The following is a 144,179-nucleotide window of genomic DNA, read 5'->3' as shown; positions in this document are numbered from 1 at the left end:
AGGGACAGTGTGCTGCCCGGCTGCTCTGATTGTGTTTTAAACACAATCAGAGCATCCGGGGAGCACACTGTCCCTGACTGTCACTGCTGAACGGACCTGCACATAGTGTGCAGCCGCCGGCAGCCTCAGATGTCAAAAAGAGGGCGGGGCCTAAATCGCCCCCCTACATCGCCCCGGGTACAAATATTCTCTAGATCCGCCCCTGCCTCTGCTCTCTGTCACGCTGTCCCCCTCCTCTGCCCTCTGTCACGCTGTCCCCCTCCTCTGCCCTCTCACACGCTGTCCCCCTCCTCTGCCCTCTCACACGCTGTCCCCCTCCTCTGCCCTCTCACATGCTGTCCCCTCCTCTGCCCTTTCTCACACTGTCCTCCTCCTCTGCCCTCTCTCACGCTGTGTCCTCCTCCTCTGCCCTCTCTCACGCTGTGTCCCCCTCCACTGCCCCTCTCACGCTGTGTCTCCCTCCACTACCCCTCTCACGCTGTGTCCCCCACCACTGCCCCTCTCCTCTGCCTTGCTGTGCCCCTCCTCTGCCCCTGCTGTCACCCTCTTCTGCCCCGCTGTCACTCTCCTCTGTCCCGCTGTCACTCTCCTCTGCCCCTGCTGTCACTCTCTTATGCCCCTGCTGTCACCCTCCTCTGCCCCTGCTGTCACTCTCCTCTGCCCCTCTGTCACGATCCCTCTCACTCCTCTGCCCCACTGTCACTCTCCTATGCCCCGCTGTCACCCTCCTCGGCCTCTCCTCTGCCCCACTGTCACCCTCCTCTGCCTCGCTGTCACCCTCCTCTGCCTCTCCTCTGCCCCGCTGTCACCCTCCTCTGCCTCGCTGTCACCCTCCTCTGCCTCTCCTCTGCCCCGCTGTCACCCTCCTCTGCCTCGCTGTCACCCTCCTCTGCCTCTCCTCTGCCTCTCCTCTGCCCCGCTGTCACCCTCCTCTGCCTCGCTGTCACCCTCCTCTGCCTCTCCTCTGCCCCGCTGTCACCCTCCTCTGCCTCGCTGTCACCCTCCTCTGCCTCTCCTCTGCCCCGCTGTCACCCTCCTCTGCCTCTCCTCTGCCTCGCTGTCACCCTCCTCTGCCTCTCCTCTGTCCCGCTGTCACCCTCCTCTGCCTCTCCTCTGCTCCGCTGTCACCCTCCTCTGCCTCTCCTCTGCTCCGCTGTCACCCTCCTCTGCCTCTCCTCTGCCCCGATGTCACCCTCCTCTGCCCCGCTGTCACCCTCCTCTGCCTCTCCTCTGCCCCGCTGTCACCCTCCTCTGCCTCTCCTCTGCCCCGCTGTCACCCTCCTCTGCCTCGCTGTCACCCTCCTCTACCTCTCCTCTGCCTTTCCTCTGCCCCGCTGTCACCCTCCTCTGCCTCTCCTCTGCCCCGCTGTCATACTCCTCTGCCTCTCCTCTGCCCCGCTATCACGATCCCTCTAACTCCTCTGCCGCGGGCCAGCCATATAAAAAAAAAAAAGAAAGAACACAGTAACTTACCAAGCCGCCAGGCGCCGGGACCCAGCAGCCTCCTCTCTCCCGCAGCAGCTGTCACTGAATATCGACGTCAGTGACAGCTGCTGCGGGAGAGAGGAGTCTACTGGGTCCTGGCGCCCGGCGGATTGGTAAGTTACTGTGTTCATTCTTTTTTTTTTTATATGACTGGCCCGCGGCACCCCAGTGACAGCGCCGCGGCACCCCTGGGAGCCGCGGCGCACAGTTTGGGAACCGCCGCCCTAAAGTGTTAATATCATATAACAGTGGGGTATTGACGTAGGGCTTTCTATCTTATTAGTGTTAAGAGGTGAGCAGATTAGAGGACTCCGATCCCCCTTTTAAAAGCATTGGGGGATCCCTTGGTTTTTCGATGGCTTATTTCCGTCAATGCTCAGGTCTTGCGCAACGCAAAGAAAATGTTTTAACTTGTCTCTTCATGTCTTTTCCTCAGCAGACAGAGGATCCCTATCTTCTCTAATCTGCATAGGTTTGGATTCTGTTTCCTAATGTCTTTTGATCCTGGGGGGCAGATGGAGGAAAAGATTGGGGATAAAAATGAGTTTGGTGTCATCTTTCCTTATGACGTTCAGTCACATGGGTGTCTATTGTTATACACCAGTCCATAAATTCCTTAAGCCTTTGTGGCACGTCCATGCAGACAAGTTCATCCTTATTTCATCATTTAACCCTATGTAAAATTTATGCCATTTAGCTGAAACATTCCAATCAGTGTTTCCCACCCATTGACAGAATTCTATATTATTTTCGAGCACTCAGTGGGGAACCTTGACATAAATTAGACAATTTGGCTTCTGCTTTAGCAGCTCTATGGGAGTCATCAAAACCTTTCCAAAGAATTGCAAAAAAATGGGTAAAGAACTGATCATGGGTTGCTGCCAAGTAAGAAGTAGCCCACAACAAGGCTTCATTTTTGAGTAGAGTTAAAATAAATCCCACCTTGAAGGAGTCTGTAAAGTAAGTACGAGGCTTCAATTGGAAAACCAGGCGGCACTAAATTGACTAAACTGTCAATATTGAGCTCTGTCACCACCGAACTTCTCAGGAAGTTTATTGGAAAACTTAACCCGTGGAATCTGAGGACACTCTGGATGTAGTTTATCTGGTAGGAGTCCTGCAGCAGTTGGAGACCCAGTACAGGTAATCTGGTAATTCCGTGAAGAAAGCATGATTGATTAAATAGGTCTTTAGGAAAAGATCCAGAAGCAATATCAATCAAACAAAAAACAAATATCAAGCCGCAAGTATCAGTCCAAGTTCAGAGAATGGTGCCAAGGGAGCAATAGGTCCGGTACATAAAATCACTGCTCAGAATAGACAAGGAAAGAGCTAAGGTGAAATCCTGCAGTGCTGTACAGAGAATATGAATATGAAACAGATATGGAATGTTTCTAATGTGCATGTGCCAACCAAACTTCTGAGTCCATGGAGTTTTTAATCGTGCAGCAAGATATCTACAAGTGTCTGAGGTGCACCTGAGCCCAGAACAGAAGAAAGCACTTGGGACAGATGATCCATGTCCAGCATTGTCTGGGGACTGGAGACCCGGTCCCCAGACAAGGTGGTGGTTTGATACACTAAGGCTCCTATTTAAGGGGCAGGTCTATCGATAGCATCCTCTGCAATGAGATCATATCATAATAGTTAATTCACCACATGTGGTTAGTGATGTGTTGGACATTGCTGCTCTACAGTATAACCCTATTCCAGGAATGAACAAACGATACATAGAGTTGTGAACACTGCTGTCCTAGTTTTGACACAATCAGGAGTTAAAAAAAACAGAAAAATATGCAGTGTGTGTAATTTCTGAACTCACTGTGGGGAGGCAATGAAGGGGTTAATTTAGCTTTGCTGACAGATCAACTGAACATTTGCCATAGCCAGGCACCCCGTCAGCCTACTATTCCTTATGTCCTGTGTTGTTCATAACCATCCATATTAAATTCAGAGCACATAGTCAGATTTAAAATTTCAGATAAGAAATGTCCACATCAAACCAATTTCTTTTATCATTCCTATTTGAGCAAGTCCCTTTGCATATTAATACTCAAGAAATTATATTTGGAAACAGCAGAACAGAGTTTTGTCCCAAATAATAAATATTTTAGAATGATGTTTCATATCTACACATCGGTAAATGTATACTCTATTGGTTGTGTGTATTAATAGAATTCTGTGATGTTTGAGAAGAAACTTATGGTCTGTATAACAATTTTAGCTATTCCTGAAGAGACTATGATTATAATCTAGAAGCCAGAGTCAGCAACCAGTACCAACAGTGAGCCAGGGATCAGGAGCTAGAAGTCACCATAGTGCAGAGCCAGGGATCAGGAGCCAGAAGTCACCATAATGCAGAGCCCAGGGGTCAGGAGCCAGAAATCACTGCAATATAGAGCCAGGGAGCAAGAGCCAAAAGTCACCACAATTTAAAGCCAGGGGTCAGGAGCCAGAAGTCAGGTACTAACTGGAGCAGAATGGACAGGACCAGGAAGTTAACATATACACACTATCACTGGCAATATGAAGCTGATCAGATGAGGACCTACCTCAGGGAGACCCCCATTAGGATTAGGGAGGGGGCACACCTTCCACAGTGACTGATCTGATCATCCCCTGTTGTCAAGAAAGCAACCAAAGCAGAACATCATGGAAACATGCATATAAGCAAAACAAATGTATTAATCTCAGCATTTGTCAAAATTGCAGAAAATCAACGATTTGACGAATCCACAGATTAATACATTTACCCCCAGTGTCTTTGCTGTGATTAACCCTTTGTCACACACATCACACAGGCAAGTGCTGGTTTATGACCAGGGGAGAGCTGGCAAATTTTAGCTCAGGTGCAAGACCAGCCTATTAGAAATGCTTTAAACTAGTAAAACTTCAGCTAGCCCAGTGACCCAGCCCAAGGGACTGACCCAGGTGGCAGGTGCCCCCCTGACTCCACAGATACGCCAGCCCTTTTGTGACAATTGCTTTCTCTACAAAACACAGTGCTACTCTGCCCGCCATTAAAACATAAAACATGCCGGGTTCCATTTTAATGTGTGCTAATTATAGCTGAGTAAGGTTGTCTGCAGTCTTTAAAGATTTTCTTGTGGCCACAAGAGCTAAAAACTCCCTGTTGCTGATCTCTATGTTCAGCAACTCCAAGGACATGTTTTGTTTACTTCAAAATCTGTACAAGACCCCACATCCTGCAGCAACACTTTGAACTAGCACGCTGCCAGTTCTGAGTAACACAAGTCAGCTCCTGTATCTGATGCTAAGCTTTTGTAAGTGTGTTGAAGCACCTGCAAAACATTTTCATCTGTGTTATAGCTCTGTACAAAATGTATCTCTGAAAACAACCAGATCTAACTAGTTTTTGCCTCCTCTTATCTTGCAACTATCTAGTCTATCACATCTCGGCTATCTGCCCCAGTTTAAACAATTATTATTCCACAGCAATGCAATGTCTTTGGAACAAAAACAGAGCACCTCACTTTAAAATGTAGGTATTTGAATATGTTTGAAACTGATGCAAGAAAAAAACTATTCTCACCATAAGCTGTCAATGTTTTATTTGATATCACTGTAGTTTTCCATGGATAGACTGTTATAAAATAATTCTGGCTATACATGCAGCAATATTTTTGACAAATTGACTAGATATCATCACGTTGGGCCCAAAAGTCAATCGGAACATTTTTGAGCATACCAAACAACATAACCACCGTTAGCTTGTGTGTGTGGTCATTTGGTATCTGCACTAATCAGCCACCAGCTGATCCAGCTGTTGATCTGAAATGCCAAATGGCAATATCTGTCCAATTTGGCTACCTATGTGTGTCCCCAAAGAGGAAAAAGATCCTAGCGCTCAGATCAATCCCATATACAGCTGCTTAATTTAATTCTAAAGCTGACTACCTATGCTGGGATCCAGTTAACCATAGTGTTGTTGTTTATGGAGACTGAACAACCATATCTGTGCCAGACCCCTTTGTTTGTACAACTTGGCTACATGTCAATTTGTTTAGGGATTGAATTGGCATATGCAAATCTGTGTGTGGCCTTCAGATGATTTCAAATTCCTGACAATTAAATCTGTGTATCACAAAACCAGGAGGGTAGTTCTTGCAATTAATACAGTCGGTTGACTTGTCAAGAATGCTTATCTTTATTCTCCAATTGACCACAACCGTTGAGCACTTTTTCATCTTTGGATACTCTGGCAGCCATAACTAATGCGTTAACTTCCTAAACACCTGCGGCTCAGGGCCACCTTAACAACACTACGGGCCCACGAGCAGAGCAGTGCACCAGGGCCTCTACACACACACATATAAATATATGTGTGTGTGTGTGTGTGTGTGTAATAAAAAAGTGATGACGTCCGACATTCACTGCGAGCGCCGCATGGAGGAGGAGATTAGGGAGGGACCGGATCGCCAGCTGACATGACAAGGTAAGTATTTACTTTTTTTTTTTTTCAGGATTTTTTTTTCATTATTAATGGCCTTACACAGGCACGCGATGCCCCCTAGCCATCCGTACACAGAAACTGGGCAAACCCTGCATGTAGCGCTGCTCGGACGGGCCCCCTTGCCCATTGTGCCCAATGGAAGAGAGGGACGGCCCTGCTGAAGCTGTATATATAACTCCTCTTTGTCTGTCTTGCCCTGCTGTGCAGGCAGTGTGCAGTGTATGTAGTGTAGTGCAGTCATTTTTTTAATTGACAATAGGGACTTTAATATTTTTGATTGAAAAAAATAACTTTATTTTGCATAAAGACACAAAAAAAACAGACATAAGACATTAGATTCAAGTGTACTGCGTCACAGCACAGCTGAAACACAATACACCATGAAGCATCAATCAGACATACTTTATAGTACAATACAAGACATATGGCATATGATATGACATCCTACACTATACATCAGGTACCGGACTATTCAGGCATCTCTTCAATAAGACGAATGTTTCAACAAGCAATGGATATGAGGGGGAGGTAGATGAAGGGGGTAAAGGACGGTGATCACTGGCCCAAAGCTTTATTCATAGACAGACACATAATTAAGGGGAGGATGCATAAATAAAGGCAAGACATTCAATGAACTTCAAGCAGTGTGATGGGATAACCGGGCAGGGAGTAGGAATGACAGTCCCAAGGCTTTATTGAAAAACATACACATTTAGGGCCTTATTCATTAAGGAAATTAAGCAATAAATTTAGTAAGTTTTCTTACTTAAGTTTTCTGGACAAACGCATGTTACAATGCAAGAGTAGCAAATTAGTATATTGTTTTGCACATAAGTTAAATACTGGCTGTTTTTTCATGTAGCACACATATACTTAATAGCTTATTTGTAGACTGAAACTTAAAGTTGATATTTGTGTGCTACATGAAAAAACTGCCAGTATTTAACTTATGTGTAAAATAATAAACTAATATGCACCCCTTGCATTGTTACATGGTTTTGTCCAGAAAACTTAAATAAGAAAACTTACTCAAATTCTTGCCTATGTTGCTTAAAGAATCAGTGCCTGATTCATCAGGGCATGCATACTGAACACAATGTATGTTTGCATGTAAATTGGCTCTGTGTTCTCCCAAATTCATCAAGGAACAGATCTCGAAATACGTGCGCTGATGAATTCGGGTGTAGGTCTGCTCTACTACACAAGACACTACAGGATACGTCCAAATCCTATGTTGATTATAAGTTTGCAAAAGAGTACACAGAAAAAAAAAGATAAAACAGTAAAGAAAAAAAAAAGTTTTTTAAATTTATTTATTTTTCCGAATGAAATACATTTATTACGAAGTTGTTAATGTCTACTGAACATAAAAAAAAAATATATTTTACAGTTGCTCCTGTTTGCAAACATGTTACAGCATACATACAAGTCTGTCATCACTAGTACACAGGACTTAGACTAGCCCTGTAGCTGGAGCAAAACATACGACAGAAAAACAAGTAACTTTGCAATGCCCAGAGCTTGATTAGGACATGGCTGAGTTTAGCATGCCCTTACTGTAAACTTCTACGGCAAAAGGCCCCTTGCTTTTCACTTCCAGAAATTGTAGGCTGTAGTAAGTGACCTTTACACTCGAAGATGGATATGGCTGCGTTTAGTGGATTATGCTCCGCTTCTGGGCATGCACAGAGTGAATTTGTGTATGATATGCTCAAAATCGGCAGATATGTGAATTGATGAATCAGGCTTATAGGTAGAAGGGGAAGAAGGTGAGGTTTTTCAGTCCTCTTCTTCTTTCTCAGGACTGTACATGATGGAATAGTTTCTTAGCAGGCTGTTGATCAGCCTGCGACAGTCCTGGATAGACATCATCTCCGTTTTCAAAATGAGGCAATTCCTGGCAAACCATAAAGCGTTCTTATAACTGTTCATAAGGCGCCAGACCTTATGATTGCCCCATAAATGTGGGTGACAACTGTCCACCAATACTGAGGATTTCTCTTGATCAAGGCTGACCAGGGGCGCATGTACGCGGTGGTTCTTGATGTAATGGACTTGGTCCCTGAGTAGGGCAAGGCTATTTGCAATCATGCAGCCAGTTATGCCAGAGGTCTGGTCCGGGTGCACTGTTTGTCAGTTGACAACCTATAGCCGGTTGGCTAGTGCCTTGGTGAAGATCTTCTAGTCCACATTCAGGAGACAGACAGGATACCAATTTATAAGATCACATCTCTCCCCCTTGCTCTTTTACAGGATTGTAATTATTCACTTCCTCTGTAACGGGGCATTCTGCCCTCCAGCACCATTTCCTCATACAGTTCTAGCAGACCCTTGCCATTGTGATCCCACAGCGCTACATATGGTTCCGCTGGGAGATTATGGCTGCCCAGAGTCTTACCGGGTCTAAAGGATGTAACGGCAGAGTGCAATTCTTCCAATGCCAGGGGAGTGTCCATGGCTGCTTTCCTTCAAGATCAGTAGTGTATCAAGACCTGCCTCCACTTTTACTGCAGCATTGCCTTGTGATGCTGCTTTGTCGGCAGCTCCTGTCTCCTGGACTACATTGGACTTGATATTATTGTATTTACCTTGCAATACCTCTGACCCACCAGAGGTGCTGATATTGTGCTGCTTCTTTCACTAGCAGGGGTTAGTTAGGCTAATCATTTGCACCTGTTCTCTCCTTATTTATTCCTGCCTCCCTCAGTCCCCCTTTGCTGGTCATTGATGTTGCTCTTCCTGATATTGTTGTTCTCATTTGTCACTTCTGTTACTTCTCCTGTTCCCTGGGACTACTGCAAGCTGCTAGCCGACATCCTGGTTTCTTTTCACTCAGTCTGTACACATGCACCAACCGTATTATTAGTTGCTACCTGCTTACAGCCTAACCCAGATATCCATTATTCAGTGTCTGCAATATTCAGTTTGTACCATTTTCTGCAGTATCTGGATCATATCTGCTCAATAAATATTATATGAAATCACCATACTCCGGGCTCCATAGCTGTCATTTCCAGTTCTCAGCATAGAAGTATGACATAGTGTTAGTCATAAGTGACAGGAAATATCAGCCATGTCTTTGTCATTTGACTTTGTAGAGTAGAGGTTGCTGTAGAATTATCTGATAATTCCCATGACACCCTCTTTCCCCTTCCTGGGAATAACAGTCTCATCTTGCAGTTCAGACAGGGGGTGTGGTCGGCTGGAGTGCAATTTCCTGAAAAAGAATTAGTTACCTTTCTCACCCATCTCCAGGTTCTCCATTTCAGAACGGAAGATGATGCACCTGGATTTCTCCTCTACCAATGCTCTACTACCCACTAGGATTTTAGCGCTCTCACTGTAATTCCCTCCGCAGACTATTCCTGTGTCATGTGTTCCACAGTCTAGATATTAGGGTTCACTACAGGGCATCGTGCTTCATCATGGTTCCAGCTCCAGGGTTATTTAGTTTATAAGGATCTCTGCGCTTCAGTGCTCTGCTGTTCCTCCTACCTTGTCCTCCAAATTCATAGACCTTTGCACTTACCTACTGATCCTCCTACATAGCTTCACGTCCTTTGTACTCTGGTTGTCCGTAGCCTGCTCTGCGCCCCCTAGAGTACCGCCACCAGCGGTTAGAGAGCAGCCAAGCCCATATTCCCTTGAGGATATCCCTGGTGAATATCTCTGTTTCCGTTAGACTCCGCACCTCTCAGAAGGTAGTCATCATCTGAGCAGGCTTTGAGGTCTATTCTAACATTGGTGTCACGAACGCCCAGCCTGTCTCAGATACAGCAATCTGAACAGCTGGCCGTGACTTGCGTCACCTTAGTCACTTAGCAATGAATACACCTTTTCTGTCTCAAAGGATTTATTATGGTGTCCTTACGTTCACCAGAACCACTTATTGCTGTTTCAAACTTAAATCACATACACATGTAGCATGAGCCTCCCTGGGCTTCGTAAATTCACAAAGAATCCCGGAGAATACACTAGATTAAATTTATTTAATCTGAATAATGTTTCCAAGACTTATTTGCAAAAATTAATAACAAGACATACAATATGTTTACACGAATGAGTTTCAGGAAAAAAAATACTAAATAAAATCAGAGTACTTCTTACTAGGTAGACTTCATGTGTGTGATGCAACACAATGGAAGAAGATGGGACATTTCAGTCTTAATAGACTCCCATATGAAAATGCACAATGTAATGTCGAAAGCAGAAGATTTTAAACCCTTCTTACAAGCTCTTCACCCCCACCTTTGGAATTACACTTTCAATTAAGTCAGATTGATTCCAAAAATGACACAGAGCTTTCCAAAGTAAATTATCTATCACTAAGATATATGAGAATCCCTTACCCTGTGCTCTGCTTAAGTGACTAGACGGTTTAAAACTTTGGGCTTCACACTCCTCCAAGATCCATTTCTATCTGGCTAGTTTCAAAAGACCCTTTGTTAATTGCACAGGTCACCTAGGTCAGTCAGCAAAGCATACTTTGAGAGGTTACATAAAATATTCACATGGTCATCATGAATTCAACAGAAAATAACAATCAGTCATTAGATATACTACATAATCATCACAATCTGATTCCGTGACTAGAATGAAGAGGAGAAGCATCTTTATACACTAGATGTGGAGAGAGCAATCTCCATATATCTGTAGAGAACCAATAAACTGAGGAAGACTGATCAGCTCTTTGTCCTACCTTTTGGAATATGAGAGGGGCATGCGCCATCAAAAGATACTTTTGGGAGATGGAACCGTGAGGTCATCATAAGGCTTATAAGGGGAAAAGAGTCTTGAGGGGTCCAAGATTATAAAGGTGCACTCTTATAAACTTCTTGGCCCGAAGAGGACAGTTATCATCAAGACAAATTTATAGAGCGGCAGCATGGTCTGCAATCCACACTTTTACAAGACATATGGACAAAGGTGGTAATTAATAATTTCTCTACACTACAAGCGGTTGCGATGAGATTCATATGCAACGTAATTATTATCCTAGCATATAAATATGTTTAATGTATTTTCTATCTTTTAATATAAAAATATAAAGTGGTGAATAGGCTAATTAAGGTTTCCAACATCTAAATTACATCCAGTTTGGTATAATTTTGTTTGCAATTGCTTGAGAACGTTGATCGGCACATTATGAATGCTAGTTATAAATAATATCACTTTCATACACAAAATAGCAAGTCCAGAGATGTCATAAAATAATCAACTTATACAGGTCTAGAGGCAAGAGCCTGAAGAAGGACTCCTGGCCATCTCAAGGTACAATGACCAGTGGGATCAACTAATGGCACGTCGAGTGCTTGGAGGTCATGACCCATCGACCTATGAATGTGGACCTTAATACTGTAACTGTGTATCTTTGTGATGTCACTGCTTTTTACAGTAGAGTGTATAAATTGTTCACCACTAGCTATGGAAACCAGAGCATTCTGATAGAAGCTTATGTTGGTGACAACTGCGCAAGCGTTTGCATACCAAACTTTGTCTTCTAATATTTTGCATATAAAACCTTTGTGCTTTGGAAACGACAGCGATCGCATAGGTGAATCTTTATTGCACACAATACATATGGACGTAACAGCTTTGGGGCTTGTGAGCAGACTCCACTCTTCTCTAGCACTCGCAGACCTGACAATTTTGGTTTCTCAATAAAGGGTGTAAGACGCGTCAAACAAGATAAGAACACTTATCATGCTATACTTTTAATTTACATCTTGTGTTATAAATGGAAGTCCTGCTTTGAGAGTCTATCAAAGTTGCTGGAGGGAACCTGGAGGGACAAAGATAAAATTGTTTTACATAGTCCTATTTTGCAATCGCACAATTGTTTGTTTAAATAGTGCATATTACTTTTCTATACAGCTACATATTTAAATATACATATATTGTATATATAATAGGTTTTGTTTTGTTATAATAGAGTAAGGTACATTGTTAAATGTATCTAGGAAAGGAAGTTGTAAACAATAGGAAATTTTAATAAGAAAGTGTGTTTGTAACAGTGTGCTTATGTGTGTGGTGAAGCAAAGAGATTAGTTTTTTTTTGGGACGTTACATGGATGGTCAATAGTGCTGTCTAGGCTTGCGATTTTGTATTAGTATGCAATGCAGATGGTTACATTTATACCGTCTGGCCTAAAGATTTTGCTTGTACATAACGCGGGTGGTTACCAGTACTGTCTAGCTAAGTGATTAGACCATTAAAAGTCCTCACTGGAAGAAAGTGTTAAGGCCAGTAGAAAGAGTGAGGGAACGTCGCTTTAGAAATGTTTTGCTCTGCGGACGCACAATCGTGGGTGAATGCCTGTATTGATTATATCAAAAGAGATAACGTCTTGGGCTCCTATAATTAGAAATCGTTAGTCTCTTGACTAACCCTAAGAGTTCTGAAAGTTTAAAGACTATGGGAGCCAGGCAGACACAACAGGGAACCACATTAAATATGGCATAAGTGCCTGATACAAAAATAGCAGAACCCCAAGGCTCTGCAATATTTATTATGAGTAAAAAATATGAAAGAATGCCACTGTGTACTGTGAGAAGTGGACAAAAATAATGGCTGAATGAGAACAACCTTTTCGTAGTGTTGGCAGCTTTGATTCTGATATATTGAATACAGTTAAAGATCAGGGGCCTGATTCATTAAGGATCTTAAATGAAGAGGATTCTTATTTCAGTCTCCTGGACAAAACCATGTTACAATGCAAGGGGTGCAAATGAGTGTTCTGTTTTGCACATAAGTTAAATACTGCCTGTTTTTTCATGTAGCACACAAATACTTGATAGCTCATTTGTACACTGAAATTTAAAGTTGATATTTGTGTGCTATATGAAAAAACAGGCAGTATTTAACTTATGTGCAAAACAGAACACCCCTTGCAATGTAACATGGTTTTGTCCAGGAGACTGAAATAAGAATCCTCTTCATTTAAGATCCTTAATGAATCAGGTCCCAGATTTGTATATTAAGTTTAAAGAAGTTGCAACTTAAACATATCATGTGTTTAAATTTGTGGCAGCGTGAAGGCAAAGTTTGGTGTGAAAAATTAGCGCAGGCGCAGAAAAATAAAGAAAATGGTTTCAAAGCTGAGGGCACAACAACGCCACCCCCACCTTATGTGGATAGCAACAAAAGTGCAGTCAGGGAAAACAGTGAACCCTGTAAATTATACCCTATCTTGGAAAAGAGTAAATATATTAGTAAAGGGGATGAGGATGAGCCTACTTTAATCTCTGCAGTAGCTCATACATTACAGTTATCTGCTACAGACCCCAATAAAACCCTCCCACATGCTATTAAGCACAGAAATATCAGTTTTTCAGAAACAATGATGGACTTGACTGTGATGGAGTCAAGTTCATCACAGGTGGAAGAAATTTTATCATAGATACTGGGTTCCTTATGGACTAAAGATGGACAGGACAGAAGATTGATGGCTAATGTAGTTCCTATAATGGTTCATTTAAAATGTGGAAGGACAGCTTCAAAATATACCATAGTACCCATTAAAACCTGAGGTAGAAATAGGGATTTATCCTGTGATTGAACGGCTACTGAAACAAGGTATTTTAATTTGCACATCCGCCACAGCAAACAATCCAATCCGGTGAAAAAGAATGGGGGGGGGGGGCTACAGATTAGTACAAGATTTATGGGGGATCAATAAAGTAAGTGAGAGCCAACTCCCCGTGGTGCCCAATCCAGCTTTCATCCAAATGAAAATTCCTCCTTCTGCAAATCATTTAACGGTATCTGATCTGCTTCCTTCTTTGTCCCTCTACACCCTGATTGTCAGTACCTCTTTGCTTTCTCCTATAAAGGGGTACAATATACATTTGGACAAGATTATCTCGGGGGTTCATTGACAGCCCCAGTATCTTTTCTCAAGCTTTACATGACTGTTTGCAATTGTTTCAACTGAGCAATGGGTCTGTTCTAATATAGCAATTTAGATGATTTATTGTTGTGTTCTGATTCATTTATGTCATCAGTGTCTGATATTAAACACTTGCTACTTCATCTCTCACAAACAGGACACAAGGTTGCAAAGGATAAATTATAGCCATATCAGGAAAAATTCAAATACTTGAGACACTGTCTGATCCAGGGGTTAAGACATTTGACATCGGACAGGATTCAGGCTATACAAGACATGACATTGCAAAATCAGCAACAGATTTATACTTTTTTAGGGATGTAGATCCTGGATACCAGGTTTTTCAATATTGGCTTTACCATTGCAGGAGTTAGTCTCATCCTCTAAACCTGAGTTTGTCTCGCATACTGAGGAGTCAGAGCAAGCATTATTTAACCTTAAAGGGAGTTTGACTAAAGCACCTGTCCTGGGAATACCTGATGTCAAAAAAACTTTTCAGTTATAGTGTACTGAAGCTGCTGGTTTTTCTGCAGGAGTCTTAACACAGAAACATGGTGATGCTAGCCGACTGGTAGCATTCTACAGTGCACATTTGGACACTGTGGCAAGATCTCTCCCTACGTGTTTAAGAAGTGTAGCAGCAGCTGCTCTTCTGGTAAGAGTGAGAACGTAGTACTGGGATATCATTCAACTGTCTATACACCACATGCGGTATCTGCTCTGCTAAATTCTGCCCAAACTAGGCATGTTTCCTCAGCAAGATTCACAAAATAGGAGTTAGCACTAATTGCACCTGCAAACTTCACAGTTAAGAGGTGTAATATGCTAAATCAAGCTACATACCTACCATATATGCCTCGAGTTGCACAAAAGATGGAAGGAGGGGAGACTATAGCTGAAGGTGAATTTGACAGGTATACATATGTGCATGATTGTATGGAATATTTGAATAAGACCTTTACAGCAAGACCTGACATACGTGACACCCCTTTATAAAATGTAGATTTTACATTTTACATGGATGACAGGTTTCATAGGCAGACAGACACAGGAGAATTGTGTACTGGTTATGCTGTTGTAGATGACTAAGGTGTTATAGAAGCTGAACCCCTTGGCCCACCTCACTCAGCACAGATAGTTGAACTTGTGGCATTGCAAAGAGCATGTTAGTTGGCATAGGGCAAAATAGTTATTATATACACTGACTCTAGGTATGCCTTTGGGGTAGTGCACGACTTTGGGGCCCTCTGGCATCTTAGGAACTTTATTACAGTGGCAAGCACACCAGTAGTGTACTCACATCACATAAACGGACTTCTGACAGTCATACAACTACCTAAGGAGTAGCTGTCATCAGGTGTAAAGCACACACATATGATAGGGACCCCATATCACTTGGTAATGACAGAGCAGATGAGGGTGCTAAGAGAGCAACTGGCTCAATTATAAAAACAAATGAAACCAAATTAATGATTTTTGAAGCTCTCAGAAAACAGAAAATAATAAAAATGCTGGATTTGTGTCCCCTACAGGAGAAGGTTGTCTGGAAGTCAAAATAACACAACAAGTCAATAACACAACAGTCAACAGTCATCTAGAAAGATGGATAAGGTAGGGCAGTAGCACCTAAGGCATATCTTCTGGGCCTAGTGGAGTCGGCATATAATATGACTTATAAGGGTAACAAGTGTACGTGCAAATTGGAGAGCATATTGGTGTGTACTGGGTTTCTCTTCACAGGCTAGTAAGAAGGCAATGTCTTGTCTTACTTGTCTGAGAAAGACTATGGGAAGAGCAATACCAATACAGTCATCTCACATTCCTCCTACAGATGTACCTTTCCAGGTCATACAAATCGACTTCATTCAATTAACACAGGAATCAAGTACGTATTAGTATGTATAGATGTTTTCTCTAACTGGATAGAGGCGTGCCCACCTGCTTTTAATACTGCTGTTTTCACTGCCAAGAAAATCGTTCAGGAGTTTGCTTGTAGGTTTGGTATCCCCAAAAACATTAAAATCATTGATCAGGATACACATTTTACTGGGGATGTTTTTCAGCGTATGAGTAAACTCATAGGTATTGATATTAAGTAACACACTTCTTATAGGCCACAACCCAGTGGAAAAGTAAAGAGGGTAAATGGAACAAGAACAAATTGAGTAAGGTGATAGCTGAAACTGGATTGGCATGGCCAGAAGCTTTGCCAATAGTTTTTCACAGCATCAGAACCACTTGTCACTTTTTGAAATACTTTTTGGCAGACAGTTTCACTTGATGGTAGATCCCCATGATGATTTAAAATGCAACAATGAAGTGACTGTTCAATACCTTGTAAAGATGTGTAAACAGCTGAGACAGCAACAAAAGAAACTAAAATACTGTTTCCTGATATGCCAGACACTAACTGTCATGATGTTGAACCTGGGGATTATGTTATGATCTGCAATTTCCTCAGTTCAGGTTGTTTAACAGAAAGGTGGGAAGGCTCATACCAGGTGTGGATGACCAGCACCACATCTCTGAAGGTAGCAGAAATAGACACTTGGACCATTCCACCCACTGCAGAAAAGTTACTACAACCCCGTCACTCGTGAATCTGTTCCGTGGGACTTAAAATCGCAGGCTATAACATCTGAGCCAAGGATTTCGCAAGGTCTACTCTCCCATCATGGAGCGACAGTTTTTCTGTTTTTCTTTTTCTAGTGTTTTCTTCATCCTTATTTTTTCCAGGACAATATATTTTTGCAATGGTGATCAAATGATGGAGACTGGTTCAGTGATGATACTGATGTTGTGGAGATGGAGGAGAATGTGCTATTGCAATCAGTTCAACTTAGTAGTTCAATTTAGTAGATATAATATGACAAGATCCCTTAGTTTGACACTTCGCCAATATTCAGTAGACATGTCTTTACGCACACAAGTAAACTTGAGCATTGGAAAGCTGAATGGAATGTTCAAACAATAGCCCGCTCTACAAGTGTTAATGACAGACCCACTGATATCATTAAAGTACAGTTAACCAAAAGAGCTGAAGGGTATCATAAACGAGGTTATGTCAACAGACCTAATAGAGTGTTGATTGGTAAAGTTCCTCTGGGTTACTATTTAAACGTTATTCAAGCTGAAACTTGTCTTAAACAGATGGAAATGCTAGGGGTAAGTTTACTAAAATATTGTGTAACACTATAATGAACCATTTTGTGCCTTATATCCTTCCAGATGATGTATATTACATTTGTAGGCGAAAGGCTCACAGATGGTTAACTCCGAGCTCCAATGGAATATGCTTCCTAGGAAAAGTAGTTCCTGAAATAATGACTTTCCCATTATAAGATGACTGACATTCACAGAACAATCCCATCTCTATATGTACACATACAGTATGAACACAAAAGAAATATGATTCCAGATGAAGAACATTGGCTGCAAATTTAATTACAGAATCCACAGGGTTTCAGATCATGGTTGCATTGGACCCCACAAAGATTACTCGGGGAACCTTAAATTATAAATACATACAGGATCTGACTAAACTAACTGACAATATTACTGAGATGTATGATGACATATTCAGATATACGGGTAAGGAGCTGCAGGCTTATAAGAAGGAACAACATAGATTGGTAATAAATTATCTCACTGCAATTACAGCCCGTTTGATGTTAAGTGTTGCTCTTATAATACAGATGACCCTAAAGAAATAATTGACCGTAAAATGTGTGAGATCCTACAGTTAAAATGGGAATTCGTAAGGCCCATAATTTCTCTTTATATGAAATAAGGGAAAAAGTAGTACGATGGATCTCATGTTTGAATCCTGTTAAATGCTTTTCAGGTTTAGGGGAATGAGCACAAGAACTGAAGGCTGGTATCAGCAAGCTCATTATCCTTATAGTTGGTGTTTTCATATTTATTGGCCTAAGTATCAGATGTGTTCCTGCTGTGCTAAAGTATGGTAAACGATCGACTGAGGTGACCCCAGAAAATTCCAATGTGATGGTATTAAGAGGGACAGGTATCACAGAAAATGAAGTGTTATATTAAAATCCTGAAATAGAATCCTGAAAGGGTGAGAGTGTTTAATATAGTTTCAAAGGGTGGAACTGTTGAAGTTTGATAATTGGACAAAGGTATTTAATAATTTCTGTACACTACAATCAGTTGCAATGAGATTCATTCGCAATGTAATTATTATCATAGTATATAAATATGTTTAATGTATTTTCAATCTTTTAATATAAAAATATAAAATGGTGAAGAGGCTAATGTTTCTAACATCTAAATTCCATTGAGTTTGGTACAATTTTGTTTGCAATTGCATGAGAACGTTTTCGGTATTATTTATGTAGTGTTCGCACACTGCGAACGCTAGTTATAAATAGCAAGTCCAGAGATGCCATAAAAGAACCTATTTATACAGGTCTAGAGGCCGGAGCCTGAAGAAGGACACCTGGCCATCTCAAGGAACAATGACCAAAGTGATCAACCAATGGCACGTCGAGTACAGTGTATAAATTGTTCACCTCTTGGCTTTGGAAACCAGAACGTTCTAATAGAAGCTTGTGGCGGTGCCAACAGTGCAGGTGTATGCATACAAAACTTTGTCTTGTAATATTTTGCAAATAAAACCTTTGCTCTTTGGAAACCACAACGATCGCATCAGAGAATCTTTATTGCAGATGATACATACGGACGTAACACATTATACTGGATGCAACACCAGTACGTTAAGCTCAGTTTGGAAGGAGGATCCTTCATACTTGATATCTATAAATACATTTTTCGCATCCAATATAGTGTCATTGATTATTGGCCCACCCTATATTATTACTGCTTGGGTACATCTCTTTAGCTATGGCTTCCAGGAAATCCAAAGAGGAAATAATCAATTTATGTTACATGTTGATTTTGTTTCCTTGAACCATTCCATGGCAGCCCTAAATATTCCCACCCTGGTTGTATTAATTATATTTTCCAAATCAGCTTGGGATGTTACTCAAAGACACTGAGGAAGAGGAAAAGCTGAATTATATAGCCTCAGACATTTTTTTTCATGTCTATATCAGCTGAGTAGAAATTTAACCCATTAGTTATGGCTGCCTAATTAGATAATTTCTGATGACCATTTAGTTTATGTCCCTAAGAAGATCAGGCATTTGGTGCAGGTCAGGGTTTGGTCAGATGTTAATGGATAAGCTGTGTTTTATTTAATGCAGAAATGTAACATGTTCTACTGCAAACTGCAACAAGTCTATCCCCGAGGACCTATGGGATACGGCATGTGCTAGATCAACTTTACATTTCAGTGTACAAATAAAGCTATCAAGTATTCATGTGCTGCATAAAAAAGCAGCCAGTATTTTCCTTATGTGCAACATAATAAACTAATTTAGCCCGCTTGCATTGTAACATGGTTTGTTCAGGAGCAAACTTGCTCCTTTTTTTTGCTTTGCTCTCCTTAATGACTCAGGCTCGTAGTCTTTTATTTGACCAGTACCGCTTGTCCATATATGCATAGTTAAGTGGATAGTCAGTACAATGGCAGCTTCTAGGGACTCAATAACTTTTGTTTAACTTCCCGCTACAGCTGAAGAATTGCTGTTTGGGAGAAATGGAATTGAGATGGAATTTGGCAGTGTGGACACATGGGGGTAAATGTATCAAGCTCCGGTTTTGTCAACTCGCGGGAGTTCGGCGAGATGACAGCTTAAATTTAAAGCGGTGCTGCCTTGTAAAGGGAAACTTTTTTGGTCTTTTGCTCAGGCATGACAATGCGCTTATCATGGTCATGAGGTGGTTCCACTGGTGGCTGACTTACTTAGATACATTTATCATCCTCCTTATTACCTTGCTCAAATACAACAACTTCTAACATTTTCAGATCCACAATAGTCCCGCTCATCCTGTTGCACATTAGAAAGTTCCAAAGTAGCATCCTTCATTTCTATGTCTAAATCATCATTACTAGTGGTTCTCACATTTCAAAATGGTTGCGCAATTTTGGAAGGAGGCCGCCCTAAAATTACAGTGTCAGAATCTGAATTGTCAGACTTGCAAAAAGCACTGATTGACACCTTTAGACTCTGCTCAGGATTATGTGAGTGCCCAACTTGTTCTTCAGCCTCAGTGTTCTTTCCATGGCTGTTGTGGAGGTGACCAACCTACACTCAGATCGAGAATGTGGTATATGTGAAGCTACATTGCATGTATAATCATGTTCGGTACTTGCTCTTGCAATGGGTATTTTAGTATGTGTAAGAGCAGTAGCAGGACCACTACTAGCAAAACGTGGTCATGCTCTGAGCCATTTCTTGCCACTGCGTATGATGTATGGAATGTTAGCTATTTTAATTTTTTAGACAAATCCCCTCATTCATCCGTAACATTTCTCTTAATCCTTACATCAAGAGCTGATAGATTAACAAACATCGTTTGCATTTGGAGCACCCTTTCTTACAATTTTGATCTAACATGACTGTTGTTACTTGTAGAGTAAAAAAGTATTACTACTGACAGTACTAGTACTGGGATTCTCCTGAACTATAGACTTATCCATGATTGACAACAGGAGTAAAGTTACTTGAACTTGGAGCTACCATCACACCACGTGAATGTCCAATCAAATAGGAAAAGGAGAGACTGTTACTTGCAATGCAGCCTCTGCTCCACTACATCATTCAAATTAATACAATTGGTTTGATAAAAAAAAAATGTTTTTGCTTTATTTGGGTTGTGCTGTCAAACACAACACCCTGTCTTTTGGCAGCTTTGTAGTACTGATGTGATACTTCCCTTCACACAATTACCTTCACATGCAAACACTTGGATTTTAAAATCAAGAAATATTTTATTGGGGGATGCACTGCTCAGAGTCAAACACAGGCAAGCTACTGTCACACGCCGGTCCTATAGCTAGGTACTGGCGTTGTGACTTGCCCTTTAAGACCTATGTTGGTGCTTGCTTTCGCTTCAGAGTCTCTACCTGTCCATAGGTGTTTCTTGTTATATTGATTGGGACCTCTTTCTGAAGCCTATTGGTCCTAGAGGACTATTTCAAGTTTCCGTAATCATGGACTCATTGTCTGATCTTCGTGTTACTCACACTGCCGTGGGTTCTGGCTGCATATCTGACCTTTTGCCTATCTGCTGGATACTATCGGTGGCCGAAGTTACCTGTCATCATTGCCCTCCATCGGCTCCGCTGTATGCCAGTTCGTGGTTCATCTACAAGCTGAAGTTACGTGGTGTTCTTCATCTGCACACAGAACTATTCGTGAGTTGTCTGCTACACCTGTGCTCATGTTGATTGGCTCCAGTACTATTCTACTCGGCTATGTTGCGGTATGCTATGTTGAACTACAATCAAGTTCTCTTGTCATCTGTGGTTCTATGTCTGGCACGGCTATTATTATTCTGCTGATTACTATTTGCTGGACTGTTAATATGAATATACTGCTAAGCCGGGAGCCTCTACTTCAATACAAGTTGTGTGCATTACCAGCTGTTGTCTAATTGTGATGAACTCTTGCTTACCTGTTAACCGGATCTCCTGTGACTTGTTGTTCTACGCTCAGTTTGGATTTCGTTATCACGCTGTACTTCTAGGCAACACCTTCCTGCTTACTCAAGTTTCTGGATGGCATATAACGTTCTTTGTTCCGCTATATGAACTATTGTGATACCTATAACCACCTGCTAAAGTGAATCATATTATACGTTTGGATCAGCCAAGTCTACATACTATTCTCATCGGACTTTTAGCTGTGTCAGTGGTTCACCTTCATCTGCTGTGTGTTTCGTGTGGGATCCAAGTGTTCTATTACCATCTAGCGTTGAACTGTTATATTGTCTATTTCACATGCTGTTGTCATTGGTTACCAACTGAAGTGTATCTGTGATTACGATTGTATTTTATTATAACTGCTGTTGTATCTTCTATCAATATATCAAGTTGCAACACACTACCATCGTTTGTGTTATTGTTCCTTGTGATGCTCTCAAGTTAAGAACTTCAATTCCACTGTGTCCTGTCTCCACCATCCTCTACTATCACCATCTACGTAGAGGCTGGGGATCCATAATTATCCTTAGCCGTGACAGCTACTCTCTGTTTCGCTGGCTTCACTAAGAAACATATCAGTGTCAATCTGTTGGAAAAACTCGGGAACAGCGTAACAAAATAGCTCATCCCGCTAAGACTCTCCCCAGGATTCCTCATTGCCAAAAATTGAGCGAACATAGTGTGTGCCTTATGACTAGGTGAAATTCAACATGTCCCATGCTTTGCAGACAAAACTTGGTTGTTCAGAATTTCTTTTAAAAAATTAGTGGTTGGTGCAGGAGATGCTGTCTGTGGCCCATATAATTTCTGGGCATTGTTGGCATTCAGTGGTTGCATGTAGATCATTGCAGATCAAAAAGAAAAATGACCTGCCATGCCACAAACTAAAGAAAGAGGTAGTAACAAGGTGGTATTCCACACTTTATATGCTTCAGCGATTTTCTCAAAGCATTTCAGTTGTGGAGTAGGCCTACCTTGGGATATCTTCTTTTCTAAAATGACCATCCCATCAGCCAGTGCTCTGCTTTTATGTTTTAAAAGTGTCCTATCTTTTAATAAACTGCCACCCTGTCTGCCACTGCTGTGCCACTATGTTTCGTAGGGATTGTATTATATTAAACTGCCATGTATTTGTGCCGCTGCTCTGTCACTAATTTAAGCCAGCCAGCACGCTGCAGCCTTTGGCCAAAAATTGTGAAACTTTTGAGTTGTGAAGAAGTCATTAGAAAATAGAATGTCAATGAAATAAATATTAATGCAGGAACATTAACAGGTCAAAACTACATGATTTTATATGTTTTTTACAATTTTTAATGAAATCCAGATTCAAAACCAAAAGACAGCGGTCTGCGCACATCTCTACTTTTATGTGACACTTACACTTTTGCACAATGCACCTTTTTAAGTTTTTCTGTGTGCAACTTGGTGTGAACTGCAGACCAACAAGAAGGTCTTGGGCAAACCATGGTGTTTTGAAGGTGTACTATACAAACAAGGCTCATAATATATACATACTATAATAACACAGTTCAGTATATATTTTATATATTGTATATAAAATATATATTGCAATAACAGCTCAATATATGTTAGGTTTACCGTATACAATTTACGCAGGGCATCGAGGGGTGTGGTTGCAGCAACATCCAATTATTTTTCAAGAGCAAAGGACCCTTACAACAGCCTAGGTTTTGATGGGTGGAACGGGGAGGGGAAGGGGCATCTGAACGTAGTCAATGCACAGTAAGGGCGTGTCAGGCTCGAGCACATGCAGCAGCATCCAATTGAAGCCTTGGGCATCTCAAAGTACGTGGTTTCTGTCGTATCACTTGCACCAGCTACAGGTCTGGTGTAAGTGCAGATTACTAGTGATGACGGTCACATATGAAAGCTACACGTGTTTGCAATCAGAAGCACCTGTAAAAATGCATTTTAGGTACAGCAGACATTTATAACATCCTAATAAAATGGAAAAAAACCTAACTTTTGTTTAAAAAATGTTCTGTCATTAATGAATGTATTATTAACAGGTGATATTAATTGATTTTTTTTTCTGTACATTCTTTTGTTACATTATATTTCACATATATATTGGACGTATCCTGCAGTGTATTGTGTGTTAGAGCAGAGCCAACCTAGACCCGTATTCATCAACAGACGTATCTTTACATCCAGTCCTTGTTTCTAAAAAACGCACGTTTGTTTTGTGTGCCTTAATGAATCAGGCCTACTGTATATAAAAGAGGATTTTTGTACTTACGTTAAATCTCTTTCTCCGAGTCCATCTGGGGGACACTGCTACCTTGGGGTTGTCTGAGGGAGTTGGAGTTGGCACTTAAACAGTTAAGAACTAAACTTGCTGCTGACTCCTCCCCTCTGCAACACCATCCACCTCAGTTAATACTAAAGTCCCAGGACAAGACTAACTAACTAAAATAACAGCAAAAGGGAGTGAACGCAGTGTCCCCCAGATGGACTCGGAGAAAGAGATTTAACGTAAGTACAAAAATCCTCTTTTCTCCATCATCCAATCTGGGGGACACTGCTACCTTGGGGACCTTCTAAAGTAGCCCCTCTAAGGGTGGGAATTAATTGGTCTACCTGCTTGTAATACATTTTTGCCAAAATTGGCGTCCGAAGACGCAAAAATGTTGAATTTGTAAAACCGAGTAAAAGTATGGAAAGAAGACCAGGTAGCTGCCCTACACAGTTGATCCGCAGAAGCCCCATGACGAGCAGCCCAAGATGCCCCCACCGCAACGGGTAGAGTGTGCCATGACAACTCTAGGCACAGGCCGGTTCACACTTATATAGGCATGCCTAATGACAGACTTAATCCAGCGAGCAATTGTCTGTTTGGAAGCAGGCCATCCTCTCCTTGAGGAGTCGTAAAGCACGAAAAGATAATCAGTTCTTCGACAAACAGAAGTCCTCTCCACGTATACTTTTAAAGCTCTGACCACATCCAGACTTATTGACAAAGACGGAGAAGAGGACCCAGGAGAGGACTCTTCTTCCTTAAAATCTGGAACCACTATTTCTTGATTCATATGGAAACTTGAAACCACCTTTGGCAAAAAAGACGGAATTGTCCTGAGGACCGCTCTGTCCTCATGGAAAATTAAGTAAGGAACTCTACAAGATAAGGCTCCTAATTCAGATACTCTTCTAGCTGAAACGATTGCTAAGAGAAAAACAACTTTCCATGTCTCAAATCTGATGTCAGCCAATTCCAGAGGCTCGAAAGGAGGATGTTGTAGAACATTCAGAACTAAATTTAAATCCCATGGGGCCAACGGAGGAGTATGGGGAGGCTGCACATGCAGAACCCCCTGAAGAAAAGTATGAATATCTGACATGGAGGCCAAGTGGCGTTGAAAGAAAATAGACAATGCAGAGACCTGAACTTTCAGGGAGCTTAATCTAAGACCCTTCTGTAACCCATCCTGGAGAAACACCAGAAACCGAGTTAGACTAAAAGACACAGGATCATGACTATTACTTTCACACCATTGTACGCAAATCTTCCATATTCTATGGTAAATCTTTGCTGATACTGGTTTACGAGCTTTTATCAGGGTATCCACTACGCTAGATGAGAAACCTCTGGAGCTCCAGAGTTTGGCTTCAATAGCCACGCCATTAAAGCCAAACGAGTTAAGTCCAGATAATGATATGGACCTTGAATTAGCATATCGGATCTGAGGGGAAGAGCCTAACCCTGACCTTCTGCTATCTTCAAGATGTCTGTAAACCAAACTCGTCTTGGCCAATTTGGTGCTACTAGAATTACTGGATGCACTCCCATTCTTACTCTTCGCAGTTCTCGTGAAATCATCGGAATTGGGGGAAAAATATATCCCTGTTTGAAATCCCAATTCATTGACATTACATCCACTGCTACTGCTAAAGGATCTCTGGTTCTTGCGCAAAATCTTGGAACCTGATGATTGTATCTCGATGCCATCAAATCCAGATCTGGAAGACCCCACCTTTGAACTAGTTTTGAAACACCTGTGGATGTAGAGACCATTCCCCCGGAAGGATTACATGCCTGCTCATATAATTTGCTTCCCAGTTTTCCACTCCTGGAATGAAGACTGCGGAAATCGCTGGAACCCAGATCTCTGCCCAAGACAAGATCTGTTCCGCCACATGCATTGCTCCTGCACTTTTTGTTCCCCTCTGACGATTTACATATGCCACTGCCGTGGCATTGTCCGACTGTAGACGGACCGGTTTTCCTTGAAGGAAGGATTGCGCTCCTTGAAGGCCTAGTAACATGGCTTGTAATTCCAGAATGTTAATTGGAAGAAGAGCCTCCATGCTGGACCAAAGTCCTTGTAGTCGGAGATGGAGAGCTACTGCTCCCCATCCATGCAGACTTGCATCTGTAGTCACTATGACCCAGTTTAATAGAACAAAGGATCTGCCTATCCTTAGATGATCCTGAAGAAGCCACCAACCCAGAGAATCGCAAATCTTTTTGGAAAGATGAATTCTCTGAGATTCCAGATGTAGGTGTGATCCTGACCAGTGACCCAAAAGATTCCACTGGAAGGCCCGAGAGTGGAATCGACCATAGGGAAGAGTTTCGAATGCTGACACCATCAATCCTAGAATTCACATGCCCAATTTCATTGAAGGGCAAGGATGGTTCAGGAGTAGCTGAACAGAGTTCTGAATTGAGCAAATCTTTTGCTCTGGAAGAAAAACCTTTTGAAGAGACGTGTCCATCACAAGTACCAGGAAGACCATTCTCTGAGAGGGCTGTAGATGAGACTTTTGATAATTGATTATCCATCCGTGTCATTGCAGAAAAGTCAGGGACAAGGTAAAATGTTGAGACAGGAGTTGATACGATGGAGCCTTTATTAGCAAATCGTCCAGATATGGGATTACGTTTATTGCTTGAGCACGTAACCCCGCCACCATTACTGACATAATTTTTGTGAAAACCCTGGGGGCGGTGGAAAGATCGAAGGGAAGAGCCCGAAATTGAAAATGAGAGCTCCCTATCGAAAAACGAAGAAGAGACTGATGTCCCTCCCAAATAGGGACATATAGGTATGCGTCTTGAATGTCTATCGATGCAAGAAACGCCAGAGGTTCCAAACTGTTTATCACCGAGCGGATTGATTCCATACGGAATTTGGTTACCCGAAGGTGAAGATTTAGATTTTTGAGGTTCAGAATCTGCCGAAACGAACCGTCTTGTTTTGGAACCAAAAATAGATTTGAGTAAAATCCCTTGCCTCTTTGACTTTCCGGAACCTTGCAAATAATGCAGGCGGAAAGAAGAGAAGCGATCGATTGTAACATCGCATTTCTCTTGCTGCAATATTGAGGCAACTGAGTCTGGAAAAAACGTTGGGGGGTAGGGCCAATAATGTCTAGGAAATACCCTCTGGAAATTATTCCTAATATCCAAACATCCTTGGTGGAAGCTGTCCACTGCTCTTTGAATAATTGAAGTTGACTCTCCACCCCCGCAGCCGCTAGGAGAGGGGGAATCACTTCATGCGGAAGGCTTATCTGATGTCTTGAACGATGGACGCCTCTTAGAGTAAGAACCCCTTCCTTTCTGAGATTGACCTCTAAGAGCAATTGGCTTACCCCTAATGGAGGACTGTCCTCTTGAAATTGAGCTACCACGAAAGGGCTGCCGAAAGGAACTGAACCGTGGAATTCTGGGTTTAGAAGAATTAACTGATAGGAAAGTACTTTTACTGAATAGGACGGACCCTGAAAAAGGTAACGCCTCCAAAGATCTTTTCGATTCCAAGTCCGCATTCCATGAACGAAGCCAAAGCGTTCTTCTAGCTGCAACTGCTGAAGCAGAGACCGTGGACGAAATTGAAGCCGCATTCTGGGCTGCCTCATAGAGATAACCATGGGCCTCTTTTAAATGAAGGGCTAAAGGAAGGAATTCAGTATCCTGTAAACCTGCTACTAATTGGTCAGTCCAGGACTCCATAGCTCTAGCCACCACGCAGATGCAAACAAGGGTCTAAAAGAAGAAAAATATTTTTTAGGAACCCTCCCAATCTACGATCAGTAGAATCCTGGAGAGCCGCTGCGCCTGGAACTTGCAAGGTGGTATGACGTACCAGCCTAGCCACCGAAGTATCTACCTTGGGTAGCTGTTCCCAGTGAGATACATCCTGTTCCTCTAGAGGATAAAGCATAGCATATCTACGAGGGACTGAAAACTTCTTATCTGGATGTTTCCAGGCAGATTCAGCAATTTCCGTAAGTTCAGGGGAAGTAGGAAAGCAAATAGTTTTAGGTCTACTGCGCTTAAATAAACCCTGAACGGGAAGAACTAAATCCTCTTCCATGCGATCAAGGGTCTGACGCACTGCTAATACCAAATCCTGAATCTCCTGATTTCTGGAATTTTCATCCCAGTCACCTAATTGTACAGAATCTGAATCCTCTCCTACCTCGTCTTCCTCTCCAGATGAACCGTCAGAATCAGAAAGTAACAAAGGATGAGAATGGCGAGGGCGCTTTGCTCTGGGAGCTAAATGTGTAGACGAGTCTAATAAACTATTCAAACGGTCCAAATGCTTCCCCAAGGCGGATGACTATGCGGGTTCAGATTGAGATGTAGAGGGCTGTACCTGAGACAAGTCATGCACCAAACCGCCTGAGGTCCCAGTCTTAATTATTTCGCTAGAATTTGCAGAAGCAGAGCCAGAATCCACTCCAATTACAGTGGAATTTGTCTCTGCCTGTCTATTGATAAGCTGGGTGAGCATAGAAACAGACTGCGCCAAAGAGGTTTAAACCCATGCCAGTTCCTCCACCGCGGCGGAAGGGCCACCCCGGGTCTGCCCGCCCTGTGCTCCCGAATCACACTTTGCACACACAGCCCCTTTGTCCACTTGTCGTACTGGTAGTTTAGCAGAACATTCAGAACAAGAAAAATATTTAACGCTGACACTCTTTCCTTTGTCAGACATTTTATATATATAATTCCTCTCACAAATTAAATATAAATTTTCTGTGCTCTTTTTTTTACTTTTTTTTTTAGAAAAAAATAAAATAGCTTTTAGCAAATATCTTTAACTTGTGCACACTAAAAAAAATAGGTTACCAGCCCTTAAGCCCTTATTTCAATAGGGTAAGGATGGGAATAGGGAAACTGGTTGTGAAATCAGAAAATATACACACACATATATATATATATATATATATATATATATATATATATATATATATATATATATATATATAATTATCCCCTATGGGGTACTTAGCATTTTTAACAACAGAGGAATCTGAGGAGGATCCTGAGGGGAGAAGTCAGCAGAGCCCTGTCAGTCTGTGTCTGATCGAGTCGCTGCTCAGTCCTGTCACATAGAGAAGGGCGGGAAAATCTCCCTCCTTGGGATCTTCCACTGAGCAGCCGGCAGTCTTAAACTACCTCCGGCTGTCTTCTTTGTCATAAATAAAACCTCGGACAGTTCAGTCCTGTGAGCATATATTGTGCCTCTCCTATTGCTCACTCGGGACTCCTTCCGCATCCACAAAACCTCCTGCGGCTATAGAGATCCAAGCCCCCCCCCCTCCGCCTCAGCGGGGGACTTGGTATCTCCCAACCTGTCCGGTCCTCAGACGGAGTGCAACACTCTCTGCCTTATGGCAGTGTCGGACCCGCCGAAACAGAGTGATGACAGGCGCTTAGCGCTGTCACCGCTCACTAAATACCACACAAATCCTGTAGTTTCTTTTTTTTTTTTTAAAAAAAAACCTTCTTTCTTCTTAAAGGAACGGAACTTTGTTCCATTATAAATATCTATGAGGAAAAAAATGTTAATAACATTAAAACCTCACCTGCACTCATTTGAAAACTAATAAAAAATAATAAAATCTAACACTAAACAGCAGGTGTTGCTAAGCAGTACCAAACGCAGCCAACTCCTTGGGCACTTAGACATAACTGAGGTGGATGGGGTTGCAGAGGGGAGGAGTCAGCAGCAAGTTTAGTTCTTAACTGTTTAAGTGCCAACTCCAGCGACCTCAGACAACCCCAATGTAGCAGTGTCCCCCAGAGTGGATGATGGAGAAATATATTTGTAAGGTGTCTGCAGTGTGTACAATGTATACTGAGCTGTATTATGACTGTGGATAATGTATACAAAGTGTTGCAATTATTATAATTATCTCTACTGTAAATTATGTGGATATTAGATGCCACAGAGGAGTTTTATGACCACAGGTGATATCTAAGGTGACTTCTAATATTCATAATAATAATATACAATAGCGGTTGCATTATTACTTATAATGCGCATGTTTTCCAATGAACACTGAAGTGATCACATCAGAAATCACCAGTTATAAGTAATGACATAAGGACCCACTGTTTATACAAATATTATTTATTATGTAACATCACTTTTGTATCACATATGTTATAAGTATGTATATATGTGTTCTGGGCTGTGCATTCCTAGGTCTCCCCTGTTGGCTATTTGCTATATTATAGGAATAACTTTGTTGTCATGTGACAAGTAGGCATAGGAAACAAGAGTAGCAAGATAACTTACTTCCTATACTGTCCGAAATAATAATATTGCATTTAGACATAACAAAGAGACAGATTAGGACTACAATTAGTACCTTAATGTGAGCTTTAATAGGAGACAGCACTCGGTTAGCTTTGCCTCCTTATGACTCTTCTGCCAGCTGCTGAATAACAGAGCCAAGCACAATGAATGCCTGTGCTTTCTGCAAGGCTCCCACACATGCGCTGGAGCTGAATTAAGAACAATTGGGGCCCTAGGCAGGGTATCAATTTTGGAGCTTTCCACCTTAATTTTCCCCTCACACATTATACCAACAGTTCCCCGCCCATGATTAAACCAACAGTGACAAACACATTTGTTATACAAGTGGTGCTTGCACACAGTTCCACTAGAGGTGGCTCAGATAGGATGATTATATACCAGCCGGCAGAGGTGTCCATATGACTATACATCAACCAGGAGAGCCAACATAATTATACAGCAGCTAGAAGTGTCCACATGATTAGATACCAGGCAGCAGACACAAACGATGGCTGGTCTGTCGATGCAGAAGGGAAAGAGATGGGGAAGTGGTGCTGCTGTTGTGCTGATGCCACAAGACATCTTGGACAGTGAGGGAAACAAAATAATAAAGTGGGAGACAGCCCCGGGGTCGCCTAGTTCTCTCTGGACTGTTAATGTTTGTGTGTATGATGCAAGTAAAGGGCAGCAGCACTAACATGTATGTATGTAACATTTTATACCTGTATATACTATTTCAGCCTAGAGCTACAAATATGTTTTTGCGTTATTTATACTTTTTTAAATGTAGGTTGAACAAGTGAGTTTTGATATAAACACATCACTTAAGAGCTGCAGATACTTTGGATATATGATAGTTGGTTTAATTACAGCTTCAATATCCTGTGGAATCCAATTTGGAACCATTGATTCAGTAGGGTCAGTAAATGCTCTCATGCTATATAGGTAACTATTATTAGAATCCATATTGGTTGCTTACTTGAAAGTGATATTATATTGCAATTGCCTACATCAAGCTCTTACAGTAAATTAAAAACATAGTAGCTGCAGATTATTGTTAGTACCTAAAGGCAGTAAAAACAATAAATACAATATTAACAAAACTGTCTAAGATAAATGTAAAAAATATTATTCTTTGGCTTTAAAAATGAATAATATATGTTGTATTTTAAGGTTTTAGGTGTGTCTTCAGATTCCATGTGCAATTATTCTTCATCGATGTTATACTTCAGTCCACCCACAGAATGCAGTGTATTCCTTCAAATAGAATAATTAACCCTGTAGCTTTGATCTCCTGGAGTTAGCCAGACAATTAGAAAACAGGAGGGATTTCAGGATTCCAGAGTAATATATCTATAAAATCTATCCTACAGACAGAAGAAAGGACAAATCACAGTTATTTCACTACTTGTGCCACAAGTATTTTGCCTCTGGGTGGCTCAGTTACACAGTATATGAGGTGCACATATAACAACCTAGTTTGCTGTCAATAGTATCAGTGTTTAGTATGGAAATGGCACCTTAAAAATGACTCAGGTAATATGTATAATTACTGTATTTCAAAGACAGTACAGGAATTTGTCCAGCAAAATTTTTGCACCCAATGGAGGACAAGGGGTCATTGCAAATGGGAGGCTATTCTGTGGAATTCCTTACTTTAATGGTGATGGCAAATTCATTAACAAAATTTAAAAATGGTTTGGATGCCTTACTTACCAAAACATGGTATCTGTAACTATAAGTAGTAGAGGACATCATGGGGCAATTGAACCAGGGAATTTATCTCATTGTCTTTTGGGGGTGAGAAGCTAAGAAAACAGGGCTAGGGAAGCAGGCCAAGAGGTACAGAGGGTGATGGAATAGTAGAAGGAGCACACAAGGAAAGAGGGCCCTGCTCTTGAGAGCTTACATCCTTAGGCAAAGGGGAGACACAAATAGGGTGGTACTAACTGGGGAACATGGCAAAGAACTGATAGAATAATATTATACACATAGGAAGCACACTTAGGGGTGTATTTACTAAACTGCGGGTTTGGAAAAGTGGAGATGTTGCCTATAGCAACCAATCAGATTGTAGCTGTCATTTATTTAGTGCATTCTACAAAATGACAGCTAGAATCTGATTGGTTGCTATAGGCAACATCTCCACTTTTTCAAACCCGCAGTTTAGTAAATCTAGCCTTTAGCCTATATACTACTGCCATTACAGGGGGTTCAGCAGCTTCGGGCACAGAACTCAGCGTTAAATAGTTCTTGGACTATACCTGATACCTGGGGGTAAATGCATCAAGCTGCGATTTGTTCAGCGATTTCAAATTGACGCAAATCGCAAGAGCTAACCGGCTATTTGAGTCACCACCATATGTACTAAGTAGTGATTTTTAGTCTGAAGTTCAAAATCGCTGTTCATCTCTCGCGATTTGCGGCACTTTAAACTCGCCCGTGTTTAGTTGAAAATCGCCAGTTTAAAACAAATACTTCTTTCTGATTGGTTTAAAGTTTTACATGAAAATTTTTTGCCCTCACTAACATATGATTTAAAAAATAAACTGGTTGGGGTGGATGGCACTATAGTAGGGGGACACATGGTAGGGGATCCTCCTGCCATAATGACAACCAACCTCATGCTGTTCAGCACTGGGCTGAATTCCTTAGGGAGTAGGGCCTGTAAAAAACTGTGCAGACCCCCCCACAATTCAGCCCAGTGAAGAACAGCCTGGGGTTGGTTGCAATTATGGCACGTGGCAGGGTGACCCCCCTGCCACGTGTCCTCTTGCTATAGTGCCAGCCACCCCGACTGGTTTGCCTTGTGCTGGTTGCGTGAAAGTCGGGGGGACCACACACATTTTTTCGATTTTCGCGCAACTAGCAGTAGGCTGGCAGCGCTAGGGTTAATAGTCTTTAGAAGGGGGGACCCCACGCATTACATCAAATCGCCATCTGCGAGTTTAAACTCACCATAGAAAATCGCTGGAGATACAAAATTGCAGCTTCATACATTTACGCCCCTGTAGTGAAACTGAAAATTTATTGGGGCCAAGTGTGCTGTCTTCCTAATATGCATCCCCACAGGCAGCTATGCCCCCATAAATTGTGCAACACTATGTCCTCTTTTTGCAGGTACACTTGCCCTAACATTATGTAGTACATTGCACCCAAAATGTGCCGTTATTACAGTGCCATAATGTGATCAAATTTTCAAGATTTAGTATCCAGCCTAGTGACATGTCCTGCGTTCTGCAACACTTCCTGCCATTATTACTGTGAGACTGTGGGCACCCCCCACCTCCACCCCACTCCCTCCAATTTCAGCCTCACAGCAAGTAGTTACTTACCTGGTTCTTATTCTGCACCATCGCTCTCATTGGGCAACATCATTGAATCTGCACATAACAACAACTTAATCATGCAAGACTGCCTTTATGAGAGGCAGGGAAATATTTATCGGTCAATCCTGACACAACCAACAGAAGTGGGAGGAACCAAACTTTTTATGCAAATATATTGAATTGGTAAGTTTAATTTTATTATAACTTCAGCTCACTCTTCCCTTTTTTGTCAAGTGAATATCAAGGGCATGGTCACAGGGACTCTCTAACAAGTGAATAGGGAATGCTGTTTCATGTCATTGTATGGAAGTTGTGTCATGCAGAGCCGTAACTTAGAATTCTAGCGCCTGGGGCGAGAAAGACAAATGCCGCCCCCCTAGCCTTCAATTTTTAACCAAATGAACCTAAAACATTCCTAAATTGTGCCCCTCCCTTCAGCTTGCGCCCTGGGCGGTCGCCCCCTATCGCACAGCCCTAGTTACGGCTCTGGTGTCATGATTCCCTCTAAGTATAGCAGACTACGTAATATGTCAGCACTTAGTAAAGAAAGGGTAATAATAATGTTTTTACGGCACACTATAGTGATTTTACTGTCAAAATGCTGTCAATGTATCCTAGTTTAGACTGTGGAGGTTTAATGGTTAGAAAATCGCAGCACTTGAACTAGTACCACACAAACACTGCGTCTAACCAGCAGTCACCACGTAGACTGCACGCTGTGTTACTGCAGTGTAATCGCTCCAGTGTGACAAGCTCTCAGCATTTCCCATTGACCATGAATGAAGAACAGGAGACCAGAATACTGCGTTTCATCAGCTAAATAAGCTCATGGCAGTCAGGGCACCAGTGTGGTACCAGCCTGGCAGTGATGTTGGTAATGATTGCAGGATATGCTCACATGGCTAATGATTAATATCTGCTATATTTACATATTACAGTAATGAATGGATATAAAGTCATCTTGGCACCTGGGGGGTTAAAGCTCTGATGTCTGAGAGGGCTGAGTGCCGGAATGGGGGTGTGGCCCCCGCACACCCCTCCCTCCCTCTCTCTCTCTCTCACATACTTCCTGACTCTGCCACATTTCTTTTGTTTTGAAAGAGGCCGTGACGTCACCAGCAGCCTCCAACACAGGGACTCCTCGCCAGCCGAGGTCACAAGGTTCAGCGGACCACGCCCACCCCCGCCACAGGCCACGCCCACGCTCCCTTCCGCAGAGCGCCGCGTCCGGCTCACTTTCCCGTCATGAGGCGCGCCACCAGCCCCCGGTCACGTCCGACTTCAAAGGCGAAAGAGAACTTCAAAGGACGGCCCGTCCTCTTTTTATACCCCGACCGCCCTCTCGCAGGTGTCGCCGCCCACCTGACGAAGCACTGCTCGCGCTCCACTCCCGTTCTGTTTCCCAGACTTGCCAGCCTCATTCCTCTATTTATGTTTCCGACAGGGTTTATTTAAATAGACACGCCCACCCGCGTGATGTCACGGTATTTACTCTTATTTTCAGTTCTCGGTCCCTTGTCTGCCGAGGTCGGCGGTGGGCGTGTCCGGTGGGAGTAGGCGTGTCTAGTGTGACAAGTAGGCGTTTGTTGTGGTAGAGGGGCGTGACTCTGGGCGTGGTTAGTGATCCGCTGTGTGAATGCCGAGCTCCCCCTTCCTCCCCCCAGTTTATAATGTGCGGCCACTTCCGCTGGCTGCTCAGAAGCGGTGCGATCATGGCGGAGCGCGGTCAGCAGCCACCCGCTAAACGGCTCTGCTGCAGACCAGGCTTCAGCTCGGCTTGCAGGCCGGGGCAGCGGGCAGGCGGAGCCCCGTGCGGGGCCGGCGGCTCTTCCCACGGCCTGTCCGGGAAAACGCAGAACCCGGAGTCCCTGCTGGATATCGCGGCCCGCAAGGTGGCGGAGAAGTGGCCCTTCCAGAGGGTGGAGGAACGTTTCGAGAGGATCCCCGAGCCCGTGCAGCGCCGCATCGTCTACTGGTCCTTCCCCCGGAGTGAGAGGGAGATCTGCATGTACTCGTCCTTTAACACGGGCGGGGAGGACGGGGCCGCCTCAGGGGGGGTGTCTGCCGCGGGGGCCGCTGCTGGGGGCACGGCAGGGGCGGCCTCCGTAGCGGCCACAGCGGCTGTGGCGGCGGTAGCGGCAGCAGCAGTGTCAGCCGGGGAGAGCAGCGACGAGAACAGGCTCCCTTTCCGCCGGGGCATTGCTCTCCTGGAGAGCGGCTGCGTGGACAATGTCCTGCAAGTGGGTGAGTCCCCGACAGCAGAGTATTATGTGCTACATAGTGTGAGCCGGGGGTCCCCTCTTCTTACCCCCCTCATGTGTCAGCCACCCAAGCGGCACCCCCTCCTCTTAGCAGCCCCCCACCTCCACACATGACAGGGCTGAGAACAAAGACAGGAATTTAAAGGGCAGCACACAAGGAGGGGGTTTAAATCTGCAGACACACAATGTACTGCATACCCAAGTGTGTGTGTGCTTCCTGTGTTGTTGAACTGTTGTGTGTTTTTGTTTCTTTTTTTGTTTGTGGTTTTGGTTTCCTCCTGTCAGTGCTGGGAACAGCCTGATGTATATGTCAGCAGATCTCTCATGATATTGCTTTTCTATCTCATAGCTGATGTCTCCTAATATCAGTAATACATAACCCACCCGTGACCAGACAGCTAGTGTGTTCCCATTTTATGTATCTCGTGCATGGAGGAGGTTGTCTGGTCTCTGGACTGTACTCACTAATTGCCTGGAGGTGTCTTTTGGATTTGGGTGTCTGGGAGAAAAGAGAGAGGTCACACCTCCTGGTGGGTTGTGCTGCTTGATTGCTTAGAGGTGCTTGACAGGATTGTGTGTGTGTGAAAGGCAGAGAGGGGGGTGGGAGGGCTTGATCACACACACCCCTGGGCTGTGCTGCTGCATTGTGCCAGCTAGCTCAGAATGGAGCTGTTTCTTGTCAGGACAAGGGAGTGGAGTGAAAACAATACCCACCTTTCATGTCCCCCCCTCCTCCTTTATACCATTCTTTATTTGTATTGCTCCATCACATACCATCTTATAGAGGTTTTAGTGACACCCCCCTTTTTTCTTCTTTTTTTTTATCAACTTTGTTACTGGTTTAGACAAGCAATAAAGGGCTGTCCAAACCTGTCTTGTGTACAGATTATTTTTCCCATAGACTGTTACTGGCTTTTGGGCTCTGAACAATATTATGTTTCAGTTAATTTATGATTGTTAAATATTGTGCGGTCTTGAATGGCTGCTGTTGTTAAATACAATAATGACTATTTAAACAAAAAGGAAAAATGTTACTTTAAAGGAGATTTTTGTGCTGGAAGATGAGCTCCAGCTTCTCGCTCCACCTCATTCATATTTGTCGATGGTGCATATGAAATAGCTGTCGGGCATTCTTCGTTTGTTCTCATTTTCATGTTTATTTGTGTCTTCAGGTTTCTGCCACCCCTCAAAAGGAAGCCAAACAAAGGCGGCTCTCTTTTTTTTCAATGCTTGTTAAATGGGACAGACTTGACAAAGCTGCCCAGGCTACTGACTTAAAGCTGTAGTGTACTGTTTTTCTGGAAGGATGTCTGCTCATCGGAAATTGGTTCCTGTTTGAAATGTTTATAATCTTATGTTACTCTTTACTCTGACATGTACGTTGTTTTTTTGTGCTTTTTTTTTCTAATCACACTTATAGATCCTTTTATTGTAACCAGACTTTAATATAACCTGATTTGTGTTGGCTGTCTTTTTTTTTTTTTTTTTTTAATCTGTTCAGAGGGCCTTCACTGCCATATCAGTCAACCCATAACCATTCCAATTACATTTCTCTGGTTAGTTTTTTATTTATTTTTTTGGCAAGTTGATAAAATCCCGAGGTGCGTTTGTGGTTTTTATCAGGAACCCACCTCTAGTTGGCATTGATAAGCAGTTTTTGTCTGTACCTGACTCTGCATGTGTGCAATGAGGGATGACTGAACAGCACACAGGGAGGGAGTTTTGGCAGATTGCATTTAAGCTAGGAATTCATTGTAAAAATAAAGCCATGGGGCAATAAATAAAAAAGATGCAATCTTCTGGAGACAGATGTAGAAGCCAATGATTCATTCGCTTTCAGCAGTGGAGGCGAGGTCACTTTTCTGGAGACTATAAACTTTATTTTTCCTGCAGTCAGGGAGTGGAGGAGGGGGGGCCTGTGGTGTCTGATTAGGCTGAAGTGTGTTTGACAAGTTTATAATTGAACGCTTGGCCCTGATTTCACATAGATTCAAAGACCTGTTTATAGGATAGCAATATACATTTCTATTTTATTACGGTTTCCTTTCAAGTTCTACTGTATACACAAGTTGCAGGCTCTATTGAGAAGCATTCTTTTTATTGGGTTTGTGTCTATGTATCTCTCAAATCAAAATGGCAGCCTTGTGTTTACATGTATTATAATCCCATAGTGTGGATTCATATGGCACCTCTGTGTATTAAGGTAAAGTCAGTTGTGTTTGTTTTTATTTTACTGTTTATTTTTTTTTTGTACTGGCTGTTTCATGGTTGTGATCCTCAAACTGGTTTATTTCAAAAGCTCTAAAGTTGTAAGTGGGAAAAAATAGCTTGTTTAAAGGGTGGATTCATTTTTGCAGACTGTATATGGAATGGTTATCTTGAGGATAATGGTAAGGTTATATACTCATGGCGGTGGTGGTAAATATACCTCAGTCACGCACATGACTGTACTGTATGAATTTGTCATTTAGATGTGGATGTCTGCCTGTAAAAACAAAGCAGAATGTTAATTGCTTTATCTGACAGGGATGGTTTGTAGTTACAGTGTATCAGTATATTTGAGAATACCCCAGGCAAGTGCTTTGTCAGTGGTTCAGCAAACCTTGCGCTAGCCGTACACCCGGATGACCATCAATTACTTATATCGTGGCTCTCTGGTGTTTTGGGACTACAAGTCCCAGCATGGGTGACCTGTGGTTCCACGTCAAAAGTCTCAATTGCCTGACTCTGGTTTAGACACCTGACTTGTAATTAGTGTTTTGTAATGTTGAAATGTATAGGATTGTAAAGACTGCTGTCTTATCCAGTCAGGCTGATTTGTGGCTACTTGTTATGCAGCGCACATGCTTGGATGCACTTGACTAAGCCAATTTCCTTTCCCGTCACACGTTTGATAATATAAGGGTTTGCGCCTGTATCTGGTTATCAGAATTAGTATGGGTTTAAGTACAGTGACAAGTGATGTGTGGTGTCTGTTTATTTTTATTTTTTCCTGGGCACTCCCATGCTTCCGTTAGGTTGCTCTAATAATTCAACGTAAACATAAGGTGATCATAAGCTATGTGTCTGACCGGTTGCATTGTTGGAATGTGACAGTTGTTCATATTAGCTTTTGATGTTTCATTTTCTCGTTGGCATCACCTGCTTGGGAGTGAAACAGACTGTCTTGTGTGCAGGATATATAAACCATGTTTTTACATTTGCATGTTGTCAACAAAAGATGTCTGTCTGCAGTTTCCATCGGCTGTGCATGTTCTGTATGGATCATCATGTGAAATGGATAGAGCTGTAACGTAGACTAGATAATTGGCTAGACTGGGAACTCCCGGCTTTTTATTGGAGTATAGGAAAATTGATGAAATCACATGTACATGAAAGGTGGTGTTGCCTGTAGCAACCAATAAATTGTTTTTCCCTTTCTAAACTGTTTAAAAAAGATTTGTCTGGCAATACTGCCTTTTCCAGTCTTCACTAATGTGCTCCATTAGAACTGAATAAAACAGTCCATTTCTAAGGCCCTGCTTCATACTTAATATGTTGTGTATAGATGAGAGCAATAAGTAATGTTGCAGTAATGACCGTTCATTTTTCATATTCAAAAACATTGTGGATGAAAATGTTCTCGGTAATTGTGATGGTTCGTATTGGCGGCCAATGGTTTAGGACGTTTTGACAGTTAGGTTTGTATACTTGACTTCCCCTACTGTGTGCTGGGGAGAGCAGGGGTAATATACACCTGGGGTAAATGTATCATAGTCCGGTTTTTGCATCCCGAGTTTCCCTTTACAAGGCAGCGCCGCTTTAAATTTTAGCTGTCATCTCGCCAATCTCGTGCGGGATGCAAAAACCGGACTATGATACATTTACCCCCCTGGACAGCAAGTGACGCATGAAACATTGATCCATGTGAGAACTGCAGAATAGAAAGGAGCCCCCCCTTTTCTTGCATGTTTACAGCAAATGACATAGGCTGCACACAGAGGGTTAATGCCATTCGCCCACTATTTATAACAATCTCAGTGCATGATATTTTAATTCATGTAGTTGAGGGTGTTTGCACATGTCTTTAGTAAATGTGTTCCGTCTTCTCCTATAAACACCTAGATGTATCGTTGCCAAATAGATCTGTCGGAATGGTCACAGGTTCAAATGTCCTGAATGATGTTGGGGCAGCATAGTGGCTTAGTGGTTAGCATTTCTGCCTCACAGCACTGGGGTCATGAGTTTGATTCCCAACCATGGCCTTATCTGTGGGGAGTTTGTATGTCCCCCCCCCATGTTTGTGTGGGTTTCCTCCAAGTGTTCCAGTTTTCTCCCACACTCCAAAAACATACTAGTAGGTTATTTAACTATTAAACTGACCTTTGACTCCCTTGGTCTGTCCCTGTAGGGAGTTGTAAGTGTGAGCTGTCACTGGCCAGGAAATCTTGCTTTAAATGTAGAAAGACAGCAATCTAAAATACGGATTGACTTTTGATCTTCCTGAAATATGCAAAGCTATCTGTAATTTATATGCCGCATCAATTCACATGCAAACAAGGTATCGAAGACTGGTTAACATGTTGGTGCTTTGACATTTAAATGTGTAGTTGTCCTTGTTGTCTTGTACTGTCTCCTAGCTCTAAACATCTTACCAATAAGCAAATCGGATGAGAACCGATTTCACGTCTGATAGATCAGCTCTGATTTTGAAACCATTTCACTGAGTATAGGTATCTCAAAAATGATTTGCTTCCCATGCCTGCTGCGTGTGTATACATTGATTAGTTGTTTTCATGAGGTCGGTATTGGATGGCTCCTGTGTGACCCTTTTCCGTTCCATGTACTATGGCTACTAAACCAATTTACTTTAGATAATGCACAGTAGTAATACTTGTTGAAATGTTGACAAATTCTCCAGCCAATGTGTATTTGATTGCGTTTCTGTTCAGTTGCGTTTCCTAGGCTGTGAAGTTTTCCAGTGCACTTCTGGTGACCTTTTGAAAATATTCTTTGCTTCATCATTTCTTTTAATACGCTGCTGGCCAACAATATAGTGTTATCTTCAACCTTGAGAGGTCCCGTTATACACTGGAGATCAATGCATTCCCCTAGCTCTGTGTGATTTCAAGGCCTAGTGATTAATGACCGCATTACTGAGGCTCTTGGCTCCATTATGGCTCTGTGTCTTGCACACTTTTGACTATGGTGCTGTTTCTAACAACCACACTTAAGTTCTTTTGTATCTCAAATACTCATCTTCTCTCTGAGGCTGGAAAAAAAAAAGTTATCCCTCTAACTTGTAGTGCCTTTATGACTAGACAGTCTCAGCCGCTAGTTTCACACTTAATGTTATTGTCACCGTTACTTTGAGTTACGGGGTAAAGTCAGTGATGTATGCAGTGTCGTTAACTTACATGTTGTAGTCGGTGGATGTGCATTATTTTTGTCAAATTTAATTGGATAATACAAAGGACAAAAATCATAAAAATACAAACTTCTAATGTAAACTAGTGCAAGTTACCGAAGCAGAATCCCTGATTACTTTAGCTAGTTGTAGGTATATTTATGCAGTTGGTTAACCGATGCTTACTTGGCAGAATCATTGTTTTTCTCTGTTCTGTATATTTATGACTCAAGCAAGATCACTGAAGTCTGTGACCAAATCCTTTTTTAAATGTCCTTTGTTTCACTATTGCAGTAGAGTAAAAGTGTCTTGTAACTTGTAGAAGACTCTGTCATTATGCTGTTGCCCAATTTGGATTTGTAAAAGAAATCCATGGGAAGTGAAGAAATTGCATTTGGTCCCTTTGAAACTCTTTGTCAAATTCTGTCAACACCCTGCTTCCTCTTCTGTTCATGTGCCTTACATCCCATTATCTTAAGGAAGCAGCATCCCATGTGACTCGTTACTTCCTCAAAGTGCCACATCCTGCCAGATTGCAGGATTTAGTGTTGTAAGGTCTAGTTCCAAGTATACCGACGTCTCCTCTATTTTGACACTTATATTGCGAAATGTTGATTTTTTTCAAGACTTTTTATTTTTTTTGTTTTGTTTCCCCCTTCAGGAAAAAGTATATACATATATAACAGTGTCGGATCCATTTTGTGGGGTGAACCAGTATTCTACCAAATTTGCAACGACCTTCAGTGACAGTACCCTGTGTCTCACTGGATACTGATTTCTAGTGACGTTATAAGCTGCCTGCTTGTGAATATTTGTTGAACCCACGAAATGACCGGCTCCGCTGTGTGTAAGTGATGGATACAGACTTAAAGCTCCTTCACGGCAAAGTTATTTGACAACTAATGTTTCGTTTCTTACCACAAGATTGCAGTCTCGTCACTCTTGAAAGAGCTTGCTTTCTGTCCTCCTTTAAAATGTATTCCTTTAAGAGGTCGCCTGAAGCTCTCGACACTTGGCACATAGCACGCCTGTATGATCCAGGAAACATTCATGGGATGTGAAAGATTTATATGAAGAAAGGTGGCTTTTAGAGTGCAGAGCTTTTTAATCGTTAAAGCAGCAGTGCCCATTGCCTGAGAATCGCTGCCAACTTGTATATAATAGTGGGCTTTCTATGAGTTGCGAGCAGTACTGTACTGCATAATTTATTTGTTAATAACTCAAGAAGGTTGCAGAGTAAACACAATCACAATCAGAGTCCTCTTTGTGCTTCATCCCTTATTTCCAAATCAGAATTAATTCTGGGCCCTGGAGAACCCAGAGCAATCATCCAATTTTTCCAACAAACATATCTATGTATTTTAAATTCATTACATTTAGTTGTAATATAAATGTATTGGCTAATGCGTGACCTTGATGCATGGACACTCTATTTCCACTCAGTTTAATTCCCATCTCTTGAAAAGGCCAGCTCCTTTCTAAGTTGTCATGCCAGCGGTTGAAGTGTCCATTGACTGTGCACACTAGGCAGCCATTTTGTTTTTGCATGACAATGCAGTCTATACATTCTCTAGGAACACGGTGCTTGTCAGTTTTGTAAAGGTATTCCCTTTTCAGTATAGTGCAAATTTCACTAACTGTACAGCACAACACATCTTTGTAAGATTTGCATTCATCCATTGTTTTCAATTTTAAAAGCTTTTTGTGCACCTCCATATTCAGAGGGCTTTTCATTGTCTTGCACTATATTTCAGCCATATAACTGATGTTTTGTAGATTCTACCGGTTAAATTAAGGTGCAAATTAGTATAGTATAGTGTCTTGTTCGCGGTTTATACCCCAAGGAAGGTATTTGTGGTTCTTGCATGAACAGCCTTATATTAAGATTCATATAAAACAATTACATTTTGTTTTCTGTGACCTGCTCGGTCAAGTTATGAAAGCCCTGTCTTTGAGCAACAATCTTTGAAGGAAATATATATATATTTTTTTGGGGGGTTTTTTTTCATACTCTTTACTGCACATTATTATACTTGTATAAGTTTGCTTTGTGAATTACTTTTGAAATGAGAACATATTGAGATGATATAACCGCATTCCTGTATTCCATATTTGCATATGTGATATATTTATGGATTTAATAACCTTATGACAGCCTATTTAGACATTTTTGCATACTTCTTTTCCATTATACATTAATATAATGAGACTTTGTCAGCGAAAGTATAATCTCTCCACTTACAACACTTTCCAGCTGTTTTGAGTTCAATTTGCCATCTAAGAGGTCAGTTTAACACTAGTGGGCAGTGTGTGGCAGTATTAGGGGATCTGTACCACCACTGTATGCAATACAGAAGCTGTACCACCCCACTGTATGCAATACAGAAGCTGTACCACCCCACTGTATGCAATACAGAAGCTGTACCACCCCACTGTATGCAATACAGAAGCTGTACCACCCCACTGTATGCAATACAGAAGCTGTACCACCCCACTGTATGCAATACAGAAGCTGTACCACCCCACTGTATGCAATACAGAAGCTGTACCACCCCACTGTATGCAATACAGAAGCTGTACCACCCCACTGTATGCAATACAGAAGCTGTACCACCCCACTGTATGCAATACAGAAGCTGTACCACCCCACTGTATGCAATACAGAAGCTGTACCACCCCACTGTATGCAATACAGAAGCTGTACCACCCCACTGTATGCAATACAGAAGCTGTACCACCCCACTGTATGCAATACAGAAGCTGTACCACCAGTATTTAAGATTACCTGCTGGGAAACTTTTTTTTTTTTTGTTGCAAAAGGGACAGGCTCCATTGACCTGACAGGTGACTTGCTGCGCATGTGCTGCTGATTAGTTATGCATGCTGCACAGTAAGGTCACATCTGCCCTAAGGAGGGGACAAGCATGCAGCCAGGGAAGAGGAAACACTCCAGCGCAACCACTTCATTGGAGGTAACTTGAGAGTGATGGCTGTGAGAAGCAATCGCCGCTTGATGAACAGACGCAGTTTGCCGTCCCCATAGATGTCTATAGGAGCGCAGTTAAACTGAAGGTTTCTTAAGGCTGGAGAAATCTGATTTCTCCAGTTGTTGAGCCTTTGTTAAATGGCACAAAATAGATTTATTTTATTTTTATTTTTTTCCTGGCACTTTTGCTGGATTAACAGATTCCTGATTGTGTTAGGGCGACCCGATTAACAAAAGGGTGGGCCTTAGCAAGAAGTGGGCATCGGTTTGCCTAAATTTGGCCATTTGTGAGTGGAGTTTGGGATTTTGTGGTTCTAAATGTTGGGAGGTATGCCCTGAATGTTCAGGCATGAGTCTGCTGTGGCGGATAGAACCTTTGTGGCCTATGCTGTATGGTCAGTCATGTGGACAATATGTGCCTTCTGGAAGTATTAATGTATCCCTGTCAATTCACACAGCAATAGCTATCACTTTGTGGGCTTAACCAGTTTGAGAATGTGAATTATCTAACAGCATGCGTGTCATAGCATAAAAGATCTGCAATCTGGTGTAATCCGTTACACTTATAAAATGTTTGTTGTATTAATATGACCAGCTTCTATACTACTGGCCCTAAAAGAACAGCGCCATCTATGGCCATATTGTCATGGAATTTGGCAGCATGGTTTGGAACTATTCTCCTACAAAACCAATGTTAACCTGGGATAGAGGTTTGTAGAAAATTTTGAATTTGCGCACTCTACCCCTTTGGCACATATTCTCTGTTTTCCAAGCCAACCTTTCGCTGGCTGCCATGGTTTGGCTATCTAAGTGTTACTGTTAGACACAATTAAACAATAAAAACCTTTACGCTTAGTGTCTTTGAGATGCCATGAATTTGAGGGCAATCACCTGAAATCTAGGCTCTTGTAGCTACATTTCTGTAACTGAGCTTACGCGGACATATGCCATGTGAACAATTCTATATGTGAATGGGTAAGGCAAAAAGGTAGAATTCCCCTTTGAAACCTTCCCACCTCCTTCCCCATTCACAACAGGGGTATACTTGTTAAAATGGATACTTAAACTGGCTCATGACTTAAGTCTGACATAATTCCCACTTGCCCATTGAGTTGTTAGAACATCCGTTCACTGGCTTTCTGTACATGAGACTTCACAATAAGCTTGTGTATTTATCTGTTTTCTTTGTTTTGACTGTAATGTAGACACTAATCCTTCCTTGGTGAGGTTTGAAGCTGAGCAAGTATTCAAATAGAACTATTTTGAATGATGGTTTATAGTGCTCGTGTTGCCATTCCACAGTGGGGGCGGCCATCTTATGGGCCGGACCAATATTTAATTATGCAGCCGTATCTGTCTGAGGGCCTAGATTTGGCACTGGGGTAGTGCTTTAACCATGCCACAAATTCCTAATGAATAGATGGCCTGTAGTGCCTCCACTAATTGGTTCAGCTCATAAAATTTGTGTAGGCTGCAGGGAGAACTTGATGACAGGATTTGGCCTAATGTGTTTAAATAGATGTGAGTTGATGTTTATGGGTGGCCTAGTTTCCCTAACGGGATGCCAGTTAAAGATAATTCACTTTACATTTTACTGAAGAAATGGACATTCTGCACCGAAGTGTTTATATTTGATTATCTTAAAATGAGACTTAACAACTCACAGCCACTAAAAACAAATTATAATTGACAAACCGGCTTTGTTTAACTACTCATTTCACATTGGATCCATTTTGCTCTAGTAGTCTATAGACAAACTCGATCTTAATGTTGATTTGTGAACCAAATATTTTAAAAGCCACTGACTGTAACTTTATCACTCCTATATAGTCCAACTTTTTCATGCTGTGGCTGTCATTGTAATAGTACAGACTAATGCTATGCCCCCCTTATAAAGTAGTTTTACACGCTCCCTTTCTGGAAGTAATACTTCCTGAAAGAACCATACTGGTAGGCCAGGCTGCATAGCTAAAAATTACCTGTGTAATGTAAATGTCAATTACGTAACCAATTTGCTATGTTTGTAACTTCTTTGCAAATTGCAGCTTTAAACATCTCTGCAGTGTTTACTGGTATGAGCAATTATTTGCTCAGTTTGGAGAGCTATGGTAATAGCCCTAAATGTAGAAAGTGGGATCAAATTGATAGAATCCTTGAAGAACCCCAGATCACTGGTGGAGACAGAGCTTGAAGCGTCAGCTTGACGTTTTATTTCTGAGTGATGGAAACAGGCCTGCAGTCTGCGACACATCTGTGACATTGTTGTTCCACTTGTATTTTCCCATTTCCGATAATCCTCCTGTAACACAGTACATGTTCTGTGGCCTCTACATGGAATGAAGGATCAGCTGTTGCTGCAGTTGTGTCACTAGTTTCTCTGTAAGAGAAGATCATTTGGAGAGTTGTTCTCACTGCTGGTATGTAGGTGGCTAAACTCGGTTGTAAATGCTGTTCATTCCAAACCAGCCTGTGCAGCATTATGGATGGAATGTACATATCCTTGTTGCTTATTAGTCTAACAGATGTAGTATAGAGTGACAAACAAATGTTCCCATAAGTCATTACACACCTGCTCTGGTTCACACACAGGCAGTGTTGCTGGGGGATGTATTTTTTTATTTTTACTGCAGTAATGGGTTCATATCTTATTTGAAATAGACTATTTGTTCGAGAGCAGTTATGTTAACTTCCTATGTTTCCCCCCTGCTCCCTTCTATAAAGCATCTGACGTTTCATTTGGTTGTGTGAACGTTCCGTTACAAACCCACCGTAACACATAAACAACCAAGTACAAAGCTCCCCCTTGAGGGGCACAACAGCTGGCTCTGTAGGTAGTGTTGGAATCTAACTGCATTACAGAGAATGGCGGACCTTAAGTTTCATCACCAGAAGGGTTAATAATATGCCTGTTAAAGCCAGGATTTGCTATGGATCAGATTTATGGGAATTGTGTGGCTGGCAGCTGTTGTCTTCCGCTTCCTAAGCCCCATAAGGTAAATACAATATAAAATTGATCTTTGAAGTAAAGTTATTAATTTATAGGGGATGGTGTTTTGACAAGCTGTGTTTGACTTTCTTGAATTTCCAGTGTGTTTTTCTCTTCTGGCTCTTTTACGTTCTCTTGAAGAGGAGGTCAAGGTATTTGATTTCGTTTTGTAAAATAAACACAGCACAACAAACCATGTCTAGGGGTTTTTGTTATTTTTTAAGAAAATGGGCTTGTTTACATTGAGATGGCTCATATTCTGGCAGCAGCCATCCACAGGCCTACGTATATTATAACAAGCATTGCATACTGTGTAAATATATTGAGGCAGGTCAAACACAAGAACCTTTGCATAAAGAAACTCCTTATATGGTGTCTAAGTACATGGTTATTTAAAACAAAATATTGGCATTTTACTGGTGGTACTCATGCATGTTCAGTAATTTGTTTCAATGAGAAGTGTTCTGTATTTAACCTGTTGCAACCCTCATTCTGCATAATGGTCTATAGCCTGTAGGTTAGGTGAACTTGGCTCACTTATGCTGTGTTTGTGCATGTACAAAACTAAAGCTAGGTAGACACTACACAGTTTTCGTCCCATAATCGGCTCAATCAGCCAACATACAACCACTCGTTCAAAAGTCGGGTCAGTGTGTGTTGTGACACGATGGTCGAAAGTCTGCCCAAGTGGTCGAATGTCGCCTCATTTGGTTGGTCGTACCGTTAAATATTTTCGTTCCGATCTTGTTTCCCTTGTGTAGTGTGTATAAGTTTCTGACCGATCCACAACAGTGTGTACCAAATTACCGTATATACTCGTGTATAAGCCGAGTTTTTCAGCACATTTTTGTATGCTGAAAAAGGCCCCTCGGCTTATACACGGGTGAACTTACCTGGTGTCCGGTCCCTGAGCTGTTAACTCTCTCTCTCAGCCCCGCAGTGGAACGCATGTGCGTTCCACTGACAGGAAGTTTTGCATTTGTAACAGAAATGCCGAACTTCCTGTATGTGGAACGCACATGCGTTCCACTGCGGGGCTGAGAGAGAGAGAGATGTCAGGACTAACGCGGGAATACAGCTGCTGCTGAACTGATTGAAGAATCAGAGCATAAAGTGAAGGACCAGTAAGTTCATTCTTCTTCTTGAATCTCTGGGGATGTTGTTGTGGATCTGTGGGGTGACACCTCTGTCACAAAGGATTACGCCTTAAAAAGGAATACCCCAAGGTTGGCTACCAGCGCATCTGAATGGTACTGTACTATGTGTTATGTTACATGTGTAACTTAATCCTTGCTTAAAAGCTTTCTTGGTGCTTTGCATTAATAAACTTATGTATTCTTTACTTTCTTAAATGTGAAAATATTTTACCATTTCCATGGTACTGGAGGTGAATGATAGGCTGCAGTTAGCCTGGTAAGATGTGATCTGGTGCAGTGTGTGTTTGCTGGTTAACCCTGGTTACACACTCCAAAAGTTGGCCCAGATAAAGAGCCTGTGGGTTCCTCGATATGGTGACAGCACCCTACATTGATTTTTGCTTTACCATTATCATATTCATTTTTTGTTTTTGGTCTATGTTGTTGTTCCTGTTTCACAGTACACATTTGAAAAGTTTTTTATTTACCTAGTTGGAGTTGCCAGGTGACTTCCAAATCATCTTGTCTTTTTGTTTTGTGTTTCCATGTGCATAGAATCCCTATAGAAATGTTTGAGTTATGAAATCATTTGTTAAGACTGTGATTATCCTGATTGTTTAAAACTCTGACTGAAATTACAGTAATTAAACAGAAGTGAGCTTTTTTTAAAAAAAAAAAAAAAAAAAAATTACCAGTAGCTGCTGCATTTCCCACCCTAGGCTTATACTCGAGTCAATAAGTTTTCCCAGTTTTTGGTGGTAAAATTAGGTGCCTCGGCTTATATTCGGGTCGACTTATACTCGAGTATATACGGTAGTCATTGCTCACGACAACATGGCTGTAAAAAGTCGCTAAAGGGACGACCGCTCTTCCCTTTATCGTCCTAAACAAGGCTAGTGTGTATGCAGTCCATGGACCAAGCGACCGGACCATCGATCGCATGTAAAATCGATCGGCATAAAAAGTTTGTGGAAATTTCTGTAGTGTGTACCCAGCTTTACTGAGGCCTCTGTGCTGATTTTATACCCTTCTTGCTGTTTTTTGGTGGCTTATGTAAATTGTAGCTTTGTACAAATTGGCCGGGCTTTGTTTTTGTTTCTGTGGAACAGAACAAATTCAAGGACTTGTTCATCGCTATGTGTATGTGAACCTCTCTCAGGCGTTAACTAGGACCTCTGTTCAAATGAATAGCCAAACATGCATTGGCTTGTCTAGGCAAGCGCTGCTTTTATATACAGTGTGTACTTGGTAAATCCATTTTACGTTTGTAATGAGATATGAGCAAAATACTACAGGCTAAGTATTTTCAGTTGATCTCTATACATAAGCTAGGCAGCAGTTGAATCTGCCACTATTAAGTGAAAAATCCAGCGTGTGGTTTGGGGTAAAGCTCTGCCTTGTCCTTGTAAAGATATGAGTGGTATCATTGAAATGCCTTATTTATTAAAAAAATGAACTGAACAGAACCCTGTGGGGTTGATATGAAATAAATGGGACAATCCTGACTGCAGGGTAACTTAGTGTAGCTTTAAGAGAAGCACTTTGTTTATTGTATGTGCTAAACATGGGTATAGCCACTGTATCCAGGCTATGAGTAAACTTGGTTGGCACAAAGGTGGCAGACGGCATTGCTTGTTTTTAGATTTTATTGCCCCAATGATGCATCTATCCCCTGCTGTAAGGGCAATATATTGTACTGTGGAGATTGTCACTCTTCAATTAGATTGACAGGAGAGCTCTGGGAGGCAAAGAATTATAATAGTGAGAGAAGAGACATAACTGAATTGTACTAAATGGTGGGCTCTGGGAGCAGTTCCTAGCACCATCATAGAAACTAGGGTAAAGTATTATAACACTATTTATATAGACCTCCATTAATACACTTTATTTGTATGAAGTACCCTTAAAGATAAGAGCACCACCCCCACTGAACTCTTCATATGCAAATACAATTTAAATATGCAGATACTCTGCTAAATATCCAACTACTCCCCCATGCAGAGCTTCTCTAACATAAACTGGTGCTTCAAGTGTACAAACATTGATTCCACTCTTTGTGCCAGGTGCACACTTGTGCAGAAGTTTATATCCTAATCTAGCCACATAACTTGTGCTGTGTAAAACTAACTTGCAGTACTTTTTCTGCCATGTATAAATGGCTTGGTGGTGGTATTACTGGAAAGGAGCGGAGCGGTGCGGTGTTTCCAGTGCACCTTTTGAATGTCTAAGCACAATTGTGTTCTCATTTCTGTTTGGCAACGTGCCCAGCAGTATGAGATACAGAACTCACACCCTTACTATCTTTAGCCATATGCATCTGCAGTGCTTACCTCTCACTGAGGACACCGACATTATACAAGTGTGGTCTTCTATGTTCTTAACCACTTGCTGAGGACAAAGTAACATGCTGCTGTAACATTTACATTTTAAAACACAGCTTTTTTCCCCTCTCTAGTAAACGTGTAGTTTTTCTTGAGTTTGGAATGTGATATTTCTACTATGAAATGGTTGAAGATCTAGGGGCTGTCTGTCGCAGGTTGCGCTATCTACAAAAACACACGAAACGTTTTAACGGCTGAACACTTTCTTGCAATATGCTCTTATCTAGTAACTGTGAATTTGCAGTGCTTCACAATGGAGGAACTGAAATCTTTTGAACATTGCACATAAGAGCTGTGTGTATAGATATTTTTTTATTTTATTGTACAGTTTGCAGTGTCACTTGGGTAGTACAGTGGCTCTCAAACTAAAAGCATCAGTGTCTCAAAAATTGTCAAGTCTTCCTACACAGAGTAGTAAAAATTTTTCGCTTTCTGTTTTTTTTTTTCTTTTTTTTTTTCTTTTCAGAGCGTGTGCAGGGAAGGGGTTAAAGGTGGATTGGCTGAGGCATTATGCAAGCTGTTAAGTAAAAAGGAAGTGCATTACAAAATGCTGAGCTCAGTAGTCTGGCTCCCAGCCAAGCCTTTGCTTTCTTCACTACAGCTGAGGGCTTTCTAAGCTTCCCACAAGTGGGTTTGTCTGAACTGTTTAGGAATGCTGCCTCAGTCGCCAGCTGACGTCAGTACAAGCAGTTCAGCTGAGGGCCAGGCCAGACTGACAGTACGTCTGGGAGGGGCCTGGTGTGAGTGGCTGTATTTAAGCTTGTGTAGTGTTGGGAAGCTGTGCAGTCTGTCTCTCCTGCTTATGCCCTCAATAGCTTTCACTATCTCCCCTCTCCCATCCAGTCTATGGTGCAATGCACATGCATGGTAATTTCGAGCAGGTCCAAACTTCAATGTCCTCTGTTTATGCAAGTGGTGTCTGACGTGCGTTTAGCTGATATAAATCTAGGTGACTGAACTAGATTTATAATTATCAGAGATTGCAGTTCTCTGTGCATTGTAGCCCCCTTATAGAACAGTGCACTATTGAACTACATACGGTGTTGGTGGCCGAGGAACTGTTCACGAGAATGCAACATATCGATTAACTAGTTGTATTTCTGATGGAACTTGTGAGTCTCCCAATGGAGGCAGCCATCTTCTAGACTGGTCCAATATTCTAATTCACTAGATGCCATCACTTGTCAGATTTTTATTGAATTTATCCCAGAAAGTAAATGCCCCCACTGTATGCGGGTGTCTTGGATGTTTTATATAACATTTGCGTTCTCAATCACTGTATTAGTTAAAAACCAACTAATTGTCTCTGTCCTCTGCTTGCAGCAAGACCTAGTTCTACCAGCACACGGTCTGCGTGGATGGAGGAAGCAGCTGCAGCTTACAGATTTAGCCTTTAAAGAAAGACAGCTGAAAACATTTAAGCTGACTTGGTAATCTTTAATGTGTATTTTAATATGGGGGTAGATGAAGTGGTGTAGCAGGGCTTCCTGTTCTGACGGCCTCAGAGTTGCACCCATGTGCCTAAACGTATGATCTCCTTCGCAGGGCCTCTGATTGTGTTGCCAACAGCAGAGTTATGGAATTGATCTTCACTCTAGTGGCTTATTTGGAAGAAGCCGTGAAGGGTGTTCTCTGTAGGGATGTTGAGGCTTCTGGGAGTGGCTTTATGCTTTATAACCGGGAGGATACTGGATCTTTCCCTGTTCATGTTTGTTGCCAGGGAGCGCAGGAAGGAGTCTGCGCCCCAGATGTTCTTGTTGATGCTGAGCTGCTTAACCACTGCATTAGGAGAAGACTCTTAACAGGAGCACTGAAGCTGATCGGCCCAGTGTATTACAGCATTTCTATACAGACACACAAGAAGCTACTTGGTGGTGGGTGCTCTCCTATTAAGCTCTGTTTCCCATCTGTACCCTCGCCCCAGCTTAGGTAGTCTGTGGCTCTTCAGCTGCTTTTGAATTTCAAACCACAGCAACGCCAGTCAGCCGGAGGCTGCACCGTGCAGGAATGTCCCCGGGCGTCATGGTTAGTTCTAGCCGTAGCTGGTGACACATGTCAAAGGGGTGTGAGCAATTGGATCAGTGAGAAACGTCAATTACTGACTTTGTGGCTTCTCATTGGTCCGTCTGCTCAGTGTCCCCTCCCCCTGGCTCTACAGTTAGTTTAAAGCAAACAAAAATGTTCAATTTTAGGGGGAAATGTAGATTTTAAAATTGCATGTCGCTTTACCAGTATAAACTTCAACATATATACTTAATAATTGCTTTAGCAGATGTATATAGGGAGGGTGTTGATAGATGGGATTTAAATTAATAATAGTGCACCATAATTGTAGTGCAGTACTTTATATTGGGGAACAAGACTATAATACTACATGTGGTGAGTAGGCTGTCGCTGGATGAAGCGATACAATGTATGGTCAGTCTGGAACAGGTGTGTTCTTCGAAGGAGTGGGAACATCTTGTACCAATAAGCTTTGCCTAATGAATCACATATTTGTCAGCAAAATTTTAGGTGCAAATAGTTTCCATGTGAGGGTCTTGTTTATACAGAAATAGTGTACAGCTGTATAGTTGGAGCCCTCCGTGAATTGCATGTCTTGTACCACATAACATGTCTGCTGCTGTTTGTTCCACATGGCTTTTATTTTGCTTGAGGCATGCAGGCTGGGATGGGTCCAATAGACCACACACCTCACGTATGTAAGGTCATGTCCTCTTGGATGGGGTAAGATGTATACCATATCGCACAGGTGAACATTATTTACTTGTAGATGGGCTTCCCCTGCCTATACCCGTCTGCAGTGCGGTGCTTCCATCTGTTTTTCAACAACTTTTTATTTTTTATTTTTTGCTCAGTTCTGTGCATTGTGTTATTGCTGTGGGGCTGCATGGTTGGGGGGTGGGCTATGTGTTTTTGGGGGCACAAGTGGGAAATGACTACCTCCTGTGCTGTTCTCATATACCATGGAAACAAACATATACTGCCTGGATACAGCCAGCAGTGTTTTTTTAGTAAAATTGTAATGTAAAAATAAGTTGATTCAAGGCACAGGGCCCCTTTAAATCTAGGAAAGCTTCTCTGAAAGTCGGTCATGTAGCTAAAATCCTTCCTATGAGGAAATTGGTGGTTGGAATTCTTTGTAGGGAAAGCTTTCTCTGAAACTAGCCATGTATTAAATCATGTGAATACATCTTCTGTGTAGCTGCTAATTCCTGCATTTCTCTGGTGTAACGGCCTGTTTTTAAAAGGCTGAGTCACTTCTCTTCAGATATTGCTGATGGCTTTTGATCCATACCTAAAATGTTTGTGGTTCTGAGTGGGGGAGGTGTGTGCTGCAGTAATACACTTGCAGCAGTTGTTGAATACATTCTACTAAATCTGCCCCATGGGCAGATTGGTGTTGCCTTTGATCATTGGATCATTTCTCCTATTTGCATCTGGTCATGGGAGGACAAAATGTGCAGTGCTCAGATGACCAAGCCTAAAACACAGTAGAGAATAGCGATATCTTTAGAGTTCAGCAGCATCTTGGTGCCGGTTACATAAAATGACCCATTGGAATACACTTTTTATTTTTTATTTTTTTATTTTATTTTGTTCCAATTACAATTTGCATTACCAGAGCTGTAGGCTTTTTTTTTTTCTTTGCTACCATGAATGCTTAAGTGACACAGCTGCATTTTCTGAAAATCTAAAATACGGTGGTTCCAATGCTATATTGAATCGCCAACCCTTGGGGGGGGGTGAAGTTTCAGTAACATTTTTATTTTGACTAATAAAAAACATTACTGGGGAACTTCTGGATTTCTCTGACAACAGAATATTTGCAGTCGGATGAATAACAAGATTATATAATGGAACATATTCCCACTGACATATAGGAACAGTTTAATGTTAAATGTCTCTATGCCCCCTCTGCTATTTAATCAGCTTGTATTTTTTTTGTTTTAGTGGCCTCTCGAATCTGCTAATAAAGATTGCTTGCAACACAGGGTGTTCTATACATCTTGAGCTTCCCTTCGATACATTCACTTCTTTCTCTTTCAGCTCAGATGGTGAAATATTTTTCCATACCACTGTTTTATTTGAGATTGAGTAGGGTATCCTTGCCAAATGCTTTCTTTTTGTAGGTAAACCTTTTGGTACAAGACTGGCCACCCGTGTCTCTTTGAATACCGTTCCCGATTTCCAGTTTATTTGGGGGGTGGAGGGGACAACTGCTCCTAAAATGTTTCAGCATGTACCAATGTCTGATGCTGTGTGCTTGGTAATGAAGTGCATCGGTCTACCGTTTTCCATTCTAAGTCTGCCAATACGGGGGGCTGTTCAAAATCAGCTGAGGGGAAACCTAAAAGGTAAATGACAAGTAGATTTTCCTTTTTTGTAATGTGTGACGAAACACTTTGATTGAAAATAAGATCCCTATACTTTGTGATATAAAATTTGTATATATTAGCATTGGGTTTTGCTGTTGCGTTGTAGGGCAGAATAATTATAATCCATGGCGGAGACCAGGTGGATCATTCAACTAGTTTTCATGTTCTAATCAATGAAACCTGTTTTGACAGCAGGTTGAGTTGCAGTGGGAGTTATTCTAACTGATCTGTTGTAATCTTAGGTTTCTGCAGTGTGAGATCCTGTTCTGCCATATTGGTTGTGAGTTTCTGGCTTCTGGGCATTGTGGGAAGAACTTTAAACCTTTCTGATCATGTGCATGGCTCCTGTGTATATTTAATGATCAGTTTGTCATGAGATTGCAAAAAGACCCAGGTCCGCCATGAGCTGCTTTTCAAGGAGTTTGCAGATGTGTAGTGAAGTGACTTGATACGGGAGTTACTTAGCATGGTGTCCCCATTAAATCTTTGCTTTAATGCTGTATGAATTCTTGTATATTTTGGACGTTTTATAATGCATGAAATGACAAATTTAAGATGCCAGGTAGCCAGTGTCTATATAAAATGAGTGTACTTTTGGGAGTACTTTCTGATGCTGTCCATGGTTGCACATCTTCCCTGCCTCCTGCAGACACCTACATTTCAGTAACATACATCTCAATTCTACATTCATGTTTCCACCATTGGCAAAACTGCATTGAACTACTACCTACTGGCATTGAATATTTCCTGTGGATTTTAGAGCTAGTATAACGCATGTTGGCAAAAAAAAAAATCTGACCATGAACACCTAGGTCCTGATTAATTAAGGAACGTAAAGCAAAAAAATTAGTAACTTTGCACCTTGGCAAACCATGTTGCATTGAAGGGGCAGGCAAATGTGATGGCAGATTTATAGTTGGGGGTAGGACATGTCCTAGGACAATTTTATATTTCAGTGTAAAAATAATGCCCAAGTCTTTGGGAGACATGAAAAAACAGCCAGGAATTAACTAGTGTACAAAATAAATACATTGCACCCCCTGTGTTGTAACATAGTTTGTCCAGGAGCAAATGTTCTCCTTTTTTTTTATTGCCTTACTTTCTGTTATGAATCGGGCCCATTGTTTCCAATGGGATCACACACTCACATTTTTACTTCGGGTGCTTTTGTGTTTTGGTTCTCCAAATGCTTCTTCATTCTGTTCATTGCATTAAGTCAATGAAGTGGTTTTCCAAACGCATGTATTTGTTTGCTATTGACTTGCGAGTTCACTTATGTTTGAACCTGTACGAATCTTAAGCCTCAGTGTATCCGACCTAATGTTAGCAGGCAAATGATATATCTGCTATCGATGTTGCACTTTCTTTTGTTTTTTTGTTTTAGACTGAACCTCTAGTAGAAAGGTGTTGGTGCTATTTTATGCATCTTTAAATTCCATGTGTTTCATGTCTATAAATGCATATGATTCTTGCCTTGTGTTGTATACACTTTTAATACAATTATATAAATTTCGTCTGTACATGCGGCCAAATGTTCCAAACTTCAATGAGATTCATTTTAAGGCCATTCTAGACAAGTACATTACAGCTGAGCAAACAAGCAAAGAGCAGCACATCATTTTGCCCATTATGTAGTGACATTAAATATACATATCGGGAAGGTAGCAGATGCTTTTGTTCAGGAATTGACATGTGAAGAAGCAGCTCTCAGCAGGGCCTTGCTCAATCTGCTACTTCACATGTAATGAATAGCTAATTTCAGCGGAATGGTCCATGAGAGACCAAAAGGGAAGCTGCCGATGTACAGACAAGGAGCAGTTCTGTAAGCAGGAACAGCAGTGTGTTCAATTTGTGGTAATGGGAGGAATATCCTAGAGCTGTTCATCTGTTTGAAGATCTCTCATTTGACTGTGAGCAAAGTTACTTAGGTTGGTATGCAGCTACAATATCATAATCATCAACATGGATTTATATAGCGCCAGCAGGTTCCGTAGCGCTTTACAGTTGGAAACAAACTTTTATAAGACAATACTGGGTAATACAGCCAGAGGGGTAAGAGGTCCCTGCTCGCAAGCTTACAATCTATGGGGCAATTGTTTGATACACAAGGGCATGTGTGCTACATCATATTGAATATTTGTCCAGCTAGAATGCAAAGATTGCAAAGTATTTAGTTTCTGTATGCTCAGTCACACAACTGTGTTGGTCAGAGGGTTGTTGTTGTGTTAGCTTGGTTAGAGGGTGGTAATAGGGTAACCTAGGGGGATTAAGAGGCTGGTAAAAGAATAATATTATAGGCCTGCCTGAAGAGGTGGTTTTTTAGAGAACCCTTGAAGACTAGAGGGCAGTCTTGTGGTGTGAGGGAGTGATTTCCATAGAGTTGGGTGCAACCTGAAAAAGTCCTGTAACAGAGAATGGGAGGAAGTGATGAGCGGAAGACGCAGAAAGGAGGTGTTGAGTTGGAAGATATTGAGACAAGTGAGATATGTTGGTGCAATTTTGTTGATGGCCTTGTACATTAGCAGAAGGATTTTTATATTGGATTTGTTGAAAAACAGGCAACCACTGTAGAGACTGATAGTGACTCGGCAGAGGAAGAACGATTTCCAAGGAAAATCCATCTAGTTGCTGCGTGCAAAATGGATTGTAGGGGCTTGAGTCTGATTTTGGGAAGACCAGTAAGAAGGGAATTACAATAGTCTGTGTGAGAGGAGTGCATAAATTAAAGTTTATGCAATGTCTTTTGTGAGATATGTATGTATTCTGGAAATGTTCTTTTAGATGTATGCAGAATGACGTAAATATAGAGTTGATGCGGGGAACAAAGGATAGTTGTGAGTCAAGGAGTACACCTAGGCAACAAGCTTGCGGAGTGGGATTTATGGTTATCAACAGAAATAGAAATGTCAGACAGGAAGCTTCTATTGTGTGGTAATAATTCTGTTTTTGAAAGATTGATTTTGAGTTGGTAAGAGCACATCGAAGATGAAATGGCAGAAAGACAGTCAGTAACGCAAGACAACACAGATGGTGAGAGATCAGGAGAGGATAGATAAACTTGTGTATCATCTGCATAGATGATACTGAATTCCAAAGGAGCTTATTAGTTTTCCAAGAGAAGTGGTGTAGATGGAGAATAGCAGAGGACATAGGACTGACCCTTGTGGTACTCCAACTGATAAAGGAAGTGGAGTGGAGGTTGTTCCAGAGAAATTAACACGGTGCGATTAGGTAGGATGAGAACCAGGATAGAACAGTGTCTTGAAGACCTAGTGATTGTAGTGTCTGTATGAGGAGAGAGTGGAACAGTGTCAAATGAAGCAGAGATCCAGGAGAATTAGGAGAGTAATTTAGTTTTAGCTGTGATCAAATCATTGACAACCTTGGTCAGTGCAGTCTCTGGAGTGTTGAGAACAAAAGCCAGGTTGAGGATGATCCAATAGGTTGTTTGCAGAAAGGAAATGTGTGAGGCGATCATCTCCGTTTGGGGGGAGCATGGAAGCTGATAGATGGGGTGGTAATTTGAGGGGGAGTTTGAGTCAGAATTTTTTTTCAGAATAGGAGTAATCACTGCCTGCTGAAATAGTGATGGAAAGATACCAGAAGAGAGGTTACAGATTTTAGTTAGAGATGGAATGAGCACATGAGTCGAGGACCCACCGATTTATGAGTGTATGCGATAAAGAGGACAGAAGGTAGAGTAGGAAGATAAGAGTAGAAAATTTCTCTTCATTTGTGGGATCAAATAAAGAGAGGGTGTCAGAGGATGCTGGGAAGGAAGATAATATTTCAACCTTTTCCTTGAAATAGGAAGCAAGAACCTGGGCTCTGATGGTAGACAGAGTGTTTGGGTAGGAGGGCTGAGAAAAGATTTAAATGTGTTTGAGGTTAGAACTCTGAACGTAGATGAGATTGGAGTGGTAGAAAGCAGTATATGCGCTGAAATCATTGGTAGCAGCCTGGCAAGTCAAGTCTCTAAGTTCTATTTTGCTCTTAATAATTTTAATAGATGTCTTTTACCAACCATAGTTGCATGGCTTTGCAACACAATCTGCTCTGTACACTGTTCCCCCTCCCCCTCTGCTGTCACATGAAATGCAGCGAGTCTGACTGGCAGCCATACTTGTCTGCCCTCCCAAGTGATTCTGAAAGATATTGATCTGTAGGGGACTGCTTAAAATTAACTATTTAAAGTAAAGGCTGTTAGATGCTGCTTTAAACTGCATTTCCTGTCCTTGTGAAAAATCAATCTACATATTCTCCTTTAAGATAGTGTGTTGTGTGTGTGAATGTAATGCATAACGTGGACTTAATGTTGAGACATGCCACACAGCTCGCACAAACTTCACCAGCGGAGTGACTTCTGATATTCTGGATTAAACCAGGCCATGGATCTTCCATTAATGTTGCACTTCAGAGCTACCTCTAATGGCTTATTTGTGCTTAAAGGTGACATTAATGAGGCACCTTGTCATTGGGAACAACATTGAGATTTTTAGTCAGTTTATAAAATCAAACGATATGATGAGCTTTGGAACGATAATCGTTCATCATTGGAGTGTACACACTAATGCAATATCAGTCCGGACAGTCGTTTATCGTGTAATTGGCCCAATAATTGGGTGTAAAACCTGTAGTGTGTACCCAGCCTAATTGAGGGGTCTGCTAAATGCTCTGGAAACTTCATGGGTGTTTTCCAATTTACAGGTGTGACTGGATCACTTATAAATAACTTATGGTATAAATGTATTTAAAGGAAATGGTGTTGGGTGCTTATTTAATTGCTAATGTACTTATTTTTGATATTGTGTATATTTTGGTAAGGGAAATCTTTAATTTCTGAGACCAGACGGAGAAAATTCGTTTTTTTCTGTTTTAACCTTTCTAGAGGAAATGCCTTAGACCTTTCAATGTGATGGTCATAGGAAGATATAATTAAAATATTGCTGTGATATCCTGCATCTTTCAGTGGACAGCAAGTCTAAGATATCACACATAAGCGTAAATATTGTTAGCTTTGCAATGCATATAAATTCATGTTTGTGTGAACACATTGCATCCTGATTCTATGAATAGCCTGTGTCCAAATCAGTATAAAAAGCACTGTCTTGTACACTGAAATGTAGTATTCTGATGTTCCATCTGACCTGACCACTGATGCATTTAATCAATGGAACTGTCCTTATCAGGGCACCTGAGTGAAATAAAACATCACTCTTTGCAGCAATATTGAAGACGTTGTCAAGCAGAATCTTGAAGCAACCGTGACCTGCAGATTAGACCGTAAAGCTAATCCGTTCTCCGGCGGTTTCTGACGTTTGTCCCAGCTCTCCAGTACCACCGCTCTGCTGCTACCCAGCAGCTGGTCAGGGGGATCCATCCACAGCACCCTGATCCATAGTAAGCGGTCAGGGGTACCAGCATGGGAGTACACTAGCAGTGACTGTTACCAAGAAGGAACGTGGTTATGGCAGTGGTGGCAGCAGGCTTCTACTGCGGAAGCAGGGATGTATTCGGAATAACGATAGGGGACAGTGGCAAAGTCCGTTCAGCCGGTTCCCAGCAACATTCAGCGTGACATAGGCGGTCCATCCTGTCACAACAGGTGTTGTGTTAAATTTGCAGCTAATTTGCAAACTTAATTAGAGCAGCAAAGCCTTTTGTTTAGCATTGCTCAGTTTAAATGGGAAGCCAATTAAGCTGATAAAGCATTACAAAGGAATGATTTAGTGTTAATCCATGTCAGTGCACTTTATAGACCTTGCCATCTAACAAGGATAGCAGCGTGTCAAATACAATACCAGATTTAACGTGCATTGATTCTTGGTCTTATGGAAAAACAGGAATTTGACACTACCTGTCAGGTGGGTACTTGTTTCCTGACAACTTGTCACTTGTTCCTAGATATGTTCACTTATGCAAATGAATTGACCAAATGAGGTCTGCCACATGAAACCTACAATGGTGTGGATTGCCCAAGGCACTAGACTATAGGGAAATATTCCTACATTAGATATCCTCTCATTCTTGACTTGACTTTATTTTTTTTTTAATGGAATTTAGTGCCATGTTTCAGGATACATTTTTTTTTTCTCCATTCCACAGCTAGAATTTATATTTCAAAGAACAAGTTTACATATTGCAATCCCATTAAGATGGGTGCCCTTAGCATGTGTTTTGTACACTGTAGGCTAATCGATGAACATGTTTTTCTCCTCAAACCTGACAATGTCCTTTTCTCGCAGGCCTAATCCTTGATGATCAATTATGGGATATTAGTTCCTCTTTAATAACCTGCCACGTGTTGTCAGACATTTGGGCTTGTTTATCGTACGCTTGGTATGTTTGTGTGTCCATGTAGGTGGTATGAATGTTCCTTTCCCTTGCTCCGTGTACTATGTACTATGCTATCTCTGGAGCACTAGCATTCTAGCTTGTACTCGAGGTTTAAAAAAGAATCTTGGTGCCGGTTCTCCCCAGCCGTAGAATGGAGATTGTAATCCATATTTTACCAGTTTCTGGCAGCATTTTTGGAGTCTCCTGTCTTGGTCATAGCATTGTATTCCTGTTGGCTTGCTGATTCTTATACTGCCAGTATTGAATTATTTGATCTCCAACTTCTGTTTTTTGTTTTTTGTTCTTATTGTGTCTGGTAGTTCCAACTGGTTTCATGGTTGTAAAAACACTTCTGGTATGCAGTTCTCAAATCAAAATATAAGATGAAAAGGATGGAGCCCCCAGCAGTGGGAAAACAGTGCAGGATATCTAAATCCTTTAACATAACTATTTTCAATAAATTTTCATATATTTGGTTATTAAAGTTCGGTCATCAGAGGAAGTGGTTTTGCTTTTCCAACTCATTTCACATCAGTGCAGGTTTTATTGGGGAGGGGTGAATCATTTATCCTGGGTCAATTTTTTGCCAAATGAAGTGGCTTCTATGTTAGTCTATACTAACCCTGCTATCCTGCTCTCTCCCTTCACAGCTGATCCCACCTGATGCATGTCAGATCTTTAGACCAATGAAGAGTGCTGCCAGTGGATGGTGGGCTTGCAGTTGAGAGAGAGATCTGTCCAACAGAACACATTTGCTTACTGTGCTAATCCCTTTCAGAAACAATAGTTTGTTTTTTTTTTCCCCTGGTGTAGGTCCAGTAAGTGTATAATTTAAAAATAACTGATCCTCTAGGTAGAAACATCCTCTTCAGTTAATTCTACAAATCTCAGTGACCTCCACCAGATTTTAAAAATCCAATAACTGAGCAGTGAATCCTGGATGTTTGTGGGGGTTAGATATACTTGTGACATTGTCTGTCTGTAATCTGTGGATGGAAATAGGGTCACAGAATTTTGCCTCTAGTACAGAAGACCATAATAATCACCATGTTTTGTAGTTCATCAGTGGTACACTTGCTCCCCGCATTGTATACTTTGTTTAGCATTTGCTTAAGTTTACTTTTTTGTAAATTGTTCACTAATGACCTTCTCCTCGCTAAATCCAATAGACACTACTCCCTCCTTATCCTTCTTGACCTCTCTGCTGCCTTCGATACCGTTTACCACGCACTCCTTTTGCAAACTCTCAAATCTTTAGGCCTATGTAACACTGTCCTCTCCTGGATTTCCTCTTACCTCACCATTCGCTTCTTCTCAGTCTCAGTGTTTTCTCAGTGTTTTATTAATCTTCGGCCTTCTTGCTGATTTCTACCCCTTTCTATCTTTCACTATCTGTCAGATATAATCTGATTTGCTTTACCCTGTCACCTGTGTTTGTATATATTTGTGTATCATGTTGTGTCTTGGTTCTGTTTTCTGTATATGTAATGTACGACGCTGCGGACCCTTTGTGGTGCCTTATAAGTCCGATAATAATAATAATATGGCAATTTGCACTTTGGTCCATTCATGTACATAACTCTATACATACCAGTCACTGCTGAGGTAATGTGTTTTTGGTGGCTAATAAAAAAAAAAAAAAAAAAATTTATTGGTCGGCTCCTCCTTAGAAAAGCAGCAAATCTATATTGTTATATACTGCTGAACAAAGCTACCCAGCAGTGAGGCTAGAGCAAGATGTGGTGTGACTAAGGCAAGTCATGACATTGGCATATTTGACATGCTGTTTCCTCTCTCCCTGCCAGGAGGGAGCATAGCAAAACTATTACGTGTATAGTGCATTCCCTGACGTGTCTGGTGTGGTTTATAGGTAACCTGTCTGCATGGACGTCCACTGCATGAGCTGATCCGCTATCTGAGAAGGCGGCCTTTCAATGATATAGTGTAGGTTTTACACATACAAATCTCTACTGGAAATTTTATTATTATTTCTAGTGTAGCCGAATACTGCACTATAAGCGGACTTTGACAAGTAAATATAACTTTGGCAGAAACCAAATATATTATGTTTCAGGAGAGCTCAAGGCTTCAGCATGTAATCCCGATTTATGTGAGTGTTGCAGGATGAAACCAAAGACTTTCAGATCCTTTGGGGGGGGGGGGGGGGGACGACTCTAAAATAGCGCTGTGGTTTCACCAGCAGTCTTTCCGAACCACTAGGTCTGTCCATCTGGGTTTTCCAGCCACATGTGGAGGCATCGTATGAATTTGTTTATATGTTTGGTGGGAGGGTGTTCAAACATGCTCTTGATGCTGATAGGTCAAATAGACCTGTATACACAAACTGCTAGCATTTGCTTTGCCTATGAACTCTGCAAGCAACATTGAAAGGGACAATTGGTGCCAAGATAGTTGTGCTCATTCAGTATATAGTGCACTGTGCTGCAGAAAAGGCTTGAGAAAAGTTGATGCTTGGGGAGCGATTAAATTAACCTATAGGTGGCGCTATGTGAAGATACAATGCATCAGAGTTTAGTAAAATCTGCTCGTTTTCACTCATTTATTTAGGGCCACAAATTTGCAGAGTTTTATTTTCATCAGCCCCTACCCCAACTGAGCTTCCCACTCTCACATGTTCATTTTATCGGTAGTCAATTAACCGACTCGTATTAGTATGTCTTTGGAGTGTGGGAGAAAGCTCGATATCTGAGAGAACATACAAACTCCACACAGATAAGGCCATGTTCAGGAATTAAACTCATGCACAGAGAAACAGAAGTGCTGACCACTCAGCCACCATGCTGCCTTACTTGCCCTGCAGCTAGCTTGAATCTGCCCCTTTAGAATGCAATGTTAAAGCATTGCATTTCAGGCCTGTAAGAGTCTGTTTATAACTGCAGGAGTACACTAACATTTGTAGCTCTGTTAATGTAATACTAGACTTCTGTCTGTCTTTCATGGATGGGAATTTACTCATAGTGGGAATCTTTCAAATTTTACCAGTGTTACAGGGGCAAATAGGGCGCAGGTAATAAAGATGATCACATGGAATAGATCAACTTATCACAAGCAGTTTCCGAGTATTTACTGGAAGATTTCCCTTCCAGTTGCTCTTGGATGTGAAGCTTTGTTATTTCAAACATGCTTGTGATTTGCACATTGATGTAATTTTAAGGAATTCAGTGGAAGATAAGTTGTCTTGGAACTCCCCACTATTTCACCTAGATCTTGGCTGCAACCCAAGTCTGATATAGACTGAAGGAAAGGTTTTTTTTTTTTATCCCTGATAACCTAACATGAATTGATCCTTCAGTGCGTGTGATATTGTGGTGAATGCAGGAGCTAGATTGTGTTTCTTTACATCCACTTGGTATAATCTACCTACCTGGATCAGGTGTCATATTAGAAGGAAAGAATAGGTAAAGATGTGCCGTTGATATTCCTGGAGACATTTATTTATATATATATATATATATATATATATATATATATATATATATATATATATATATATATATATATATATATATATATAATTAATGTATATATCATTAACAATAGTTTCCTATTGGCAAGTCCTAAGGCTGGTTCGAAATGCACATGCAGCCAGAACCTGCTGCAAACCTTATCCGTTTCAGTGTGATGCACCATGATGCTATGAGCACAAATATTGACCTTTTTCAGCATTCATTTATATTGTGATTGGCTGAGGACCTTCCTGTTTTGGATTCCTGTACCTGACTCACACTTTCTAAAATGTCAATTTCAGCACTTGCTACAATGACTGTAATAGTGATGCAATTTGTCAGTACGGCTGAGGCTGCCTTCCGATAAAGCATATGTTAAAGGTGTAATATCTTTAGAACTGGGTGTGACTTTTGTTGCATCAAATCATTGTTCTACATGTGTAAGCTTGTATACATACTAACTTGCTGTTAGGTGAGGGGTTACTAGACACTGCTGCCAGTTTATGTGGTTTACTTAAATCTCAAACATTTCTACACAATGTTAACTCTAGGAGCTCGTACACATGGGTGTTAAAAAAAACAAAAAAAACAAACCAAAAGTTGTCGTGACATTGGCTAAAATTAGCCAAAAAGCCACCACTCATACATGGGATTTGCTGCCTTAAAACTGAAAAATAAAATTGCTTTCTACATGTGAATGTAAATATCGAAATCAATGGTTGACAATTTCAACCAACTAGCATGAATCCTAACCTTGACTAGTCTGTATTTGTAATTCCATTCCCACACCTTTGGTTCCTTTGTATATCTAAAGCTGGGTACACACTACAGGATTTTCCACCAAACTTTTTATGCCAATTGATTTTGCATCCGATCGATGGTCCGATCGCTCGGTCCATGGACTTGCGTACACATTAGCCTTGTTACAGACGATAAAGGGAATAACGGACGTCCCAGTAGTGAGGTTTTTACAGCCATGCTGTCATGAGCAATGATTTTAAATTCATACACACTGAAGCAACATTTGCGAGGGATGTAACAATATACCAAAGACATTGGCATTTCGCTATAGTTAACACCCAAAACAGCATAAAGAGACCACTCTGTCTTTCATTCCTATAAAATAGAAGTTTACCATACATAAAACTTAGAAAAAAACTTGTAAAGTGCAATTCAATAATTATTCCCTAATAAAATCCCTTTGTATGTAATGGTGCTGTACGGGTTAAAGATATAGCCCAAAATCTCCATACACTAGGTTATACACGAATAGGCATCGCCCACAACGTAGACAGGTGCAATACACATGTATACAAAACACAAATCAGTGATGTGCGGATAACGCACCACGTGGGACTGGTACAGGCATCACAAATTTACATACACACCCCCCAGGTCGAGGAAGTATCGGAGGATTGTCAGGGATCGGTCAGAAATATATACACTACACAGCGGAAAGGAGATTGGAACGAAAATATTGAACGGTACGACCAAACAAATGAGGCGATAATCGTCCATTTGGGCAGACTTTCGACCATCGTGTCACTACACACACTGACCCGACTTTCTAACAAGCGGTCGTATGTCGACTGTTTTGAGCCGATTATTGGACAAAAACCCTGTAGTGTGTACCCAGCTTTAGAGTAGTGACGTTTAATGAGGTTGGAATAGCTTTTGTTTCTACTAACACTTAACTATAGCGCCAGTTGGCAATTTTCTTGTCTAAAATTAACCTGGTCTTTAAGCTGCATATCTGAAAGATGATTTATAGGTCAGCTTCTTAATGTAAATCTACAGGTCATCTTTGTAATGGTTAAAGCTCATACCACGTAATGTCCTACCATTTTCACTTGATAACATCTGTCATTTTTATGTTGACTTGAAATCTGTTTTGTAATATCATTTTGTTTTTTCCCAGGTTTTCATTTAAGTGGGACAGTGACTGAGCCTGCAATACAGTCCGAGCCGGAATCCGTTTGTAATGTAGCCATCAGCTTTGACCGTTGCAAGATTACCTCAGTGACCTGCAGCTGTGGGAACAAGGACATCTTCTATTGTGCACATGTGGTGGCGCTGTCTTTATACCGCATCCGCAAGCCCGATCAGGTCAAGCTGCATCTTCCTATTTCAGAGACCCTCTTTCAAATGAACAGAGACCAGCTGCAGAAATTTGTACAGTATTTGATTACAGTTCACCACACAGAGGTCTTGCCGACCGCTCAGAAACTAGCAGATGAAATTCTGTCACAGAACTCTGAAATCAATCAAGTTCATGGTGAGTGGCGCTTCCTTTGGTAAGATCACCCATCCCCCCATTTGTCGTAAGTCATGGCATGCAGAATTATTGCAGTGGGCTTGATCATCTTTGCATGGTTGCTGTACAACTTTTGGATTTAACGGAATGACATGATGCCATATTACAGGAGAAGTGTAACTTCTGTCTAGAAACCTTGTAGCACTTCACTTTTCAATGGATTCCCTGCATATTACTATTTCTGATTACCAATTGTCTTTTAATCTATAATACTTGCACTGTGTCCAATGTGTGCTGTTTTCCAGTCTGTTTTTAAATTCAAAATGAGTCTTCAGGAAAATTCAAGAAAGGTTAAAGGTCCTCCAATTTAAATAAATCATATTTTTCAAGGATTTTCTGGATGTGGACATATGTACTTTCATGGGTCAGTAATACACGAGTTGTGTGCTTTTTTTACTTTTTTTCTTTTCCAGCGGTGGAAAAGGTGGTTGGGGAATCTTGAAGCTGTGTAAGACTGCACACCGGCCTGTTTAATGTCATAGGGGTGACCTGCGTGTAGGTAGGGTGGGGACCCTGTCTATGGCCAACTATTAGCAGATACCATATAAAATGTTACATTCGGCTGCCTTTTTTTTTTTAAAAAAAAAAAGAGCTCTGGGGAACACTCAGTGGGCAGCAGCAGATCAGTGAATGCTCGATAAGCAAGAATGCCTAAATCAGGCCACCTCTAAACTGTTGCTCGGTTTGCAGGTTATTCATCAGAGAAGCGACTATAAGGCCATCAGTGACATTGAACAAGATGGAAGTTTGTGTCTGTAACCAGACCTCTCCCTCAGCATGTTAAATGGGGGTATGAAAGGGTTAATCAAAACCTAACCACCTGGTCTAAAAACTGCTACAACCCTCCCAAAATATCCCAATCACAAAGTCCTGCTAATAGTAATCTTTAATTCAAGAGCTAACACTCCGAGGAAGTTTATCTACTGCCTGTTAAAATTGGGTTTTGATTCCATTTTAGGATCTGTTACTTGAAACCAAACAGTTCTCTACATAGAGCATCTGATATGTGAATCGAAGAACCACCACTTTATTATGTGTGGTTTTAATGATTGTCACAATGCTTATGGGATAAGGATGTTGGTAATTTGACACAGAAATATCAAGGCAGATATGCAAGAACCACACTTGCTTACTTTGTCCAGCCTGGGGAAGGCTCCACAGATGGGACAATTGATAAAGGGGAAGAAAGTGGGATTGACAAGAACTTCATTTTTTCTGTGAATTTAATGATGGGAATTGGGTTTACGAGGTTCTCTCGACTGAGCTTTTAACGCCTCTAGACACATGGGTCTTGACAACAGTGATGAGATGGTGGTGGTAGAATTGTCAAACATCCAGAGAACAACATTCAAAGATCTCCACCTCCAAGGACTCCGCAGGAAAGAGCTTCTGGATTTAAAAATAAATGAAGTATGAGAATTCAAAATTAAATCGCTCGCATTTGTGTGTAGTGGGGGATTTTCTTAAACAAACAAACCTTGTTTTTTAAAAAACAACAAACACAAACAAAAAATTCCAGTTAGCAGGCCATCACATCAAATATTGGACAAGCAATAAGGAATGGACACTTGTTACAAGGTAAAGTGTTTGTCAATAAAAAGGTAAAAACAAAAAAAAAATCTTTTTGCTAATCTCTTGGGTTATTCCTCCAGATGCCAGCAAGAAAGGATGAGGTGCTTGCTTCGGCCATCTGTCAAATCAAGGACACACAACCAGATTACCATAAATTGTCCAAGAAATGATGACATTTTTCAAAGCCTGTCTCTTATTTCAAGAAGCTATTACAAGATGTCATGTTCCAAAATCTTCAAACAACTGGACAGTAGGGTCATATACCAGTCACCAAGGTGACAATGGGCATATAACATTCTGGAGGATTAATCAGCAACACTTGTATCAAAGCAGGTTTTCTCAGTTATACACTACATCCAGCAGAGGGACCTCACATCTATTTTATTTTTAATTTTTTTCTTGAAGGAACATGCAATCACATGGATATATCCATAAATACACCTCATGACAACAGATGTCAAGCTAGCAATGTTTTTTTTTTTTGTTTTTTTTTTTGCTATGTGTGCAACAAGGCAGAAGCAGGAGATTCTCTTTCAACACCAATCAATCTGGGATGTTTCTTCCAATTCCCATGATTTCCAGGGCCCTAAGAGACAAAGACAGTGTAAAAGCTGCTACAAATCTGTTATTGAGTAACTCCTTAATACTGAAGTAAGGTGCTCCTAAAGCTGGTTCTGGTGGTGCATTGATCCTTGGAAGCTAGAACATAGGCGCTAAAAAATTGTGCAAAAATATTTCCAAACCTAATTTCTAAATAGGCCACAGAAATGTATGTAATAGCAGTCAGACCTCTGTCAATTTTTATTTTCATGGACTCAAAATGGATTTATTCTTGAATTTAAATAGTCTTTTTTTTTTTTTGTTCAGTTATAATAAACCGTAAAGCCTTGTCATTACCTGTTTTTTGGGATTTGTTTTTTTTTTGGGGGAATTTACCCCTTTTTGCTAAGAGGTGTCGAATCTCTGGCGCAGTCGATTGTCTTAAGTGTTCACATGATTGCAAGTCCATCTGTGCACAATGGTTTAGCTGATTTTAAAATAAATATACTGGTCTGGTTCTGCAGTTAGTGTATTTCCAAACAAGAGTTTTAGCATAAAAAAAAAATTAAACTATTCAAAGAGTCAAAGAAAAGTTGATATATCCCCTAAAGCATCGGCAAGTCCATGAAGAAATAGAGAATAAGGCACCTCCTGAATTTGTCTGCAACAGGTCATCCTGGAAAATGGAGCATTTGCGAGATGGGCACTTGGGGGTCGAATATGACAATTCTGAAAGTCCTGCCCAGCAGAGATGGGAGTAACTGTCCATGGAACAATAGCCCAGGTGCTTCACAAATCTTCACTTCATGGGAATGTGGGGGGGAAACAAGAACTATTCACTAAAACACACATTAAATATTGCACATGGAAGACCAATATACCAAGTGTAGGAAGAGTCCATGGTTTGAGACACGGGATGACCTTTTTAACATATTGGGCTTGCGCCCAACATAACATTTCGCATGGACCCAAGAAGCTTGCTCAGCTGTGAAGAATGGTGTTCAGAGCATAAACTAGAAAAGTGTCAAAATAAATGGTGCAACTTAGACTTGTAGGAAAACCTGCTGCAGTCTGCAAAACACCACCTGGTTTGGAAGTGGTTTTATGTTTCAGCATAGCTATAACAAAAGGTATGCACACATTGGAGTGTGTGAAATACAAAAAATAAGTGGCCCAGTCAAAACTCGGACCATCCTATTAATACTGAATCTGGGGAATGATTTGAAACACCATCCAATCTGATATGATTGAAACTGTGTTGAAAGAATGTGAGAATTGTGATGCCCAGACTGGTAGACTTTCCTCAATACTCTGCTGTAACTGTTAGACCATTGGCTACATATGTATTTACTCCCTTGTGGTTCTATTTGTAATTGTGAAAAGCTTTAGTGTTTGTGTATAAGTGGTAAGAGTTCCGGAATGTTTATTTTTGACTTGGTGATGTAATAATATGATGGGGTGAATACTTTTATAGCTACTGTACATACAGCTGAATACATTGGATGGTGTGATTTATTTTATTGTCTTGTCATGAGTGCATTGTTTTCATGGGAATTTATGGCTTTTTACTTCATTATACATCCTCAAAACAAGCTGTCATTTTAATTAATGCACACGTATGCAAGTTTGGTTGTAGAAAACCAGACCTCCTACTGCATTATAACCAGAATTTCAGAGTCCGGAGGAATCTTAATGACATGTTCCCTTGTAGGAAGGAGCGCCTCCTGGTCTAAATTGCCTTAACTGTTGGAATATGTGCAAATGCTATCAAATAATTGTGACCACCTTGCATCATATTATAGAAGTGCATGCTGGGATGGGACTTGGTGGAAAATCTGTATTCCCAATAACCACTTGTATTATAAAACCATATGTGTGACTAGATTAGGTTCAAAGTAGTGCTGTTTGTTTAACCACTAGTAACGATTTGGGTACTGACACAGTTTATTCCATCTGGGTAAAAACAATCACTACTAGTTGTATATATATCTGTACCTTCAGTAACAGCGCTATTGTAATGTCTGGATCTCTTTAAATAATGGAATAAGGCCAGTTTAATCCTGCCATGAATTACATGGAAAACCTGCCAGGGTAACGTTTAGGAGCGTATTCTCAGTATATTGTCCATGAGGAGTTCAGCATTCTGAGTAATGTCATCAACAGTGTCTCTGAAACAGTCTGTCTTGGTGCAGATTACGATTTCAATGCCTGACTTGTGGCTGCCCAATGGCTCATTTAACCCCCTGCATAATAACCATTTTCAGCATAGAATGTTCAGGCCAAGCTCCGTTCTTGATGATTCCATAGATTGCCTTTTTAATGCAAACATTTCAACTGACTTGCGCTCCATTGCATTAAATCTATAGTCCCTTAAGTCACGTTTCCATCACACTTGCTGTTACCAGCACAGAAGAACTGACACCAGCCTTTCATAGAGGACTTTGGACGTGTCTCTTTCCAGGTTCAATCACCAGCCTTCAGTATTGTGACAGCTTTTACGTCATTGGCAGCACAGAACTTTAGAGTAGGCCAAATCTTCAGAGGAATACAGATGGTTGTGAAATAGACGCTAGCGCACAGCTATAAAACTGGGGAGGCAAAAAACACTCTAACATGAGCCAAAGCACACACAGCCACCTAAAGATGCCTGAATAAAACAGCAGCTACTGGTGGCATTAGAGCAGACTCGCTGACAGATGAGCGATTACAGAAAGAAGTAAAGTAGCCTGAAGACTCCGAATAGCAATGGACAGAGGCAGAAAGGTGCTTGTACACTCATGATCCCCCAATCCTATAGGACAAGCTTTTATCTTTGTACAGGTTGAGCTATCGGCCTAAGTGTTGTTCAGTCACCATGTAGTATTGCACATGTGGAACTGTGCACCAGCTATATCCTGTGCGTTTTATATAAACTAAATGCAATTGGGTCAACTGGTCATTTTTAATGCACATTTTATTTTTTATTTTTAATATCCATGCCCAGCTAGGTGCAGATATTAGTGACCAGCTGCCCAGTGAACCTGTGTTTCTTTATTTACTTGTCTTTTGTAAATAGACAAACGAGGGGAGTCAGGGTCTCCACAGGGCCATTTATAGTTAAGAAGACTAATAGGGAAAGAGGATATCCACATAAGGAACCATAAAGTATCCCTATGTGCCCAGTCTCCAATCTATTTTTTTTTTTTCTTTTTTTTTACCCCCGCCCCTCCAAAGGGCCAGACATTGTCACCTGTTCCCTCCTCTGCAAATGTTTATATGGAGACCCCTGGTTTACCACAAATGTTTAATACCAGTGGAGTCATCCTCCTGCATGTAGGGTCTTTATATTAATATTTTACAAGTTTTGTAATTGCATGTGGATATAACAAGATGGTGGATTATTTTTACTAGATACATAGAAAAGTTTAAAAAATTAAAATAAACTAAATTGGGACTTGTGGCATTTTACCTATTCACCTTTCCTTGGTATCTAATTTAAGATTTGAATGACTTTGTAATCCCAGCAGTGGGTATGCTGAATGCTGGAGTGATTAGCTGATAAACAGCAATGCAGTGAATTTTGGTTAGACAATAACGGCTATGTACCCATTGTGCCAGAGATGGTGAGTTCTGTGGTCCGAATCCCTCTGAGTATTGTGATAAAAGGTAGTCCCCTGTCTTTATGAATTGTGTGCTTTCCATTTCTTGGCATTTCCACGACAGGCAGATCTTGCAAAGATGTCTGGTTGTAGCGCTACCTAACAGGACAGGTGGTCATACAAATGCCGCAAATGCATTCCCATCATTTTTGCGTTTCCTGGGGACAGATGTCTAATAAAATGTAGTTGCAGTAACTAATAGCTGGGAGGCAGTGGTCTGTTGGGGGGCTGGGTGGGGGACTTCCATGAAAAGATCAGTAGGTACATAGCCCTCTTCAATTTGATGGTGGTTTTGGTTCAACCACTGTTGCATTTGTCTAAGATTTTAAACGCTAATAATTCAGTAATTCCTAATTTTAGCATTCTGCGAAATGTATAAAATCATTGGTCGTGCTCATATTAAGGAGCAGCAAAGTTGCTTTCAGGGTCTGATTTATAGATAAGTCATCCATAGGTTTTATGGTGGGCTCCAGTAGCTTATGGCCACCTATCTAAATATAAATGCGTTAGGCTGGGTACCCACTGGCGTTTATATTGAGTTTGACATGTGCTTCTGGTGCGTGGAATTGGGCGGTCATTTGATGTAACACCATTGACCTCAATGTGTTTAATATTCTTTAAAATCATTAACTGTAGCAGGCAATGTTTGGAAATCTACCACAGTCCTAAATGGAAGTAACGTCACAAGTGAGGATGGCGGCGTTGGTTTCCATTTTCAGATGCCATCATTCATCATTTCATTTTTATGCGCACAATTGACTCAAGTGGATTTTAGGCCATAGACCTTTAAATGAGCCATTGAAATTCTTGGGGCTCTGAGTTACCGTAAGTACTGAAAGCTGACTGGATACAGGATGTTTGTCAGGAGCACATTTAGATCTCCATGTTCTCCATCTCTTTAAAAAGGATGGTTGGTTTTTGTTTTTTTGGGTTTTTTTTTCCCCCTTTATTACATAGTACTGACACAAAAGCATAACTTAATTTCTGCCTTGGCTTTGTGGTACAGCTGTGATCGCGTCACCTGGTTCTCTAGATCGTGAATGATTGGCATGTCGTGCGTGGCCATCGTCCTTAGTGACCCTGTATTAGGGTTATGTGGTGAACCACGTATAGCGTGGTGGTATCTCTAGAGCCAGTGAATGGTGCCCAGGTAGGGGGAGTTGCTTTTACCCTACCTGGTAGTGTTACTTAGGCCAGTTTCAAAGACCTGGTCAGGAAACTTTACCGTTACATATGTGGCTGTGTCTTCTAACGAGGTCTAGTGCATTTGTTTAAAAACAAAATATTTTGAAACTGCATCGGTCTTAAATATAAAGGGTTATTGATGATCTGATAAACATGGGCAAATCCTTCAATTTGTAGCAAGACTGTAACTTTCCTAACTTAATCATTAACATCTGTTATGCCCATAGTTTGTTACATTTTCTATATTGAATTTAAAATCCTATAGAGGTGTTTAAAGGTGCTGGTTCCTCAGTAAACCAGTGTATGGTCACATTTCTAACACATTTAGTAATATACTACTAGTTCTTGTGGACTCTTCCCTGGAATAATGGGATCTAAAGTAATTTCAAACAAAACCTCTGTATAGTTCAGATGTAAAGGTGAGCGGACAGGAGGAGACCATTAAGTAAGATTAGTCTACTGCAAAACAATATTTTGTGAATAATCGAGGTCAACAAATGTAATTTGAGTTTTGAAATCCCCTTTATAAATTGCCAAGTCTCCTATGTAAAAGTCCATGCACACAGGCAGTACTCCACCGGAGCTGCCTGAAGACATCACTCTGAAAGGTTCATTCAGTGAATATGCTACAATACTGTCACATCCTATTGAATAGTGCCCAATATATTACCAGTCACTGCTGTACGTTATTGTAACACCCCCAATCCTTTGTCGGTGTAGATTACCTGAAGAAAGGGCCCTTTAGTGCAGTGTTGGCTAACCTGCGACACTCCAGGTGTTGTGAAACTACAAGTCCCAACATACTCTTCCAGCAATAAGCTGCTATATATTGGCAAAGCATGCTGGGACTTGTAGTTTCACAACACCGGGCGTGTCACAGGTTAGCCAACACTGCCTTAGTGTCAGCTGGCTGATAGGTGGAGAAACCAGGGTGGGGGGTTAGTGCTGGGTTACACACAGAATAATTGGCCTACTTGGCACACAGCACCTGACTCCCTCATGGTGTGACATGTCGAGTAGAGCCGTGTGCCCTCTGCCCGCCTGTCTGACAGACCTTTCCGTGTTTAGTGGACCTGCACATGTGGGGCTGGATGGAGACACGGATGCCCTGCTTAAAAAGTAGCCAAGCTTTAGACTTTCTAAAGAACCACTTTTTTTTACTTTTCAAAATAAATATCTCTAGGTAATGGTAAAAAACAAACGCAATGCTGGTTGACGTATTCTATAATAACGCCACTATATCATTCTGACAATACTGTGTTGGTGGTGCAGTATTCCATAAATCTTTATCCAGCCCTGATCATCAATATACAACTCTTGGTGTTTTTCCACTAAGAAATCTGTGTACATGTGGACACAGACATCCTTTGCTGTGTTTTCCAAACGATATGTACTTCTAATGTTTAAGACCGGTCTTAAAGCTGATGTGCAAGTCACTCAGACAATAATACCCAAGCAGATTCACGTGTAATTCATATGTTCTTCATACAAGTCTTAAAAATAAAATGGGTGGCGGACGTCATGTGACTTTTGTCTTCGTTTCCAGTTTGTAAAATTGTGATATGGGGACTACTGAAGCAGTCGTCTTAGATGGAAATTTAGGGCATGTTCACACCATAAGACACTATTTTAGATAGTCACTTGGGGGGGAATTCAATTGACAGCGTTACTTGTGAGAATAATGCTCCCACGCACTATTACCACGGTAATGGTGCGTATTCGTGCCATTAGTACGGTCATTTCAACGCTGATTTCTGCTTGCAGATCTGAGAACCACCAGCAGAAATAGTGTTTAAAATTACCCTACTAATGTTAATAGAACGTGGGCCATGTTCTAACCAGTAACACTGTCAGTTGCATCCCCCCACCAGTGATTTGTTACTATGTAAAATGTCTGGTAAACCACACACATTCACTTTAATGTTGTGTATAAAAGATAAATTTTAAATATTGTACAGGGAAATTGTGTACTGTAGTCCTATGCAGATAGGTGATCTAACTTTTTCTGTAGTTGCACAAATGTTGAAGATGTCCAGTATACTGTTACGTTTTTCCCTGTAGACTTGTGTATCTTTTGTATTAATTTTTCACCCAAGCTGTGTTGTGTTCACTGATGAATGAGTGGGAGCTAATAAGTCTGAAAGAATGTCCTAATAGCTCACAAAATGAGGAGCTGCTTGTTTGGCTAACAGTTGCTCTTTGTTATGAGACTACCTTCAGGCCTATGAGCTCAGTGCTCAGGTATGTGATGGGAGCTGTTTCGGCTGTGCTCAGTCACAGGTGTGTTGTAGAAACCTCACTAAACCTTGTAGTTAAACCTTAATCTACAAAAGCGGAACCTGACCCATTTTGACTTCCTCTGAGTACACACAAGACAATGAGAATACAGGTGTTACCTAGGATAATGGAACACTCAAATGTTAGGTTTTGTTGGGAAAACTCCTGTAACGGAATCTGGTATTTTTAAAGTCCACAAAGACTTTGGCAGTTCCCACCCATACTGAATTTCTAATGCACCAATATTAAACTGCTTCAAAACATGGAGATTTTATGTGTTAACACAAATAATAAAGGAGGTTCCCACTATTGTGGATTATAAGGTTCCCTTATGTTCATCTGCAAGATGGTCTAGCAGGTTGAGTCAACAATGTCGACCTTCAAAGTTGAGGTTACAGACAGGCTACTGACTTATGTGCAAGTAAAGAGGTTATTCCAACCACACACTTTACCACCTAGACTCTTTTATGGAGTTCTTAAATTTGAGTACACCAGTCAATATTGAACCCCAAATTAGTGTGTGGATACAAACACTTACAGTATCACACTATAAATATGGAAGTTAGATTGTTAGCATCACAGAGGCAGGGGCTCGTGCTAGATAAAGTTCTCTGTAAAACGCTGCAGAATCTATTGGCGATGTGTCTGTTCTGAAGGATAAACTCACGCATGTATGGAATTTAATTTAAATAAGATTTTCATCTAATATGCTTTTACGAAACAGCTTACAAAAGGAGATAATAAACGTGAGCAAGCACAACAAAAGATCAGTAACCAATCCTAAGTAGATGATGGCAGTGAAGTGTCGGTGAGCCTGGCATGAGGGCATCTCGGCACTATATCTATTTTATCAATTCTATTTTTTACTTGCGTTATGAACCTGTTGGCTAGATGTAAGATCACTGCGTAGGTGTGAAACGTAAAGTGGCCGAGTATGTCACCAATCACGTCGCTTGGTGTGACTATGAATAGAATAACTGGTAGTTATGATCCACACTGGAGTACTCCTGTGTATAGATGGACCACTTTGCTATGTAATGGATGTGAATATGCCCTATGTTGCCCAGGGGGTCACCTTGCGGACTGTTATCCCTGCCAGTGTACTTGGGGCATTGGGATTGTCTGGTAGCAGCAAAACATAAGTTTTCTTATGAACCTTTGTGGTCACCCAGATATAAATGGAGACACCTGGACAAAGTGAAACTGAATGTTTGGAGGCTTATCCCATGTATGCTACATCACTGTGGTCCTGGAAAATGCAGGTCTGTCATTACATGGCCACCCATACATTACAGTGAGGAGGTCACTTGGATGAGAAACATTAACATGACCTTTGTTGCCAGTGGAAAAAAAAGACAAAGTAAATCCACAAATGGCTTTGGACTAAAATATGTGTCTCCAATACGGAGGATTTAATAAAGTACAGTAGTCAAAGAGAAACTCTTATAATAAACCAGCTGTGTAGTGGAACTTTGTATTTTTTTTAAAGGCGTTTCACTCCCCACTAATCTACAAAGTGATATTGGGAGTATGTTTGTTTAAATCATAAATTATATATAAGTAACACTTGCTGTACCCAATAGAGCTGACTTTTTTTTTTTTTTTTTTTTTTTTTATCCAGCCATTTTGGCAAGGATTCGGGGCTTCATTTAAACCTTTTCAGAAGAATAGTGAATGATGGGTCTGTCCAGGGCTCCTTGTATTTACCACTGTACATTTATACTTTTGCTTCAAAATTTACTAATAATTTGGTTGTCTTCTGCATCAAGTTATTAGGATCCAAATTATGTTTTGAATTGGGTTGTGTTTGTGTGGTTAAAAATTATTTTTTAAAAAAATAATTTCCGGGATGAGGGGGATTAAATACCCCAAACTGTTGATCAAATATCTCTATCCTCGTATGATTCACATTCCCAAGAACAAAAAGGTTTTGTATGCACGGTCTATGGATACATCGCTCTCATTGTTAGACTGTTTTAAGCTGCATGTCTCTTACAAGCTGGAAGAGATTCTGCTGATCACAGAATAACCAACACTAATGGTGCAGGTATAACTTATCCTGATTTATCAGTAATAGTAGAGTTTGAGAATTCTTATAATCATTGAGAATTAGACTGCTAGATATTACTAGATATTAGAGGCTTCACCTTGTCTCGATGTTATTGCCCTCAGATCGCAGCCTTCCTGTACATTAATACCCATCTGTCTTTATCTCTTATGTGAACAGGTGCTCCAGATCCAACGGCCGGAGCCAGTATAGACGATGAGAACTGCTGGCATTTGGATGAAGAGCAGGTTCAGGAACAAGTCAAGTTGTTTCTCTCCCAGGGTGGTTATCATGGGTCTGGAAAACAACTCAACTTGCTTTTTGCCAAGGTATGACTTATTATAAGTGCCAGGTTTCTGATATAATTGTAGGGCTTACATAGGCTGGTGCATGGCACTATATGAAAAGCATGGTCCTTTAGTGTCGCCGCCTAGTGTTCCTGCTCCATGTCGAAGGCCTTGTGCTTGTCATGTATTAATGTTGCATTGGGATACAAGGATGTCTGTCGTTGCTGCTGGGTACTTCACGGGCACAACTGACTTTGCCCATGTTTGTGGCAAAAACTACAGATGAAAGTGCACCTAGGCATAGAGGTAACTAGTGTGATGCCATTGTACAAGGAACCAGGGGTAGCACTGAGGCACAAAGGTCAGTCCCAAAATGGCCGCTCCCACTGTGTATAGACAGTATGTGCACAATTCCATACACAGCTTTAACAAGATGTATAGAGGGTTTTCACTGGACTTCAGATGGCTAGTTAGGTCAAGAAATGATGTAAGCGTCATAAATGTGTATATTAAATGTACAATTTATGCAGGTTTGTTCCATACATGTCTTTATCTTCCTGCTGGGAATGCAAGAGTTAATAATTAAGGCAAAACTATGAAGAGGTTTGTTTTAAAGTGTTTTTTGAAATATCACGTTATTTCGTGTTACCATACTCATTAGCAGCTTTGCAGTAAAGCGTATTACTGTATATTTGTGGTGCAGTTCATTAAATCTGCTGAAAGGTTTAATACTTCAAAGCAAGGACCTCTTCTTGGTTTGGAGGTGTACATTTAGTTTCTACTTTAATTGCCCCATCTTTACTATACTTTTTTTTTTTCTTTATTTTTATCATCTATAGGACCACTGTTTCAAAGGTGCAAAGTATCATTCTGGGAACTTTGAAATCTCCCAACATCTGAGGCTAAAGTTAGTGTAAACCTGTAAAGATGGGCCTTTAATATTGTGCCTCTTTGTGCTCTCTAATTTGAGTTGCTGCAGTTATGTTCATGCTCCTTTTAATATCTTTGCAAAGTCGCCCCCTTCAGGTCAAATGTATATTTACAGCTTACTGCCAATTACATAGAAAACTAATTGTGCACTATGATAAATAGACTTTATTGGCAAACCCAGGTTACATCAGTAAATGAAAAGTTTCTTGTATGATGCCGATTTTTTTTTTTTTTTTTGTATTGAGTTTTCTATAGGGGTGAAAGATGGGATGAGTACGTTCACTATTCACCCATTGGAATAGAAAAAAATTGTTTGAGAACATCATATGCTTTTGTAGTTCCCAGGAACCAATTTTTAATTAAGTATACAAATACAGTTGTAGATGTTTGTAACCAAAGTTGAGACTTTAATATACATGTAATAGCTAAAATTTTTATACAAAGTGTCTTAAAATTCTCCTTCACAATATGAAATGTATTACTATGTATACAGATCTCTTCATACCGTCTTACTGCCAGCTGCAATATCTTAAAAATGCATTTTCTTACTTAATTCACATTTGCTATGTCTGCCTCTATAACAGAAGCGGAGTACATACACCACTAGATACCTGGTACATGTAACACTTTCCCAGCATAAGTTGTCCTAAGGGAAATATTCTGTAATGCATCAGCTATTATAGGCTCTGTTTGGCCCAGTGCATCATGTCTGGCCCCATAATCCTTGTATCTGACTTTGGCTTTGACTCTGGATTTGGTCTGGGAGAACAGACTACCACAATGCCGTGAACATGTATGTGGTGGTTAGCTGAACATGTTAAGGAATGTTTGGCTCTTTCCTGTGTCTAATCGTGTATTTTAAAATGGCTATTGGGAATCTAAATTATCCCAGTGTTTAATATATTGCCACAGATGACTGCAGAGTAATTATTTTGCCACATGTGGTCAGTCTTATTGCACCACAATGATTCAATGGTTATGGTGAACAGTGCAGGTGTTACCAGTACAGTACGCTCATTCCATTGAAATAGTGAATTAATGCTCTAGAACACGGCCTATCTATACAACCTACAGAGGAGATCTAAAGATGACATTTTATTTTAAACTGTCTTTACATTCTTACACGAGATGCTTTGTTGGATATATGGTGTGTAAAGTGCTCACTCTTCACCCCTCCCCCCCCCCCCCCCCCATACTGCCAAATGCAATCTTTTAACAAATTAGGATTTTGAGGAATTTAAAATATTTCCAACATATACATTTTGGTGGATGCCGCTAGTTCATTTATACCAAGTGTTTTGCAGTTTTGATTTAGTGGTCTGTGATTCCTAAAAATAATTCTTTACAGCGGTGACCGTTCTCAAGGGCAACCACTGTTTAAAGCTATTGAGGAATAATACTCCTGTGGTGCTGGTACCCTTCCATCAATAACGTTGATATCCCATTTTCATTGGCAGGTGCGAGAGATGTTAAAAATGAGGGACTCCAATGGAGCTCGCATGTTGACCTTAATAACGGAGCAGTTCATGGCTGATCCCCGCCTTTCAATATGGAGGCAACAAGGCACTGCGATGACGGACAAGTACAGACAGCTCTGGGATGAGCTTGGTATGGCTTTAATTTAAATACGGATTTACCTTCAGTCAAAGGTGTTGTCGTTTCACCCCTATGTCGTTATTTGCATGACTGGCGTGCAGAGCTGTTGGTGGTCTTTGTGCCTACATACAGTGGCAGCAGCTATCTTGTACACTGAATATACAGCCCTTCTATTCATTAGGTACTAGTGACAGTGTCCTATGTTTAATGTCACTAGTTCCTTGTGATTTGATAGGTTGCCTATTCATGTTCAATGTAGGCAGCTGAATAGCATGTGGTATGTCTTTAATTCTGGCCTTTGGTATAGAAAACTCTGAACACTTGATGTGAAAACTATGAGCTGAATCTCGCTTGTGTCCTCATTAAACTGTAAGATGTTCTCTTTGCCTGTACTTTTATGTGGCTGAACTATGGCTCTGCCATTCTAAACGAGTTGGCCACAGATTACCTTATCTGTTTTATGTCTTTGGCTTGGTGTTTAATTCCTGTTTTGTAGCTTTTAATCCCTTGTATGTGTTTACTATTCTAATGAACACATTCGCAGCCAACTTGGCAGTGGGTAAGGGAGTTGCTTGGCATACAATGCAGGAGCTGTGTTCACTTCTCCCTGCGGTTGGGGGCGAATGAACCATGGGAATGGCCTATGATCTAGACTTGGAGGATCAATCAACTGCTTTCTCTTACGGTTACCCCTGACAGGGCTTTTTATTGTGTTTAAAGTGGAGAGAACTGGCTGTACTATGTAGAGTACAGTGCATGGCTGTTCTGCACTACAGTATTTGCTGCTGCTCTTTATTTAGTATTAGATTTATTTTTTTTGTTCTCCTTAAACGGAAATAGACATTTTGGCTGCAAATGTTGGATTGTTAGTTTCAATATTTGTATTAATATTGCAAGCCATAAACTCAGTGTAATGAAAACTGGGGCACAGGTAACTGCAGAAATAGGTACTGTATCCTATAGCAACTATTCCGTTGTCTGGTTTCTGAAATATTATAACATGATGGAAAACTGACTGCACACTGGTTTTCAATTTTATTTATTTTTTATACTTGGGGGAGAGGGGGGGTTGTGTATTTAAATCTTGGATCTTAAAAATACAGTGCAATACAATTGTTTCCCATAGTAATCATACATCACAAAAAAACAACTCAATATTCATTGTTTGGCTGTATGTTTTGAAGGCCTTGTTTCTACCTTTTTGTCTTTTGGGGTTTTTTTGGACTATGCTCACACTAGACTCTTAAAGCAGACCATGTAAGAGTCAGTGGGCGCAGTTCCTCCCCCTCTTGTTTTTGATACCTGAAAGCAGAATATAAAAATTGTAGAATGTGACGGTTTTCTCCTATTCTAACATGCGCTTCCAATAAATTACAATACAATAGATTGTATTGGTAAAAGCGCTTTACAAGTGCTCATTGATTATTGTCCTAGTGTGTGTGTGTGTGTGTGTGTGTGTGTGTGTGTGTGTGTATATGTATATACAAGCCCTTTACAGTTTAAAGGTGATGCCTATTGTAATATGAATTTCAGTCTGTTCAGTAGCTGAGCATTATGGTTTAAGATCAGTGTCTCTAAGTGGTCTCTTCTGTGTCAACCTCATTGTTAACTGAAGAGCATCTGACAGATGTACACGCTCCCTTGGCCTATTTTGCATTGTGTACATTGCCTCCTTGTGGGATAGACCTAGGCATACAATGATAAATGTTTCTCTTTACTCTGGTATTCTGTGTGGATGTTTCTGTAGACATAACACGGCTGTAAGTGTTTGAAAAATAGGAGCGTTTGCACTGGAACATGAGACCATTGCAGGTGCAATTCCTAAATACCCCTGTACCTCCATGAGTGACTCCTTCCTACTGGTGGGGTAATGTTAGTGTGTGATGGAGAATATAGAGTGTAAGCTCCACTGGGCAGGGCCATTATCTGTAAAGAGCAGTATTCTAGTTTGGAGCTATATATATAGGTGGATAATATTTTTGCCACAAGTATAGATTAATATTTGGAGAAGATGCTGAAAACAGCACCTGTGTGTGTGAGATTCTTCAGCCCTTCCCGTTTCAGTAATCCTTACAATGTTGTTTCTAGAGGAATCTGGTCTCTGGAAACCAACTACAGGGGCACTTTTTTTTTTTTTTTTTTTTTTATTTTAAATCCATAGTTGATTTCAAAACAATCATTTTAAAACTGTTACGAGGGAATTCATTCCCCCCCACCCGACCCTCTTTTAGTATTCCAAATTTATACGATGAATTGCCAATTTACTGCTGCCTTTTGGTACAAAAATAAAGCACATATTAAATCTGTTACTGACCTATTTACTTGTGGCAGTGGTCTAATTTTTAAACAGATACCTGTCAGATTAAATCTCCAGCTCGCATTCCTATGTCTCCTCCATTTACTGCAAAATAAACTGTGCAGCCAGCCAGGGCTATCAATCTTTCATTTTTCATTTTTTGTTTTGTTTTGGTTTTTTTATGTTGCCATCATTGTGTGATCTGTAAAGCATTTAACACTTAACCCTTAGTGCTACAGAGCTGCTGATACATTTTTAGTTGACAACCATATGGGAGCAGAAAACGCCAAACCTTTTAGCAAGCCCCATCTATTAGAGGACAGAACTTGAGGGTGGAGGGAACAGGGCAGCTCCTGTAATGTGGGGGTTCTTTCCCCCATAATAAATCCTATTCTCCCCATGCAGTGCATCAGCTAATTCTGTGTTCTAAATGTGCAGGAACAGAACTTGTACGCTCTTTTCAGAACGGGTGTTTTGTGCCAGTAGCACACAGCGTTGGTATAGAGGCAGCAGCTTGTGGCTGAGATGTCCAGAATTAGACAAGCCTGTGGAGGTAATCCAGTACATTGTGACAGGAAGCTGCAGCAGAGAGGATATTAGTCTCTCCTATATCTGCGCAGCCTTCTGTCAAACTGCAGAGAGGAAGAATCTGCCATTTCTGCACTTATTTCCAACAGGCCCAAATGTCCTAGAAACCTTTCCGAACCAGTGCTGCCAATTCTACATGGTATCAATGGAAGAAAATATTGTCTTGTAAATTTGGATTCTTGATATTATTATACTCTATCTGCAAAGCTCTTTATTCATGTGTATGTTAAAGGGCATAAGGCCTATCCCCTGTATAGTCTTGTTGACAGAGGGTCTAATGACTCTATCAAGGTACTGAGAGGTAACTTGTATGCTCAAGATACAATGCAAGCTTTCAATCTTGGTTATTAAAAAGAAGTCTGCCCTTGTGAGTCTGTGTTCAAATCAGATCTCCACCAGATGCCAGATGTTGGAGGGGAACTGACTTTTGTCAGCAAATGGGATCTGCAAGTTAATTGGTGTTTTCTGCTAGCTCCTGGCTGCTAAATGAAATTGGAAGCCCTTTAGCCACACGGAGAACACAGGACCTGAATACAAATGTCACAAGCCACCAGTAGGGCTGGATACGGCCATGGCATCCTCACTCACACTGTGCCATTACGGACCACTTCAGTGAGGCTTTTAGTTTAAATATAATCCCCACACTCTCCTCTCTGCTGCAATTTAAATGTCTGTTTAGCAAAAGAGAAGTGACAAATTAAATGAAGTACCCACATTTTTTTTTTAACCTGTAATGCAAAACAATCTCTGATTTCTTTTGCGTATGCCACGGCTGAATCATTATACTTGTCAACTTTTAAAGCGAGCTGTAATTGGTGCAGCTACTGCTATCAAACTAAAGCTGTTCATGTGACAGTTTAATAAAGGTGATTGTTACATTTAATCCCAGAAGTTTAATTTGATAGTAGGTAGATTGACCTCACGTTGAGCCCAGTATATAGAGGCGGGTGACATGACACGTCTAGACACTTATTAGCGCATACAGTTGGATATGATACCTGCATTCCAGTGGAAGATGCGTCATGTTCAAGTCGTGTTCCCCCACTCCCTGCCCCCCAGAGTTTATTCTCTTTAGTCCTCTAACACTTGTGTAACAAAACCATCCTAATTATTTTCATGCAAGCAATATGCCAGGAATACTTTAAAGCAGCAGTTTTTTAAAAAAACAAAACAAAAAAAAACTCGCCAAGCATTGGGTGGTTTATAATGCATTTGTGGTGCTTGATATGAAGGTGAAATTTCTTCCCAAATACAGAAGGAGGTGGCACAAGGTCAGCCATGACAGACCTCTTCTAGTGCGCGGCCAACGTCACAGCAATAATTGGTTCCCATAGGATCCATTTGTTCTGCCTGAATGGTGTGATTTGGCTTCTCGTGTATGCGGCCAAATAGGGTGCAGTCAGTGTGACCTACCAGTGTATGGGGGTTTGCTTTCAATATATGCTTTTCAGTGTAGTCAATGTATTTTTAAATGCGGGTTTAGCATGTTCATGATCCCTAAATGTGGTGGTTGGTTTTAAGCTGTGTTTGACATCCCATATGGAGATCCTGCGGAAATACACTGTATAATGAGGATGCACCTAAAGTGTGTGTGTGTGTGTGTGTGTGTGTGTGTGATATTTTCTGATTCCTGTGGTTGTAGAGGTTATGATTCTCTTATTTGGGTCTTGTGTTCAGTTTAGTCTTGTAACAAATTATATTGTATGGGCTCATTGTGACTGAACGCTTCAGTTTAATATTGCAATTATCAAAGTCTTTATTATTTGTTTCATAAATTTGTACATGAACACTGATGAAAAATGTACAACCCCCACAGACACACAAAAATGTGTGGCCTGTTATTGTGTAAACTGCTCCCCTCATATTTCCTCCACTCCCATCCCCCACTTACAAATAGAATGCAGCCTTCAGGATAGCGGACACCCCCTTGCCATCAAAAATCTATTGCATTAATCAGCCAGCCAGCGCAAAATGCATGGGGAGTGATTATACGATCATGCACAATACAATCAGCATGAAGCACTTGTCAAGACCAATACATCAAAGTTTAATTCAGTAATAGAATGAATTAGAGCAAAATGAAACATTCTGTTCCAAGAAACACGGCCTGTAGAACGGGTGCACTGTGCAGGCTGCATCCAGTAGCCTCGGTGCCGGAAAAAACATTGTGCAGCTGACTCTGCAGTCACTGTCCTTGTTTCTGTATTGACACTGGTTGTAAGGACACCAGATAAATAAGATTATTTCATACATTTTGCTTGACTGCCGGAATATATTCAGCTGGATTGGTCTATTTTCTGTTAGTAAAAGGTTAGAGCCTATTGGAGACTAATCTAGCCTTGGTCCATGTTATATAGGCTTCGTAATCACACTTGGTCCTGATGTAGAATCTGTTCTTTGATGGGTTAGCAATTGCCTTAAGCTCGGCAGAGGTCAAAACGGCGCTTTTCTGATTTATTGCAGTGTTGGTGTGAATACATACAAGCTACCCCCACTGCAAGAGACGACTACCCCTGTCCCCTTGGATATGTTGCTCTGGTCTCAACATTCAAACTGTATTTAGAGGAGATGGGGGGGGGGGGGGCAATTGGATATTTTTATAACTCCTCATTGCTACGCTCTGTAAATATCATTAATCTATGCACATGGAAGTTGGATACATTATCTGGAATGCCTGGTTTTTCCAAATAACTGGTTTTCCCCCAGTTTGTAGTCTAAAATACACTAAATTGCATGTGAAATTGCCCATGGTTCCCCACACTGCACCTGGCAATTCCCTGCCACAATTACTGTGTAGCAATGCTCCTCTCTGTACTCTGTGGTTGTGAGTTTCATGCTCTTTCTGGGGGTTGGAATGTGCAGGGTCCAGATATAGATCTGCCACCTGCACTGTGGCACTTTCTTCTGTGGGGGATTTTCCCTGTACACATGTCTGATTTGTGACGGTTATCTGTTCTAACTAGCGGCTTCCTAAACTCTTATTTTGAAAGAGCGGTTTGGTTCAGTGAGTGAGAACCTGTCACATAGAGGTCCCATTCTGTTACAAAATATTATAGTGGACGGACATAGCCGTTACATACTGCAGCTCCTTCTATGGTTAGATGCAGCTATTTACACAGTTCTAATGTCCTCAACCATATAATGTATTTATATGGTGCTGACCTTCTGCAAACCAAATGTCAAAGGCCATAACCTACACTGAAACCAGAGGTTCAGAAATCTACGCACAAACGAACGGACGCTTATGTGCGAGTGTTAAATGCCTGTTTCAATCCATCAAAACCTTTACTTTGTCCTCTGACGGTGTTCTCAGAACTTCACTGCAGCACAGTGTACAGTGTATATAATAAGAGCTCCAATCGAACTCCATTATAGTCTTCACAATAACGCTTCTGAGCACAATTGGTGACAATAAGTGTTTTGTTCTTGCACCAGTTGTGTGGACAGCAACACTCATTTTTTTTTTTGTTAAAATACATTATTGGGGGCAGATGTACTCCCCTAAACATCTGTGCGAGGCACGGATATTTTTTGATGGAAGGAACGCTGATTTTTACTGGTGTCCCATAGAGGTGCGAACGAAAAACTGCGTTACTCTTTATCGTTATACCTGAAAAAGCCGCATCTGATATTAGAACAGATTAAATTGTCAGTGATGATCCTAACAAGTATTAAAAATGCACTTTACAATGCGTACGTATAACTTTGTATCTCTGTCATTAATAGTACTTCAGACTAAAGTCTAATATATAGTGAGAATCCAGTGTTCACAGAATCCCCTGTCCTGTCTCTTCCTTGGTCAGAAATGGGATCAGAGTGCATCTATGAATTAGGCTTATGAAGCCTAAAGACCTCTGCTGCAACGTGAGCTTTCACTTATTCCTTCTTATTGAGTTCTTCAATCCAATATTCAGGAAGATTTTTGGCTTAAGGAACAACTATTGACATCAAATATTGCGCAGTCGTCATCTGCTTTTCTTTTTTTTTTCCCCTTCTCCTGAATCTGATGTTCTAGAACTGTGAGCGCCTATTAAAATGTAACCGAGGGAATACGTGATTGGCAGTGGTATGTCCGCCACATGTTTTCAGAGTCTGCGTAGGGTAAAGTCTTTTTTTATTAGATGCTTTCCCAAGAGATTTCAGCGGAATACAGCAGAACAGAAGGAGTGTGTGGCAGAGGAATGTGACTGCCATCAAATCCTTCTCAGAACGACTCTTATCTGAAACACTTTTTTTTTTCTTTTTAGCTTGAATGTTAATGGCATAAATGATAACTCTTTACACGCTTCCCACACTCATGGATGCCTTGGAATCCTTAAAAGCCAACTCTCAATCATTTGTGTAACAAAGAGGCTTATGTGAAATTCATGTTAACCACTGACTTGATGGCAGTCCTGTAGTCTGTATTGGGTCTTCTGGTGTTACCAGGGTTATCTTGTGTATAATGTTTTTACATGTTCTTACTAGTGTATTTAGAGCTCACTGTAGGCTTCACTATGTGATTGCACGTAATTAAATGCTGAAGCATTGACGGAGTGTAGGGCAATGTGCATGTAAACCTGCAGTGGGTATGAGCCCTTTGCTTAGAACCTGGTTACATAGAATTTGACAGCAGATACGAACCACTTGCCCATTTTTTTTATCCTATGGTAACCTCCACCCTTATTTAATCCTTATTTATTTTTAAGAATATCTTTGTCTATCCCAAGCATGTTTACATTTATCTACTGTATTAGCCTCTACCACCTCTGGGAGTCTTGTCCACGTATCCACTACCCTTTCTGTGAAGTAATTCTACTTCCAGTTTTAGTGCACACCCTCATGTTCGAATATATCAGGTGTTTTTAATAAGGTAAAGGAGGGGAATAGAAATATTCTAACATATTTATCATGTCCACACTTTCTCTTCTCTGCTCCAAACTATACATAGTAAGATCTTTTAGTCTTTCTGGGTAAGTTTTGTGCTGTAGGCCATGCACCAGTTTAGTTGCCCTTATTTGTACAGTCTCTAGTGCATTTATATCCTTATGGAGATATGGCCTCCAGAATTAAACACCGTATTCTAGATGAGGCCGTACCAATGACCTATATAGAGGCATTATTACTACTTTCTGCTACTGATTCCTTTCCTTATGCAACAAGCATCTGCCTTTAAGTCGCCTAAAATAGTGACTCCTAGATCCCTTTCGTCCTCGGTAGTTTCCATTCTAGTGCCATTAATACTATATTCAGCGTTTTTGGTTTGAGACCCAAGTGCACGATTTTTACGTATTTTGGCATTAAATTGTAGTTGCCACTCTTTTGATCATTCCTCTAATCTACCTAGATCGCCAATCATTTGTTTTACCCCTCCTGGTGTGTCTACCCTGTTGCATATCTTTGTGCCATCTGCAAGAAGGCATACTTTCCCTTCAATACTATTTGCAAGGTCACCAATAAAGATATTAAAACCACTGGTCCAAGTACAGATCCCTGGAGTACTCCACTTGTAACTTTTCCCTCCTGTTAATGCAATAAAGTCAGTAAGATGTGTTTGACACGATCTCCCCCCAGTAAATCCTGCTAGTGTGTAGGAGTGCTTTCGCTCCGTCTCCTATTCATTTCCATAGAAACGCTAATTTTCCCAAGTGATCTAGGAGAAAACAGGAAGTCGGCCAGGACTCCAATGTCCGATTTGCGCTACTGCGCATGGCCAGACCTCCGAGACCGGAAGTTTAGCGTTTCGCGCTTTCCAGACAGTGAAGGGGACAGTCGCAGCTTTAGAAGCTATGTGACGCATAATATATAATTACCACAAGGTGTATGTCAAACCTGCCTGCACCTGTACACACAAGTGTATTAGAATCTGCATACCAGCATATCTACATACAAGGGTGTACTGTATAATCTGTATTGCCTGATTGCTGCAACTGTTACTGCTGAATGCTGCTGTACTACAAGCAACGGTCAGTAACTGCATTCATCTGTTATCTTTAAATAAACAGCAACCTGTTTAAGTTACAAAAGTGTTGTGGCTTAACATCCACATTAACACCGCTGAACACCTTTAGTAACATCAGAACGGTATAACCAACAAATCCATGCGGTTTGGGATCCTGTGAGTTATCGGATTCTATATTCTGCAACGTAAGATTGTTTCCATCCATTTCCCTACTACTGCTCTAAGACTCGCTGGTCGGCAGTTGCTTGGTAAATCTCATCTGCTTCCTGCATAGCACAGGTGAAGGCTGAGAGCACAGTAGATGTATCCTAGATGGCTTGTCCTTCCACCAGGTTTATCTACCCTCCCCTGTTCCTCCTCCTCTTGTACATACATTCTATGGACACTAGTGTTGCTTTATGCCATGTGTATGTATAGATAGGTTTGTAAATATAAAGTAGTTTGTTTGGATTTAGTGCTGTAGCATTGGGAAGTACACACAATGGTTATGGCATCTATTTTATTGTGATATATAACCCGTGCACCTTAAGAACATGGTCTAAGGTCTGGTGCCGTATTGTGTCCTGGGCACTAGTATCTGAACCTGTGTCTTGACATGTTTTAAATGTGATGTATCATTGCTACATATTGTACATGCAGGTGCCCAGTCTACAATTGCAGAAACAATTCAGCAACATATAGCCCTGAACTAACACTTGTGTTCTCTTTTCCCCTCTGCAAGTTGGATGTATGAGGTGTAGTTCATTCCACAGTCTTTCTGCATCAGTACGTCTCACATCGTTGTGGGCACCCTGCTTCTGCCACTATACTCTGTGATACCAGCTTCTCACATCACACTGCCTTCACAAACCTAAATCTATGAGTGGGCAGGTTCTGTACACTCATTTACTGGAATCTGTGCTACTCTGATCATTCCTATGGTCCGTATTTTGTTTTTTTTCCCATCAGTTTGAAATTTGGGTAAATGGATAAAATAAGTTCAGTTCTTCACCAAATTCTCCTTAAAATAATGGTGATAGGACAAGATGCTGAACTATGAAGCAATAAAAAAAGTGTGTCCAATAGGTGGTAGCATGACCAGTGGTCAGCAGGGACTGACCGGATTGTATCTTTACTAGGCTTTAGTTTTACTGATCAAGGTCACTGGGGGAGGGGGGGGGGGTGTTCTGCTGTAAAGTATACACCATTTTCCATCATGGCTTAAAGGTTCAGTCTTACCCTGCTGAATCTTCAATTGATAGTCGTACTGTCCTCTCCCATCCCCCCCCCCCCCCTTATTACTGGCTCAGTGACCTCTGGGAAATGCATAATGTCTGCACAGAGCACAACACACAAGACCTGTAGTGCACGGTCGCATCTTAGGCCTGCTTCTTAGAGGCCCTATGGCATTTAAATGGTTAAAATGTAGCTCTTGGCGTTCAAAATCATTCCATTATTTCCGCCGCCTGCTTGCAGATAGGTTTTTGGCCGGCGTATGAAGCGGGCAGGGATGTGCCTCTGATGTCCTTGCTCAGAATGCCTGTTATGCAGTTTCTTGCCGATTCCACTGCTCCAGCAGATTGTTCAACTGATTGAGCAAATGTCCTCAAGTGTGCAAAACGCATCCTTTAATGAGCAAATGAAGTGTGGCTGAATAGCACTTTCAGACATCTTCACGCTGCTGTCAGAGTTCACATTGGTGAAGAGACAGCTGATTAAAAAAAAATAAAATCACTCCATGTGAAAATTGCCTTGTTTGAGACCTGGATGCACTCGCTCACCAGTTATGCAGTGTCAGGGATGCAAATTGTGAGCCAATGGTATGTGTGAAATGTCAGCACAAATTGGATTTCTTGCAGTTCTTCAAAGGGAAAAAAGAATGTTAAACAAATTTATTGGTTAACCTAATTACTGAAATGACAATAAAAAGGAGTCTGCTCCCATTAAAATCCATTGAGATCTTGATGAATGATGGGTGAGTGACTTGTGGTCTGTAAATGAGACACTGAATAATTTGTCTTTTGTGTGGTTCAGGTATGTCTGCGATAATTTATTCACATGCGAGCTTTCTGCTTGTTTCCTCCTTGGCATACTGCACGTGACAGATCTGTTTAATAATATAATGCAGTTTGTCCTGTGCCATGTCTCTAATATAGAAAAAAACAGATCTATGTCATATGCTTACCGGAGTTTCAATATAGATGTTATCATGTTATGTTTTATATGGGCTGCCTTCAGGTACTCTGATTTCTTTCCACAATTCAAAATCATACGTAGGTTAGTTCATAAATAAACATTGCACACTTCACCAAACACTGTTAAGTGTAGATCTGCAAACTATGTACACTGTACAATATACATTCTGTTCAATGTATGTAATAGGAATGATGTGCACTTAACATTACAAGGCAATAACATCATATGTATATTTTTCTGCGAGAAGATACTGGATCTGGTAGTGGTGGGGGGGGGGGGGGGGGGTTCTTTGTTCCTTTAAATGGAGGATCCTCTGATTTTTTTTTTAAAAAAAAAAACCTTATTTCTTTATTTTAAATTTTTTTTGCAGTCACACAAAGCAAATTAGGTGCTAATGTGTTAGGTGCTTGGCTTAACTGCTGTGCAGCGTTATCAGGTACTGTCCCAGAAACCAACTAATACTTGTAAACCTTGCACTTAACAGTCACACAAAATAAAGGAATATGCTAAATGTGACAGGTATGCTATTGATTTTTATTTATATACCAGTTACATTTAGCGTGCTTGCAATATACTATATTTTGTGTGACCTTTATTCTTGAAGTATAAGGTTTACAATAAATACCAAATATAAACGTCACTTAACAGTGCACTTGTATGTTCGTCTTTTTCTGCAGCCGAAGAATTCGGTGCAATAGCTTACAGCGCCCCCATTAATGTAGTATGTGGGTAGTGGTACTGCAGGGTAGAACGCCACCTTTCAGTATACTTTCTAGCATTGGTTTTCTTTAGCATCGGGATATCTTGCCAGCAGGTTATGTATTACGTTTTTATTTTGTAAACGTTGTTGCATCTAAGTTCTGCATTGTGTAATTTGCATCTCTGCTATGTAAAGTATTGGTTGCTGCGTTTAAATGGGTCATTCACAATCCAATGGGGGGTTTCATGCAAAGTAGCAATTATTCAAGACAAACTTCACCTGGTCCTCATCACGTTCACGTTTAACTGTAATATGTTGAAGTGCCCTCCAGAATCGGATGCACTGTTCTGAAACATTTAAGGGCACTTGAGGAAATGGGATTGTGGGTATGCTTGAATAAAGTGTCTGTCAATACCAGTCATTCTCATGTCTGTTCTCTTGCCTATTTCTGCTAGGTGCTCTATGGATGTGCATAGTCCTAAACCCCCACTGCAAGCCCGAGCAGAAGGTCAGTTGGCTGAAACAGCTGAAAAAATGGAACAGTGTGGATGTTTGTCCCTGGGAAGATGGCAACCACGGAAATGAGCTGCCCAATTTAACCAATGCCTTGCCTCAGGCTGGAAACGCCAGCCAGGGTGAGAAAAGACATCGCTGTGTATGGAATGCAAAAAATCATTAAGTTGTGTATTTCACAGACCACGTATACCAGTTACATTCCCCTAATTCACGTATAAATGTGGTCTTAACATCTGGATTTCTCAATCTCTGCTCTGCGCAAACCCAAGTTGCTGGGGTTCCTTAGTTTGCTAAAATGCAGTTAGAAACAAAGCTCACTAATATAACTAACCTCCCAATTCTGATTTCCCTTTTTGTAAAGCTTGTTCCACAAATTATTACTGTTTTGTTTCATTTCCGCATAGCTATGTATTATGCAATTAATAGAACGGTTATTTCATAATATATTCTGTCACTATGTGCCGCCAGATTCCTCACATCGGCCTCATCGAACAGTGTTCACACGAGCCATCGAGGCGTGCGATCTCCACTGGCAAGACAGCCACTTACAGCACATTATCAGCAGCGACCTTTATACCAACTACTGTTACCATGACGACACTGAAAACTCACTCTTTGACTCTCGTGGGTGGCCCCTCTGGCATGGTAGGTTACGCAGCCATAAAGGCTGTTCTGTGACTTGCTGCTTTGTTCAGATTTCTATGGAGTTAAGGAGGAGTGGTGGGTAGATGAAATACTCAGCAATAAGAGCTGATTTTGTTCTACTAGGGCCCTGTAGGGTAGGGGAAAAACCTTGTCATAATGCTAGGAATGGCTGGGACAAGCCATCGCTTTAACATCTTCTGTCTTCCCTTCAGAGCATGTCCCTACGGCGTGTGCGCGGGTGGACGCACTAAGGTCACATGGCTACCCACGGGAGGCCCTCCGACTAGCAATAGCCATTGTCAACACTTTGAGGAGACAGCAGCAGAAAAGAATGGATGTGTTTCGGATACAGAAGAAAGGTATGGAATAAGTTTAAATATTTGCCCTGACATGAGTTCTGAGTATATATTGCCTTCATTAAAGGGAGAAAATATGTGTATTTCCACACTGCTTTATCGGAGTTTGTTTTGTTTTTTTTGTCTTGTGTTTTGTTTTGTTTTTGTTCTTTTTTACAGTTTATATAGGGAAGAGTTTATTCTCTGAGCATTTGAACCTGGTAATTGGTGGAATCTGCCCTGTTTTTTATATTTTTTTCATATTTTCAAATGAACTATTGTCCTTAAACTGCAATAGGTCTGCCACAAAGTGACGACAAAATCGTAGGTTAGCAGCATGTGGCTCTAGCTGCTGGGGAACTAGAAGTTTCAGCATTACCATTACCAGCAGTCTGGCTGCAAGATATGTTGGGAATTATTAATCCCTAACACTTCCTTTTTTTTTTTTTTTTTTTTTTTTTTTTTAGTAAACTGTTCTAATAAGTAAAATGTATGTGTGTAAATGCAGTATTGCGACCTTTTCAAATTGAAGTTCCTGTGATATGAATGGTATTGTGGGTTAGAACAGTAGTTGGGCCACACATACTGAAAGGGTTAATCTGTTCTTAGGGAAAGTCTATAATTCAGCTGCTTGGAGATGAATGTGGCGCTCTCCACAGATCACATGAATAATACAGGACAGAACTCCAGAAAGATTTCACTCTGCCTCAGAGCTGCTTTGAACACTACAAATGCTCACACTGTGTCCACTTCAAGTGTAGGTGGAGCAGTTTCAGGAAATTAGCCGTGTTGGTTTCCTCTTTGAACATTTCAGACTCTTTTAAATGCCATAAAATAGCACCAGGAACTAATACTAAGCCAATAAGTATTCTGATGTGCCACAAGGTTATGTTTAATTTATGCCCATCAATGTCTTACAGTGTTTTGCATATTTTGCTGGCATCCAGCCAATGATCGCTTCATTCAGAATATATATTGTGTATATTAGAATATTTCTAGACATTTCTCAGTGTTTTCTGGTCTTAAATGCCAGTGGTACATGCTGAGCCAGTGCCACTTATAGGCAGCGGTTACTGGAGTCCTGGCTCTGGGCACAGAATGGCTGCATCCAGTCTCCATGACTAGCGCATTGTTTCAGCCGCATGATGTTTCTTCTTGTGATTGACGTTAATTCAGGTTTATTTCTCTGATAGAGCTCCTTCACAAAGGCGTCACCTCTATCACCAATCTGGAAGGCTGGGTGGGGCATCCTTTGGATCCAATCGGTACTCTCTTCAGCAGTCTGATGGAGGCCTGCAGAGTGGACGACGAGGGATTTCATGGGTTTCCAGATTTCACAGGTAAAGTGTCCTTTAATGTTGGTGCAACCGTACGCAGGTCAGAAAAAGGCTGCCTGCCTTAAGGACAAGGGTCTATGTACCAGTCCACAGTAGGATTTTTTTTTTTTTTTTTTTTTTTTTTTAACATTACTAATGGTCTAGGATGGGAGTAAATGTACAGAAAACCCCATCACATACACACTGCACACTAATTACAATTGTACCATGCTGTATGATTTGGATTCCTCAATCAAATCTCCTTTAGCAAAGGTGAATTTGATAAGACTGTTTGTTTTATAACCAGATTCCTTGTTGATGAAATAATTGTGACACAAATGAGCGTCACTGCTCAGCACACAGTACAGCTTGCTATGATTTCCATAAATGACGGATACCCACTGCTTGTAATGAATGATTGATGGCGTTCCAGCTGCAGTTTTATTAACTTCTAAGCAGGTATTATTGAGATTTGTCATGAAGCATTGTGTGCGGCTTTCACGCTGCACACTGCAGCTTCCAACAGGAAATTAAATTCTCTCTTCTGACTTCTTTATGGTGGTAGTCCGTGGCAGATTGCAAAATACAAATTATGCAACCCTATTCTATATATTTTATATAGGCTTTTTCTGCTGTCTTGCTGTAAGTGTGCCCTCCACATTGGAAACTGTTATATCATGAGCCATGGGGCACCAGATGTTACTGAATTGATAGGCTGAATATAGGTTTAGCCAACAAAATGCTGCCTCCACTTTATCTGTCATTGGTACACAGTTTATGTGATGGTGCTTGGAGCATTTGTCATGTTTCTAAATGTATTTATAAAACTATGATCCATAGTGATGCCTGGACCGGACCATGATCATTCTAGTGTAGTAAGAATTTATTTTGCCGTTGTTCAATGACTCCAATTGGTGGTTCTATGTAGGTTGTGTTGCATATCTGACATCCGGCTCCTGCGCAGTTTGTGATTCCACAAGCTGCGCAGGGAAATAAGGCTTAGACATTGAGTACACAACATTCCCATCATGCACTCCGGTTTTTGTTTTTAAGTTAAGTTCCATTCATTTCAAGTTCCTCCTGTATCAGATTATAATTGTCTTGTGGAAACCTGGCCGTATCACTTTGTTCTTTCGCTTTGGATTTCCCTGGGGTAACGTCATGCAAGCTATCAAATCTCTGGTGCACTGCCTGGGACCTTTTGATCTTGCAGTTAGTCACGGCAGTTCCTCCAGAGATGAGCGTGCATTATTTGTGGAGCTCCACATGCCCAGAATATGTAACCAAGACATTGGATGATCTGGAACAACCACATCTCTACCTCCTACCTTCCAGTTATGGAGAGGATACAACTGCAGAAAGATTACATGTACCTTTGTAGTAGACCAAGTAGAAGAATGTTGCATGTGACCACGCTGTCCTACTGAATTAACAATCCACTTTCAACCCTAGCAAAACCGTGGGCATTTTTGATCTGCTGTTTGGCGGGTAGTGGCATTGGGGACTAAAGAGATTAAATTATGTGCTTACATAGCAGTATGAGTCCTCAGTGCCTTGATCTGGGATTCTTAACAAATGGATATCAGCTGAAGTTGCTTGCTGTGGTTTAGTTTTCCATAACCCTTTTCCATAAGTGTGTGTTATGAGTAGGTCAGTTGGATTGAGGTGTCCTTATGTTACAACACCCAATTGGTTAAATGTAATCTAATCTGTTAATAAAATGTGACTTAATTACGGTTGGCAAAGCCAACTCCCATTGCTTGGTGTCATGACTGACAAAAGTAAATGGACCCTAAACATAAAATAAGTTGCTGTGATTGACAGCATCCTATCAAATCCAGAAAGAAATATGTAAAACATGTTCATTTTTATTACACAGTGAACAGGAGATCTGTTCAATATCATAAAATGTTTTTAGGTACAATCTTGTTGAGCAATCGGCATATTTTGATTTACATTAGTCCCTGTCCCATTAGAACTTGGAATCTCGAACAGGTATACACACGCTTGGGACAGTTAACTTGCCTGTATAGTTTTGTACTGCGGAGGAAAGCCACTCGAATATGGGCAGGCATACAACCTCTGTGCAGATCAGAATCAAACCCAAGGGCCACAGTGACACACAAAAAAGCATTTAGATTATTTTGCTTCAACTGGAATATTTTCAGTTGCCTGAAAATGTATTCAGATGTGTCCTCTGTTTTTGGGCAATTGGCCATTAGCCAGTTTTAGTCAGGTAATTTTCTATCCATGCCTTAAGCTCTTTGTTGGTGTTTGTTTCCTTGCAACAGATGGCTTTGGGCATTGCAGATCTCTGGAATACCAACACCTGTCTCCCCACAAGTTCCTGGAAGAAGGAGAGTCTTACTTAACGCTGGCTGTGGAGGTAGCACTGATAGGACTGGGGCAGCAGAGAATTATGCCAGATGGCTTATATGCACAAGAGAAGGTCTGCCGGAACGAGGAGCAGCTAATTTCTAAACTGCAAGAAATTGAATTGGATGATACGCTGGTGAAAATCTTCAGAAAACAAGCAGTCTTCCTGTTAGAAGGTAAGGAGCTGAGACAATGTGCTTCATATGTGACACCCTGCGGTATCTAACCTTTCAGATTACTGTAATGTATTTAGGTTTTCCATATGCTCTATTAGCTTTCTTATACATTGCTTTATCGTGATGGTTTTGGATTCTCACCAAAGACCCTATGTAGGCCGTTTTGTTTTGTTGCCCATGGATACAATGGTGTTCTGTGAGTTTGTTACCATTCTGTCCATAGAGCAATATTCCATCCACTGTTGAACACCTGCTGCTCTGCCCAGATAATATAACAGCCAGGGCTAAAAGCACTGGGAAGCAAGAAAAGTAAATCTGTGAAAAGCTTAAGTAGGGAAATGTGCAGATCTGTTTGGTGGATTGTAAATCAAATATATTCATTCATTGATCTGTTCTAATGCAGATTAATTGTTCTATTACAGCTTCAGGATTTTCTTCAGAGGGTCCCCCAGCCCCTGTGTTTATTAGCCTTGTATTAATGCTAATAGAATTTAGTGTTGCTTTAAATTGCCTCTGTAAGCTTTGTACAATGAGACCATTTATTGCAACCCTACAGCTAGGACTGCTGTAAAAGTATAATTTTGTTTTGTCCCCCCAATCATTTTGGTTTACTATAAGGTGACCGGTAGTGATCTCTGCTACCTTAATTTTTTATTTTTTTTTGCATGATGTCAGGTGTATTAAGAAGCACAGACAACATGCGCCTTCACAGCACAATCCCCCTCCCGCTTTGCTCTGCCACTACGTACATGGGGACAGGCAGCACACTGAACTAATGTGTTTTTTCTCTGCACAGCTGGGCCATACAGTGGTTTGGGTGAAATCATTCATCGGGAGAGCATTCCAATGCACACATTTGCCAAGTATCTCTTCACCTCCCTCCTACCTCACGATGCTGAACTGGCATACAAGATTGCACTCCGAGCAATGAGGTATGCATCCTGATGTCTATGACCACTACTATTATCCGAGTGTATTTACAATTGGCTCTGTAGCATTTGTCTTCTACCTGCTCCCAAGAGAAGGTCCAGGGCCTTTGTCCTGCCTGGCACTGTAACTGGGGGAAAGCATAGCTTTCAGTAGGAATTCTGCAAGATATGGCTGTTCTGGCAGTGTTTAATCTCAATGCTGCTTCTGCTTAAACCACAACTAAATCATTCATCAATGTTGTGGAATTCAAGGGTTTTGATTTTGTTTGATCTAATAAATATGGTATGGTAGATGAGTTATATTGAGAGATTAGAGGGTTTTTTTTCCCAATGCATACAGTCGGTTAGTTCCAACTTGATTTCTTGTTTGGGAACCTGTTATGTACATGGGAATATTTTAGGACATTGTTTGACAAACTGGTCACGCCAGCACAGAGTATGAGTAGACTGCAATAACTGAGGGAGGTCCTCATGTCCTCTGAACCAGTCTGAATGAAGGTAATGGATCACTGTTTAAGAGCTTGGTATCCACCAGCTGGCTGTTAGGGCGAGTTTCATATTGGGAGTCTAAGGTCCTGGTCACTTAAGATTATCTGACCAGGTCATGCTCCAGTTTGAGCAGCTGGAATCACTCAGCTACAGTTTGAATGTAGAGCTATAGAAATGCACCTCTTAACTTAAGTGAAGGAATGAGATTTGGTCAACTTCACTTTGACAGAATATAGTGTAATTCTATGATTTGGCAAGTGGGTTTGATTTAAACAATCTTGGGTTGCAAAAAGAATTAAAGTCGCTATTTGAAATCGATGTCTTAAAATGTAAAAGATAAAAATAAAATGTAAAATTCATGGGCACTAGTCATTTGACATTTTGTACTCTGGACATACTACATTGCAATGATTAGTTTATTTTATTCAAGTCCTTGGTTCAGATATTGAGCTTGTATTAAAGTCTCTCTTTCTGTGTAGGTTGCTAGTGTTGGAATCCACAGCTCCCACTGGAGACATGTCCCGCCCACACCACATTGCCTCAGTCGTTCCTAACCGTTATCCCCGTTGGTTCACCCTGAGTCATATTGAGTCACAACAGTGTGAGCTAGCATCTACAATGCTGACAGCAGCCAAAGGTACAGTATCTTATGAAGCCTAATTGTACAACTGGTATCTGAGAATAATACATCACACCACTTTGTACAAAAAGTGTTTTCTACGTTCAATGCCACAATACAGATAAATAACCCATGTTGTGCAGATTTGCCGTAACCCTTGGCAGCCAATCAGTTATCATCTTTCTTTGATCAAGTAAAACTTTGAATTGCTGATTGGTTGCAGTGAGTATATTTGCAATTTTACTGCCCTCTTCTTTTCTAGCCTGTTGTACTAGGGTTACTTATGCTCCTATATAAAAGTGCACTAGACGACTGGTTTGTTTTCTTACATACATTATATGCAGTGGGAAAAGAATACTTGGAATTTTTTTTTTTACATACTGCATCCCAGCCACTTGCTCTAATTTTTTTTTTTTTTATATACCAAATGAAGTTATAATGTAGTTGCTATGGGTTACAGCACCTAGATCGTATAAATACCCTATCCGGCATGCATTACGTTTGAATTCTGATAGCTGACTCTTCTCACTGCTAGCTGGTTTATGTACAAAATCAATATTGATACTTTTTCCAAAGTGCTAATATCCAGCGGTGTCTTTCCTAGTATGCTTTTGCCACCTACAGTATTGTCCATTTCTCTCCTTGACACTAGCTTTCTATTCTCCTCTTGTACTAAACGCCAACTTTGTTACATGGTTTAGCACTTTGTAGCTTTGTAGCACACTGCTTGATATTGACTTCAATCTGCATTTTCCAGTTAGCTTCACCTAGTGGCTACAACCTTTTTTATTTTCTATTCCTATTTGAATTTTACTTTCCCATTTTATTTTTTTATTTTTTATTTTTGGCAAATTCCTGCTTACTCCCTAGAATGTTATTTTCTAGTTAAGTGTTTGTGCATTAAAGCTTTCTTTGGTCAGCCGTGCTCGGGAGCCATATGGTTTCTGAAGTGTTTTCTTGACTGATGCCTGGGATGTGCCTAGAATGTGTAATTTCTTGTGTAGTGAATGCAGGAATTAAACGTCTGTCTTCTCTCCCATCTGCAGGTGATGTTAGGAGACTTGAAACAGTGTTAGAATCCATCCAGAAAAACATTCACTCCTCATCGCACATATTTAAACTTGCACAAGATGCATTTAAAATAGCAACTTTAATGGACAGCTTACCAGATATAACGCTTCTAAAGGTATCGCTGGAGCTGGGCCTTCAGGTTAGTAGACCTATCAATTGTGAAACGTTGCACAGCAGGGTTTGACTTGTTCTTCAGATAAATATTCAGATAATACCAGTTTGCAGTGGAGCATGCTGGGTGCTGTTATACCGCACGATACCTAGCGAGTCGGTTAACACCATGAGGTTAGGAATGTGGGGGATGGTCAGAGTATCTAACACACGTTAGCGTCCTAGATAACTCCCACCCTTGTGCTAATTGTAGGGAGCGATAGAAAATTCTGCTTACCACTTAGTGTTTCATTAAAATGAGATTCCCACTCAGATTGCATAGACCTATGTGTTAGGCCGTTATGAAGATTCCCTCTGCTGGCTGCAAGCAGTGAAACAATGTAAATGCAGTGCTTTATTAGTACTGTGGTTAAATGGGCTAATCGGTCTTTATATAATGTCAGACTGCTCTGGACAGACTTTAGAGCCTGCAGCTGTTGAGACATATTAAAACATATTGGTCTGCCTGACAATCTCGCACAGTATTATGCAGTTTGCACATTGACGGGCCAGAGAATATGCCTATGGATGGCGGAGATGTATAGGTTCAGCTTAATATTGAGTCCTCATAATGGTTATCTATGGGATCCTTAATATGGTTGCCAAACAGTGTGTGAAATCAGTTTCTGTATTCCCAAGTGGTATATTGCATAGATTCAAAATAGGCATTCTGTATAAACTGCATATTCCCAGATACATACAACATGTATGTTTAAATGGTGTCTGCTATTAGCAGTACTGTGAAGTGATGGAATGGAACGAATTCTAGGATTCTTGGTCTGTGGAGATGCCCAACATTCTGCAGTGTAGATTCTATCTGGTCATATTAGGGCCATATACAGCTTGTGGGAGAGAGAAAATCAATATACATGTTGTGATATATATTTGCATTGGTATAATGCTAATCTGTCAATTGATACCTTAGCATTGGGATAGTAGGCATATTTCTTGGCCAGAGTATAATTGTAGTTAGTGGTTGGTTTGCAAAGCACTATGGAGGAGATTGTCACCATCGGTAGCTTGAAAATCCCCTATTCAGGGGAATCTGGGAGCCATAGCGTGGATGAGTCTGTTTTCAGAGCATGCCATGGGCTAGTGCCAAGGCAATTCCACCTAGAGTTGGTAAAGCATTGACTCAGATAGATGTCTTGTAAATGTAGCTTCCCAGAAGTATGTTCTGAATAGGAGTGGTTGAATTGTGTAATGTCTCTATGGAGTATATTAAAAAGCTTAATGCTTTATATTAACAGATTACCAGCATTACAGAAGGGTACACATTTGCACTAAACCAAAGCAACCAATTGCACTTCTTGACATATCTGCAAACAGTGAGCAGCTGAAGCTACTGCACATATGTGCATGTAAATAGTCCTCATTGTTCCAGTACAGCAAACACAGCATTTATTTAGGACAGCTACAGTATTTTATAATAGACCTTATTTTCTATGAAGCGGTTTTGTAAGATGGCAGTTTGTGGTGGGAATGTGCAGTCACATTGGTTTGACGTGCATGTATTTAAAATATAATGGCAGACATTGGGTATGATTGAAGGACTTTTTTTTTTTTTTTTTTATTGTGTTTTCACTCACTTGTATTTTCTAGGTAATGCGAATGACCTTATCCACTTTAAACTGGCGTCGCCGGGAAATGGTCCGGTGGCTGGTAACATGTGCAACTGAAGTAGGTAGGTATCGAAGGGGTTTCCTGGATATAGTTTAGTGTTTAGTAAGTGCAGTTTGGGGATTTCCTGTGACAGTTGGTTTCCAGGGTGACAGCAACTCTGACCAAATATATTTTATTTTATCTTACTAACTTAATTTTGTATTTCAACACAACATAATCATGGGTGCCACACAAATTGATTAGAACTGTCATTTCTAGGTCAAAGCTGATTTTGTCATAACCAGCAGAAATGTAAGTTTTCTAGATATAAAGGCGATGAATGTAGAATAAAGCAATTTATCTAATAAAAGGTACAGGAGAGGATGTACATACTTTAAACTGGATTTAAAAAGGTTTTCCACCATTTAAAGTCTACATTCCAAAAATCTTGATCAGGTGACAGCAGAAACACTTTCTTCTGTGGTCTGTATTACACACATTCTTAGATTTCTCTAGAAAGTCAAGATGGCTTAAGTAGATGTATTATATTGTAGCTATATGCCCAGTAATACAAGCTGTTCTAATCAGTCAATGAGCACTGTACATAAGGTTTTCTTTGTGCCCTTGCTGTTAATCTTTTGAAAGTATTTTAAATGGGCTATCCTGTGTACAACCATATTACTACTATGGTTTGGCTGTGGCAAACTTTTTTGCTAATGTCTCAATATCATCCACGAAATCTCACAACTTGTCTGTCTTGTGCAGCAAACACGCACCGCAGTGCAGATGTCCTTACACCAGGCAGGATACGCTTTCCATCACTAGTTATCAAGCTAATAAATACATCATACAAGTGACTGTTTCTTATAAATGATCTTCTGTAGCTCCACAAGCCTTTAAATGAGTGAAGAATGGAGCAGACAAATTGGTGCCAAGACTCGCCCATATTGTTCTTTGAAGATATTTAGTGGAAAGAAGTCACTAAATTTAGTAGCGACATGTGGACGTTAAACCTGAATGCTGCCTGAATCGCTTGTGCAGTTGTGTTATGAGATTCACATAAGACTGCAGGACAATGTGAAATGGCTATAGTTAGAATTATTTGTATTAGAATTATTTGTATTTTTTTTTATTTAAAGTGCATTAATGACAAAGTGGAGATATTTTGTGGCTGAAGCAATTGTCTAGCAATGCTTTAGGAAGTAACACCTCTGCCTTTTTGAATGGCTCTGCATGCTCATGAACGTCTGATCGCTCGGCTGTGTCTTTAGATGACTAGACCATTTTAAAAGGCAATAAAAATATATTTTGACTCATTTTTCTTTTTTTCTTTCTGTCTGCAGGAGTTTATGCACTGGACAGCATCATGCAGAGCTGGTTCACTCTCTTCACTCCAACAGAGGCCACTAGCATAGTTGCCACAACAGTGATGTCCAACAGCACCATTGTCCGTTTGCATCTGGACTGTCATCAACAGGAAAAGCTGGCCGGCAGTGCTAGGACGCTTGCGCTTCAGTGTGCTATGAAGGACCCCCAAAACTGTGCCCTGTCAGCACTTACCTTATGTGAAAAGGATCACATAGCTTTTGAGACTGCTTACCAAATTGTCCTGGATGCTGCTACGACTGGCATGAGCTACACACAGCTTTTTACGATAGCCCGGTACATGGAGCACCGTGGCTACCCCATGAGAGCGTACAAACTGGCCACCTTGGCCATGACTCATCTTAACCTGAGTTACAACCAGGATACACACCCTGCCATTAATGACGTTTTGTGGGCATGTGCGCTCAGCCACTCTCTTGGGAAGAATGAGCTAGCAGCGATTATACCTCTTGTGGTCACAAGTGTCAAATGTGCAACAGTACTTTCAGACATTTTGCGCAGGTGCACTTTGACCACCCCTGGGATGGTGGGACTTCATGGGCGGAGGAACTCTGGCAAGCTCATGTCACTGGACAAATCTCCTTTGAGACAGCTCTTGGATGCCACAATTGGGGCCTACATAAACACAACACATTCACGGCTCACACACATAAGCCCTCGACACTACAGTGAATTTATAGAGTTTCTTAGCAAGGCCCGAGAGACCTTCTTAATGGCTCACGACGGACACATTCAGTTTACACAGTTCATTGACAACCTAAAACAGATCTACAAAGGGAAAAAGAAACTGATGATGCTGGTCCGTGAGCGGTTTGGTTGACAATGTGTGAATGGGGGAGGGGGGAGAAGGTTTGTTTTTACTTGAGCCTGCCTTTTTATCCTTTTTAACTTAAGAAAAAATGTCAAAACACAAAAAAAGAGCCACACCGGTATTATGTGTATAGTTAAATTGAGTTTGCAAACTAAATTGTCATGTTGTGAAAGTTTTTTTTTTTTTTTGTTTTTTTTTTTCTTTGTTCATTTATCTGTGTATGAGAGAGAGGTTTAAGGTTTGGTTTACACTGAGTATATGTTGTCGAGTGGCAAAAGCCCACATAGCTTTCCTGTTTCTGTATTCATTCACAGCCTCAAAGAAAACGCGAATGGCTTTAAAAGAAATACGAAAAAACCTTGAAAAAGAAAAATACCAAACTAAAAAAAAAAAAAAAAATCCTTAAACCCTTCATCCCGTGACAAGTACCTCGAATGGATCCAGCTTTACTCCTCTGTATATCATTCTTGCATTTCAGCATACGTAACACCACAGAACCCCAAATAATAATACTCGTAGATACAAAAGCAATTAAGGCTGACTTAACGTGGCTTTGCAACGCAGTTCATCTAAAAGCATGGCACCACAAGCATGTGGAAACTTAGCGACTGTCAACATACATTCTCAGGGATTATCAAGAAAAAGAATGAGAGCATTTATTGTACTGTATATATATTATAGTATATGTCTGAATATTGAAAACAAAGTATAACATTAACTAATTTATAAAGAAAATATTCTATGTAATGCAAAATACTTGAAGCTGCAGTAGCTTGGTTTTAAACAAACTAAAACACTTAAGAGGAAAACATATCAAAGTGAGACATGCGCCTCGCTTCAGTGTTGGCTGGGTGGTGGTCATAACATGCTGGTGGGATCTGTGCAGAGTCACCTTGGTTCACTGCATGGCTGGGCGAATTCTGGTTGGATAAAGACACTTTTATTTTTTTTATTTTTTTTCCGCCTTTATTTCTAAATCCGTAGGAATATATTACCTTAATATGCGCACACCTGGCATGTTTATTCTAAAGACATTGTGTACAGCCAGAGCCGCGAGCCTTAGCATTAAGAATATAATATGCCACAAAAAGGGGTTTGGAGCCTCCGAGAAGACAGATCTTCCAAGACACACTTTCAACACAATAACGCATTTAAAAATCGGTTCTCATCCATGACGCCTTGGCAGCAAGCTAACAATAAGCTAACCTGTTGTGCACAAATAACATTATATATATTTCTGCATAGGTATTTTGACTTTGTGCAGGACAGAAAGTTGTGTAGGTATGACTGTTCAAATTTTAATTTTACTTTTGTTTTTAGACTTTTTATTTTATTTTTCTTCCTCCTAGATTTACTCAAAAACAGCCTTCTATCTTGCCTTGTCTTAATGCTTTAAAATAACCAAACTGGAGATCTAACTACCAAACTGTTCATTATATAATTAAATACCAACTTATTGGTTACAATATTGTGTCTTTAATTTTAGCTGAATGGTTCTATATCCTTGTGCTTTCTAAAGCCGTTTTTGTTTTTTATGTTTTTGGTGCAAAAGTCTAGTGTCTCGTTCCCTTCATTAGAGAACATGCTTTAGGTATGTTTGTAAGTATTTTTGTTTAGAAAAGAGAACTTTCATGCTCTTCATTTTATTTATTATACTAGGTAAAAGGTTGTACTTCATCACCCCATGTAAACATGCTCATGAAGTTGAAAGTAATTCAGATTTGATACACTGATATCAATTTATTTATGTAACTAAATCACTGTTTTATAAACTTGTTAATGATCAACAATTTTTTTGTTTTGATTAAAATTAGTTTTTTGAAAGTTGATTTCGGTTTCCTTTTTGGTTGCCTTGGGACTGTTAATTCTCCTAAAAGGCACTCGAACCTCAATGTATTGTATGTATCTTATGCTTAAGCTCTCAACTATAAACAAACTTTGGTAGTATTATTGTCCCCTTTCTTTGCTGTCCTTCATTCTTCCAGTCTAGCCACACTGCTATGAAGTATCTACAGAACAACATTCGTTGGACGTAATATAGGACAGCAGTTCTAATCATCTAGAATGCCATTGTTACTAACGCCTTTATAAAAGCTAGGTGAAGTTCTGCAACAGGAATATTTTCTACGTAGAACTCATTAGGTTAATAAAAATAATTGGTTTTTTAAGGGTTTAAGAGATAATGAACTTTATATACTACAGTTACAGGAGTGAATGGCCTGTGTGGTTATTTTATTGATTGTAGTGACTACCCTCCCTAAATGTCTATAGTTATTCAAGTGTTTTTTTGCCTTGGCATTAACCATACCAATAACTTCAATATATGACATAGGAATTATTTCCTCTGTAGTGCAAAGTAAACTTCTGAAAAATGAGTGCAGAGTGAAAAGTGCTGCTGCTCATAGTGACCAATCAGATGTTTGCTTTTATTCTCTAAACTGCTCTTCACAAAATTACAGAATCTAGATGCTAAGGGTAATACCGCTTGTTTGTGTTTTTGGTTTTTTAAATCTTCCTAACACTTTGATTTCCTCTCTGCTTGTCAACCATTGCTTTATCAAAGGGTGTAGTTTGCATTGTCCTTGAATACTCGCCTATGTGTACAAGCCCTAATGCTGATAGAAGACCGTTACTTCCCCTCTATTATTTTGCAGATTTTAATGGAGCCCTGTATATATTTGTGTGTTTCTTTGGGGTTTTGTTTCTTCAACATTCCATGGCAGCCATCGCAATGGTAGGTTACCTTTCTACTATAGGTACAGGTTAAAAAGTAAAATATTGAAGGTAGCTCCTCTTTTCCCTTATGTCTCTTCTTGTCTCTAGTATTAGGTAGGTCAGATAGTGTTTTATTGTATTTCTGTGGTGCAGGGGATGACATTCATTGTGACCCAGCGACGCACCATGTGATGCGAGACCTCTAATTCCGGGAGCAGATCTGTGTAAGATTTAAAACTTAACTTCTCTTTGGATGTCTGTGGTTTGTGCATGGATGTGCAATTTCATAGGATACAGGCTACCAACAAACCCCAAATTGCAAATAGGGCACCTGGTTAGGAAAACCCTAAGCTGGTTGTGCTTTCTTATTTTGCATTTTACACTTTAATTATTCCTTCTGCAGGTTCTACAAGACTACTGAAGGACTGGACTAAGGACATCAAACTACAACAGCATACAGTTTGTGGAGTCTGTAATAAACTGATTCTGAAGGGGTTTTATTTACAACATGCAGGTCTCAAGCTAAGGGAAAAGCACAACACCTGAGCAGATTAAGGAGTTTATTGCCTGGATGATGGAGTATTTGTTATACAAGGGTGGAAAAGTTGCGTCTCAATGTGATTTGCTCCAGGGAATTTGTCAAGATTCATTACTAGGGGAATCATCTATAGGGATGCCATGGATGTTTAATTTTGACAGTGCAGATTTTGCTCAATTATATATTCAGATCTATTGGTATCGATGAGAAACCAACTGCCACAGAGACTCTTCATCCTTCTTATTGGGATCTTCAAAAAAGTAAATGTGTTTTTCCCAGTGCAGGCTGGTGAAAGACCTTATTCATAAAGAGTGAGCATAGATGGAAAAAGCCAGTCTACCTTAGAGGTTAGAATGTACAGTACTGTGCAAAAGTTTGCATTTTGTTACTTGATGGTTTTTCCACAACTGCCCAAAGTGAATGAACAGAGAAATGTAAATGAAATCAATATTTGGTGTGGCTACCCTTTGCCTTCAAAACAGCATCAATTCTTATAGGTACACGTTAAAGTATTGGCATTTTGGACGCAATTCTTCCTTGAAGACCACTTCTGGCCAGACTTCTCCGAACAGTAGATGGGTGTCCCTGGATCCCTATTGGGTTTTTCCAGTTCTGAGCTGAGTGCACTGCTTGGACGTCTTTCAATTTAAAAGGGAAGTAAACGTGTCTTATCTGATGCACTAAGTTTCCTTGGCCAACCACTGCGTCTACAGTCCTATGTTGCCTGTTTTTGTGCTTCAAAAGAGCTTGATCAGCACATCTTGAAACCCCAGTCTGCTTTGAAATCTTTGCCTGGGAGAGGCCTTGCTGATGCAGTGTAACCACCTTGTGTCTTGTTGCTGTGCTCAGTCTTGCCATGGTGTATGACATGCGACATGAAACGGTCTTCCACAACCTCACCTTTGCAGCAGAGTTTGACTGTTCTTCATCCAGTTTTAAGCCGCCTACACAACTGTTTCTGTTTCAGTTAATGACTGTGCTTCAACCTACATATGATAATGATGACCATTATCACCTGTTTGGTATAATTAGTTAATCCTGACCGATCCTACAAAATGACTTTGTGCAAGTGTACATAAAAGCAATGATGCTGTTTTGAAGACAGGGTGGTCACACCAAATATAGATTTGATTTAGATTTATTTTGTGTTCATTCACTTTACATTTTGTTAATTGATAAAAATAAGCTAACACTTCTAATATGGAAAGCATTCATACTCTGCATCATTTTTGCCCTACCTATCTGACACATTTGCATAGTATTGTATGTAGCCATTCAGTGATGAAGAAGCTCAAAGTTGCACTTGGTCCCATAAGAAGATGCACCTGTAGCTAGTATTTCATCCAGAACTACTATCACTATTGACGATTGGGTCCCCTGAGGGATCCCATGGATAGAAAGATGGAGTTGTTTAAAAAAAAAAAAAAAAGCTTCATATTTCATGTGGAACCACATTGTCCATAGCCTTGTCTGATTTCACTTAGATTCTGGTGAGAGACACTGTATACAGATGTGAAAGTGAGCAGACTTTGTTTCCCTGTAGAAAAGCATTGAGGTTATGCAAAGATACATAGAAGTTCTTTGTGAAGCATCTTTGGACACTTATTTTTCAGCAAGGACAAAAGCATCTGCAGCAATGGTTAGGAGAGCTCTTTGGTCGCACCCTTGATTAGGTGATCAGCTAAACAAAAATAGTCTGACTGATCTTTCGTTTTGGAGTGACCCAGAAGACTTTTAGGTGTAAGACTAACCACTTGGTCTAAGTATTTATACTCTTTCTAGGTTAGCATTTCAAAGAGGTGAAAAGTTTTATAAGCCAGAGTTTTTTTTGTGCATTAAGACATAAAGAAGGCGTCCCTATTGATTACCAGGATCAGTCACAATAACACTAGCTGGATCAGAATTGCACAGTACATGGAAATATGGACACACACTCTCACAGATCAATGGGTGTTAGACATTGGTACAAGATACTTTCATCGGTTTCCCAGGGAATTTTTTTTTCGATTCAGGACACAATCTACCCAAATAGAGTTGGTGGTTTTGCACGATGGTCTGCAAATTGTAGGAAAGGCTTGTCTCATTTTTTTTTTTTCTTCCTGCTTTTCTAGACTTCCTGGTCAGAAAATCTTCAGGTGCCATTCATACTGTTCTGGATTTGAAGAGGCCTAACAAGTTTCTCCATAATAAGCGCTTTCACATGGAGTCTGTGAATTCTTATCCTCACAGCAATCAACAGATGGTTTTTCTCATGGCTTGAGCCCTTCAAGATGCCTATTTTCAGATGCCTCTGTCTGTTCATCACATGAAATTCCTCAGGTTTTGGGTCTTAGACCAGCACTTTCAGGTCACATGCCTGCTCCTTGGTTTGGTGATATTTTTGAAAACCTCTACCAAGGTTCTAGTTTCTCTGGTGGCAGAACTGAGAAAGGGCCATTTTAGGACTCCTTTCTATCTGGATGGCATCCTTATAGTGGGAAGTTGAAGCCGTGCCATCTGCAGAACCGCTCAAATGATGGCCTTTCTGCAAGAACATCGCTAGATTTTTGAAAAGGGCAAAAAGTAATCGCCCATTCCAACAAGTAAAGTTTCTGGGGGTGAAGAAAGTATCTGTCAGAGGAGGGGTATATCAAGATCCAGTCCCTGGTACATCAACTGCAGATTTATTATCAAATATCTATAAGGAAGGAACTGCAATTGGTGGATGTTTTCCTCCACCATAAGGATAATGCCCTGGACAAAAGAGTATATGCGGACTCTTAATTGTGGGTCCTCAAGTAGTTTTCTATGATTCATGTCCTCACTCCGTCAAGAACCATCAGGCAGTCTCTCAGTTGGAAGTGGAGTCAAAAATGAAGGACATGGGGATTGTCACTCTTAGAAGCAGAGCGGATAATACTCACAACAGACTCCAGTATTGCAGGCTGGACAGCCCAGCTTCAGGGACAGAACAAAGTACATGGTTACGAAATGGGAAAAGACTGCACATAAATATCTTGAAAATGAGGGCAGTGTGTGAGGCAATTTGTCACTTTCATCTTCATCTAAAAGGAAACTATCTCGGGGTCTTCTCAGACGGAAGTCATGGTAGCCTTCAATTTTGCCAGGAAGGTATCCGCAGAACTATGATGGTAGAAAGAAATCCTGAAGTTGCTCTTGGCATTGAATGTAGCAGCAAGAAGAACGTAAGGGCTGATCCCGTCGGTCAAAAATGAATTTGTCCAGAAAGAGTCGCTACACCAGGAAGAATTTCAGCTACTGATAGAAAAATTTGTGATTCATCAAGTGGACATAAGGGCAAGCAGCCAAAGCACCCAGATTCTTCTTTTGGCACAAAGTTCCAGGGACAGGGGGGATAGACGCTCTGACAGTTCATTTGACATTTCGCCTGGATTTGGTCTTCACTCTGTTTGCACTCGTTGCTCGCATTCTATAACAAAAATAAGAAAGCGGAGGAAGAAGTGATATTACATTCTAGCAATGGTTTCCTGTAGCCAGGGAGATGGTGCTGGAGTTTCTTGGCTTTTGCCTCTCTAGCCACATCTCCTGAACCAAGGTCCAATTCTTCATCCAAATCAAGAGCTGCTAGCTTTAATTGTATGGAGCATAAGCAGGAACGGCTCAGACATAAAGGAGTCTCAGAGCAAGTAATCAACACACACTTGCAGGTAAGAAGGAATAACTCCTCACTAATCCAAACCATTACTGAATTTGGAAGTTTATTACATGGTGTGACTATAAACTTAATCCAAGATGGTTTCAGCAAAGGCCTTGATTTATCTACTCTCAAGTTACAAATATCACTTTGAGTGTGTTCTTAGATAACCAATTGGCTGCAGAGTATTTGATTATTTGCTTCTTTCAACTAGTAAAGATGAGCAGTCCCTCTATTAGGTCCTTTGTGGCCCCCTGGGACCTTAAGTTGGTGCTCAGCACTCTGAGTTGACCCTTTTGATCCACTGCAAGAAGTTTCTCTGAGATGGATGACCCTGCAGGTGGTATTCCTGGTGACAATTACATATTTATTTTGCAGAGTTGGAGAATTACAAGTGCTGTCATGCAAGGAACCCTTTCTATGTAGATATGGTAGTACTTGGAGCCAATATAACATTTCTGCTGAGAGTAGTACATGCCGCATTAATCAGAAGATCTTACTGCCATCCTTTTGTCCACAACAGAGTTATGAGAAGGAAAGAAACTGCACTCATTGGATCTGGTAAGGGCAGTTTTCATTTATTTATCCAGGACAAAAGGATTTAGAAGTGCAGAACAACTCGCCGTGACCTCCCTCAACACTCTCGGGAACATCTGGCAACGTCTCAGGCTCAGGCTTTGACGGCATAGCTTTGCAAAGCAGTTGGATGGATGTCTATCCATACCTTTGCTTGTTCTCAGCTGAAGTTCTTCTCTTTGCACTTTCTTACCTTAGCAGGCATAGGCTGGGGCAGCTTCCTCTTCTCTTGGGCATGAGTGTGTGGTGCTTCACTGTGACATAATAGCCAAGTGCCTCTCTCCCAGTGTAACACTGACCTGACAGAACATGTGAAACAAAAACAAAACAAAAAAAACAAAACCTGAACACTGGATGAGTAACCTTATGCCACTCAGTTAGTCTCTCAAGTGGCCTCTAGCCAATAGCATCCTAGGCAATTGCCTAGGTCTGCCTAATGGGAGCGCCAGCTCTGACTGCATCCCCCGTCTGCAGATAGTTAAAGAGTGATGGTGTTGTTACCACAGCCACTATATTATATTGCTGCTCCTCATCAGACTAACATGCCAATGTAACAGAACTGAGCAGAGAGAAATATATGTATAATCTTTCAGGTTCACTACGTTATCTAGTTTGTGATTGCATAATTTTGCCATTTTAAGCTTTAAACTTTACATCATGCTGATAACAAACTTACATAACGTAGATGAAGTGTAGTTTCAGCGTGGAGAAAAGAGACTAACAGTAACTGGAGAATCCAATATGAATCTGTTAGATTAGTATGAATACTGTAAGATGAGGAGATAGACAAGGTGGCTGGCTTTGCTTTGTTTTATGCATTTGTTTGTTTGTGTTTACTGTATCTGCCAGCTTTGTTTTTTTTTATCTAACTTAAAACAGTCCGTAAAAAAAAAAAAAGCAAAAATGTCAGCCTGCTCCTCTAAAGAGGCAAAGCTGAGTATATGAATAAAAACATAAAAGTATTTATCGTCCCAAAGCCTGTTGAATTTTTTTTTTTTTTTTTTTTTAAAGCACAAATAAAACAAAAAATGTTGATGTCAACAGGCTGTGAAATGAAGCCCCAGGCCTCAAGGAATAGCTACAAGAATGTTCAGAATACCCGTCTTCTTATGAGGAGTTAAGGGCTCCAGTAGCACAGCTCTGCCATAACATAGCTGCCAACGTTTCCTGTTTCCAGTGACAGTCCTGGGAGAAGTTTCCAATATTGACCAACTGCACAATAAAAAATCTTTTTCTGCCTCTTGGATGGACTTTAACTATGCCATAATATCATGAATCCAACCTCATATTACATTAAAGGTATCATTCTGCAGAGAATTCCAGCAGACAGAGGGTTAAATGTTCTCTGTGACTCCTAGATCTGTGACTTGGGAATAAATGGTAGCAATAAAAACAATAATAAATCATAGACACAAAATCTTGGCTGTCTCTGGGATATATGCTAAATTCAGCATCAGACATAATTGGATAATATAGCCATGTGATTTACTGGAGGGCATTAAAATGAGCTTTCTGCTTCTAATAATACTTAATGAGAAATGCAAAAATAAATCACTGACTGTATTGACAAAACATCTGTCTTTTTCTGCATTGATTAGGACTTTTTATATATTATGATTCAAAATGCGATCTACCTGGTGCAAAAGTACATGACCATTTTTCATAAAATATTAGTAGAACAATGCCGTGCAAAAGTAGACAGCAAAAACATTGATGGGCACAGAAGTAATATGTTGTATGCACCATATGCATGTGCAGTGTGGTGGCACAGTGGTCAGCATTGCTGAAAAGGCTACACATACAAAGGCTCGGTCTCACCTCTGCACGTCCTTCAGGCATGTTCTATTTTAATATGCACAATTGTATTTTGTATGACTTGTAACTCCGATGCTGCACAGTTTTGTGGCACCTTACAAATTGATGATGACCACATTTACCTATGGGCAGAACATACGGAATAAAGTGTATTAATAATTTATTAGTTACATTTATCTCCATGTATTTATATTATACAGCTGTGCTGATGCCATGGAGCTCTACAACGGTGGTGTTGGACGGGGGAGAGGGATCAGCACAAAAAGTAGTAAAAACCTATGATGGGGACTTGAGGTTCATTCTGACCCAGGGTGTTATCTTCAAGAAGTTTGTATGTTCCATCCATGTTTGAGAGCAAACCAAAGAGGCTGCAATAAACCCACACACAGTCCAAAGACATAATAATATGTTTACTGGCTTCTGATTAAATTGGTGTCTGTAGTAACAGATAAAGGTTTATAATAATAAACACACAGAGGTGTGTATTAGCCATGTAGAGCAGTGCATACTGGGAATAATGACAAGGGTTCTATGCTCTTGTGTTGTTAACATTGTATAGTCAATGTGGGTGAAAAACTAATAATCCATAATAAAAAGTCAGGTGTTTGCTTACACTGTCCATCTTGCACTAAATTGAGCAAAGCTACAGATGAGCAAACCAAAGCTTCTTTGAGAGAGGCATATGCACCACTTCCAGCCACGTAAACGACACTCACATGTAACTGTGAGTGTGGCGCAGGGGGCAAGACTCAACTCAGCGGCCTAGTTTGATGGCAAATGGATGTGGCCCAATGACCCATGTCCCCCCCCCGCCGGCCGGCCCCACCATGGGACCGGCCCGACCATGGGACCGGCCCGAGGGGGCAGGTGCCCCCTTGCCCCCCAGCCCAGTTTGTCTCTGGTGTGGCATGTGTGGTGCATTTTGTGTAACTAAAACATCCCTGGTTGGCAAATTGGGACAAATCAGGTCATGACCATTAACTAGAAGACCACAAAATTATAGTTGTTAGGAGGCAAGTACTGGATCACGTCATCTACAGCATAGTATGTTGTTCTATGTGTTATTATAAACTAGTTGCTACAGCTTGCCACTGCATGTTGCACTTTGTTAGTATATAACCTATATAAATAACACACAAACAGTATTGACCCTCCTAGGTCACATGGGGGCCTATTTGATAATTAAAAGGTTTTTGCCCTGTTAATTATCATATCATTGCAACGGTGACAGATGACTTTTCGGATAAATGCATTCAATAAAATCATTCTGGGACAGCGCATCCGATAGGAGGCTGTCCAGGTGATGACTTTACATACCTTTATACTGCTGGAGTCTGCCTGACCCCTCCCCACTGTTACTATTGCAAAGAGGCTTTGCACCAAACAGGACCAAAGGTGACACATGCACAAAGCCACTTTGTGATAGTAACTGGAGAGGAGAGCAGGAAGGATGCAGTGAGGGATCCAAGGATTCCTCTACCGCAATCCTCTCCCCACAGGGTAGAATGACTAATGCCATCTGTCTCAAAATCTGTAAAGCTAGGCTTTTAGGACCACAATGAAATTTATGGGGACTCTGGTTTATTGCGAAACTTAATGCAGGAGATGACTATGGTAACTCCTGCATTGGGCTTTTGTTAGATTTCTAGGATATTTTAAACATTTTTGCCTACATTGAGAGATCTGAAGAGGGGTGTGGTGGGAGGGCAGAGGGGAGCGGGGCATGGCAAATCACGCCATTGAGGCCCCGCCCTTGTGACAAAATCATCATTGAATCGCATCATTGAGGCCCATAGGGGACAGGATGCGGTAGACTTGCCTGCTCTCCCAGGAGACATACCCGGAATTCGTGAGTCTTCCGGACATTCCAGGAGAGGAGGCAAGTACAGTGTCGGAGTGGGGCATGAAGGGGTGTGGCCAGCCATCATAGAGGCGAAACCAGACACTAGAGGGGGAGTGGTCAGCCCACGAAGGGCAGCTAGCACCATAGTGTACTATATAAAGAATGCAGTGTGTATATAAAGAGTACACAGTCTTGACCTGCCCCTTAGATTGTGCAGAACAGTCACCAAAAGTAGGGATTGTCCCAGTAGACCAGGCTTGGCTAACCTGTGGCACTCCAGGTGTTGTGTAACTACAAACCCCAGCATGCTTTGCCAATATAAAGCAGATTATTGCTGGAAGGGTATGCTCGGACTTGTAGTTTCACAACACCTGGAGTGCCACAGGTTAGTCAAGCCTGTACTACACTCAGAACATTTGACATAAAACATTTCTTGTTTTTCCTGATTTTATATTTACCAGCAACTAGTTTTACCTGTTATTATTCTTGCCTATTTCCATTGTCCTTATTACCTCTCCTTCTATTATTCTTTGCCTTCCATGCCCTATTTGGTTATTGTCCTCCATCTTGCTATTGTCTCCCTGCTTATTCTTACCTGTTATCCGCTGTCCTTACTATCTTACTGTTCTGCTATCATTCTTACCTGTCTTCATTGTCCTTATTATCTCACTGTACTGTTGTTCCATGCCCTCCACGCCCTAATTCGTTATTATCTTCCACCTTTTCATTGTCTTCCTGCCTTTGTTCTTACCTGTTTTTCACTGTCCCCACTATCTCACTGTTCTGTTACTCTCTCTCCCTACTATGCCTCCCCGCTCTCACTCCATACCCATACTCTCCCCCCGCCCTACCTCTCCCGTTCCTCCCCGCCATCCCCCGCGCGCTGCTCATCTTGCTAACCTCATCCCCATTTCCCCCCTCTCCTCTCCCCCTTTCTTCTGTGCCCTCTGGAATGCCAGATCCGTCCGCAACAAGCTGACTGCTATCCACGACCTCTTTCTATCCAACTTCTTTAACCTTCTTGCCGTTACTGAAACCTGGCTCTCCGATTCTGATACTACTTCCCCCGCTGCCCTCTCCTATGATGGCCTCTCCTTCACCCACTCCGCCAGGCCTGGTACCCGCCCTGGCGGTGGAGTTGGCCTCCTCCTCTCCTCCACCTGTACTGTTCGTGTCATTCCCCCTGATCCCTCCCTCTCCTTCTCCTCTTTTGAAGCTTACTCCATCCGTCTCTTCTACCCCATCCATCTCCGCGTCACTGTCATCTACCGCCCCCCTGGCCCCACCTCCCTCTTCCTTGACAACTTTGCTAGCTGGCTTCCTCACTACCTCTCCTCTGATCTCCCCTCGATCATTCTCGGTGACTTTAATATCCCCATCGACAACCCCACCTACCCTGCTTCCAGCAAACTGCTCACCCTCTCTTCCTCCCTTGGTCTCACCCAATGGACCTCCTCCTCTACCCACTGCCTTGGTCACTCCCTTGATCTTGTCTTCTCCTACCTATGTAATCTCTCCGACTTCTCCATCTCTCCCTTTCCTCTATCCGACCACCATCTTCTCTCCTTCTCTCTCTCCTCTTCTCCTGCTCCCCTCCCCCTGCCCAAACCTACTCTGTCCATACGCAACCTTGATGCTCTTGACCCTGCCTCTCTGTCCTCCTCTCTCGATACCCTCCTTTCTCCCCTTTCCTCCCAGGCCTGCCCCAACCAGGCGGTCTCCCTCTACAATCACACCCTCACCTCCGCTCTGGACGCGGTCGCCCCTGCCCACTCCGTCCACCCCCGCTGCTCCAAACCCCAACCCTGGCACTCCAAATTTACCCGCTTCCTCCAAAAATGCTCCCGTTCCGCCGAACGTCACTGGAGAAAATCCCGCTCCCTGGCTGACTTCCTCCACTTTAAATTCATCCTTTCATCCTACAGCTCTGCCCTCTCACTCGCTAAACAATCTTTCTTTAAATCCCTCATCTCTTCCCAGTCCTCTAACCCCCGCCGCCTCTTTGCCACCTTCAGCACTCTCTTGGCTCCCTCCCCTCCCCCCCACCCCCTCCTCCCTGACTGCCTCTGATTTCGCCTCCTTCTTCTCCTCTAAAATCGAGGCCATCCGACTTGAAATCTCCTCCTCCACTCTCTCTTCCACCCCTCCCACTCTTCTGTCCTCCCCCCCAACCACCTTCCCCTCCACTCCTTCCGTCCCACCACCGGCGAGGAAGTCCACTCTCTCATTTTATCCTCCCCCCCACTACCTGCCCCCTGGATCCCATCCCCTCCCACCTTCTTCGCTCCCTTTCCCCCACCACCTGCTCCCACCTCGCTCACCTCTTTAATCTCTCCCTCTCCACTGGCATCTTCCCCTCCTCCTTCAAACATGCTCTCGTATCCCCCATTCTTAAGAAACCTAATCTCGACCCCACTTCTCTCTCGAACTATCGCCCCATATCTCTTCTCCCTTTTGCCTCCAAAATTCTCGAGAGGCTCGTCTGCAGCCGTCTCACCTCCTACCTTTCTGAATACTCCCTCCTTGATCCTCTCCAGTCTGGTTTCCGCCCCCTCCACTCCACTGAAACTGCCCCTGGCTAAAGTCACCAATGACCTCCTCTCTGCAAAAGCCAGGGGCCACTTCTCCCTTCTCATCCTCCTTGACCTCTCTGCAGCCTTTGACACCGTTGACCACCCCCTCCTCCTTCACACCCACCAGTCTTTCAGCCTCTCTGGCCCAGTCCTGTCCTGGTTCACCTCTTACCTTACTCACCGTTCCTTCTCTGTCACCACCTCTGGGTCTCTCTCCCCCCATCCACCCTTCCAGTCGGGGTCCCTCAGGGCTCTGTTCTGGGACCCTTACTCTTCTCTCTATACACCTCCTCCCTGGGTGAACTCATCAGCTCCTTCGGCTTCAGCTACCACCTTTACGCTGACGACACTCAACTATACCTCTCCTCTCCTGATCTCTCTCCCTCCCTCCTCTCTAGGGTGTCCGCCTGCCTCTCTGCCATCTCCTCCTGGATGTCCTCTCGATTCCTCAAACTTAACCTTGCCAAAACTGAGCTCATAGTTTTTCCTCCCTCTCATACCCCATCCCCTTCTGACCTCTCCATCACTGTCAACAACACCTCTATCTCCCCTGTCCACCAACTTCGCTGCCTTGGTGTCATCCTCGACTCCTCTCTCTCCTTTGGCCCCCACATCCTCTCTCTTGCTAAATCCTGCCGCTTCCAGCTGCGCAACATCGCTCGCATCCGGCCCTTCCTCTCCCAAGATGCCACCAAATGCCTTATCCACTCTCTGATCATCTCCCGCCTGGACTACTGCAACCTCCTCCTCACTGGCCTCCCCCACTCTCATCTCGATCCCCTTCGATCCGTCCTTAACGCTGCAGCTAGGCTTATTTTCCTCTCTCGCCGCTCCTCTTTTGTCTCCCCCCTCTACCTAGCCCTTCACTGGCTCCCATTCCCCTTCAGAATCCTCTTTAAGCTCCTCACACTCACCTACAAGGCCCTTGCCAACTCCACTGCGCCCTACATCTCCACCCTCCTCTCTATTCATGCTCCATCCCGCCCTCTCCATTCTGCCTCTGACCGTCGCCTCTCTTCCCCCCTTATAACCTCCTCCCACGCGCGTATCCAAAACTTCGCCCGCGCTGCCCCCCTCCACTGGAACAAGCTCCCTCCCTCCATCAGAACTTCCCCTAATCTGTCCAGCTTCAAACGGGCCCTAAAAACCCACCTTTTTCTTAAAGCCTTTCTGTCTCCAACTTAACTTCCTACCTTATCTTCTGCCTCTGTCCCCCTACTCTCCCTCTCTCCCCTGCGTCTCTCTGTCTGTCCACCCCTCCCCTTAGATTGTACGCTCCTCTGAGCAGGGCCATCTCTCCTCCTGTTTCCACCACTTCTAACTCTGCTCTCCAGCTACTTAGCCCTCCTCCTCGAGGGTCCTCCACCCCACGTCCACTCTCGCTCCCTCCTCCCCCCTGGGGGTCTCCCTGTCTTCCGCGCCCTCCTTCTTGGGCCCCGTCGTTTGCGGATCTTCCCTCCCCCTTCCCCGCCCTCTCTAGCTGTGCATTGAGCGTACTGAGTTGCTGTGTTTACTGTACTGTGCTGTCTCCCATTGTATTGTGATTTTGTTTGTCTCTGTACGGCGCTGCGGATGCCTTGTGGCGCCTTATAAATAAATATTAATAATAATTAATAACATACTGTCCTACCTGTTCTTGTCACTTTTACCACCTGTGGCTGCTGGTTTCTTTAGTTGCGGCTTGTCTGGATCCTGGAATGTTGAGGGCCCTATTTGGAAAAAATAATGGGTATATTTAGAAAATTCCAACCAGCCCCGGCATTAAATCAATAGGACCCACAATTAATACTTGGGCCTTCCTCCAGCCCCAACATTAAAGTAATAGTATTCCCATTTCATAAACCTATTTCCCTCCCTCTAGACAGCCCCTGCAATAAATTAATCGCATTTCCGATCACATAAATATACCTATTCCCTGCAACCGTCACTACCTTTAAATAATTCATATTCACATTTAATTAACAAAATATGACCTCTGCGCACAAACTCTATTTACACATAAAGGAATTGGCGTGCAGCTACAATGGGAGATCCCACCCCCCCAAATACACTTAATTATTGATAGATATTGCAGCGCTCAGCCAACTCCCAACACACCTCTCACAATTATACTTCACTTAAAAACTTATATATAAATCCTACATGAGCATTGACAATGTCCAAATGTTGAATAGTCCTTAATTATGTTCTGCCATGTTCCATGTCATCTCATGTGTAACTTCATGTGTTCAGACCTCTCTGATAACACTCCCGTTCCATGCAAGTTAAAGAAACACACCATAAGCCTTCAAATCAATAGACCAGAAACTGAAACATCCGTTACTTACACATATGTTTCAGTAGATACGATAACGTCCGCTATCCAGTACCAGAAGGACCTGTCACTGTCGACACGCGGTCTCCGTGGGATAATTACCATGCAATGACCACGATCCTATGTAAATATTTAAAAGTCCAATACCGCTCGATAACACGCCAAGAGAGCGTTTTCTAGGCACACAATTCCAGCGGACCTTTCGACGAAAACATGCAGTGCTTGTGAGTAGTTTTGGGTTTGCATAAATCAGATACTCTCCTTGTTATTACCCTTCATGCTGTTCCATGGAGTAAGGAGGCGGGGTTCAAACATAAATAACTTTATTCCTATCGATTCTAATGACAGCATGTACGCTGCATCCAATAAAAAGTCCAATGCAAACGACAGTAACAATGTACAAATACACTTCTACGCGTTTCGCTCTATTCAAGAACTTTTTCAAGAGTAATATTAAACGATGGAAGAGAACATGTTATATACATCCTACTTGATTTAATACGCTCTCCTGATTGGTTATTTACAATGGTATCCGTATGGACAACCCTAATGATGTTATTAACCCTTCCTATACCTAGCTAAACCTTAGTATATATATACACATACTCACATAAAGGGTTTGCAAATTGGAATAATAGATAAACAATATAAATATTATAAAATGTATAAGCATAGTATAAAAATCCAATATAAAAATCCAATATAAATTTGGATAATGTTAAAATGATACTAACCAATTGTTAACCTAATTTCCCTAAAATATATATATATAGTTATAATATTCTAAATATCACAACTATACTCTCAACTAAAATCTCTTAGCACTATAGACTTCTTTACTCTAATGGCTAGTCACTATGTCATCGATACATACATACGCTTTTCTTTTGAACCAACTGTATATATAGGAACAAACCTGTACGTTATCTAAACATCCTTCACTGTTCCGCAGCTACATTATCCTTTCTATCAGATGCCACTAAGCTCTAAATTTCCAACTTCCAAACTTAGCTTAATTCGACTTCAAACTGTCCAAATGGGCATATATGCGCCCTTTAATTGGAAGTACATGTCTACATACCATCGCCCTAATGAATAAAATAAATTAGTTTATATAATAGATCTAAATTGTTATAATATCGACTTTAGCTCCAAATCAATATTTAGACCAGTTGGCACTAATGTATGAAGTTTATACATCCACCTAAATTCTTCTTTGTTAATTACATTCAAAAAATTGCCCCCTCTCCAACTATGTTTAACAGAAGTAATGGCCATAAATTGAAGGCCTGTGGGGTCACAGTTGTGGTGTTCGCAAAAATGCTTAGTGACACTATGTAGCTGAAGGCCATTTTTAATATTTCTAATGTGCTCGCTTATTCTCACTTTCAATTTTCGCACTGTCCGTCCCACATATTGAATCTTGCATGGGCATTCTAATATGTAAATGACATTTTTTGAATCACATGTCAACCGACCCTTAACTGTAAATGACTTCCCAGTATGACATGAGGAAAACGTACACGAGGGGGCATTAGTTTTGTATCTCAATATTATGCAACATTGACATTTACCACAATGGTAAAATCCATTTTTTGAGGTCAACTTAGACAACCACATCTCAGGTTGAGTTTTAACCCCCAGATGGTTCTGTGTTATTTTCGCCTTGATATTAGGGGCTTTTCGATAAACTATCTTTGGATATTGAGGTATGCATGTTTTCGTCGAAAGGTCCGCTGGAATTGTGTGCCTAGAAAACGCTCCCTTGACGGGTTATCGAGCGGTATTGGACTTTTAAATATTTACATAGGACCGTGGTCATTGCATGGTAATTATCCCACGGAGACCGCGTGTCGACAGTGACAGGTCCTTCTGGTACTGGATAGCGGACGTTATCGTATCTACTGAAACATATATGTAAGTAACGGATGTTTCAGTTTCTGGTCTATTAATTTGAAGGCTTATGGTGTGTTTCTTTAACTTGCATGGAACGGGAGTGTTATCAGAGAGGTCTGAACACATGAAGTTACACATGAGATGACATGGAACATGGCAGAACATAATTAAGGACTATTCAACATTTGGACATTGTCAATGCTCATGTAGGATTTATATATAAGTTTTTAAGAGAAGTTGTATAATTGTGAGAGGTGTGTTGGGAGTTGGCTGAGCGCTGCAATATCTATCAGTAATATTCACATTTAATAAATAGACCTCATGCTCCTCAAACTCAGCCCCACATTCAATTAATAGCCCCCAAACCACCCATCTTAAATTAATAGTCCCCCCTATAAAATTAAATTGCCCCACCTTCATCCTACAAACAAAATAGCACCCATTATTTAGTCACCACCTACAACACACACATTACATTGCCACAAGCCCACTGTGCCATCACACACACGTTACTGTGCCCCTTCATCACCATGCTGTGCCTCCTTATGATCACACTGTGCTCTCCATGCTCATTCCCCTCCCCCCTTCTCCTGGCCCCCCTTCATCACCCGGTGCCATGCTGCTTTGGCCCCCTTCACACTCTGCCATGTTGCTTTGGCCCCCCTTTCACACTCTGCCATGCTGCTTTGGCCCCCCTTTCACACTCTGCCATGCTGTCTGTGTTCCCCCTTTTCACACTCTGCCATGCTGTCTGTGCTCCCCCTTTTCACACTCTGCCATGCTGTCTGTGCTCCCCCTTTTCACACTCTGCCATGCTGTCTGTGCTCCCCCTTTTCACACTCTGCCATGCTTCCCCTTTTCACTCTCTGCCATGCTCCCCCTTTACTCTGCTGTGCTCCCCTTCACTCTGCCCCCTTTCATTCTGCTGTGCTCCCCCTTCACTCTGCCGTGTATAACTTAAAAATGCCTAAACCATGCGGAAAAAGCTGTTTCCACACAAGTCACATGGTCTCTGCACTATACAAGAAGTTCTTTCCTTGATGCAAATTAAACCGTATAGTAGTTATTAATGACATGGAATACGCTGCATGACTGCACTGGGATTTATTTATAAACATTCTACATGTGGGTCTTGTAATTGTGGACATGTACTATGTGTACTCAGTAGGTGTCCTGTTTTATTTAGCTGACAAAGGAACTTTATCCAGGATTTAGTGGGAGGAAAGGCTCTGTCCTGTCACTGGCATTATGTATGAGACAAGTAAAATAAACAGATACTATATTAAACAGAGGAGAAGCACAACCGTCCTACTAGATTAATACTGTTGGGTAGCAAATGTACACTTATTTTTTCCTTTGCACTAATTTCATTAATACTGTACCGGTTTACAAAGGGTCATAGAGATCAAGTGAATCTTTTGACATTAATTGCTGCCTCCAGCCCCCTCTAGGAGAGCAAGTGTTTGCACAAAGCCACAGGGAGAAGTCTGCTGTCCCAGCAGGAAGCAGCAGATCACAGCTAAGCGCTTACTATGCAGAAAGATTTAGAAACAAATCTTATTATATCTAGTTATTTTAAACTGTGTATCTTGACTTCCTCTTTCACTTCCTGGTAAAGTGATAAACTAGGGGAAATGTGTTTATCATAATAATTAGGAGATACACTTTAATGTCTCATTAACAAGTGTAAAAAGAGAAAACAATGCTAACAGTCTATGTAGTTTCCACAAGACAAATACTTGTTTATCTCCTTGATATATGTTCAGGGATAGGTGATCTTATATACTGTAACTCAAATATTCCACACTTACTGAAATTTGTACAGGCTCTGACACCCTCTCCGTCTGTCGCACTCTCAGCCTTACTTGGTAGATCTGACATCTCAGTAGTGTCCGCTTGAGCCTCTTCACTCACCCCTTCGACTATATCACCCTCTCTGATGTCCTTTCTGCTCCTCTGGGTCACAGTGAATACTGCTACACTTGCAGTAATCCCCCTTCTATAGGGTCTCTTACATGCTTTCTACATGGTATCAGGTATAACAACCAGAGAGTGGTGGTATGGAGTCTAAGTTATTACCATTATTCACCAGAGTCTGCCATAAAGCAGAATGGATTTCATCATCATCATCATTTATTTATATAGCGCCACTAATTCCGCAGCGCTGTACAGAGAACTCACTCACATCAGTCCCTGCCCCATTGGGGCTTACAGTCTAAATTCCCTAACACACACACACACAGAGACAGACAGACATAGACAGACACACAGACTAGGGTGAATTTGTTAGCAGCCAATTAACCTACCAGTATGTTTTTGGAGTGTGGGGGGAAACCGGAGCACCCGGAGGAAACCCACGCAAACACAGGGAAGAACATACAAACTCCTCACAGATAAGGCCATGGTCAGGAATTGAACTCATGACCCCAGTGCTGTAAGGCAGATGTGCTAACCACTACGCCATTTGGCTGCATGTAGTGACCAGGTCGCAGTCCACTGAAGTGGCTCTTAGCACTTCAGGTAAGTAGCACTGAAGGCAGAATAGTCAGACTAGCCGAGGTCAGGAAAACCTCTACCTAGTTATCCCGATGAACAGTGAAATATATCCCACAGTATTTCTGGAGATCTTGGTTTACTCTCGATTTGCCAGTTGGTCCGAGGGTGACAGGCCGAAGAGTATTTGAGATTAATACCCATATTTTTGCATAGAGCTCCCCAAAACTTGGATGCAAATTGTATACCTCTGTCTGAAGTGATCTCCTCCGGACATCCATGAAGTCAAAAGATATCCTTAACGCATAACTTGGCTAGACAGACTGGTGAAGAACCTTTGAGAGGCACAAAATGGGAAATTTTAGAGATCTGTCACTCTACCACAACCCATATAGTATTGCATCCTATTGAAAATGGAAGCTCAACCTCAAAGTCCATAGAGCCAATGGCCAACTCGATCTAAGTAAGGGTTCGCAAAAGTCCTGCAGTTTTATGATTGACCACTTTATGTTGAGCACAAGTATCGCAGGAAGCCACAAAATCTAGGATATTTTTGCAGAGAGTAGGCTACAGGCTTCCAGTAGCTTTGAGAAACAAATAATAACATCTTACTGTCAAAAAGATAACAATAAAATTTAGACTGATCATCATCATCATCATTTATTTATATAGCGCCACTAATTCCGCAGCGCTGTACAGAGAACTTATACACATCAGTCCCTGCCCCATTGGAGCTTACAGTCTAAATTCCCTAATGTAGACACACACTCACACACCGACAGACAGAGAGGGAGACAGACAGACAGAGAAGGGAGACAGACAGGGAGAGACTAGGGTCAATTTTGATAGCAGCCAATTAACCTACCAGTATGTTTTGGAGACTGATGTTGACAACTGCAATAATCTAGGTCTTAATATGGGCACTAAAACAGGTCTTCCCTTGTGGAAGTTCTTTGGGTACAATAGTAGTACTTCAATGCAAACTGGATTCATTATAAGTTTGGGAAGACAGGAAGAAACTTATCTAAGATTTCATGCATGAATGATTGATATACTGCTGGGGCATTACATAACACAAAGAGCATTGCCAGGTATTAAGTGCCCGTCTCGAGTATTAAACACAGTTTTCCATTCATCCCCCTCCTTGATTTGGATTTAATTATATGCTCCTTGTAAATCAGCTTGGTGAATATAGTGACACCTTTTATTATATGAAATGACTTAGAAATCAGAGGAATGATGCATTTGTTCTTAATTGTAATGATGCTTATAGCCCTACAATCAATACATGTGTGAAGACCACCAACTTTTTTGTCCACAAAGAAAAAACCAGCTGGTGATGTGGACTTCCTAATGAAGCCTCTCTGGAGGCTTTCTATAAAGTACTCCAACATGGACTGCATATAAGATAATGACAGTGGGCACATATGCCCCCTAAGAGGAATTTCACCAAGCATGAGGTCGATAGCACAGTCCCACTCCCAGTGAAAAGGAAGTTGTTCTGCTTGCCTTTTGTCAAAAACTTCAGCAAATTGGTATTGTGGTGAAATTTGAAGTTCTGACCGTGTGGTACAGACTGAGAGAGGCAAAGGAGGTAATACATTGGTTATAGCTTGGTCCCTCTCTTTCCTTACATGTTGGAATTTCTCAAGGTTCCATTCTTGACCCCCCTGCTCTTCTCCCTCTACACCTCCTCCTTTGGTGACCTCATTCGCTCCTTTGGCCTCCAGTAGCAGTGCTTCAATTGTGCCCTTAAGACTTATTTCTTTATTCAAGCCTATTAGCCTTCCTCCTAACTCCCTTGTCCTGCATTCACCCCCACTCCCCCAATCAATACCATGCTATTTATGTCTCCCCCTTTCCTTTAAGATGTAAGCTCTCATGAGCAGGGTTCTCTTTCATTGCGTTCTCCTTCTCCTATTCCATCACCCTCTGTGCATCTTGGCCTGCTTTCCTAGCCCTGGTTTCATAAGCTCAAGCCTACCTCATGCTGGTCATTATCATCACTCTCACGCAAATAATGCATTAATGTTTTATCTGTATATTTGTTATTCAATATGTCTGGCCTTTGTATTTTGTTCTTCATGTATCATGTAATGATTCACTGCTTTCTGTATTTGTCTTGTACTGTCTTGCTGACCTTGTGTGGTGCCTAATAAATAAAAGATAATAATAATAATAGACAGTAGAAATGACACTGATCCCCCAAAACATTGCTTGATCAGAACTCCAATCAAGAACAGGAGCATGGTATTGTAGCCAGGGTAATCCTAGAATCACTGGATTAATTGCTTGGCTAAGTAAATAGTATGAGATTTTTTTCTTAATGGAGCACTTCAACTTACATATAAAGAGACATGGTTTAGCAGGAGACAGTGCCTCCAGGAATTTTTTTTGCCATCAAGAGCTACCATTACCAGTGGTTTTGATATTGGAGTCACAGAGATAACCAATTGCGCAACCAAAGAAAATAGAGTTCCCTGATGTCCCAGAGTCAGAAGGGCAGGGGACTAAATGACCCCCTTAGGGTATTAAATTGCAACCATCAACAAAAAGTGTAGAGAGTTCTGTTTGTCAGGGATACAAGATACTACGTCTAGTGAGACCTCCCTGGTACCTTCTAGGTTTTGGAGTTTCTCAGCTTCTCAGGGCTCTGCTTACTAAATGATCAGGATCTGCAAAATACAAAGATTGTACTTAAATTGTCTTTCTTTTCTTCAGTTGTCAAATGAGAACATGCATGGGCTAAACGAACTGAGTTATAGGTGTCTGAAACCGAGGTGCAAGACAGAAAGTGGTACATCTAGCTTGGTCCTTCTCTACGGCTCTCTCTGAAAACCGAATACCCACTTTGCTGCACAGGAATATTATATTATCTAATTTAGGTGGCAGGTCACTGGAGCTGAGTTCGTCATTCATTTTATCAGACAAGCCTTGGTGAAGCCTCAGGATGGAAGTAGCAGGCTCATCAAACTGTTTTCCGTACCGCAATATGCCAGATGTAATCCAGTGGTTAATTCTCTCAATGGATAAAAAATCACAGTGAGACGCACCTGTGCAAGAGAGAAATGTTGATACTGGTTACAACTTCTTGCTAATGATCCAATTCAGTACAAGGAACAGCCACCGTAACCAATGACAGCACTGTTCTGTCGCAGGGGCACCTGAGAATGAGCGTAGAGCGGAGGAAGAAGCATAATGCAGAGTGAGTGATTGCTCTGGACATGGGTGATATTATTAGGCTTTATGGGGGCATTATAAGTTTGTGACTGGGCATGGGGATGTACTGTCTATCCTAGCCATTGGGCTGTATTTGGTGGACAGTTGGGTCTAATGTGCGCAGTACTTACTTGACAGTCAAAGCAAACACATTAGTATTTTGGCCACACCATACTTTATACTGTGAATGTATATCCTTTTTACTATATTTATCCTAATTATTCACTTTTATGCTACAATAACTATAACCATGTTCAACATACCATGCATGCCAAGTAAATATTTTTTCCCTGTACCAAAATGAATTATATTCCTTCTGCTGTAGTGCCTGGCGCTATGGATGGCATGCTAAACTAAACATTCTGAATCATTTATTATCACAGAGCACAAAGAGCTTTGCGTGTTATGCATACAAGGTGCACAATATGAAAAAATAAAATAATCAAATTATTAGATCTGCAGAAGACTTTCACCACACCTAGGCCTTTCATTTCCATCCAAAGTCAGGGACTGGTGTGCGGAAACCCCCCTTTTTCCTCACTGGTTACTTGTATTTCCCAAGAAAGAACTAGCATAATGTATTTAGACCTCCAGCCAGTAGCGGGTCCTACAGTTTCCTCTGTGCAAGGAGCATGCTTGTAACAGATAGTGGAGAGGTCAAGGGAGGTGAGTTACAGGCTGGTTCCCAGGGAGCACGGTGGCTAAGTGGTTAGCACTTCTGGCTCACAGCACTGGGGTCATGAGTTCAATTCCCGACCATGGCCATATCTGTGTGGAGTTTGTATGTTCTCTCCGTGCTTGCGTGGGTTTCCTCCAGGTGCTCCGGTTTCCTCCCACACTCCAAAAACATACTGGTAGGTTAATTGGCTGCTAACAAAAATTGGCCTTAGTCTCTCTCTCTCTCTCTCTGTCTGTCTTTGTGTGTGTGTGTGTGTGTTAGGGAATTTAAACTGTAGGCTCCAATGGGGCAGGGACTGATGTGAATGAGTTTTTTGTACAGCGCTGCGGAATCAGTGGCGCTATATAAATAAATGGTAATGATGAAGATGATGGACCTGGCCAACATATATAAATATATATATATATATATATAAAATAGGAGGTTTTCAATATGCATCTAGCAGAAAGGACATCTAGGACCTTATGCAGAGTTGGTTGCATAATACATCAGAAATGCAGATGTAAAATGAATCCGAATCCATGTGAACTCATCCATACTGTACTTGGCCTAGGCTTTTCACACCTGTTCCACCTCTCTACGGAGTCGTAAGAGCAAGATGTAACCGAATCTACATACGAACAAACGTGAAGGTCGTTGTTCTACGCATATGTGCTTTACGGAAATGCTTGTTTTACGGAATTAAAACAGACGTACGTTCAACTCTACATGAGCCCCATAAACAGTGGTCTGCTCTAGCAGTTTGTAAAATAAGGATTAAATCCATCATTTACTTGGCTGTTCTGTATAATTTAGAGGAATATAGTAGTGCATCTGCACAGTTCTCCAGAATGATTTTTCTTTTTAATTGTACTATACATCGAAATTACAGAACAGCTTGATTGTGAGTGCTGCTTGGAAATGATTTCATATGCTTAGATACTTGTACTGTCAGTTAGTGTACAGTAATACTGTGACTTACGATGAGTGACAGGAAGCATCACCTCCCACAATTGATCAAAATTGCACAGAGCTGCAGTTACAGATTTCATTCTAGGATTAATTCTTTCAGAATCTAACTTCCAGGCATTCAGAATTTGTGCAAAGAGCAATGTGTTATATTGCATTGGAGAGCACCTGCAGGAAAGGAATCAATCTATATACAGTGATAACAAGTCCATTATATCTACAAATATGAATGCATCCATCATGGCTCTAACTGTTTTCTGTGGATTCTTTAACTTTCTCATATTTTAGTCTAAATGCTCAATCCGTCTATAAATCATCTTACTAGAACCAAAATAAATACAAAATTATCCCCTTAGTCTACAGATAAATTATATGGAACAACCAAAATGGCATTTCCAACAATAAATGACTGTGCCGCTACAAGTCTCCATCCCCCAGAACCATATTTGTTTCTTGCTGCTGTCACGTTTGGGATGGGCAAGGGAGTTATTTGCTATCATTATTTTTAGCTTAATTTTCTCTTTGCTTTTACACTTTGTATATTTCACAGGTTAATTGTAACAATGTATAAGTCTTACTTGATTATTTAGTTCTCAAATAATTTAGCAAAGTAGAAACAGTGGTCAAGAAGGAAGAGGGCGTCCGCCGCCAGTTCTGAGTCAGTGAGAGACTAATGGATGTTGTGGGTCCAAATGATTTACATGGAATCGGCTGCCCTGCTAATGTGTGTTCATTTGTGACTTGTGCATCTACTTACATGGAATTAGTTCCCTGACAAGAGTCAGAGCCTTTCTGGCAAGGGCCTGGATGGCTGGGTGGTGGGCTGAGGTCACTAATGGCATCAATCAGGGGCTTATCATTAGCACTTCCTGCATCTGCTTTTTGGTTTTAGTTCCGTGTGCAGGGCCAGACAGGATGCAGAGCCCACTTGGCAAGGGGTCAGACTGGCTGGCAGTCCTTTCAGAGGCCAGGCAATGGCCCAGATGGCCTTGAATTCTTCAGGGGTCATCTATTTATTTAATACAGTAAGTAAAAAACCATCCCTTCCTGATCTTTGAGTCTGCCTGTTAAGAGCTCGGTAACTGAAACCATGGGCAAGGGGACAACTGTATCTATCTAGGGACTCAGTGTTAGCAATAGTGTTAGTAATAATACACAATGACCCCTATACCCCTGACCTCAGTAGCCCACCCAAGAGTCACTGTGACAGGTAGCCACCATGGTGACCACCACTGACCACACTGTATCTTCTAGCTCCTTGGTCCAATGCCACCCATGAATTTGAAGTTTATTTACATAGATAGTGTTCTGTTCAATTGTTCATTGTTCAAATTAACCAGACACTGCAGCATAACACTCACTTGTAGCTATTTTCCCAGAACGGTATCTCTATCTGCATGTTTTATACTTAAACTTTAAGTAAATTTGTTGCAGCCATATTAGTCTAATTATAATAATGTTGAGTAATATAATATTTGGCGATTGTGTTTGGACTAACAGTTTATTTTCAAAATAAGATTTTGATTGATAATTCCTCTTATCTAGGCACTAATTTTGTTCTTAAGGTGCATTTACATGTGTATCCTGATCTTTAGCCAATTAGATTGTCAGACTGCAGGAGATGAGTGTGAGGCCAAATGATAATCAATGTGTCAGAACAAGGGTTAATAAAACAGGTAATAAAATCTTATCAGATAGATACAGGCACCTGGAGGAAGAGACATAACATATCTGGTATATGTCACATAAAGGTTAAATAAGTTATGTGTTAAAGGGTAAGTTTTGTGAAAGTTTGCCAAAAAAAGGGAAAGAAACTATTAAATACAATCAGGCTGTTAGATACCTCCAAGTGTATTCTGATCCAAAGGAAAGAGACAAATATTTAAATGTTTGCAAGAAAATAACTACATGCATAAAACAATCAACAGAGCCCCACTATACACTTACACAATAAGGTGTGGGAGGTGGATAAGTCATTTTTAACAAATCATTTTATTTTGATACAGTCATCAATATTGTGCATACATTACAGTGTACATGTGGGTAGAATATTGGTTAGGGCATCATGCGAAAATTGGTTATACAGCTCTCAACCAATCCTTCCCCCTTACATCTCCAATCTCATCTCTTGGTCTTTGTATTTTGTTCTTCATGTATCATGTTATGTGTAATGAACATAGGGGACTTACAGTTATCATCATCATCATCATTTATTTATATAGCGCCACTAATTCCGCAGCGCTGTACAGAGAACTCATTCACATCAGTCCCTGCCCCATTAGAGCTTACAGTCTAAATTCCCTAATATAGACACACACTCACACATAGACAGACAGACAGAGAGGGAGAGACTAGGGTCAATTTTGATAGCAGCCAATTAACGTACCATTATGTTTTTGGAGTGTGGGAGGAAACCGGAGCACCGGGAGGAAACCCACGCAAACACGTTATAAGGATTAACTAATAACATAATTGTGGGAAATAAAACCTAATTATAACTGCAGTGTAAATATGGTATATCAAATGAATCCATTCATAAACTGAGTTACTAAGGTGTAAAATGTGAAGTCAGAGGGTCTGGTGTGTGTTTCTGCCCACCTCTATGTTAACAGATAACAGCATCACTTTCAGTGGAAGCTGAGCAGCTTCAAAGGCCCCTGGGATGAGCTACACCCTGACATAGGAGAATTTTTTGACTCCTAAAGAAACATTGACAGATGGGAGGGAGCCGTTCACAACTTGTGGTCTTACACAATGAGACCACGTGATGATTTGCGATATTTTCTATAGACAAATATATTTCGGTTTCCAAAATACCACTTAAAATCAATAAAAGTAGTGATAAACCACATATTCATAAATAGCATGATGTAGGACAGGCCGTACGTCAAATAAAGCATTCTGTCACACAGAGAAGGTGAGGAAATTAGTATAACTTCAACTAATACACTGGACCCAGGCCTGTTTGGTATCAATAAATTGGTAAATTCATAGTGGATCTATTAATAATATAATTGGGTCTGCATGTTACTCTACAGGAAAGTTAGGTCACATAGTAGAATTGGGAATTAAATCAGGGAAATTGCAAATTGTGGTTGTCAACAGTTTCAGAGACCACAACCCCTGGAGCTGGGGAAAGGTGTACGAATATCTTTAAAATGCTGAGTCCAGTTACAAGAAATTGTCTGCTCTTGGGGATCAATATAATTGAAGGGCTATCCATCTCTTCTGCCTGTCCCAGGCATATAGATTATCATATGTAAATAATGCTCTGTACTTCCATCCCATTTGTTTTTCTAACTGTTATGCAATATTTTATTTGTATGTCAATTGTTTATTAATTATTTGTTATAACCTGTAAGCATTGAACCTTTTGTATATTAAATCTAAAACTTAATAAGTGCTGTCCTAATTGCTCTAAACAAATTCTCAGCCTTTTATGAAGAAGATTGCTTGACCATATGAACCCTTAAAATGCTGAGGTGTGACTTAGTCACATAAAGGTTAAATAAGTTATGTGTTAAAGGCTTATACCAAGCCTAGTGTGTGTCTGCATGTACATTTGTGTCATAGAGCCATGAGGGGTTAAGTCAGTGGTTCCCAAACTTTTGCAGTTCGCGGCACCCTTAGAGTCTCCATAATTTTCTCAATGCACCTCTCCAAAATAATTGCTGAGCAGTCCTGTTTTAGAAGTAGTTGTGTCAAAAAAGTGTAATAAGTATTTAGGTCAGGACAGAAATACTTATTTAGTTGTATGCAAAAATGCCCCCTCTGCATCCAGACACTCTGCCCTCTCTGCATCCAGACACTCTGCCCCTCTGCATCCAGACACTCTGCCCCCTCTGCATTCAGACACTCTGCCCCCTCTGCATTCAGACACTCTGCTCCCTTTGCCCCCAGACACTCTGCCCCCTCACACTCTGCCCCCTCTGCATCCAGGCACTCTGCCCCCTCTGCATCCAGACACCCTGCCCCCTCTGCATCCAGACACTCTGCCCTCTCTCACGCTGCCCCCTGTGCCCTCTCTCATGCTGCCCCTGTGCCCTCTCTCACGCTGCCCCCTCTGCCCTCTCTCACACTGCCCCCTCTACCTTCTCACGCTGCCCTCTCTAATGCTGTCCCCCTCCTCTGCCCTCTGTCATGCTGTCCCCCCTCCTCCGCCCTCTGTCACGCTGTCCCCCCATCTCTGCCCTCTGTCACGCTGGTCCCCCCTCCTCTGCCACGCTGGTCCACCCTCTTCTGTCACGCTGGTCCCCCCTCTTCTGTCATGCTGTCCCCCCTCCTCTGTCATGCTGCCCCCCCTCCACTGCCACGCTGGTCCCCCTCCTCTGTCACGCTGGTCCCCCCTCCTCTGTCACGCTGGTCCCCCCTCCTCTGACACGCTGGTCCCCCCTCCTCTGTCCCCTCTGCCACGCGCCAGCCATAGAAAAAAAAACAAAACACAAAAACTTACCAATCCGCACGGCGCCGGGACCCAGCATCCTCCTCTCTCATGCAGCTTGTCACTGAATGTCGATATTTAGTAACACTTCCACTCCTTTACCAGTCACTTCCACTGCAATTTGTGACTGGTAAAGGTAGTTAGGAGAGGTTTCCTCTTAAAATAGAGGGGATATATTGTTTGATTGTGTGAATATTTGGTAAGATTTTAAATCAGGGAGAACCTAGAGGTAGCTATTGCTGACATTATGTGTTATGGATCACTGCTTTCTGTATGTGACATGTACAGCGCTACGTGCCCTTTGTGGCGCCTTATAAATAAAAGCTAATAATAATAATATATACCATGTATGATTGACAATATTCACTATCAGTAACCATGATAATAAACAAGTCTTAAATACCCATGACTGGATTCAGTGTCAGGTCGATTCTAGTAACACTTGCAGTAATCTGTGCAATTTGAGTCTAGCATTAGGTGACCTTGAGGAAGCACCACCAAGTGTGGGCATGAGACTCCACTTCATCACAGTTTCTCCAGCATTGTTAGGAAATACTTAGGAAGACATTGGGTAGAGCTTTATGTACTACATACCACCTGCTAAAGGCATTGAAGGCATGCTCTTTGATTTCTAAACTAATTGACCAATTAGCCGTATGCCTGTCCATTATCTCCCCATCTTCTATTTCCAAATGTACTCCTAGGTCCTCCTGCCAAAGTGCTTCATGGTTTCTACTGTATTAGATGTCACTAAGGACTTAACAAACTTGGATATTTACCTGTTCATATTTTCAGAGCAAAGGCAATGGCTTTCAATCCTTCATAGTTTTATCATCTGCTTTTGACCTAAGGTATCTCTAATAAAGTGGTGAATATATCTGTAAAAACTTGATTTCGGCATTCAATAACTTTTTTGTAGTTCTGTGTACATAAGGAGGGGAATATTCTCCCACAATATGGTAAAATCTAGTTAGGATAGTACCTTTCTAATTGGCCCTTTAATTTTTTGGTGTACCCGTGGGAAGGAAGAGTGGTTCCACAATTGGCTGATTGGGGTTATACGCTGATAATTGATATTTAAAAGGGATCTTCCCTATTTATTTAGGTTAAAAGCTAAAGTGGGGGTCTGTTTGACCATGTATGGCCTAAAACTTTTGTGGAGCCAAGGGAGAAAGCTAAATATCTTATTACAAGGAGGTCATTCTCAGTACTCATTTTTTGGTTGACCGGAAATAGATGCAAAGAAAAGGAATGGAGTCTATTCACCATTGGAAGTACAAATTAGTTTGTAATGGTTTTACCATTCTTTCTGGTATGTTCAAGGACATGACCTCAAATTTATGGTCATTGATTTTGTACCCCAGTAATATTTCAAATTAGTGGAAGTTAGTGGAAGAGTTTGGACAAATAAATAAGGGGGCTTGTTAAGGCTACCAGTATATTATCAGAGATTAGCACCATTTATACTGGGTATTACCAATTTCCACTTTGGCAATACCGTGGTTAAGATGAATCCTGGAAGTCAGTGTCTCTACTGATAGTGCATAAAATAATGGAAGTAAAGGACACACTGGTCTCCTTACTTACTTTAAATGATTCTGCAATGAATCAATTTGACATCACCATAGTGGAAGGATTTATGGCCTTAAAAAATTCACCTTGGAACCCAAAGATCTTCAGTGTTAAGTGCAAGTATAGGTAACTTCCTGTCATTCACATGGTATATCAAATTAATGGTTTGTCTGGTATTATCCAGGGCTTCGGAGATTCAACCCTGTAACCAATACGTTTGTGAATAGTTTTAAATCTGTGTTTAATGAAAATATACAATTTATACAAGGGAGACTTTTGATAGCTTGAGGATCCCCCTTACTTTAGCTCTGGTAATATCGTTATACAATGTATTACCTGTCATGGTCTTATTAAATAATCTTTTTAGGTATGGGACTGAGTCTGATTGAAAGACTTTATAGAAAGCCTTTAGTAGGAGAGGTTGGGGAAATGTAGGAGACAAGAGGAAGGTGGTGCTACAGGAATTTCATTATAGGAGTAAATGTTTTGGGACATCTTATTTAGTGTCTCTGGGGTGTAGTACCACCTATAATGTAATGTATAAGGTGTTTCATTAAGTAAGGTCGAGATGGGACTTTTAGATATGTACTCTCTTATCTCTTCCCATCCATTCTAATCTGGAGGGGGGGCCTAGGTCTCTTTCCCACTCCTTCTCCTGGTGACTTTACATTTGGTCAAGCAGAAGACCATACCTTTGCAAATGGGAGATCTAAGGCAGATTTGTTCAAATGGTTGTAGATCTCTTGAAGATTGTTGTGGTGGGAAAGTTATAAAATGCTTAATTTATATATATTTAAAGAGACAAAGTGTCAATTCAGGAGATTTCTGTTAAATGTCGGATAGAGATATGCATCATTTCTGTTCTGTCGTATCTTCGCCAAATCAATATCATGCTAAGATCCATTGGAAAAATTGGGTTGTAAATATGCCTAGTGGGAATGATACATTATTCCAGAGAGAAATAATGGGGGAATTCAGAGTAGAGAGCTCATATATGAAAATGTGAGAATGACCTCTTATGATATCTCCCTATTTAGTTTCTGGGTCTTTTCATTATCTACTTTAGGTAGGTTGCATGAGGTCAGGAAGTCTCTAGCCTCTCGTAATAAATCAGCAAAAAGAAAATTACTGCACCCCTTTAGAACATCACTTTTTAGAATTGGGAAACATCATCAAAGATCTAGAAATCATAGCTGTCAAAGGGCATTTAAAAGAAAACGAAAGAAACAGGTGGAAAAAACATTTGAACTAACATGTTTAAAATGAACTGTTAATCCACATAGTAATGAGAAAAACACCAAATACTACAGTAGTCGACACTGTATTTTACTACTGCAAATTGGGGCCTAAGTTGGTGAAGATTTTGAGTCATGGTGCGAAGAGGAAATAGTTGTGCATGGCAAAAAATGCCCCTGAAAATGTGCTCACACCACCCACTACGTCCCAACAGTAATCTTACTCTACAAAATAAAATCTTGTTCCTGCACTAAAACACAAAACAAAATGCATCGGTGCGGCCTCTTCCGAACTTCAGTGGGAACGCCTACAGTCTGCTCAACTCTCTGCTCTGCCTGTGCAAACTTCTGCTTCTCCAGAAAAGCAATGAAAACTATATGCCCTGGTGGCAATTTAGTAGCATTTGCACAAATGGACTTGCACAAAGGGTCAAAAGTGTCTGTTTTGCACTTTATAAATGACTGTCTTTGAAATAAATGATGTTATTTATTTTAGCTTTTTTGTAGAATATTTCAGGTAGGCTCCCGTCTTGTTAATTAACTTTGCTTTTGTGGTGGGTGGCAGCAAGCTGTAAATGATATAAAACTTATTGTCTTATTGACTAAAAACCTTAGTTGCCTTGTCTATGAGCCATCCCTAATAACCCTCAACTCCCACAAGCTCTATTTACTATTCTAACCATTACTATTCACACAGTATATGCAGTAGTGCTCGAAATCCAAACCAAGCATTGAGCATATACATTAAGCCAAAAGGGACCCCACAAATTATTTCCGTATCCTCAGACAATATATCATCAGAGGGGCTGATGCAGAGCGAGTACTATGTCAGCTTGCGCAACTTATCTTGCGTGAAATTGCTCTGCACCTTCTTAGAAAGTGGGTGCATGCATAGGCACCCATGCAGATCTGCATCATAGATTGTAAGCTTGTGAGCAGGGCCTTCTCACCTCTTTGTCTCTTTTACTCTGTTTGTTTATTAGTTTACTATGTTTGTCCCCAATTGTAAAGCGCTACGGAATATGTTGGCGCTAAATAAATAAATGATGATGATGATGATTCCAACAATTAAGCCAGTCTGCGCCTGGGGAGGTAGGAGGGAGGTGTCTTTCTTAGGCCAGGTACAGCAAGGGCATGTTCCTGCAAATGCAAATGAATGTAGACAGGGAAAAAGACACATATATGCCTGAGAAAGCCGTATTATTTGCGGGTAATCAGGTGCAAACGGAAAACCATGTTGATGATGATGGTCTCTGGCACTAGCAAGCTGCTTCTGATTGGCTGCTTGCGATAGCCCCGTTTACGCTGATTGCTGCTTAATTCATTGCTTGGTCATATATTATGCCTTTGAGTGCAGTGAGTCGTACCTGCTGTATTAGAGATTTTTAGCATTTTATTGATGCCTAAAAGAGAGGGCGTTTATTGCACATAAAGCAAACGGATACAAACATGGGCGCATATGGGAAGAAAGTGTGTGGTATAAACTAGGCTACTTGTGTTAGAATTAGAGATGCTCAGGCTCGGTTTTCTCAAAACTGAGCCCACACGAACTTAGGGGATCCGAGTAGGCTCGCGAGCCAACTCGTTACTTTCGCGCATCCTCAGATCTGAATCGAGGCAAAACGTCATTGTTGCATTGTCAGATCTCGCGGGTTTTGGATTCCATAAGTACCTCTCTCCCCAGTAGATACAGCACCATTGCTCACACAGAAACAGGGGTAGCAGTGTTCATGTCACTCTCCAGTCTCCAGTGATATTGCTCAGTGCCATTGCTCACACAGAAACAGGAGGGGTAGTAGTGTTCTTGTCACTTGACAAAAATTGACTGGAAATGAGTGGAAATGAATGTTATTGAGGTTAATAATAATGTAGGGATAAAAAACATCTAAATGATGTGATTTTAGCAAAAGAAATAGGGATTTAAGAAAAAAATCGGGATCCAAAACCAAAACACGCGAGGACGGTTTTGCCAAAACCAAAACCAAAACACGAAGTTAATCCAAATCCAAAACCAAAATCAAAACCAAAACACGGGGGTCAGTGAACATCTCTAGTTAGCATCTGATTGGTTGTTATAGGCAACATCTCCACTTTTTCAAACCTGCAGTTTAGTAAATATACCCCCAAGAGTTACTTTGGCCCACCATTAAAAATGTTTACTATTTACCAGATTTTTCTCCATGCTCTATAACTCTCTGTAGAAATGTCAGTATTCAAGGGCAATGGTTTAACACATCAATTGACCGAATTTGTGATTTTAAAGAACCACATGTCATTTTTATTTGCATCGGTAGTTCATCAGAGAAAAAGTTTCATTTCAACTTGATTCTCAGACTACTGCCTGTACAACAATATATAGACTGAGAATTTACAAAGTGAGACATTAGAGATGGCTAATATTACTTAGAGTTAGCTGTATGTAGTTATATTCTGCACATTAGGGGGTAAATGTATCAATGTCTGGATTCTTCAACTCCGGCGTGTTCAGCGTCTTCGGCGATTAAATTTAAGTTTCCCTTTACAATGCAGCGCCGCTTTAAATTTAATCGCCGAAGACACTGAACACGCCAGAGTTGAAGAATCTGGACATTGATACATTTACCCCTAGATGTTTTGTATATATTGCTTTTTTTTTAGTGGTAATATTGGCGAAATATTCATAATACTGCGTTGTAGAATACTAATACTATTAGATTATCTCTTGTCTTTTAGGTTTTTGCTTTGTGTCTATGTAAATATACCTACCGTGGTAATGGTAGGGTGTCAATATTGTAGAGCACTGAATTGTAGGGTGTCACTGAACATTATCATCAGCTATTTTATATATAGCGCCACTAATTCTGCAGCACTGTACAGAGAACTCACTCACGTCAGTCCCTGCCCCAATGGGGTTTACAGTCTAATTTCCCTAACATTCACATACACACAGAGAGACTAGGGTCAATTTGTTAGCAGCCAGTTAACCTACCAGTATGTTTTTGGACTGTGGGAGGAAACTGGAGCACCTGGAGGAAACCCACGCAAACATGGGAAGAACATACAAACTCCACACAGATAAGGCAATGGTAGGGAATGGAACTCATGACCCCAGTGCTGTGAGGCTAACCACTAAGCCAGCCAAGTACATTAAAAGCCATACATCTGGCTAGGTTACAATAACATGATACAGACAGCTGTATTAGGTATTTTACAAATACGTTCAGATTTTACTATTGTGTACTACTACTAATATTAGGCTAATAATAATGCGTTAATTAATTCTCAAATCGTGACTTGAACATTTTGAAGTGTGTGCAATTCCATAGAAAATGTTATTTCTGTGCCAATTTTTTATGCAATTGAATTGATCCTCTCACCTTTAGTACCACAAGCCTGATATGATATGCATTCATCTCTCTTTGCTTTGCTAAGCGTTTTATATCTTTGATAGAAGAAAGTGTGGTGTTAAGAGGTCACTCATAACCTTGTCATTTCTGTGAGATCACATCGTTTTCAGATCCACAAGAATTTAATGGTGTCCTGCTTTATCCCAAGGACAATCTCTGAAAGCTGACTGGGCTAGTTCCTGGCTTCAAACAATTTCATTTTACAAGCATTGTTCCTGCAAGAGTGATTGTGGTTTCTGCAATTGAGATGGGACACTATGTCAAGCTCCTGGCCGTTTATTGTACATTGTTATCAGCTTCCACATCCAGAGAATGCTTCCTATAAAAGCTCTTCAGTAATAAACCAGACAGGGAATATGGTGGACTTTTTTTTAGGGGAGTAGGGGTCTATTTATCATAGAACGGGGAAAACATAGATTTTGTATCGCTTCTTATCCCAGTGACTGTTTAACATGAAACTTTCGCCAGGGCAGTAGAATGATGCACAGCTATCTGGCCATACTGACTGGCAACTAAAAGAGGACTGGGGGCCAAACAGTCCAGGGGGCCACTGTGCATGCGTGACCTGGCATTGCCGGTTCAGATATGTGCAGTGGAACTAGAAGTCTGTATGGGCTTCGAATTCTACTTTCTAAAACAAATAAATAATAGAGTAAATAAAAAATATATGCGAAAAATAGAATTTAAATTATTAGGCATTTTTTCCAGTGAGGACTCTCTGCTATCTCCATTCTGATTTGGTGATAGCAATAGGAGGATACTGCCACTGTCCTTGTTAAATGGGCTTCATATGAAGAAACCTTCACCAGTAACTCCCATATTCGCTGGAGAAAGGGCTTTTCTCTCTTTCTTAAATAGACCCAAAGGGGCTCACGTAGAGTTGGTCTACGTCTGTTAATTTGCATAAAAAGCGCATTTCCAAATGAAGGTACGCATGCGCCCATAATCAGATTTACTCGCATCTTACACTTGCGACTCCATACAGGCGGAACAGGGCATGGAAGGGGCAGGCAAAAGAAAGCCAAGTATAGTAAGGACGTGTTTAAGTAATTGTGACTGAGGTAGACCTGAAGATAGATGGTCTTTTCTCTTTTTATCTCCAGCTCCACAGGGCTCAGGAGAAGCAAGGAAGAATAAGATAAACCAACGCATTTCGACTAAGCTGTAAGTCTAGTAAGGCTAATGTCCATTTAGTTCTTACAGACTTAAATAGTCCTTCTGTTACTTCCTTCCCGTCACAAGTCTCTTCCTAATTAAAAGCAAGGCTTGGATGTACATTCAGTCTACATAGCCATTTGCTAGATGAAATAACCACATGACTAAATGGTAAACGTTCATTGGTCCCAAACTCAAATTGAGGCTTGGTTGCATTCAAAATGAGGCATGTATATACATCGGGTTCAATGTAATAAAACTTTAAATTTTTATATCAATCTGAGCAAAACAGACTTATTATGCATGGAGGTGAATGACAACATTATTTTCTCTATACATCCAACCTTCTTCTAAATCATATCGTCATGATGATAACTCTGGCGTAACTTGGAGAAATATGTGTTAATCTGTCATACATTTGTCTGTATGCTCACATCAAGTGTTTTTTCATACCCAATTATTTTGTTTTCAAATACACAAAAACATAAAAACATAAACTTTCTTTACTTAGTTTGACACTATACATTGAAATTGCTAATCATACATTCTCATTGTTTTACAGTTCACAATAGGGCTTTTCCATTTGGTCCCACAGATTTATGCCCCTTGGATAGATAAAAAATTATTTAGTTGTGACTTTTTTTTTTAATTCAAAAGGGGTATATTTACTAAACTGCGGGTTTGAAAAAGTGGAGATGCTGCCTATAGCAACCAATCAGATTCTAGTTATCATTTATTAAGTACATTCTACAAAATGACAACTAGAATCTGATTGGTTGTTAAAAGCAACATCTCCACTTTTTCAAACCCGCAGTTTAGTAAATATACCCCCAATAATTACTTTGGCCCACCATTAAATATGTTTACTATTTACCAGATTTTTCTCCATGTTCTATGACTCTCTATGGAAATTTCAGCATTTATGGGCAATAGTTTAACACATCCATCGACTAAATTTGTGTTTATAAACTTGCAGGGTTGTCAGTGATGTATCTCACACATATAGCAGATTTTTATTAAAGATTAATCTAAATTACATAGATACAGAATATGGAAAGACATCTTTTAGATGGAATTAGATGATTATCCGTGGTGTAGTGGTGGATTAAGATGCTCTGGGGCCCTGTGTTAAATATACGAGATTGGTCCCGATTCCACATATGTCTCAACATGTCAAACACACATTATGCAGAACACCAAACACTGCAGGTATGTAACATGCCACATTTATGCATTTGTAGTCATGTGTGGTCCCCCCTAATCTTCCCTTCTCACCATTATGCCCCCAATCCTCCCATACATATTTATGTGACAATGGGTGCGTGGAGAAGGAACAATGAGAAACAGGAGAGGGGGGGAGCAAGAGGGGAGGGAGGGAAAGAAGCAGGGGGGGGGGGGGGGGTGGAAGGGGAAGAACTAAGAGGAAAAGTGAAGTAGCCGGATTATTAGGGAGGTCCTTTGGAAACATTAAAGTCCAACCTCCTACCCAGGGGCAGGCTGGGCTGGGGGCCAGGGCGGCATCTGCCCCTGGGCCGGTCCCATAGTGTTCTACTTTTTCAATGGCTACCTGCATTTTTTCCTGTGAAATAGGCTGCAGTTTTGCCCCCCTGGCTAAAATTTGCTAGCCCTCCCCTGCTCCTACCCCTTTAGTACCAGGTCTTTCAATTAAATATATTTTTCAACTTTTCTCCTAAACTACTGCTAGGTTTAGCTTCATTTATGACTTAATCGTGAGAGTGGAAAATTATCATGCATGGTGCTTTTTATAACAGTACTTGGAGTGCTCTCTTCTGCACCAGCCTCTTCCATACATTAGTAGGAAATCCTCCACTATGCCCTATTCCTCCCCTCTAACAGTCCAAACTACTGCTCCTGCGCAAATGCTGCCAATTATGTCTAGAGCAAATCAATATACAAAATACTACATCCTCAATATTCAATTGTGATTCCAAAAGGATTATAGCATCTCATCACCCCATACCAACTAGTCATAGCA

General features: G+C 41.2%; 1 protein-coding gene across 1 annotated transcript; it reads left to right on the top strand.

Moving 5' to 3' along the window:
• Positions 1-34,615: 34,615 nt before the first annotated feature.
• On the top strand, positions 34,616-107,085 carry ZSWIM6 (zinc finger SWIM-type containing 6). The gene is made up of 14 exons (XM_075183085.1): positions 34,616-35,549; positions 66,542-66,898; positions 78,377-78,525; positions 80,871-81,021; positions 93,165-93,344; positions 93,694-93,870; positions 94,083-94,229; positions 95,399-95,545; positions 97,813-98,073; positions 98,870-99,005; positions 99,971-100,128; positions 101,157-101,320; positions 102,934-103,015; positions 104,277-107,085. The coding sequence occupies exons 1-14, from the start codon at positions 34,976-34,978 to the stop codon at positions 105,137-105,139; spliced, it is 3,546 nt and encodes a 1,181-aa protein (XP_075039186.1). The 5' UTR covers positions 34,616-34,975; the 3' UTR covers positions 105,140-107,085.
• Positions 107,086-144,179: the final 37,094 nt, after the last annotated feature.

This window comes from Mixophyes fleayi, chromosome 1 (genome assembly GCF_038048845.1).
Source record: "Mixophyes fleayi isolate aMixFle1 chromosome 1, aMixFle1.hap1, whole genome shotgun sequence".
In the NCBI taxonomy this organism is placed as follows: Eukaryota; Metazoa; Chordata; class Amphibia; order Anura; family Limnodynastidae; genus Mixophyes; species Mixophyes fleayi.
This window is presented reverse-complemented; position numbering and strand designations above follow the sequence as displayed.

Coding starts and splice junctions, on each gene's coding strand:
- ZSWIM6 (XM_075183085.1), top strand. CDS start 34,976: ATGTGCGGCCACTTCCGCTGGCTGCTCAGAAGCGGTGCGATCATGGCG. Junction 98,074..98,869: donor AGCAGTCTTCCTGTTAGAAG/GTAAGGAGCTGA, acceptor TTCTCTGCACAG/CTGGGCCATACAGTGGTTTG. Junction 101,321..102,933: donor CGCTGGAGCTGGGCCTTCAG/GTTAGTAGACCT, acceptor TGTATTTTCTAG/GTAATGCGAATGACCTTATC.